The sequence below is a fragment of the Mesocricetus auratus genome, unplaced genomic scaffold (genome assembly GCF_017639785.1).
Source record: "Mesocricetus auratus isolate SY011 unplaced genomic scaffold, BCM_Maur_2.0 Super-Scaffold_100022, whole genome shotgun sequence".
Lineage (NCBI taxonomy): Eukaryota > Metazoa > Chordata > Mammalia > Rodentia > Cricetidae > Mesocricetus > Mesocricetus auratus.
The window spans coordinates 4,487,093-4,631,271 of record NW_024429203.1 but is presented as its reverse complement, the minus strand read 5'-3'; the positions used below and the strand labels follow the sequence as shown (position 1 = coordinate 4,631,271).

Here is a 144,179-nt window from a genome sequence, read left to right as displayed (position 1 = left end):
TTATCACTGGGAGTAACCAGCAAAGACCTGGGCTCATAGTAGGTTCTTTTGCTTTACTTTTGACCCATAATGACCAACTCCAGAGAGGATGATGACAGATACAGAGAAGCCACCATTGCAGAAAGTCTATTATATTTCGTTGACTGGAGCTGCCATACTAAACATATGTTGGAGACTTCCAGCTGATGGAGGGGAAAGATCAGGAAGGCAGTGGTTGTCTTCTCCACGTCTTCACATGGGCTTTCCTTGGTCTGGAACCTATGCAGCTTTTCATGTAAAGACAGCAGGTTTATTGAATTGCCCTTCCTGAAATGAATTCATTTAGCTTTGTCACTTTAGAGACCTTAGCTCAAAGCATTTGATCTGGTGGAGGTCAGGGTTCAAATATGAGTATGGTGGGAGAATGACTCAAACTATAAGGCCCGTTTAACATGTGCTAAAAAGCACATGTTTAATATGTGCAAAAAATGGTAACACACATGACAGAAATTCTTTTTAAAAATGAGTTCCGTTACTCCACAGCAGCTAAACACATTCCTAATATGATGAGTGTCATGGAGTGTGGAACTGCAGGGGCATGAGTGCATGAGACATGCAGAAGGAAGAGGGATGAGCAATCGGCATGTGAAAAGAGCCCGTCTCCTTTCCTGCACTGGGTGCAGTTATCGGTAGTTCACCGTGAATACTTTTCTCAAGTTAATACTTAAGTGAAATTTATGCACACCTATTTTTCTACAACGTATGCCCAATATTTATCTCTTCAACGTTTATAAAGATGAAATAAAGAAGGTTTTGGTGACTGAGCATTGCAATGTACATTCACAATTCTAGAGCGCAGTTAAAGAGTGTTGAGCCACATGGTATGTAGTTCCTACCTGTTGCCTTGTGTGACAATATCGCTGAAGGCCTTTGCAGTCCATAGTCATAAAGGAGGCTGGGATCAGATCAAAGGGAATGAGTACACTATCATTAACTACAGACACAAGACCATCTGCTGTAGTTTTTTATATTATGGCTATCTGTTCTGACATGTAAATCACTGATAAACTAGATGAACACAGAACAGTCTATCTTTTGAGAATTCCAACCATTTCTTCCAGATTTTTTTGTAGACAATCTGTATAGCTATCAACATTCAATCCCTTATGAACTAACACAAGGCACACCACAAGTTAACTTTGAGTAAAGCTGTTCTTTTGGAATTTATGCTGCACGCCCTTGCACACCTGTGTTCATCATGTAATTTATTTAAAACCATCTTAATAAAGGTGTTTTATGAACGAGAAAATCAGGTTTCGCAGATGTTTATGGCCATTCTTAGGGTCTCCCTAGGAAGGGGCAAGACTTGAAATTCAATATTACTCCATCTGATCTACCAGTGTAATCAAAACTCTAAATGGAAACCATTTACTTAAGGGTACATCTAGAAAGTAAGAGGCTCATAATTTGTCTTTTTATGTTTGCAGCCAGGTGGAGGGGAACTTGGAGACTACGAAGGGGAAAGCCCTGGTAATCTTTGAGGGAAACATAGGGCAGAAATCTTGCAGTTTAAGTTTGAGGCTCCAAAACACATCTCAAGAATTGTTCCAAAAGTTTTTGCCCCAGCAGATCACACGGATCTTCTTATCCCAGCCTTTCCACGGTTGGTGCAGGCCAGGGGCCTAGAGTAGGAAGCCAACAGCCAGGGATCCCCGGAGTGGAGATGAATAGGGAACTCAGAGAAAGTGCTATTAACAAAGCTGATTGGGGTTAAGAACAGGAACTTGAGTTTACAAACAGCAAATCACTGGGAAGACAGAGTGAAGCTTCCTGCACTCAAGTTTGGGAACCCTGGATCTAGAATCAGCTAATGCTGAGAAGTCCCGAGTATGAAGGAAGTCCTGTACAAGTGGTTACTTGTGCCCCCATAGTGGATGTCAGGTCACCTGAAGGAAGGATCGATCCTGTCTGAAGCACTTTCACCACAGTGTGAGGTGCATGTGAGGCCTCGGGGAACACTGTGAGTGCAGCATCACACTCTGGGAAGGGTTGTTTCTCAGAGAACCCACAGGGGAATGACGAGTGGGGCGTGTGACTGAACCCCTTTGGATATGTTTTATAGCATTTCCCCTGGTAAAGCCTTAGAGAGTAAGAGAAAACTGCCTTGTCTTCACTCACATACCACCTGCACGGAAATGCCTCGGTGCTTGGAAACTAAAGAGCATTTTTAAGGCTATGACTTCACCATGGGATGAAAATGACACAAGATGGAGAGTGACCTCAGTGAGACACAGCTCAGTCATGTACTTGATGGTTAATACAGTCAGAGACCCAGAGTTCACTTTTTCTTCATTATTTTTATTACTTTTTTTTTTTTTAGAAAAGAGCTTGCTTCACATGTCAATCCCAGCTCCCTCTCCCTCCCCTCCCCTCCTCCCGCACTCCCCTACCATCCTCCCCCCCAGCCTCCCACCCTAGCCCCATTCCCTTCCACATAGGGGATATCCAGAGTCTATAAATTCGCTCAGAGCAGGGTCCAGGCCCTCTCCCAAGAGACCAGGCTGAGAGAGTATCCCTCTGTGTTATGAACACATGAAGTCCATGTGTTTGTATGCCAGGGATAACTGATCTACTGCCCAGGGTCCCATAGGTTGCCCAGATCTCTTCACTGACTCTGACATTCAGGGCAGAGTTAATTTTTAAAGGATGTCTTAATGCAAAGGAGAAATTGAGGCTTGAGCTAGCTACTGATCAACTATGAGAACTGACTTCAATACTATCACAGTAGGACCTGATTCTACATTTTACCTTCATGATGGGGTTATGACTTTATCCTGAGTAGAAAGAGGTCTCTCAACATTCCTTCACCTGCCTGTGAAGAACAGACTCAGTCTGAGAACTCTTGCCATCCCAACTCTATGATGATTAAGTTACTAAAGGGTTAATTGATATCTCTCATGTAGGGAAGCACTGTGACTTTGGGATAGTTCTTGGAGATGAGTGATATGACTTTATTACATATATTTAATACGACATGAAAAATGATGTTTCTAATTTCTATCTCTGCCAGTCAATTTGAAAACAAGGAAGACATTAAAAACATGTATTATCATAAGTCTACTATGTGCCAGAGATTGTTTCCAAAAGACTCAAAGAGAAAGGATTCACTCACTGCGCTAGCTTAACGGGGCAGCACAGGGTACTTGGGATAACTTAGACAGAAGGATGGTTTATTTTGTGTTTCTGGGTCAGGCTGGGTTGACTCCATTGTGGTTGTGTCATGCTAGCATACACTATGGGAGCATGTTTCAGAGAACGTGCTCACTTCAAGGCACCAACAAACAAAAATAGAGAGTGAGCAAGCATTGTAATGTTCCCGTGTCCTCTTACTCAGCTTATCCCAATCATTTGTTCCAATAAATAATACTTCTACAAACTTTTCTTAAAAATTAGAAAAGGAAATGCTTCCCATTCACTTTAAGAGCCTATAATTCCATGGATACTAACCCACACTGTGCTAGCATCCTGCTACTGTAATGAAGTGTTATAAAGCAACAGAGGGGAGATTTATGTGGGCTAATAGTTTCAGAGTTCTAAGTCTGTGGCCATTTAGCCCTGTGGTTTTGTGCCTGTGACAGTGCATACAGTACAGGAAGGAAGGACAGAGCATGAGATACAAGAAGCCTGCATACCTCATAGCATCTTGACGTAAGAGAAAAGAGACAGACACAGAGAGACAGAAACAGAGACAGACACATGCAGAGATGGACAGATAGAGACATATTTCTTTTTTAATTTAAATTTTAAAATCTTATTTTACATACCAATCTCAGTTCCCTCTCCCTCCCCTCCTCCCCTGCCCCCCACCAAACCCCCATCCCATTCCTTATCCACTCCCCAGAGAGGGTGAAGCTTCCCATGGAGGATCATCAAAGTCTGTCCCATCATTTGGGGCAGGGCCTAGCCCCTTCCCCATGTATCTAGGCTGAGAGAGTGTCCCTCCAGTTGTGAGTCACCATGTGGTTGCTGGGAATTGAACTCAGAACCTCTGGAAGAGCAGCCAGTGCTCTTTTTTTATTTAAATAGCTTGTTTTACATGTCAATCTAGGCAAAACTAGGCAAGGTTATTTAATCCTCTAATTCTTATACAACATTGTATTGAAAGGTGTGGCCCATATGAGAAGGCAAGAAAAAGAAAAGAGAAGCAGACCAGAAAAGACAAAACAAACCCTCTTTTAAAAAAGTTCTATATGCCTATGTGTCTGTGCCTGTTGTGTGCACATGCCTGCAAAGGCAGGAAGAGGACATGCGCGGTTCCCTAGAAGTGGAGTTCTGGTCAGACGCGAGCCACTTGCTATGAGTTCTCTTGAAAAGCAGCAAGTGCTTTTAAGTGCTGAGCCCTTCCTCCAGTCCCTCAATCCCTTCTCATTCACCATGACTACGTAGAAACTACCACAAAATCTAACAAAATGTTCTAGTGCTAAAAAATTACAATTGGCTGAAATGTCAATATACAAAATTAGTTTAATTTCCACATACTACAAAAGAGAAACATACTATTGAAACTTTGGTATGTTATATATAATAGTACCAGCAAGTGGCCTATTAAGGATAAAATGTGGAGAAGGCTGGGAGCACAGGGAAGTAGCTGTCCCTCTGGCATCATCAGGTAAACAGGCCAGCTTCCCGGCCTGTGTTCCAGAGCCTGCAGATCGCCTGGGAACTGCACAGAGCTCCCAATTCCGGTGGGAGCCAAGCACCCCAGACTCCAGATCTTCTCTCCCACCAAAGAGACCAGGAAACTACAGGAGCCAGGGAGACCAGGGGAGTAGCTGTTCCGGATCAGGTACAACAGGACCCAGCATAGGGTCCAGGGGACCAGGTAGGAGGCTAAGCGCCCCAGATTCCTGTTCTTCTTCTCTACCCACGGACCAGCATTTGGACAAGGCATAGAAGAACCACCAGATTACTGGACTTACTAGCACCCACCAAAAGGGAACTCTGGTCCCCAGACCAGGAAGGGGCTCTTTCTGCACCCACTAGAAGAAGAGATGGGAAAGAGACAATACAAAAACACAGTCAGCAACAGAAAAACAAATATGACACCGCCAGATTCTAGACACTCCACACCAGCAAGACCCCAATATTCCAACGCGAAGGAAGCAAAAGAGAACGACCTTAAAAGCACTTTCATGAAAATGATAGAGGCCCTAAAAGAGGATATTGGAAAATCCCTCAAAGAAATGGAAGAAAAAACAAACCAAAAAATGCAAGAAATGGAAGAAAAAACAAACCAAAAAATGCAAGAATTGGAAGAAAAAACAAACCAAAAAAGGCACGAAATGGAAGAAGAAATGAAGCAAAAAATGCAAGAAATGGAAGAAAAAGCAAAGCAAAAAATGCAAGAATTAGAAGAAGAAACATACCAAATAAGGCAGGAAATGGAAGAAGAAACAAAGCAAAAAATGCAAGAAATGGTAGAAAAAACAAAGCAAAAAATGAAAAAAATGGAGGAAGAAACAAACCAAAAAAGGCAGGAAATGGAAGAAGAAACAAAGCACAAAATCCAAGAAATGGAACAAAAAGCAAACCAAAAAATGCAAGAAATGGAAGAAAGAACAAACCAAAAAATTCATAAAAGGCAACAAACGGACGAACAGATAAACAGAAAATTGCAAGAAGCAATGCAAACGCTGCAAGGGTTGAAAACTGAAATAGAGACACTAACAAAAACACAATCTGAAGAAAGGCAGAAAATAGAAAAGCTGGACAAACAGTCAGGCACTACCAATACAAGCATTACCAACAGAATAGAAGAGATGGAAGAGAGAATCTCAAGTGTTGAAGATACATTAGGAGAAATGGATTTATCAACCAAAGAAAACCTTAAATCCAACAAATCCTTAACACAAAACATCCAGGAATTATGGGACACCATGAAAAGACCAAACCTAAGAATAATAGGTATAGAAGAAGGAGAAGAAATCCACCTCAAAGGGGCAGAAGGCATATTCAACAAAATCATAGAAGAAAACTTTCCCAACCTTAAGAAAGACATGCCAATGAAGGTACAAGAAGCCTACAGAACACCAAATAGAGTGGACCACAAAAAAAAATCCCTCGCCACATAATAATCAAGACCCCAAACATACAGAATAAAGAAAGAATATTAAGAGCAGCTAAGGAAAAAGGTCAAGTAACATATAAAGGCAGACCTATCAGAATTACACCTGATTTCTCCATGGAAACTCTGAAAGCCAGAAGGTCCTGGATAGATATTCTACCTACACTAAGAGACCATGGATGCCAGCCCAGACTACTATACCCGGCAAAGCTCTCAATCACTACAGACGGAGAAAACAAGATATTCCATGACAAAACTAGATTCAACCAATATGTGTCCACTAACCCAGCCCTACAGAAAATTTTGGAAGGAAAACTCCAACCCAAGGAAGCTAACTACAACCAGAAAAACATAAGCATTAGAGAATCCCTCTCTACCAACAGCCAAAAGAACAAAGGGGTGAAATTCCACCCATAATTCCACCAACAACAACCATCGCAAATCGAAGAAGGATGAGCAATCAATGATCATTAATATCCCTCAATATTAACGGCCTTAACTCACCCATAAAAAGACACAGACTAGCAGAATGGATTCGAAGACAGAACCCTTCCTTCTGCTGCATACAAGAAACACACCTCACCCTCAAAGACAGACATTACTTGAGAGTTAAAGGTTGGGAAAAAATTTTTCAATCAAATGGACCCAAGAAACAAGCAGGGGTAGCAATCCTAATATCTAACAAACTAGACTTTAAAATAAAATCAATCAAAAGAGATGAAGGAGGTCATTACATACTCATCACAGGTGAAACCCACCAAGATGAAGTGTCTATCCTGAACATCTATGCCCCAATACAAAGGCATCCACATTCGTTAAAGAAACATTATTAGAACTTAAATCTCATCTAAAGCCCCACACAGTTATAGTGGGAGATTTCAACACACCACTCTCACCACTAGACAAGAATACCAGACAGAAACTCAACAAAGAAGCAAAGGGTCTAATAGAAGTAATGACCCAACTGGGATTAACAGATATCTATAGAACATTTCATCCACATAAAAAAGAATATACCTTCTTCTCACCACCACATGGAACCTTCTCAAAAATCGACCACATACTTGGCAACATATCAAACCTCAGCAGCTACAAAAAATTGGAATAACTCCATGCATCTTATCAGACCACCATGCCTTAAAATTAGAATTCAACAACAACACAAATTGCAGAAAACCTACAAACTCATGGAAATTGAATAATGCTCAACTGCACCATCCCTGGGTCAAAGAGGAAATAAAAAAGAAATTAAAGACTTCCTCGAATTCAATGAGAATGAAGACACAACATACCCAAACCTATGGGACACTTTGAAAGCAGTGCTACGGGGAAGTTCATAGCACTAAGTGCTCACATGAAGAAACAGGAAAACAGTTATACCAGAGAATTAACATCACAGCTAAAAGCTCTAGAACACAAAGAAGCAAACTCCCCCAGGAGGAGTAGACACCAGGAAATAATCAAATTGAGGGCTGAAATCAACAAAGTAGAAACCAGGAAAACAATACAAAGAATCAATGCAACGAAGAGTTGGTTCTTTGAGAAAATCAACAAGATAGACAAACCTTTGTCCAAACTTACCAAACAGCAGAGAGTGAACACGCAAATTAACAAAATCAGAAATGAAAAGGGGGACATAACAACAGACTCTGAGGAAATCCAGAGAATCATTAGGTCATACTTTGAAAACCTGTACTCCATAAAATTCGAAAATTTAAAGGAAATGGATGACTTCCTGGACAGCTATCATTTGCCAAAACTAAATCAAGAACAGATAAGCAATTTAAATAGACCTATAACCCCTATGGAAATAGAAGCTGTCATCAAAAGTCTCCCAACCAAAAAAAGTCCAGGTCCAGATGGCCTCAGTGCAGAATTCTACCACAAATTCAAAGAACAGCTTATACCAATTCTTCTCAAAGTGTTCCACACAATAGAAGCAGAAGGGTCTTTGCCAAACTCTTTCTATGAGGCTTCAATAACCTTGATCCCCAAGCCACACAAAGATACAACCAAGAAAGAGAACTTCAGACCAATATCCCTCATGAACATTGATGCAAAAATACTCAATAAAATACTGGCAAATCGGATCCAAGAACACATCAAAACAATCATTCACCACGATCAAGTAGGTTTCATCCCAGGGATGCAGGGATGGTTCAACATACGAAAATCCATCAACGTAATCCACCATATAAACAAGCTGAAAAAAAATCACATGATCATCTCACTAGATGCTGAAAAAGCCTTTGACAAAATCCAACACCCCTTCATGATAAAGGTCTTGGAGAGATCTGGGATAACAGGGACATACTTAAACATAATAAAAGCCATATACAGTAAACCAACAGCCAACATCAAACTAAATGGACAGAAACTCAACGCAATTCCTCTAAAATCAGGAACAAAACAAGGCTGTCCACTCTCTCCATACCTTTTCAACATGGTACTTGAAGTTCTAGCTATAGCCATACGACAACAAAGGGGGATCAAGGGGATACAAATTGGGAAGGAAGAAGTCAAACTTTCACTGTTTGCAGACGATATGATAGTTTACATCAATGACCCAAAGAACTCTACCAGGGAACTCTTACAGCTGATTAACACCTTCAGCAAAGTGGCAGGTTACAAGATCAACTCAAGAAAGTCAGTAGCCCTACTATATACAGATGATAAAAGGGCTGAAAGAGAAATCAGAGAAACATCACCCTTTACAATTGCCACAAACAACATAAAATACCTTGGGGTAACGCTAACCAAACAAGTGAAAGACCTGTATCATAAGAACTTCGAATCTTTAAAGAGAGAAATTAAAGAAGCCCTCAGAAAATGGAAAGATCTCCCATGCTCTTGGATAGGTAGGATCAATGTAGTAAAAATGGCAATCCTGCCAAAAGCAATCTACAGATTCAATGCTATCCCCATTAAAATCCCAGCACAATTCTTCACAGACCTTGAAAGAACAATAATCAATTTTGTATGGAAAAACAAAAGACCCAGGATAGCCAAAACAACCCTGTTCAACAAGGCAACGTCCGGAGGCATCACTATCCCTGACCTCAAGCTCTATTATAGAGCTATAGTCCTGAAAACAGCTTGGTATTGGCACAAAAATAGACAGGCAGACCAATGGAATCGAATTGAAAATCCGGGTATTAACCCACACACGTACGAACATCTGATCTTTGACAAAGAAGCTAAAAATATACAATGGAATAAAGAAAGCATCTTCAACAAATGGTGCTGGCATAATTGGAGACTGGCATGTAGAAAAATGCGGATCGATCCATGTTTATCGCCATGCACAAAACTTAAGTCCAAATGGATCAAAGACCTCAACATAAATCCAGCCACACTGAACCTCTTAGAAGAGAAAGTGGGTGGTACCCTTGAACGAATTGGTACAGGAGACAGCTTCCTGAACATAACACCAGTAGCACAGACAGTGAGATCAACAATTAATAAATGGGACCTACTGAAACTGAGAAGCTTCTGTAAGGCAAAGGACACAGTCAGCAAGACAAAAAGGCAGCCCACAGAATGGGAAAAAATATTCACTAATCCCACATCTGACAGAGGGTTGATCTCCAAAATTTACAAAGAACTCAAGAAGCAAGTCTCCAAAACAGCAAAGGACCCAATTAAGAAGTGGGCTGCAGAACTAAATAGAGAGTTTTCAATAGAGGAGTCTAAAATGGCTGAGAGGCACTTGAGAAAGTGCTCAACATCCTTAGCCATCCGGGAAATGCAAATCAAAGCAACTCTGAGATACCATCTCACTCCTGTCAGAATGGCTAAAATCAAAAACACCAATGACAATTTATGCTGGAGAGGATGTGGTGAAAGGGGGACACTCCTCCATTGCTGGTGGGAGTGCCAACTGGTTCAGCCACTTTGGAAAGCAGTATGGAGATTCCTCAGAAAAATGGGAATAAACCTACCACAAGACCCAGCAACTGCACTCTTAGGCATATATCCAAAAGATGCCCATTCATATAACAAAGATGTCTGTTCCACTATGTTCATAGCAGCTTTATTTGTAATAGCCAGAACTTGGAAGCAACCTAGATGTCCCTCACCCGAAGAATGGATAGAGAAAATGTGGTACATCTACACAATGGAGTACTATTCAGCAGAAAAAAATAATGGAATCATGAGATTCGCAGGCAAATGGATGACACTAGAAGAAACCATCCTGAGTGAGGTAACCCAGTCACAAAAAGAGAAACATGGCATGTACTCTCTCATATATGGATTTTAGACATAGATCTGGGGAGTGCCAGCCTACAATCCTATTGCCAGAGAGTCTGGGAAACAGAAACTTCATTTACTGGCTGGTTAAGTACTGAGCTGATCTCAAGAAAGCCAGTATCAGAGAGGGAGGACTGATGATCAAAGGGATTAAGACTGGGCTGGTTGAACCCCCAGAAACAGCTGACCAGACAAAGGTTAACTCTTGAATCCCAGGCATCAGCCTGGGAATCCAGCATGGGACTGATCAAGACCCCCTGAATCTGGGTGTCAGTGAGGAGGCCTAGGTAATCTATTGAGCCTTGGACAGCAGATCAGTACCCATCCCAAGTATACACACGGTCTCTGGACTCCCATAGAACAATGTGAGGTGCACTCTCACCCTGAACTCTTGGGGAAGGGTCTAGGCCCTGCCCTATATGAAATGACAGACTGTGGACACCCCCATGGAGGGCCTCACCCTCCCTGGGGGAATGAGGGGATAACGGGGGGGGATGGGGGGAGGGCACGGGAGGAGGGGAGGGACCTCGTACTGACTTGTGAAGCAACCTTGTTTCTTATCTAAATTTAAAATGGAAAATAAAAAAAATATTAGTAAAAAAAAAAGAAAGAAAGAAAAAAAAGGATAAAATGTAGTCATAGGATCTGGATGCTAAAATTGTAAGTCTTGATGTTAAACGTCTCAACTGGTGTATAGTAATACATGTCTGTCGTCCCAAGACTTGGTAAGAGGATGGGGTAGAGGTGGAGGTAGGAGGATTGGTAAAGTTCAAGGCCATTCTCTAATGTTGAGGCCAGCTGGGACTTCATAAGGCCCTGTCTCATGATGATGAGGATGATTGATGATAAATATCAAAGAAAGTCTAAATCAAAAGAGAAACATATTTAATTCACAGACTAGTGAGTGGTAAGATGTCTTATACTAGTCTCTACAGCCAATGAAATTTAGTGGAGCCAGGAGGATTTCAACAACTTGAGTCAAGATGAATCAATCATAGGGCTAAAGTCTAAAGTTACTGAGGTTCAGAACAAGCATATAAGGAAAATTATTACATCATAGAGTTGGCAAAAAAGATCCTTATATATGACCCCTGAACCTGATGCATATTTGTAAGATTCATACATTGGAATTAGTCAGAAGTTGATAATTTTCCCAACAAAAGTAATGCCAAAAGAATGAATATATATACCAGCCAGACTACTACAAAAACATTTTAAGAATATGCAAATGCCAAAAGACTTGCAGCCAGAATATATGAAGTACTCTAAAATATAACAAAATGGAAACAATAAGATTCTAAAGCATGTCATAAATTTACAGTTACTTCAATCACTGTATTTGTGAAGGTACATATGTATGCATATGCAGATAGCAAACAGGCACATGAAAAGATAGTTAACCATGTTATTCATTAGGGCAATGCAGTTCTATTCATAATCCAAATTCTGAATGCTAAGGTTTAGGTAAAAATATAAGACTTTATAATGGCAGTGAGAACTCAGAGCCACCTCAGTATTTGGGAAAGGAGTTCATCAGTCTACTGTAGAGTCCAACACACCCCTTCTATATGACCCAGTCATCTCGCCTCGAGGTATTCATCCCAAAGAAATGAAAACATCCAATGGCACAGAACCACTATGCAAATGGAATGAGCTGCTTGCCTGTAATTCACTAAAGCTGGAAACAGCTGAAATGTACTTTAACTAGTGAATGAACAATGAATAAGAAATTCAGTCAGAGAACAAAACAAATGATGCACATTTGTAGCACACACCAAACTTATGCTCAAAGGCTCAATATCTGTATGCGGTGAGTCCATTAACATGGAGTCTTGGAAAAGGCAAGGTCAGTGGATGACAGGCATTCAGAGAGCAAGAGCTACTGTAAATAGGGCAGCAAGAACATTGGGAAGTTCTCTACACAATGGTATGGATTTGTAAAAGTTGTTTGCACCCCAAAATAAGTGAAGATCAGTATATGTAAATTTAAAAATTTTTAAATTCATGTCATATGTGTTGATGCAAGTAATTACAGCTAGGAGGCTGAGGTTGGGAAATTTTGAGTTTGGGGCCATCCTGGGCTACACAGTAATTTACAGGCCAGCATGGGGCTACAGCGTAAGACCCTTTATCAAGAAGAAGATGAAAAAGAAGGGGTGGTGGGAGGGAGCGGGACATGCATACTAGAGCAGTTTTTCTTTATAGAAGTTCTCATTCATAAGGGGTTTTAAGTTGACTATCTGATTCATTACAAACCTATGAAATAGGTACATCTGTTTCCCAAATTACAAATGAAGAAACCAAGAGTCAGAGAAGACATAAACATTCATTGTCGTGTAATTAGCAAATGACGGAGCACCAAGAGTGTCCTGGCTAAAGGTCTGTACCACGATGAGTGATTAAGACAGCAACACAAATACTACACATGCATATACCCACAAAATGCACACTGCAAAGACACGCGTAAATTCAGATGACTATGTGAGACTCTGCAACCAACAATAGTATATAAATGTGAAATAAGAAATCATGCTGTTTTTAATTATTATCCTAATATATATGTATATTGTCATGAGTTGGAGACCCTTGCCTCCTTTGCCAGAAAATAGTAAATGTGTTGTACTACGTACCATTCCAAACTGCAGCAAGTGAACTGGGCATGATCCCTGCCCCCTGGAGTGTCTAGTCCAGCAAGGGTGGACATTCAAAGCACAATAATCAAGGAAATGCAGAGAAGCACATAAGGTAGTTATTAAGTCTATGGAGGCAAACTCATGTGAGGGAAGGAGACAGAGTATGAGAAGGGCTTTGAGACACAAATCCCCTTCTGAGGTGGTGACTTAGATGGAAAGATCTGACTTAAGCAAAAGGCAGAGTGGCCAGAGCATTAGAAAGGTCTGGGGAGATTTTCCATTCTGTGAAAATGACTAGGACAGAGTACTGGGCATGCTTGCACATGAGCTTTGTGTCTGGTTGAGCTGAAAGTGTGTGTGTGTGTGTGTGTGTGTGTGTGTGTGTGTGCGCGCGCGCGCGCGCACGCGCGCCTATGACATGCACTGGTAGCTAGTTTCCAATTTTTTCCTGTGTAAATGTATCTCCCTGGGTAGATTCAAATTTTTTATAGGGTCTTCCCCCATGCTTCCTTTATTCAGCTCTGTTGTGTCCTTGGCACTGCACTGGGCAGAGAACAGATTCTGAATAAGGCCATGTGATGACATCAGAGTAGCCTTACAGAGGAAGCAGCTGTGGGATCAATAAACACATTCTAGGAGAGTCGGGATTTCCCAGAACTACTTCATATTTGCCCTACTCCCTTTCTATTGTGATAAATGTCAAAACCAAAGCAACTTGAGGAAGACAGGGTTTATTTTAGCTTACACTTCCACGCCCGTCATCTGTGGAATTCAGGGCAGGCGCTCAAGGCAGGAACCCAAGCAGAGATCACAGAGAAACCTGTTTACTTACTTGTTCTCCATGGCTTACTCGGCTTTCTTTCTTAGTTGTCCAAGAGCAGCACTGTCCACAGTGAGCTGGGCCCTCCACATCCATCTTTAATTTAAAAAAAAAGTTCTCACAGACATGCCCATGGGCCAGTCTGATGGAGGTAATTTCTCAATGCAGGCTTCCTTTTCTCAGATGCTTCTAGTTTCCATTAACAAAAACTAACAAGCATAATATATTGCTCTTGGGACTAACAGGGAGTTCTGCTGAGGGCAAGGTCCTCATTTGATTATGATAGCATTTGGCTTAACTAGCCATGGTTGATCTAATACTCATTCTGGGCTAATGCTCCATTGTGACATTCCAGGAATGGCCAGTCAGGACACAAGGCATCAGCGTCCTCAGTGTAGGTAGGAGGACTCCTAGAGAAACCCGTGGTTCTTAAGGGAGGGTATCGAAGGCTCCTTTCCTACCAGGTACTCTGCAGGACCATGGCTTTCCACTTGGGCAAAGGTGCTATTAACTCCACTGCAGGTTCCTGGCAAAGCAGGTAGCCCGTGGAGACTCACCCAGTGTCTCATCACTTCCTCCCTCAAAGGATCCCCCACACTGCTTCACCTCTGAGACTCTCATATCTAAATAAAATCAGGGGGAGGGGCTAAGCAAAGCCAAACAAACCCTTTGAAGCGTTTGCTTCTGCCCGCAGACTTTGCAGAGCCTTAAGCGTGCTAAAATGACAGTCTTTCCTTGTAAAACGCTTGCAAGCATCTCAGTGAATTGGTGTCCTGTAAAAGATGATTTAGCAAAATGTACCGTGTGCACATTTCTGCTAGCTTCACCACTGTAGACTGCCTAATTAGCTGCAACTGAATTTGTTTTAGAGCATAAGCAAAATAATAACCTAGATTTATTATCTAGGGAGCTTCCCCTGCTATCCCACTTTCCTCTTCCTTCTCCTCCCATCTCCCTCTCCTTAATCACCCTTCTCCTCCCCTTCCCCATTCTCTTCTCCATACTGCTCTTCTTTTTCATTATACGGTACAAGAATATCTTGACTAAAAACAAATAGAAACTTGGCAGCGATCATCTTAACTGGTCATAGAATTCGTGGAAGGAAAAACTATGAAAAACGACATTTTAAAGACGTAAATAATACATCCTTTATTGATTTACCTCAATTGTGGATGCTAAATGAAAATATATTACATGTATCTGAATGAGAAAGAACGTAATCGTCATTGAGCAGAGTGCCTCTGCGCTGCTGTCCAGGAGGGGGAGCCATTCAACGGGATTCTGTGTGGAGCGTCCTTGGAGCACAGCCTCAGAATGCTCTGAAGAAAAAGCTGAGGAAGTAGATGAGGATTTAGAATATTAAGAGGGAATGGTTACCTCAGGAAATAAGCTAGACCAAACCATCAACACGCACCCAGAACACACATTTCCCCGTAGATTAAGCTAAACGTGAGTCCAGGGACAAGGTGTGCAGCAACACTGTAGGCAGGTGTGCTCAATTCGGAGCAGACTATCAAGTTATGAGAGACGAGCTGGCAAGGAAACCAAGGCAGACTGTGGGATCGGCGCCACCTCGCAGAGAAGCCAGAGCCACCTGCGTACAGCAAGATTCCAGGAAAAGCCACCGTCCTGGAGCCTGTTCCTAGAGACCAACAGTCTTGGGGTGCATCCATTATGCAAGGCCCGAGTGGGAAGAAGCTGCTTCTGGATGCCGTGGGGAGGAGGGGACGCCGTCTGGCAGAAGGTTTGTGTAATACCATAACCTCCTCGACTTCCTACGGCTCAGAAGTCCTCTGAACGGTTAATTCTGCAGTCAGTGGATGGAGGAACTGATTCTCCTCGCAGCCTGCAGCACAGAGAATGACTCCGAGTTTCACAGCTTGAGACAACAGCAAGCATTTATTATCTTAACCGCTTTGGGAGTTGGCCACACTCAGCCAGGAGGGTTTGGTCCTCTTGTCGATGACTGTCTAGAGCTAGGATTCTCTTGGGAACCTTTCCATTTGTAATGCCGCGAGCCTGGGCTGGGAAGACTTGCACATCTGGGGCTGGTACACTGAGGGTCTCTAGTACCTCTGTACCGCAGTGGGGTCCCTCCCTGTATACCTTCTAGAATATAACGACTCGGGTCTAAACGTGCTTGTTTCAGGTGATTAGCTGCCCTTGGAGATCCACTTCCTGGTCACCATGTCACTTCTATCCTGCATTCCTGGGGAGAGGGAGAAACACTGTCTGGCATCCAGGAGAGGGACTATGCACCTCAGAATCAAAGGGTATACAGGTTGCTTGGAAAGTTCAATGGGCCCCGGTTTCTTCCTGTGTTAAATGCAAATAATAACTTGCGATAGACGTCTGTGGAAGGTGGGGAAGGCTGAGGCAGATGGACTAGACTTGTGAACACCGGCACACTGCCCAAACAGAAGACAAGGAAGACTAACTCTCAGATGGCATTATGCCCGATTGTTTTGAACCAAAAACCCAGGGTTTTTTTTCCATTCAAAGTGTTCTATCGAATAATCGCCCACAACATAATATACTACTTCTTCCCACTTTAAAATAACAATAAAGTCATTTTGAATGAAACAGAAATATTGCCAGCTAGTAGTTTTGCTTTTCTCTGACCTTATCCTTAGTCAAGAGAAAGTGCTTAAACTTAATGTCAAGTCACAGTTGCAGGCAGGCCCTGATCAATTGAGTCTTTATGAAGAAAGGCAGTTAAGAGCAGTGGTAATTTCCCTTTGGCCTAGTTATCAATAACAATTGTATATGTACATGACAGGTCAAATCTTGTTCTGTAGTCATTTTAATTGTCATACAATCAATTTCATTAGCTCTTGGATTAGAAACATTAAAATGACAGCAACAGTGTGAGACCACTTAGAAAACTGTAGCGTGCTCAAGTACTGGAGTTGGGGATGTGACTGGGCTTTGGGAAGGGCCTAGAACCAAAGACTAATGGGGATGGTATTTTCCGATTCACATACTCTATGCGCTCCCCCTGCTCCTCCCCTCCCTTCCTGTCCCCTCCCTCTTTCTCTCACTCTTCTCACCATGCTGCAGTCCCCTCCTCAGAGGACACACCTGCCCCACCATGTTCCCCCTCTAAACGGGATCTCCATGCTTGCCCGCACTAAATGCTCACCCAGTACAGCAGTAATGTCCATCAGTCACAGACTTGGGATGAGAAGTGGGGATTGTCTTACACAATTTGTTGCTAGGCTAGACTTGAAGACAGGTCCAGGTTTTGTTTTATTCTCAAAATCAAGTCCACAGACCAGTCCCTAGTAAGCCAAAAAAGTTACAAATCAATGGGTTTTTGTTGTTGTTTTGTTTGCTTCTTTTTTATCATTATATTTCTGAACTAGCAAGACCTTGCAAATCTTGACCTAATTAGTCCACTAGGTGAGGTTTATTTTTCAAGCCCATTGTGATCATTTGGAATCTAAGCAAAGGACCCATATTACTGTTTGCAAATAAATTTCCCCCATATAATTTTTTCCTTTTAGAGAAGTATCCTCCATATGTAGGGATGGATTGGGGAAAAGAGATGTATAGGAATATGGAGAATACTGAAGCCTTCGAATAAGCACACAACCATTATGCAGATCCATTGGTTCTTATCTTAATAATGCTTGCGCTCGCGGATTGAACACAAGCAGTGTATCTCTAAATGTTTGCAGACCAGAGACACACAGGGGCTCCACTAACCTATCCATTTGAAATGAAAAAGAAAGTAATTTAGGGGTGGATTTCTGGAGGAAAATTGAAGGCAAGAGGAAATAAGCCGTGAGAATGGAACAGTCAGAGTTCACCCTTGTCGGTGAGAATTGAAATCCATCTTGGTTTCATTTTTATCAAAGCTTTTCAGATTTTCTGAGCTGGATAGGAATGCAAGAATGCTTCTTCCCCTCAGAGTAGCATTGAGTGACTCCACCAAAGTCACAAACTACCCTGGCCCAGCAGAGGACCAAATGTCCCAGGTAGCACCCACAGGTCCTTGGAGAAGCCGGTTTTTCCTTCATGGTGGGTCCTGGGAACTTTCAGAGGACATTCTCAGTGAAGGAGCATTGAAATCCTTGGCAACAATAAACCTTGGCCTTCTGTCTTGAAGCGCTCCCCACAACTGATGTCCGGAAGCTTATCTCTGCAGGCATCCCAGCACCAACCATCCCTAGTCCCCAATCTCCTCTTCAGCACCACAGGCCTTGGCTTTACCACCATCTACTTCCCTCCCTCCATTTCCAGGAAGGCTCAAAGCCGGGAGACTGACACGCACTGCTGATGTCTATGCATATTCCAGCTACCTTTCCAACTTGGTTATATAAATATCTCCCCACTCAGGTTTATTTTCCAAGCCAGTGGGTCCCTAGCCATGGTGGTGTCACAACACACTGGGGTGTTGCAATGGGCTGTCAGCAGTGGAAAAAGCCATTTGTTACTAACAATAGTTTGTCAGTCTGCAAAGGGCTTATTTATAAATATATAAATTAGAGGGGACTCAGGCTAATCCCTGTAAAATGCCACACTCTATTGCTCTGAGCATACTGTGAAAGCCTATGTTTGTAGTGATGGCCACAGTTTCAAAGAAGCAATTCTGAGTTTTTTATGGGAAAGCGTGAAACACAGTGCCTGCTGTTTATGAATACTATACCTCAAGAGCAAGTGTAGTAGAACCAAGGGCAGATTTATAGGGACCTGTCTGAGTCTACTCGTGACTAGCTGTGTAACCTTGAATGAATTACTCAGTGTTTCTGTGTTCTCTACAACGCTGGGAATGACAGCATGTGCTTTGTGGAATGCCGTGAGAATCACACATGCTCATGTATGACCGACTAGAACAGTGCCTGCACCTCGGAAAGGCTGGCTTTTGAGTGTTAGCATTCAGAACAGTGTGAGATTTTCCCCTTCCTTTTGTCCTGCTGTCTGATCAGTTTGTCCGTCTTTGGGTGTAAAGAACAAACTCACGTTTACTGCTTTGAGTCGTGCTGCACGTGAACAGGTGGGCTTCCTAAGCTTGGGGTGCTTTGATTTGGGAATACTAAAAACTCCTCACAGCTCTTGTTGGCTTCCTCCAGAAATGTTCTGGGCTCCTGACTGTGGGGAATATGGGATTTGATGCAAAGAGCTTTTATCCAAAACACCGGAAGATTCTCTCCACTGGCTCTCAGCTCATGTCTTGCTTCAATTCTCCCTAAGCATCCATCACTCTCAGCTCTTCCTGTCTCTGGCCTGTTGCAGTAGGGGTGGCGGGTAGACGGTGCTCAGGTGGCCAAAGCTAGGGTGGGCCGCTATAAGCACATGGCTCTGTGGACTGATGACCTGGCCCATGTGCTGGGAGTTCTCCAGAAGGGATTCAAATGGAAAGGAGGCAGTTGTCATGACAACCCCCCCTCCCAGATGTATGAAAGAAAAGAGGAACCCAAATGAGGACTAGTGCTGAGGCATGTTCCCATGTTCCTCTCAACATGCCATCTGAGAGGAAGCCGTTCATCCTGACCCCAAGGCTGTAGGTCTCAGTCTGCTCGTGCAGAGTCACTGGTGGAACTTCTCAAGGTATTGGAGTGAGGGCTAGGTATCAGCTGTTTTTAAAAGCATCTCAGGTAACTTTCACATTCCAGAGCTTTGAGGATAAAACATGGACACTCTCTTCCTTGTTTTTCTATTGCTGTGATAAAAACCCTAAGGAAGAATGGGTTTATTTTGGCTTATATTTCTAGTAGGACACAGTCTATCATGGTTGGGATGAAATAAAGCAGTGAGGAAAGGCGTGGTGTCAGGAAGTTGGCTGCTCATGGTAAAACCATACCCCGGAAGCACTGGGTGAACAGGAAGTGGGGCTGGGTATAAAGCATCAAAGCCTACCTCCAGTAAAGACCCGCCCCTTAAGGCACCTTCCCAAGGAGTGCAACCATGTGAGATCAAGCGTTCCAATGTGAGCCCATGGGGATATTTCACATACAAACCACAAATGTCCACTGAGATGCTGTGGATACCCTTATTACCCGATTTCTGTTTCAAGAAGAGTCAGGTAACCTCCAGAGTTCTTCCACCTCTGGAATATTCTAGTACACTGGTTCCTAAATATGAAAATGAAAACAGCTTCATGAATAGCACTTGTTCTATTCTTACATGCTTTATTTCCTTGGTGATACTGTCAAGACCTGATTTTGGGATCCATCTTAAATAACTAAATAATTCGTATAGGTATTCACTGGCCACCCCTTTAAAATAGGGCTTCAAGAAAGATGAAAGATAAACTACAAGGAAAGTCCTCTCCTTTGCTTTTTCTATGGTTTCTAGAAAGACTATGTGTTTGTGTATTTTGTATCCCTCAGAGACATTTGAATTGCTAAATATTAGTTGAAGAAAAAATGTTTGTACTCAAGAAATGGAAAACAGAAGGGAGAAAGTGCTTATTTGGAAGTGCGGCCTCCAACACTCATAACTGATTTCTTTGCTGTAAACGAGACATTGCAAGATATGTTTAGTTGCACCCTGTGATTAGAAACCACAGCATGTAGCACCCTGGCTAGAAAAAACCTCAAACTCCCAGGGACAGGAACTGATGATCTGCATTTTAAGCAAACTTCCTAAAGCCTTTTCTCATTGTCATTAGTAAGGATAATAATAATTCATATTATAGTGAATAAATAATTTATTATTACTATTATTAGTCTATAGCAGAAGCATGTTCTTTAGCATGAAACTGTAATTTGAAAGACCACCATCCAAGCGAGGTAAAGGTGGCTCTCTTGTAGTAGGAGCTACCTGTGAGGAAGCAACCTGGGCTCAGCAGGTGGCATGGGACTCCAGAGGGCCTTCTTTGAGGCACTGCACCCAGCTTCGAGAGACTCCAAACAGCAGTGTCACCTCTGCTCTAGTTCCAAACCAATTGCTCCTCTGCTAACTTGTCCCCGTCCTTCTCTCCATCCACATTGTCTCCTCTACCTATGCTGTCCTTGTCAGGGTTCTCTGTCCTCCTCATATCTCACTGTAATCTTTCAACAATCCTATACAGTCAGGGCCTTTGAGAATACACGATGCAGTTAGCAAGCAGTCACTGATACAGTCTGATACTTATGGTACTATGATGAGGCTAACTGACTTTTCAGATACTGCCTCTCAGTTGTGGGACAGCTCAGTGCTGCTACCAGCACTTCCCTGCGAATTCTCTGCAGCTGGGGTGGGCTTCACAAAAGTGGGTGGCTCTGCCCTGATAGTCTGAGTGTTGTGGGATATTTGTTTAACTATGCAAAGATGTGCTGTATTTGTTTATGTTGCATAGTATTTAACTATGTAAAGATGTGTTGTTGTTTTACCTTGCCTGCCTGAGACAACTTATTGATGTAATAAAAAGCTGAATAACCAATGGTGAGGAAGGAGGTATAGACAGAACTTCCAGACAGGGAGGTTAAGTAGAAGGAGGCATTTAGGCTGGAGGGAGAAATAAAAAGAGATGCCTGGGAGATGGCACGGGCCAGCCAACCAGACACAGAGGAAGTAGGAAAGTAGACATACAGAATGAGAGAAAGGTTAAAAAGCCCTGAGAAAAAGGTAGATGAAGAGAGGCAGGCTAAATTAAGTTAAAAGAGGTTAGCCTGAGCTAAAGCTGAGTATTTATAATTAATATTAAGTCTTTGTGTCTTTATTTGGGAGCTGGCCCAAAGAAAATCCCAAATAAATTTGGGCTGCTCCTGAAGGCTGTTCTCCTGCTATATTGGATACTCAAGTAAGTCCCTCCATGCACAGCTAACTCTCATGAAGAAAGTAATACTGTAGATTAAACTTTGACACTAATACTTAAGGGATTGTGTGTGCCTATAGGTAACTTCTTAGAGTCCTAGTTGTTTTTTATTTTATCATGAGAGAGAGGAGAGGCACCAAACACATGTCTGTGTGAGTTTCATGGCTGCAATAAGCTGTCAAAGGAACCATAGATCAGTCTGTGTCACCTCACCCACAAAACTGTTTTAGATCCAGCTGTGAGTAAACTCTGTTGCATCCAGCAAGACACAACACTGGCACATTAACAGAGAGGACCGCTGTGTCACCTGATGGAGGGAATTCAGAGGCTCAGCTTGACTTTCTCTGACTTTCACACTTTAAGCAAGCTGTAACTGAGTGAGGTTCAGGGTCAGGAAGGGCCCTGGCCTACAAGTGCCATTAAGTTGTGTGTTAATCCCTAGTCCTCACACCATCTCGATCCTCAGGTCTGGGTGGAAGCCCACAGCGCAGGCCCTTATAGGACCAAGGATAGAATCTGGGGACATGTGCTTCATGGGAACTGCTTATTTTGTTGACTGTACTATAAAAACAAACCGCTTTCCTCTGCCTGAAGGCTCATCTTAAGGCACAACAGTGGCAACAGAGTCTCCACGCCTCTCAAGACTGCTCGGAGCTCATGCAAAGTGTTCCTTCCCAAGAAGGCTGGGAACCACCTGTGGTCTTCACTGCTCTACCGGCAAGGTCAAGGCCAGTAGCGCGTAATGCCACTGAACTTTGCACTTGGCTCTCCCGAAGCAATATCGATTCCTCAGTGCACAATGGCCACAGGCCAGGGGCAGAAATCAATGGGTAGGTGAATTCTCTCCTGAAAAGACAAGCTCTCTTTCCTGCTACCCTTCCCTCTCAGGCTGTCCACCACAAAGCCTAGACAGTGGCAACACAAAACTTCTTGGCAGGTAACGTACAGGCTTCCCCCACTTAGTGCTGTGCCCATTGGGACCCGGAGTGGAAGTGAATCATCTCCTGCTGTCCCTTATTGTTTAGTTAACTGACAGAAAAACACAATTCCCAGAACAACCTTAGGTGAAATGAATACTTATTTAGGAAGGAAAAACCCAGCTGAATATTTAAACACCTTAGTTTAAAAAATGCATCTGCAAGATTACTTAAAAACAATGACTATTTTAAAGTGAATAGTGACTCTTTGGATGTGTGGGCTTTCATCAGCCTGTGACCTACTCACCCAAAATCTGTGTCAGAGCTCTGCCAAGCAAGACCTGATTTGCTTACACCACAAATACGCAGTGCTAAGCTTTTATTGCAGCAAATGTGGAGACAATCAACTTAACAAGAGAGCAAGTTCTTTTTGGCTTAAAGTTTGAATGGTTACAGTCCATGATTGGCTCACGGTGTTGCTATCAGCCTGTGGTAAGGGAGTACATTACAACAAAAAGACATTGTGGAGCAAACCTGTACACTTTCTGCCCAGGAAGTGACCTGCTTGTTAGAAATCATTCTCTGGAAAGTTGATGGTCAGTCAGAGAAGATTCAGAGACCGATTTAGGTGCTGCTGAAGGCTTTGATGTATCATAGAATGTCCCAGTTATGGATTGATCAAGTTGAGGAATGAGAATAGGGACCATGGGAAGGGAGTATTAAACACCATGGAGGAGAGGACCATGAGAAATGGGTGACCAGATGCCATGAAGGAAAGAACCATGGGAAGTGGGTGAGCAGATTCCAGGATAGAAGACTTGTGTTGCTATGAATCTGATAATGTGGATGTTGTTATGGCCTAGGCGGAAGAAGGGCTGTAGCACATTAAATACAAATGCCAGGGTTCTGTGAGCCTGAGAGGAAGATTAGGTCACAGAGACAGCAGATATAAGGAGCTCTGCTGAGAGCATCTATGGATGAAGTGAGAAGAGTAAGGTAAGCTTGCAGTACTGCTTTGAAGGAAGGTGCTACCTAAGATAGGAGACATTTGATCTTGTTTGAAACTGTTGAAACCATCCAAAATAATCAAGAGTGAAGCAAGCATCTAGCTGAAAGAGTGAGACACCAAGACAGTTAGATGTTGTGGGCCATTAGAAAAGTGGTTAGATATGTAGAGGAGGGCTCCTCTTTTTATCAAAGGGAAGGAACCCAGGGGTGACTCTGAGGAAAGATTTAGAAGGAAAGTTCCTTCTAAAATGTCTAGTGGCATGAGAGGTTGATGACATATGCAGGTGTGAGATATTAGTGGGTTTTACTTCACCTGCAATGGAGAATGGGGTCGGAAGAATGCAAAAGATAGCTGTTAGGGTCTAGTTGGTCAGACAAATAAGAATGTATAGGGGTTCCTATCTTCTAAGCCATGGCATTTCCTTAGCATTCCTTAGCATCATGGGTGCAGATCTTGGAGCTGAACAGTGAAATCTTGCCATGTGGGTGAGACAGAACCAAGCAGGGGAGGAAGGTAGGATTCTGCCAGAGTTTCAGTGGTGAGCCTGCTATTGACTCAGAGTAACAGACGATGGGGAGCACTAGATTGGATAACTTGGATTGTACGACACAAAGGCAGAGGCAGATCGGGGTGGTTAAAAGGTACATGATGGGAGCATAAAACTGGACAGATGAGATGGGTTAGGGATGCAGGTCCCTGGAGAAGGAAATGGAAGGAACTGTTTTTCAGGAACTGTGAGGGTGGGGTTAGAGTTTGCTACTGCGAGTGATGAGTGGAGAACATAAAGGCAAGCACTACAGATAAGGGGTTCAAGGAGGCTTTGCAGGAGGCAGAAATGAATTCTGGGAAAGTACAGCAGTTGAATGTGTGAACCCAGTATAGGTATCAGGGGAGATCATGGACAAGAGCTGAGTGTGTTGGGTCAGACTGGATCTTGGGGAGAATGATGCAAGGTGAGTAAAGGAAACACAGAGACATACTTGTGTGAAGCTTCCAGACACTTCTACTGGCACAATTTTGTATTGGTGTGACAAAATACCTGAGATAACTTAAAAGAATAGAACTTGTCAGACAGGAGTGACTCACACCTTTAATCCCAGCAATCAGGAGGCAGAGGCAGGCGGAACTCTATGAGTTTGAGGCCAGCCTGGTCTACATAGTAAGTTCTAGGACAGCCAGAGCTAAACAAAGAAACCATGTCTAGCAAAAAAAAAGGAGTTGGAGGAAGAGGAGGAGGAGGAGGAGGAAGAAGAAGAAGAAGAAGAAAAAGAAGAAGAAGAAGAAGAAGAAGAAGAAGAAGAAGAAGAAGAAGAAGAAGAAGAAGAAGAAGAAGAAAGAACTTTATTTGAGCTCATAATTTCAGCCCATGGAAATTTGGCTCAGTTGCTTAATGGTTAGGTGAATCAGAACATCATGGGAGAATCATACAGGATAAGGACCAGGCCACCTTTGTTTGTTTGTTTTTTGTTTTATGAGACAGGGTTTCTCTGTATTGTTTTGGAGGCTGTCGGACCACCCTGGCCTCGAACTCACAGAGATCCACCTTCCTCTGCCTCCCGAGTGCTGGGATTAAAGGCGTGCACCACCACCGCCCGGCCCGGGGCCACCTTCTAGCTGTCAGGAAACAGAAGAAGGAGTAGCAGTCCTGCTGTCTCCTTTCACGGTCATTTGGAGATACCTTTTGACTTACTTTGCTCCTAATTACCTATTTTCTATAACCAGCCCCAACCTCCTAAAGAGTTTACTTCCTCCCAATAATGTCCTTAGCAGGGACTGTGCCTTTAAAATAGGTGCTTATGGGGGCATTTCAGATCCAAATTACAACACTACATGCCTGGCCCTGAAAGTTTCCTGTCCATCTCACAATGCAAAAATGCAACCTTTCTCCAACAGTCACCAAAGTCTTCAGTTTCCAGGATCACTCAAAATCCAACCCAAAGTCTCTTTTGAGATGTAAGGTAAACTCTTGGCTGTGGACAACTGTAAATCTTGAAAAATAAGTCACATACTTCCAACATACAATATCACAAAGAGGAGAAAGAGAATACCAATGACATAGGACCAAACTCCAACAGGGCAACATCAGAGTCTGTAGTGCCACGTGTAGCATCCAGACCAAAGAGATTGTGTATGTTGGGGTGTATTCATGCATATAAAGAGGCCAGAGGAGGATGCCAAGTGTCCCCTTTTATGTGTCTTCCTTTTATTCCCTTTGGTATAGATCTAGCTGGTTCTGGCTAATGCACAAAAGGGAACCAGAACAGAACAGAAATTCTCATCAGCTTATATAGTTTCTTAGCCCCAGGTTATAATTTTGGGTAATTAAACTGTTTCAAAGAGACAATTTCCAAGGTTTTGTTATATGGATTAATGGGGAGATTAACAATGTAAAATATTGTCGTAGTTATCTCCAGACAGATCAGGGATGCTTTTGCCAGGCAGATGTTACCCAGAGTTGTGCTGTCTGCCTGACAGAATTACACTCCTCCACATAAGAGCAACAGGGAGTACTTCTTTAACTAAGTGCTACTTTGTGAGACTTTATCTCCTGTATAATGAATTAATGTAATAAATTAATGACATCAGTTTATTATTCTTAGTTTCTTCTGTATTAGCTTGAGTCATGATCTCTCATCAAATCTGAAGATCGTTTTTTCTTGGCAGACTTATTTGTTGCGTTTTGTATGAGTGCTGGGGCATCAAACCCCAGTCCTCATTCTTGGGTAGCAGGTGCTTCCCACATGGAGTCATCTCCTCAGTGACATGGCCTGTGTTCCTGACACCTCTGTTACCTTCAACTGTGTGTCACAGCCGTGGCTTCACTCAGATTCATGAATTACCTTCTCACAGGTTGCCTGTATGAACCCTGACCCTGTACACACTTCTAGGTTTTCCTGGTTATTAAAAACTCTGTATTGGAGCCTCCAGGATCCCACAATTCACATTCAGTATGCTGGTAAAATCAGTATAACTGGATAATGCCCACTTGGGCCACAGCTTCCACATGCCCAGATGGCTGAATGTGCAGAAGCAAATGCGTGGGGACCAGTGTCCTTCTCAAAGCAAAGGCTCATGCTTGTGTACTTTAATCCTGGACTGATGGAACTTACTGATTCCTGAGATGCCCTCAAACATATTTCCCTTCTCTCAGTGCAAAGTGCTTGGCTTCTTTTCAGTGTTGTTAATATCTTCAAGCAATGAGAACTTAACAAGGAATTTTGTTCAAATTGAGTTTTTCAAACACATTCTGTTCATGATTTTTAGTGTAAATCTGGCTAGACTTGGCAATATCCATGCCGCTGTTTGTATGTTGTGGTAACTTGAATTTTCCTTCACAATGACCTTAAACTAGTCATTTTACAAATTCTCAGGGCACAGGCAGAGTACAGACAAGCAGCTCATTGCCAGAGTATCACAAACTTGAGTTAGATCCATTCTCAACCCTTGCTCTCCCTCTGAAGCTTGATCAGAATAGGTTTCTTCATCTGCATCTTACCCAGATCTGATTTCTGGGCTCCCCTCAGAGTCACATGTTAATATTTATAGAATTTTAAACTTTTTTACCCCCTGATTCCAACCTTTCCCACGTTCCTTCCACAAACCTGTTACAATGAATTATAAACTTTAGGCTCAAAAGAAGCCATATGAATTTCCCATTTCTGGACTTGATTTGTATTAGTTAGCTTTTTGTTGTTACACAGCCATCTGAGACAAACAAAGGAGGCAAGTTTTATTTTTTGGTTCACACTTTCAGAGGTGTCAGTGCATGATCACTGATTGGACCGTTCTGTGCCTGAGGTAAGGCTGAATATCAAAAAGCACGTGATGGAGCAAAGCAGCTCACTTCATGACATCCAGGAAGCAGAGGTGGCAGGGGATGTATGCCAATGTCCTCTTCAGTCATGTGCCTACTTCCTAAGACTTCTATTCCATCACGATGGTACCATAAGTTGAGAAATCAAGCCTTTAACCTGTGACCCTTGGGAAGACAAGGATGCAACCCAATACAGACCTGTGCACTGGTAGTAAGAGACTGACCATAAATTTTGAGAGAATTTGTCCTAATCTTCCTGTGGGCAAGTGAGAGGAAGGCTTGGGATTCTGGCAAGGAGTTCACAGAGGCATGTTAGCAAGTTCTGGTCCAAAGAGGCTGGAGGTGGACTCTTGTCTTCCATTATTCCCAAGATGACCATCAGTATGGGTGAGTCACAGCACTCTGGATGTTGTCTGATCCAGGCAGATCTGGGAACACTGAAAGCCACATTGGGCTGTGCATTCTAAGCATTTTACAGCCCATTCATAACATAACTCACTCAGTCCCTTCATTCCAGATGGTCATATTAAAACATACTATCTGCCAAATTTGGATGAAGGACTTCAGAAATATGCAACCATATCTTCCATGCTGGGGAAACCAACAGAAACAGCTGACCTGAGCAAGTGGGAGCTCACAGACCCCAGTCTGACAGCTGGGGAACCAGCATAAGACTGAACCAGGTCCCCTGAATGAGGGTGTCAGTTGAGGGGCATGGGCAGTCTATGGGGCCTCTGGCAGTGGAGCCAGTATTTATCCCTAGTGCACGAATGGGCTTTGGGAGCCCATTCCCTATGGAGGGATACTCTCTCACTCTGGATACACGGGGAAGGGCCCAGGTCCTGCCCCAAATGATGTGACAGACTTTGATGATCCCCCATGGGAGGCCTCACCCTCCCTGAAGAATGGATGGGGTGAGAGACAGGAGGTTGGTGGGGGGAATGGAAGGAAGGGAGGGAGAGGGAACTATTTGGTATGTAAAATAAGATTGTTTTTAATTTAAATAAAAATTAATTAAAAATATGTGTATCTCTGCTTATTTTGATTTTTTTAACATTTCTTTCTAATGACACAAAACATTTGCCCAGGCTAAATTTCATTTCCCTCCAAAAACTCCTCCATCATTTCTTCTTTTGAATTTAGTCTTTATGTTCTAAGTAACACAATTTGTTGTGTGAGCATATTTTGTCCTGTCTTATTTTGCCTTACCAATTAAACCTCAGGCTCTTCTGGGATAGAGATTGGGCATATGAATTTTTAATGTCTGTAATATGTGCTAAAGCACTTGGGATGCAGTAAGCCCTCAATAATTGGAATTATACTTAGCTTAACAGACATGTTCCTCTGCAACAGTGATTGACTACACACTGTAGTTAAGCCTAATATTAATGAACTCTCAAGGGATCACTCATGAGAACATGAATAGTTTAAATTACAAGGTCAGATACAAGAAAGACATAAGGTAAAATATATGAAATGCAATGAACTAGGAAAACATGTATTTTTCTCCCCACTTTGAGAGGATACATAAAACAAATACAATGGCAGGTTAATGTTGGAGCTTTGCTGAAAGCCAGATGCTACACAGATGGACCTTTTTGCACCCATTTAGGGCTCAGTGAAGTTGCCAGGATTATTCTGGTTCCTGTCTTGGTGGAAGCAGCTGTTGAGCCAGGAAACCACCAGAGTCTAGAACTAACTTTAGGGCACTTCTGTAAAATAGAGGCCAAATGATGTGGCTCGAGAGTAAAAAAATAAACACCAGAGACTCCACATTTGTCTGGTATCTATGAGGGGGAGAACAAAGGGGAAACCAATGGGAGCATTTGGAAGATCCAAACACGAGCCTTTAAATGATACAGCAGAGGCCGTTCCCAGCTCAGCCTTGTCTTCACTGCACTTACTTCCCTCATTACCCAGCTGATGTGTCCCCGATGTCTACACTTAAATTTTCCTAAGCTCTACTTCTCTGCATCGCTTGCCTTGCTAAAGCTTTATGCTTTTAATCTTCTATGTTTACTTCATCCTTGTATATTCCATCACTATGCCTAAAGTACACACAAAGTCTTTTCAATTCAAAGCCTTTATTTCAATGGCAAAAGTTTAGTTTTATAGCAAGGAAGGGATTGTTTTTGCTCAGGGATCGGACTTGGATCCTTTCTTGAGTAGTAGTTCTTTCTGGTTCCTGGCTGTTTGTCTCAGAATAGTATTTCTGTATTGCCAGTGTAGGAACTATCTTTCTGGTATATCATTAAAGCATAGAAAGAAAGTATAGTCAAGAACTGCAACACTAATGCTTAATTTAAACTCATTATAACCTTTTATAGATTCATGGGATCATGCACATTTATTTAATTAATAAAATGTAGCTTTCAGTTTGTCAGGTTTTTTGGGGGGGGTTACTGTTTAAATATGCACCACTTTGTGGCAGACACTATGTAAGGCTACTGAGAACAAACTGTGTTCTGGCTCTTCTGGATTTTATGAAGATGAAATCGAATCTGGCATAACTCAATGATCAGCTCTGTCATCTTCCCCATGTGAAACATCCTCCCTTTGTGGACACGGCAACAGGAGTGGCCTGTTTTTTTTTCTGTCTAGGCTTAATAATTCATGAAATGGACATTAATTTGTAAAGCTCCTGTGAGAAGCAGGGCACCATTCAGTAAGGGATCTACAGCTTGGATCTCAGAAACCCAACATCCAAGGAGATGAGGACCACTGAAGCCGAGGACAGACCTTTTTCTCTTGTCTTAGAGTATCCTGGAGTGTCAGCTCAAGTCTCTGGCAGAGCAACTCATCCTCTTCTTCCTGGTCATTACCCAGTGCTCTGAACACTTAGAACAACTGCTTTGGCCAAGCGCCTTTGAACCTTCACAGAGCAACAGCTTCAGCGGATGTAATTGTTAGAAACTTTCTTTCTTCCTTTCTTCTTTTTTAAGTTTTGCAAACCTGCCAAACTTGTTAGTAGATATTTTTATTCTCCTTACCATAGGAAGGGGAAACTGGATTCAAAAGTGAAGGGTACGGATAGACGGATAGGACAGTAAAGCCAGAAATCAGAGCAGGTACTTTGACCTGGTTCTATATCGATCGCTTTCCTTTTTTTCTTTTTTGACAAAGTATTGCTATGTAGCACAGGCAGGCTTCAAACTTGATATTCTTTTGCTTCACCTCACCCCAAAGTGTTAGGATTGCAAGTATGCACCACAGTGCCTGTTAAAAGTACCAGTTTAAAACAGAACCAAACCCAAATCAAGCAAAATCCCCCAACTGCTTGCACAACACCCTGGTTTGAGGTTTCTCACAGGTTTGCTCATCAGAGAAGAGGAACTAAGATCTGCCCCAGCCTTAAATGGTCCTCTTTCAATGGAGCAAATTTTCAGCCAAGTTTTGAACTTGGGCCCTTGTTGCAGTTGAAGATGAGTAGGAAAAAGATTTGGTTTCTTCCAGAAACTCAAACCATGTGAAGAAGGTGCAAGAGTCAGGGGGTGTCTTGTTATAAATAATTGTTTGATTATGCTATTTCCTGTACGCATTCATTTATCCAACAAGAAGGTCATCCGTAGAATGGTACCAGCTCAAGGGAAGGTTTTTCTCCTCCCCCACCAGTATCATTAGGAAGCAAGCACGCAAAAATTGTTTTCTTTTTGTAAGCGTTTTGTTTAACTTTTTTGCTCTATTTTGATCACCTCATCCTCCCCATTACCTACCCAATTTTCTTCCCTCACTCTTAAATGACAAAAGCACAAAAATGGAAATTAGAACAAGCAAAAGACCAGTATGACAAAAGAGCCAAAACAATTTGAAACAAAAACCCGATAAAACATAACCATAGAGATCGTTTTCTGTTTGGCCAGCTACTCCTGGGTATGAAGCCTGCCCTGCACTGACACTTTATTGGTGAAACTGATTGAGAGGCAGTCCTTAACTCTCCACATCTGAGAGACAAACAATCCAATAGTGTAGCTCTATGAGTTTCCTAATTAATAAATACACTAGTGATATTGTTAGTATCTTTGACAGACACTGAGCAAAGTTTCTTTTAATCTGGTGGGTGATAAATTCAGTATAACCCCAGAAGTAACATTAGATTGACCGGATATCTTGTTTCACAATACAAGCCTTATGTATGGCACTGTCAATCATTTTTTACAGAAGTGTCTTAAAGAGTTGTTCCTTGTTTGGATACATAATTTAATATTCAAAATCAGTTAACTTACAAATGGTATTATAACGCTAAGTCCTTTCACAAAATCATTTCTTTTTGTCTGGATTAATGAATTCTGATATTAAAAAAATCGTGAGCAAGAGAAGCCACAGCTACCTGAAACCCTTGTTAATTATAACGGAGAAAAGCAGAAACATATGCCTTGATTTCCAAAATCCAGACTTCTTGGAACAAACTCACTAGGATAGGAGCCAAGAAATGAGTCTCTCTACTGCAATTTTCCACAGCTTCATGCAAATACTGCTGGGCTGCAGGCAAGGAAGGTTAACTTGGAACATATTCGGTCTTTTTCTTTCTTTCCTCCAACCCCCTGCCCCCCTACCCCCGCCCTCTCTTCCTTTTTTTCCTTTAAACTTTCCTTGGGATTCATTTACTCCTACATTCTGCTACGAGAAAATTCGTTTTCAAGTCTCGCATCTTAGCAGTTTTCCTACTTTCTAATAAGGAAGGTAGGATGCAGAAGGTAAAAGTAACATGTTGATAACCCTTGCTGACAGTCCCTTTTCATTTATGGCTTTAGTTTGGGTTCCTATCTAGGCTTTCAGTTTACACCCATCAGACACAATTTGAATCTTTCGTCCAGCTCCAGCTTCTCATCCGTGAACCAGAAGCTTGCTGCTTTGAACAGCGAGGCCACACTTTACCCCATTAGTTTCACGCACAAGCCTAACGCACAGAACTCCGGAGAGGACGCACTGAGCCCTTCGGTGGCCACCCCACTCCCTCCCAGCTAAACACAGCGCCAGGGGTCCTCACTGCCCGACCGCCTGCCCCGAGGGCGCACGGCCGTTTCCGGGAGGTCGTCCACCCGGCTCCCCCGGCCGCCGGTCCCGCCCCGCTCGCAGCCCGCGCGTGCGCGCTTGCCGGCCGAAACGCGCCTCGGCGCGCGCTCTGGAGGGGCGGGGCCGCGCCGCTCCCGCAGGTTGTCCCCGCCCCCGCCCCGCGGCGTTCCGTTGTCGCCGTGGCAACCCGAGAGCGGCAACGGCGGAGGCGCGCGAGTCCGGCGCCGCCTCCTGGCCGCCCAGCAGTAGGCAGCGGCCGCCCGGCCCGCGCTGTCCCCGCCTCCTGGCCCGCCCTCGCCGGCCAGAGTGAGCGACCGCCAGTCCGCGGATCCCGGCTGCCGTCCGGGTGCGCGCAGCTAGCGGGCGCGACTATGCCAAGATGGTCCTGCAGGCGCGGAGCAAGCACCGGGACGCGGCTTCCAGGCCGCCCCGGCCGGCCCGCGCTTCACCGCCGCCACTGAGCGGGGCATCCGAGGTGGGCGCCGGGGAGCCGGGGCCGGAGCGCGCGCCGCCGTCGCCCGGGCGCAGAGGCGCGCCGGGCAGGAAGGGGCCCCGCGGCGAGACTGCTGCTCCCGCCCGGGACGGCCTCGCGGGCCGCCTGGCGGCCGGGCTGCGCTGGGCGCTGGGCCTGCGGCGCGGGCGCGGCCGGACCTGGAGCACGCTGCTGCTAGGTGAGCCAGTTAGCAGCCCTCTCCGACTTTTCCCGGGACGCTCCTGCTTCCTCCCTGCTCCTCCCCGCTCCTTCCGGGGGCCCAACTTCGCTCACCCTCCGCCCCGCCGTCAGCCCGGGCTTTTAAAAACATGGCTCGGCGAGCGGGCTGGTCCGCGCGGAGCAGACCCGGCTAATGCCTGCAGCGGCAGTCCACTCTTTGCCGCTGGCTTGGCTACTGTCTGGGAGGATGGCTTGCTTAGGGATGGGAGCGATTCCTGGAGCTCGAAATACTCAGGTTCCTGTCTTAGAAAGTTGCCAAACTTATAATTAAATTTTAGCGTGCTTTTTTTTTCTTTTTGGCCGCAAACACTGCGGGTGGCACTTTGTGGCTTTGTCACTTTCCAGGTTGTGTTGTGTTTTGGATGCCCAAGCTTTTACCTTCCCTGCTGGCACCTCTCTTTCTTCTTCCATGCATCAAATGGATGGATTGTAAATGTGTGCCTAAAAGAAATAGAGTTGAAGCACTCATGGGTGGACCGCCTTTGGGTTCGTTTTCTGATTGACTTTGTCCGATAAGGCAAGTTTATAGAAGTTTGGAATAGCAGGCCTAATTTTTCCAAGTCCCTCATTAAGATCCTGTAATATATTTTGCCGCAATAGATTTTGGCTATTATTTAGTTAGTGGTGATATTTTGTTACTATGTTTTCACTGTTCCTTACGTGTTCGGGGTGCTTTGAGCCTGGAATTTGTGGTTAGATGCACCATTCCGCAAAAATCAGCCTTCCTGTGGGGATAGTCTCTACTTCAGCCACTTAGCTACCAAAAGCCAGGCATGATTATGCGTTTGTGGGTTCAAGAAGATTGGCATTGTTACAAGGATATTATCTCTTTTTATAGTTGGGCCAGGATTAGGCGAATTCATTATTTTCCTCATGCTCCCGTCAGTAGTTAGCCTGAGAACCTGGTTAGTGTACAGGTCAAATTCACCTTGGGGAGGCAGCGTGGTACAGTGGATGAGCAGTTGAAGGCATTCAGAGCTGGTGCACTGTGCTTGAGTTTGGTTTAAGCCTCACTTCGAGGACCTTCTCTGTTACATGGAGTCATCCTATGCCCTACTTACTCAGGGATGTTCTGAGGAGCAAAACTAAAAATTACATGGGTGATGCATGTTTGTGCCTGAAGCATTTAACAGCATCAATTCCTATTGTAAAAGCAAATGCATAATCCTGGTTTTGGATCCCATGACAGAATAGATCTCCAGCTTCGGTGAATGGCTAGTATAAACAGCAATTGTAGTAAAGCTATGGGATTGTTCTTATTTCAGGGAGAGGCAACAATAGATTTTAAATGATACTGCTTTTCTCATATTTATGGTGAATTTCCTTTGGGTTTGCTTACAGCGGATGGCCTGTGTTTGGATTTAGTAATGCCCTTGCAGAAATACAGCTTTGTTCCATATAGCATTTCTCTTGATTTGCTTCGATACTGTAAGCAGAAGTGGCCTGACCATGTCAGACCGTCGTCTTCGGCTTTCCCTGGACAGAGGTCACCAGGCTTGTGGAGTTTGGAGGAACACCACAGTCTTTGTTGTCTTACTTGGCCATCTGTCTTGAGGTCACACAGCACCTGGAGAGAAGGTTCTGCGGAGTGGTCAGGCCTGGGGTGCTGTGCTTGGTTCAGCTCTGGCCCTATACCCTCAAGACTGGTATCAGTAGTGACTCCTTTCTAGCACCATGATGCCAGAGTATCAGACAGGCAGAGGGGTTCCAGCAGTTTCCATGTCTTTCAAAGCTGCTTCATTTTCTCTGCCCCCCCAGTGGATGAAAGTTGTATTTCAGTGGGGACTTTCAAATGGCTCTTTGGTCTTCCATGTTGAGAGACATTGTGTAGTTGCTTGTTGCCTGAATTAGTTGTAGTTGCTCAGCTCTATCAACTACCTATTAGGCTATGCAGGTAGCTTTATTCCTGTTTTAAGAATAAGTATGCTGACTTGAAACTCCATGATAGTGGCACATGTTAGAATTGGCTTGAGTTTTTCTTCATATGTGCTGGGCACTGATAAATCACTTACCAAGGTTGCCCTTTCCACTGTTGGGCAGTGTTGAGCTTTAGTAAGAAGGTATGCTTTACTTATATATGAACTTACTACCTATTCAGTGGTGACAGTGAGGTCTTGAAATGTATATTTTTAGGAGTCTCAATCCACTTGCTCCCAACCACAGGAGGCAGCACTGAAGGGAGAACCTGAAAATATTTTTCAAACTTTCCTGACCATACTATAACATTGCCTGTAACCTGTGCCCACCTCAGAGAGTGCGTCCTAGTACTTAGATGTGTCTGCATAGATTTCAGTGTTCAGGCAGGAAGCATTAATAATTTAGCTATTTTCAGAGTTATGGACAGCTTTGAAGCCACTGAGGTACACTGAACAGTAGGAATGCACTCATGGGGGAGATGTGAGCCTTGGAGAACCAAGGCTTTGTCAGGAGATGTGCTCAGCTGTGCTGAGGGGGCAGAGTTAAAGGCCAACAGGAGCTACTCAGTCTTCCCTCTCTGGGCTCCTGCTTGTAGAGCCTTTCACTGTGAGCGCTACTGAAGAGTCAGCCTCCTGGGACCGGGGTCAAGGCAGAGTAAGGTGGAGAGTGGACACTAACTAGCAAAGGCCAGTCAATACTGCCTTTCAGTAAGTTTTTTTCCCCTTTCCCTCTGTGCTGGTTAATTTTAAATGTCAATTGGACACTTCTTTAGAATTACTGTAAGAGTCTTAGTAATTATGTAGACCTGGTTTGCTGGTAGAGGACTATTTAGACTGTTGACTGACATAAGAAGAACAGTCAGTTGTTGGCTGTGCCATTTTACCCCTAGGCAGGTATTCTGAACTGTCTAAGAGTGGAGAAAGCTGGAGAGGACAAGCAAGCAAAGATGAATCCATGTATTCCTTCTCTCTCTGCTGACTGTGAGCGTGACACTTTGAATTCTTGAGATGACTGCCCGGCAGTAATGGGCTATAGCCTGGTGTTTGAAGCTGCATGGGCCTCTCTCCCTCCCTGACGGCGCTATTTGTCAGGATATTTTATAATAGAAAGAGAAATGAAACAAGGACTTCCTTATTCTCTCCTGCCTTTCTTTCCATACCTGCTGCAAACTTGTTGGGTTTCTGAGCAACGTATTTAACTTTTTGACATTTGGTTTGGGCATGTGGAAGATGGGAGATCTGGATTAGAACAGCGATTCTTAGCCTAAGCTGTACACAGGTGAGATCTGAAAACTTAAAAACATTAGACTGCTTACTTGTATGTAGGGCCAGGAAAATGGCTGTGGGGAAGCACATTGGAGGAAGCAGATTTGGAATGCTTATTTGTTTGTGGTGCTGGGGATTGACTCCAGGACTTCATGCATGCAAGATAAGTCCTGTACCAACCACTGAGGTTTCTAGAAGTAGACTGGCATCACTTGGAAATGGAATTCCATCATGGCTGCAGTGAACTGAAACTGTAAATTTGTACCCCACCTTTTATTTAATTTTTTTCCCATTTATTTACTGTGTGCGAGCGTGCATGTACATGTGTCACATTGCTTGTGTGTCAGAGGAAAACTTTCAGGAATCGTTTCTTTCCTACTCTGTGGGTGCCTAGGCTAGAACTCAGGTTGTCAGGCTTCATGGGAGGCACCTTAACCCACTGAGCCTGCTGCTCTGCAAAATCCACTTCCTTGGTGTGGGTGCATGAACCGGTCAATTGCTATAGTTCCTCTTAATCTCTATTGTTTCCTCAACACTGGAGCCATCAGTTGTCACTTGTCTGATACAGCGTCAGTCTTCTTAATCCACCTGTGTCCTGCCCTTTATCAAATGAGGAAAGAAAGTTCTGGTAGTTGGACAGGGCTCTGTCTCAGGGGTGAAAGTGAGAAATATTCCTATTGAACATGCACCCCAAACATTCTATAGTGGTGCAAGACTGTAGTGTAAGATGCCATTTGTAAAATTATTAAAAAGGTATTGTGGTGGGAAAGAATGGCCCCCATAGGCTCCTGTATTTAAACACAAATGTGTGTGTGTCATTGGGGAGTGGTGCTGCTTGGGAGTTCTTAGGAGATGTGGCCTTCTTGGAGGAAGTGTGTCACTGAGGGTGAGCTTTGGGGCTTCAAAAATATCTAGCCTGGCTCAGTGTCTTTTTCTTCTGCTGCCTGTGGATCCAGATGTAGAACTCTCAGCTCCTTCTCCAGCATCATGTCTGCCTGTGTGCTGCCATGGACTAACCCTCGGAAACTGTAAGCCAGCCGCAATTAAATCTTTCCTTTGTAAGAATGCACATGCCATGGTCATGGTGTCTCTTCACAGCAATAGAGCAATGACTAAGACAGACACTCTTCTACACTTCTGACCCAGCTGCTGTGACAATTGCAACCCCTTTGAGTTTCATGATGTTTTGGGTGAGATCGTCCTGTGTTTTGAGGGACTGTTGTGCGCCTTGCAGGGAGTTTAACAGAGTCCCAGGCTTCTACCTCCTAGATCCTAGTAGCGCTTCTCCAGTGGTAGCAACCAGAGTGCTTCCCAAATACTGGGGCGGGGGTGGGGGTGTCCTGGGCAAACATCACATTGGAACTGCTGCCATCAAGAGTCATGGCTTATGAGAGCCTGTGACTAGCCAGGGACAGGGAGGAAGTCTGTGAAGGTAGAGAGTTGAGTCTGGGTGCTGGGAACTGGACCGGGATGGGCCAGCAGGGTGTGATATGGTGGAAGCAATCTGGTATTTCAGTGCCATACTGCACTGGAAGCCTGTTTCTACACTCCAAAGCTGTTTCTATTCTCCTCCAATGTTTCTCATTATTTCTTTATCTTTAAGATGGGGAAGGTAAGTGCTTTGGTTAGAGTAAAAGAGTAAGTGAAGCCAGGTATTGGTGGTGCACACCTTTAATATTAGTGCTCAGAAGGCAGAGGCAGGTGGATCTCTGTGAGTTGGAGGCCAGCCTGATCTACAAATGAGTTTCAGGACAGCCAGGGTTACACAGAGAAACCCTGTCTCAAAAGCCAAAAAAAAAAAAAAAAAAAAAAGAGATAACACATGTAACATTGATTGTATGTCTGGTTCCTTTATATTTCTTAATTTGAATGCCTGCTGTGCCAGATGCATCCTGGGAAAAAGACATAGACAAGAAAATTGTACTGCCTACTCTGTGGAATTTGCATTCTGGAAGTAAGAAGAGTAAGTGTCTAGTTACACTTTGTAGTGAGTGCATTGGAGGAAAGGAAAGGGCTTCTGTGTGGGAAAATGAGGCAAATGAACAAGGGAAATCCCCAAACCAGGGAGTCCCCACTCTAGTAAAGCCAAGAAAGGCTTTAGGAAAGGGCAAGGCAATGCTGAGCAAGACCGTGGCGTGTTTACATTTTAATTCTGAGAAATCTGTGTTTGGAAGATAAAGCAGACCCTACCCCCGAGGTGGTGCTCTTCCGGGCCCCACAAGGGTTGTTGGCATGAATTAGAGGCATGACTGCAGAGATGGTGAGGTGGGGGTAGATTTCAGCTGGATTTTGGAGGTAAAACTAGTAGAACCAGGGGTGAATTGGCCTTGGTGTGAAGGGAAGTGAGGAGTTCTTCCCCGAGGAGATAGAGAAAGCTGCACAGAAGAGGAACAGGGCAGCTTTGATGGAGAAGGGCAAGGACTGAATCTGGACTACTTGTGAGGTGTTGTGGACATCCAGGGTGAAATTTCAGGTTGGGGGTAGGACAAAAGAAAAGTTGTAAGTGGAATATAAAATAGTAAGTTTTCAGTATTTGAGTAAGCGGCTTCATACTCTGCAAATAGCATCTTATATTGGCTGTGCTTTGTGTCCAGTGCTGCAGATGAACTCATTTAACAGAAGACTTAGGCATGACCATGGCATCACGACTATCATATTCACTGTAAGAGGGAATCTGAGGTACATAGGTGCTTAGTAATTTAACTTGTGCAGGGTCACCACTGGAATTTTTGAGGTCAGGATTTGAACCCAAGTCCCTTGTCTTCTGAGTTCATGCACTTAATTGCTCTGTAGTGGTAGATCTAGTGAGTATGTCGCAAGAGGGCAAGTGCAGTCTGCCAGCCAGTCCTAAGAACCTCAGAATTTTTGTGCAGCACTTTCATCATCGTCCTTGTGAAGTAAGGGGAAAGGGATCTTGCAAAGAGATAGCAGTATGAAGAGTGGAAAGCAAGCAGGTTCCTGGATAGTTTGAGGCAGGAGAGAAGTTGAGTGTGAATCCCTGGGAACATGGGCACCGCCTTCCTGAAGGCAGGCAAGAACTCCCAGCCAGGCAAGCAGCTGTGAGGGCATGCTGTGCTAATTACCGGAATCCCATCAAAGCTGGAGAAAAAGACGGAAATTTGGGGGTTTGAAACCATTTCCCCCCTTTCTAAAGTAGACTTCTGGTTGCTAATTTTTAACAATATTTATAGTCACCTAAATAAGCTTTATTATTAAAAAGGTGCTCTAAGTATGAAAGTCTACCGAACAAAGTGCCCATGAGCCCCGAAACTGCATGCAGTGAGCCTTGTTCAGGTCTTGGAAGTAGAAGGCTGTGTTCTTTATTTGTGATTTGTTCTTTTTCTGATAGTAGGACATTGATACTGAAAGTAGATGAAATTTTAATTATACACACACACACACACCTCTTGCTAAAGTCTGGCCATTTAAAGCCTTATAGTGATATATTTATATCTCTTAATGAGTGTAGAGGTGTATTTCTGTCTCTTGTAAATTTAATTAATGACATTTGCATTTCATAGACTACAAAGCTTATTTTGTATGTATTTGGTTCTAAACTTATGATGGTAGCTCATCTTTTGCCCTTAGTTGTAATTTACCATTAGGACATTTCTAGGACAGAATTTGTTTGTTTTTTTTAGTCCTTCTTTATATTGCTTACTAGTAAACAGAACTTGTAAAAATTTCATCCATTTCTTGATCCACAGCTTTCATCCCATGAAGAAATCTCTCCACTGTGGGTGATCTTTTAAAATCCAATCAAGAGTCATTTAGTAAGAGTATATTTTAAAAGTAGAATTAATTTTGAGAATGCATGAGTCTACAACAGCTGTGGAACAGGCTTTAAAAATACTTTTTATTTTCTCAGCATTATCATTGTTGAATGAAAAAAGACATAAAAGGAGGACCTGACTGCTCCAAAGGGGTTGAAGATTTTTATTGTAGATGTATGGGAGAGCACAGGCAGAGGCAGAGACATATGGATGGGTCCAGAGTGGGCATGACCGACAGACTGAACTGGGCCATGTGAGAAGAGGGAGGGAAGGAGGGAGAGAGAGAGAGAGAGGGAGGGAGGGAGGGAGGGAGGGAGGGAGGGAGGGAGGGAGGGAGGGAGGCCAGGAGGGCAAGAGGCTAAAAGGTAAATAAAATAGTTGAAATGGCTGGGTTATATGAGGAAGGGCAGCTGGGGCAAGTGTGGCCCAACCCCTGGGCTGGAGAGTTCATTGTTGGAGGTGGAATGTACCAGCCAGGATATTGTAATAATTCAAATGTGCATAATTACATGACTGTTCCACCCTCTTTCTCACTCGTAGTAATCATGGTATTGGCCTTGTTAACATGCTTACACAATCCTCACTGTGCTTCTGCTATTTTATTAGCTAAACATTGTTTTTAGAAGACCTTGTTTTTTCATTTCTCACTCATCTTTGATGTCTACAGAAAAGTCCTAGGTATATAGAACTTAAATGCTACTGTTGAGAATTTTGCCTATGGGGACATCATTCTTGAGTTCCTGGGATGCGGTTTGTGCTTGAAGCTAATCAATCATGTTGGTCAAATTTTGGGGCTCAGATCTGAAGGCTTAGACAGCAGTCAAAGGCACATCAGTGGGAGGAGACCTCACATGTCCTGAGCCCTGGTACTTCAGTTTGTGTTTGTGTTCATTTGGAGACTCATTCTGGTTCTGTATCCTCAGGTTCATCCACGTGCACCCCCCCCACTTCTTTGAGTTCACAATTAATTTTTGAAAAATGAATACATTCTGAATTAAAAAATGATGGTTGTTTGGCAGTGTTCTTAAGTAAGATAGTTAATAATTATCATAATTTCTGTACCATTTAAGTTAAATGATAAGCTGGATCTTATGATACCCAAGGACAGTTTGCAATTGGAAGGGGTTTCATTATCTTAACATTAGAATGGTTTATCAGGAAATAAGCTTGTTAAAAATGACTGAAGACTCATAATCTTTCTGTCCCCTCCTCTCCTGAGATCCCTGATCCTTAGGTGAAGTAATTGTGTTGTAGATGTATGTGTATGTATTAGTTGGTCACTTGATATCTGCATTTGATTAGTTGTGGTTTTCTGAAATGGTTTCCATCTTTTGCCAGGAAACATTTCTTTGATGAGGGGTGAGGACTACATTTACATCTGGGTATAAGAATAGTTATTTAGAATATAGTTAGGATTATGCTGATATGGTAAATGCTGGTTATAGATACTCTTTCAAGATCCATGACTTTGCTAGGTCTGGGAAGCTAGGCTTCTAGTGCCAGATGATTTTTGCTTGTTGAGTGGGGCTTAAATCCAATTAGCTGTTGTTTACCACCAAGATACCTGTGCCACTATTGCATATTAGGTATCACTATTGTGCCATGCTGGTTGTTTTTGTTCAGAGGTATCGTAGCTGAATAGGACTATAGGTTACTTTCCTCTCTTGGAAGCTTGCATGGTGCCTTTGATGTCATGAAAACAGTCCTCAGGGAAGAAGCTTTCAGATCAAAAGCATCTTGAATCCTCCTTGTCTTATATCTTGTGTATATGAGCACATATCCCTAACATCATATACATGCAAGTAACTTTATGTGGATCAAGAAGCTTATATTTATGTATTTAGGGGTGTAGGGGTGTGTGTGTGTGTGTGTGCCGTACACACATGCATGGTCATACACTTGTACTTGTCTTTGTATCTCTTCCTGTATTGAAGAGACCTGGGTTCTCCCCTACTGGATTTACCAGATTTTGTAATTTCCCTCTGTGTGCTTAAAAGCACATTATTTGATTGTATAATTTATTTATTCTTAAAACAGTAAAATGGATTGTGTTTTGCCAAGGAGAAGGAAGTTACTTTATGGAAATTACCAGTGTGGGTACCCTTTGATTTAGAAATATTTGTGTTCACATTGTCTAAGGCTAAGACTTTTAAAGGGAGATAGAATTCACTGCCTTTACAATATGTCTTGTGTAATCATGCCTTGCCTACTCTAGTATTTGTACATAAATTCATATTTGCAGTATATGCAAGATGACTTTGTGTGTTTTTCTGTTAAGAATCCTGGTCCCGCTATCTATAGGGTGGCAATGTGTACTTTCTGTGCTCTGTTGTTTTCCATATATTCACTGGAGAACACATCATTTTGTCCTGATTTCTAAGGCATGTCTTTGTGTGTCACTCCACCTTGGCTAATGTGTTCAACATTTTCTTGTCTGAACTTGGACTCAGGGAAGCCTGAGGTCTCTTGCGGGGTTTGCTGTATCCTTGCTTCAAGAGACCTTGGGTCCCTTGGGGAAATAAAAGCCACTAGTTCTTTAGATGGACTCCTGGACCACTTTTGCCTAGTACTGATGAGCAGACATTAGATACTATCATTATAATTAAGAGAGTCTAAGTTTTTTCTTAGCTTTTGTCAATTTTTGCTCAATGCTAAATGTATTAGAAGACTAGAATTAACCACAGTCGATCATCAGCCTGTATCTTACTAGAAGTGTTTTCTTTAAATCAGACTGTGAGTTTTAAAAGCAGTTTTTGCTCTCCATTTTGAGACTTAATTTCTCTATTAGTAAATTGAGCGTGTGCCTTCTTTTCCTATTAAGAATAGAACATTCCCCCCAGTTCCAAAGAGGGAACGAATTAAAGGGACCAAACCTATCAAGGCTTTGAAGTTGTGGGACAGGAAGATAAAAATGGAGATAGGAAATAGGCAGAAATCACTGTTACAGTCACTTTAGAGAGTATGAAGTCCTGTGCTATTGGTAACAGCTGTGGGTCATATATTAAGCCTGGGAATTGAGATAACCAAACTCCCCCTCAGCCCATTCTATACTCTTTGAAAATCGAACTCATAGGCTAAATTAGTGATGTTTTAGAAAATACCAAAGTGTTTCTTCTTAGGATTGGCTTTCTTAGGAGAAGGGAGTTTGAATTTTAACTCTTCTTCATCCTTAAATTTTTTTTGTGACCAAATTTTTAAGTTTCTCACTCAGAGATACCCTTTGAATTTGCATTTTCATGTTTCCAATCCCATTTTGTCACCACTTTCTAGGCCTCTGCATCTTTCCTTAATGAATTGTCATGCTGTTCTAGTCACTGGGTTTGCTATCATAACTGTGCCACTTCTCAAAGCGTGGACTGTATGAATCACTTGAGGTTTGTTAATGATGTGTGACCTGGAGTCCCTGCACCTGTTGAATCAAGCATTCCAAAAGCTGGGCCCAAGAATGCTGTGATGTGGTGGTGTGCTCCTCCCCTGGCTGTGCGCCAAGGCCACCTAGTATGTGGAATGCTGCCAGGGAATGTCCCTGAGCTGTCTGTGTCTACCTCTCTTGGCTGGGAGGCATGGTTATGGTCTGAGATTGAGCATGTCCACCAAGCTACCAGGTAATAGATAACTGCTGGACTCCAGGACATGCAGAGTACTGATGGGGGACACCCCATCCCCCAATATTCACAGTAAACCTCATAAAGAGCACCTGGCCTTTGTCCCAGTCATTCTGTGACAGTCAGCCTTGAGCATGTCCCAGTCATTTGTTTTTTTCTTCTCTTTCTCCCCCTTCCTTCCTTCCCCCCTCTCCTGCCTTCTTCCTTCCCTCCCCAATTTAAATTAGGAACAACCTTGTTTTACATGTCAATCCCAGTTCCCTCTCCCTCCCCTCCTCCCCTGCCCACTACTGATTCCTCCTACCCTATCTCCTTTCTGCTCCCCAGGGAGGGTGAGGCCTTCCATGGGGGATCTTCAAAGTCTGTCATATCATTTGGAGCAGGGCCTAGGCCCTCCCCATGTGTCTAGAGTATCCCTCTATGTGGAATGGGTTCCCAGAGTGCAATCATTCACTAGGGATAAATACTGATCCACTACCAGCGGTCCCATAGACAGCCTAGTCCTTCTAGCTGACACCCATGTTCAGGGGGCCTGGTTTGGTCCTATGCTGGTTTCCCAACTATCAGTCTGTGGTCCATGAGCTCCCCCTTCTTCAGGTCAGCTGTTTCTGTGGGTTTCTCCAGCCTGGTCTTGATCTCTTTGCTCCTCACTCCTCCCTCTCTGCAACTGGACTCCAGGAGTTCACTTTAGTGTTTAGCTGTGGTTGTCTGCTTCTGCTTCTGCTTCCATCAGCTACTGGATGAAGGCTGTAGGATGGCATATAAGGTAGTCATCAATCTCATTATAGAGGAAGGGCATTTAAGTCATCCTCTCCACTATAGCTTTGATTGTTAGTGTCATCCATGTAGATCTCTGGACATTTCCCTAGTACGAGATTTCTCTTTAAACCTATGTTTCCCTCCATTAAGGTATCTCGGTTGTTGCTCTCTTCTAGTCTTCCCCTGACTCAAATCTTCCTGCTCCCTCATGTCCTCCTTTCCCCTCCTTTTCTCCTCCTCCCTTTCTGCTAACTCCCTCACCCTTCCCTCCATGTTCCCAATTTGCTCAGGAGATCTTGTCCATTTTCCCTTCTCCGGGGGACCATGTATGTCTCTCTTAGGGTCCTCCTTGTTTCTTAGTTTCTCTGGTGGTGTGGATTGTAGGCTAGTGATCCTTTGCTACATGTCTAAAATCCATATATGAGTGAGTACATACTATGTTTGCCTTTTTGTGACTGGGTTACCTCACTTAGGATGGTTTCTTCTAGTGCCATCCATTTGCCTGTGAATTTCAAGATTCCATTGTTTTTTTTTTTTTCCACTGAGTAGTACTCCATTGTGTAAATGTACCACATGTTCTTTATCCATTCTTCAGTTGAGGGGCATCTAGGTTGCTTCCAGGTTCTGGCTATTACAAATAATGCGTGTCTAAGGCACCTGATTGGTCTAATAAAAAGCTGAGTAGCAATAACTCGGCAGTAGAGGAATAGGTGGGTCTGGTGGGCAGAGAGAATAATTAGGAGTAGAGGAGACAATGAGGAAGAAAGAGGGAGATGCCTGCGGCCAGCCAGTCAGCCACAGAGTAGGGCGTACAGAATGAAAGAAAGATAAAAAGCCTCAAGACAAAATGTAGATGAAAAGAAACAGGTTAAATTAAGTTATAAGAGCTAGCAAGAAATGAGTCTAAGCTAAGACCGAGTATTGATAACTAATAACAAGTCTGTGACATGATTTGGGAGCTGGTTGGTGGCCCAAAAGAAAGCCTGCTACAAGTATAGGCCTCATCATGGGGGCCATGTACAGAAGTCATGGACTTTCAAGGAGTGGGTGAAGTGCTTAGTTCTGTACATTCAGAAACTGGCTTCATTCTCCAGGACACTTGTTGGTGTCCAATAGGGAGGCCATTTACAGATGACTTCAGCCTCTACAGAGAAGTGCAGGCTGGAGCGTGGATCCTAAACAGTAAGAAGTGGCTGGTACCAGAAATGGTGAATAAATAACTTGTCAAGGTTAATTCAGAAACCTTGTCTAGATGGATATAGGAAGTGCTTTTTACCTTGCAATTCCAGTTTGTCATTTGAGGATTAATGTGTGAGCATGCTTTCATAAAAATTAACTTCAGTGCAGGAATAGGTGATGTTGAAGTTACATACAATTTGGATTTAAAGTACATTTCTTCATGTGTTTATTGATATATGATGCTCTCATCAAATGCTTACAAATGGGAAGGATGGAACTCTTCTGTGTGGAAGGAGATCCAGGTGTCTCTGGGGATAGACCTTTAGGGCCAAGCTTTTAATCTGTAGGATAAAGACAGGGTTGTTGTAGAGATCTAAAGTATGCAGATTGGTATTTTTGGCTTTTGAGACAGGCAGTCTTTGTGTAGACTGGGATGTATGAGCCCCCTGTGGGTGTGAGCACTTAAGAAGGAAGACTTAGCTCCTGACCACTGTGGACCTGACCTGGGGCAGGACCATCGATTCCCTTCCCTACCTGCTTGACACCTACCTTGTCTCTGGGGACCCTTAGGACCTAAAGAAAGGGCCTTCTCCTGGACTCATTTATTTATTTATAATTATACATGCTGTTTGTTTCCTACTTATTTTGATTTAGGTAAGTCACTTGATACACAGATAATGTTTTTGACTTTTTGTTTGAGAATTTCATACATGTATATAGCATGTTTTGATCAAATTCACCTCCCATTCCCCCCTCTTTCCATTCTTCTCTGTCCCCCCTCCAACTTTTCCTCCCAAATTCAGGTGCTCTGTTTAAAACCCACTTTCTCTATTTAGTGCTGTCAGTGTGGGTGTGCATTGGTGCGTGATAGTCTATGGAGGATGGGAAACTTCCCATTGGTCTTAGCCCTGAAGAAAAATAGTCTCTCTCCCACAGCAGGTGACCTTTGCCAGTAGCTCCACAGTTAGGAGTAGGACTTCATGAACTCCTCCCCCAGCCATGCTGGAATTTTGACTGGCTAGATCTTGTTTCTATCTTGTGCATTCAGTCACAGGCTTTGAATCCTGTGGGTAACAGCCTTGCCATGCTGCCTCTGGCTCTCCAACGTCTCTTCGGCAGTGATCACTGAGATTTGGAGGAAGGGGATGTATTGTAGATATCCCATTTAGAGCTGTCTACTCAATAGTCTCCAATTCTCTGCATGTTGACCAGTTGTGGGTCTAAGCATTAATCATTATCTACTGTAAAGAGGATCTTCCCTGATGAGGGTTGGGAGATGTACTAATCTGTGGCTATAAAGATAACTTAAGAGGCATTTTATTACTCTGCTCATTTAGCAGAATAATAGTAGTATGTTCCTCCTAGGGCCTGTGACCTGTCTAACCACAGGTTCTTGGCCCAGTTATTTGTCTTGTGGATCAGGCTTTAAATCCAATCAGAAAGTGATTGATTACTCCCATAACGTTTGTGCCCCTCTTTCATTAGTGGCATGTCTTGCCAGGGCAGTAATTACTGTAGCTTGCTTACAGAGTTCACGGCTGGGTAAGACTTGATTGTGTAGCATGCAAAGCACCTTCCTGCACTGTGAAATCTAGCCAGTAGTGAAGCTTCCAGCGCAGTACCAGCTTGATCTATCCATGTCCTGTGTCTGACTCTGTATGTCTTTGGTCCTTCCAACAGCAATATAACCTAAAGCAGTGCAACAAACTATAAAATTTGGGGGGGAGAGTCTGTGGAACATCACTGAGCATCAGATTAAAAGCAAGTAACTCATGCCTGGAACTTGCTGCCAGACTCTTCCCAGCAGTTGGCTGAGCTGTGTTTGGAATGTGGAGTCATCATCAGGCAGGTGAAATGTCACTTGGATAGGAGATACTCGCTTGCTAAGAGCTCCAGTAGGATAAAATGTCCAGTTGCTTGCTTCCTACACCTGTGGCTGGCCCAGTAAGCTGAGGTGAACTCGGCAGCAGGATCCTGGGTGCCTTGTTCACTGATGTGGCAGAAAATCCTGAGGCTTGGCCCTTAGCTGCCTCCACTGAGCTGTCTAATTTTCAGGGATTAAGTGGCGAAAGGATTGCATATAGGTGTGTTTAAACAAAAGGTAGCGTATTTACTACAAGGACAGGATTTGGGTTTAGTCCATACCCTTCCATCAGACTTAGTTATACACAGTCATTTCTAACTCCTTTGTGCCCCAGCTGTGTACTCAAGTTAACAAGTACTGGAGCCAATTCAGGAACTTTGTCTGCAAGGGAGTTAGGCTCTGTCTCGTTTAGCTGGAGTCTAGCAGCAAGGAGAGACTTGGTTCTGTTTGTAGTGTTTCACCTGCAATTCCCTACAGTGTAGCACAGAATCTGGTGCTGATTTGTTAATCACCAGGAGTTAATGCCAGTGTTTGAGGTTTGGTGTGGGCAATACCGATGCTTCCAGTCACACACACACACACACACACACACACACACACACACACACGCACGCACACACACACACACGCGCACACACACACGCACGCACACACATGCACACACACACGCATGCACACGCACACAAAACAAGAGTAGGCCCTACTGTGAAAAGGCACTAAAGTAGTTCATAAAAGATGGTTATACTTGTGTGCATTTCACCGCTAACCCTGGCCTCACCAGTCATGTGATTCTTTGTTCTAAGTTATGCTTACCTACTGATTCTGTTCCCATGGGGTCTTTTTGTAATGGTTTCTATCTAATGGTTCCTGTACACTATCTGGCAATAGTAGGGCCTCACATATTTTACTGAGTGAATGAATGTAAGTTGTAGCTACAGTTTGAGCTAGTCATATTGGTGTTGTGTAGGCTTAACTGCAGTACTTCTTGTGAAGGGTCAGTGATCTCTACTGACACAAAGCCTGGGACAGCCTTTTCACAGCTCAGACTTTGCAAGTGTATCTTGGGAGTTTTGTGTGGTCCACAGCAGTCCTGCCCTGACTGTGCTGGGTCTCATTCAAAGTGCTTATCTGTGGGGAGAAAGTATTTATGCTAAAATAGTAATTTAACTTTCTTTCTTCTTTCAGCTTCCTTTGCAGCCCTGTTGCATTGGTAAGATTGTTTTTTCTTCAATGATATGTATTATGTAGATGTTTATAACTTACCAAAGCTATATCCCATGTATTTAAAAGAATAATTTTGTATCATAAGGATGAATATAGTATACCACAATACTCTGAAAGATTAATTTAATTGATAAATCAGGATCAGAATAATAAAACTTTTATATCAAATATCCATTATTAAAGAGGCTATATTTGATACTCTAATTTGCTTAACATTAATATTGTGTGCATGTTGAGTATTAGATTGATGCTTTTAATCTTCTGGATGGAGCGATGTATGAATTTTGTGAACTAGGCATTTTCTGAATGGTACCCGATGGCACATTCAATGTGATATATATTTTTATAGTACATCACTTAAAATATTGTTATGGTTTATTTTAATGTTAAAATCTAATTGGAATGTGTTTCCTTATGGAGAAGTTATAGTAGAATTGTTAAAACCTGCTAGCAAACAAATATAAATACAATCGTTTTTCAGTTTTATTGCAAACTGTCTAGTCTGTAGGACTTTCCCCTTTGCTTTTGGAGTAGTCAGGAGCACAGCTTCACACTGTTGGCTTTGTTGTTTTAATGTTTCCAGGAGCCACATCACGCACCTCTTTGAAAATGATCGACATTTTTCTCATCTCTCAACACTGGAGAGGGAGATGGCTTTCCGCACTGAAATGGTTAGTCTTGTATGTGTGTAGTATTTCATTGTAGCATTCAGAAGCTTTTTAGCATTAAAAGTTTCAACAAGGCATCCCCAAGTAAAAGGAGTAGACAGTTCTCCCTACTCATCATGTAGCTCAAGGACAGACAACACACAGTCATCCATACCTCCTCATCCATTTTGTTTAAAGGAAGTTTCACTCAGCTTTGTGCTAGTACATTCAAAGGTCCTCAAAGGACTTTCTGTTGTTAGCTGTTTCTTGGCACCATCAATTATGAATTGGTGTTTGAATGGGGTCATTGGCACTTAACAGCATCTGATATCCTTAACTGTCTGCACTTGTGTTTACCTGCCTTATTGCTGAGTCTTATAATCTATAAATCCTTTTTTGTTTCGAACCAGAACACACACACACACACACACACACACACGAGCACACACACACACACACACACACACGCACACACACACGCTGAGCACTCAAACAAGTGAGCTACATCTTCAGCCCTGCCTCTTATTTATTGTCTCGTGTTCACTCTCTCCTGTTACCAACCTTTTCAAAGTGCCATGCCAGACAAAGCTTCCCTATTTCCCTCAAAATACAACCCCCACCCTCTGTCCCCAGTGTCAGCTCATCTGCTGAGTTGCTTTGGAGGGAAATGACCTGTAAAATTATTGTTTAATAGGAATGTGTATAATGCGCAGTCTTTTAAAAAAAACACATTTGGATTTTTGAATGTAAGTCTGGAGGAAGTAAGATGTTGCCATTTTGTGTATTCAATAGAATTTTCATACATGGCATATGCTGAATCACATGTATACATATTTAAATTCTGAAACTATTTTTATACATAATTATTTTAATTAAGCTGAAATTCTTCTAAAATGTACTTTTTTACAGTAACTTAAGAATTTGTAAGTGTCCAGAAACCTGTGAAATTAATTGTAGCTATTACCTGCTTGAGTGCTCAGTTTTTCAAAGCCAGTGTATTTTAAGTATTTGTAGTCTAAGAAGATGAACAACTATGTACTTTTTACTATCACTGGAGCGTATCTTTCTTTTAGGGGCTGTATTATTCTTACTTCAAGACCATTGTGGAAGCACCATCATTTTTGAATGGAGTGTGGATGATAATGAATGACAAGCTAACTGAATACCCCCTCGTTATTAACACATTAAAAAGGTTCAATCTTTACCCTGAGGTAAGTTGTTACTTTTCTCAGTTGTGAGTTTTCATTAAAAATGCTTTTTAAAAATTAAACATGATTCTAACTCTTAAGCGGTGACTCACCACCATACTATCACTTTTTAATAGAAAATAAGAACCATGGGGAAGGAGTTTACTAGGGGAATTTTGAATCTTTGGGAGCTATAACTGTGATTCCATTATTAGAGAGTGAGGGAATGGTCTACATTTGGTGAGTTTTTGGCATGTGTCATTTGCCTTTATTTGACATATTTCTTAAGCATTTTCTGGGCCCTGGGCTAAGAAGCCACTTTTTGGGCTGTGTCTGTCTAGATCTCTGTTCAACAGTTGTCCTTAGTGGGTCTGCAGTCGTTTTTTTCTACTGAGAGAACCTTGCTTCTGCATCAATGACTTGATTGATTATTGAGTAATCAGTATGAATGCCCTCCACAATTCAGTGTTTTCTCACGAAGTACTTGAATATTTTCTGTGACAAGGAAGTAGACTTCACACAGATGGGATCACAAGGTGTGTGCAATTTTTTTGTGTGCATTTTTCTTTGGGGATATTTATAGCCTCTCTCTACCACATCCCTTCCATTGTGTCATTTTTAATGGCTGTGTGCATGGTCTACTATTTTAGGTCTTCTTTGGTCCATTTTTTACAGCCATTGTAACTTTTCTGAATATTCTAAGCAAACTGCAGCAAATGTCTTTGAATCTAAATCTTAACTATACACACCTGCCTTTGTTAGGTTCTATTGCTGCGATAAAACACTGCATCCAAAGGGAACTTGGGGAAGAAAGGGCTTATGTGGCTTATCTAATGGCCATAATCCATTGAGAAAAGCCAAAGTGGGACTTCAAGGCAGGAACTGAAGAAGAGAGAGGAGGAATGCTGCTTACTGGCTTGCTCCCCACAACCTGCCAAGGAGCGGTACCACCCACGTGGCTTGGGCCCTCCCAAAATAATCATTAATCAGGAAAATGCCCCACAGACTTGTTGATTGTTCAGCCTCTTGGAGGCATTTTCTCAAGAGTCCTTCTTCCAAGATATGTCTGGGTTTGTGTCAAATTGACAGAAACCACCAGCAAAACATTTATTCATGTTTTTTTTCTTTAAACTACAAATTTGTGGATATAGCCCTTCAGTTCAGCAGAATATGTATTGTAATGATTTGAGGGACATATTGCCCAAAGGCCTTCCACATGGGTTATGCAGATTGAACCCCTGCCAACAGCAGTTTGGCAATGAAGATTTGCATCCTTGTTGATTTTAGACAAGAAAATTATAACTACTTTGATGCATTTTATTCATTCATATATATGTATGCATTTCAGTGCTATGTAACTATCCATTTCTCTTTTAAAAAAGATTTCCTGTTTGTGTCCCTTGTCTGTGTTTCTATTGGGTTTCTTAAAAGACTCATTTTTTTATAATAAGATGTTAGTATGACATAATAATAACATATTTTTCTTTTTAGCGGTGGGTACATATTTTCCTATGCTACATTTTATGACAATGAATCTTTTAACTTATGACTTTTAAAATTGCATGTAAAATATTTATTTTTAGCTGGGTGCTGGTGGGCTTTAATCCAAGCACTTGGGAGGCAGAGGCAGCTAGATTTCTGTGAGTTCGAAGCCAGCCCAATATACAGAGTGAGATCCAGGATAAGCTCCAAAGCTGCAGAGAAACCATGTTAAAAAATAATATTCTTTACAGTTATATGTTTATATTTATATTTTTAACTTATTTGGAATTTGTGTTGATGGGATTGTAGAGTAGGAATATTTTTCATACTCGTCTTCTGTGTAACAACACTGAGGAGAGGCCCAACCTCTCCCCATTGATGTCAAGTAGCTTTCTATATGCAAAATTAGTGTACCTATAGATAGCTATCACCTGTGTTTGGATTTGATGCTCAGCGTTGCCTGTCTGAGGTCCTGAAAGTGGACTCTGAACTGGAGATTGGCTTGCCGCAGGTGTGTCAGGAAGTGCCCTTGTGTTCACACCTGAGCCAGGTTGATGGAGCGGAAGGAGGTATCACAAGGGGCTGAACTGTGATGGCATCTAATCACAAGCCCCATGAACCTCTTGGGCTCTCTGGGCGGGTGTAGCTTTGCACTTTGCACAGTTAGGCTTCCTTTGGCAGAGACCCCTGGACCAGGTATCACTTCTGTTGATGAGCCTATTATGGGATGCAGTTTTCCCTTTTGTGACCTTGAGTACATTAATTTCTTCAGCCCAGAGCAGTTCCTTAGAGTTTGACAGCTGTCAGCCTCCAACCATCTGGGCAGCTGCTGGGGCTGGAAGTGCCTCTGCCTGGAAGGCGGATGAGCTCACGTCCACTGCCTCCCCTGTTGCATTGGTCCATCTGGGTATGCCCCTGCCAATGCCATGCTATCTTAGTTATTTTCAGTGACAGACCTTTTATTCCTCAGCACATTCCCCTTTTACTCTTTCTCCTACTTTTCCTGAATAATTTTAGGTATTGAGATTTTGGGTAGGATTGTTTTATCTTTATGAATTACTTTGAGATGTGAATTTACATCTTGAAAAATCAGAAAAAATATTTGATTAGGTCTTTTATATTCCTTGGTAGAATTTTATATTTTTTAAAAATGCAAATCTTACAGATTTCCTAGTTTTTCTTCACTGTGCATCAGCAGTCAGCCTTGTGTGGGGAAGTCTTTGTGGGAGAGCCTGAGCCTCCTGTAGCGAGATAGAGAGGGAGCCAAATAACTGAAGCCTGGAGAGAGAGTTTGACAGTTAGGAAAATGTCTAAAACACATTCTAGTAATAAAAACTGTTTCTCATGCCATCTTTATTTTCTTTAAAAAGGTGATCTTAGCCAGCTGGTACCGGATTTATACCAAAGTAATGGATTTGATTGGTATTCAAACCAAGATATGCTGGACAGTTACTCGAGGAGAAGGACTCAGTCCAATAGAGAGCTGCGAGGGTGAGCACCTTTGTCATGTTGTCCAGCTGTCTGTTGGAGCATAATAGTCTTAGTGGTACAAACAGCAGCCATTTTATTGCAGTCTTGGATTCTTCAGGTCACAAATTTGGGCAGGCTGGTTTGCTTCCATGGTAACAGGGTAATCACATGGCTGTAATAAGTCGACTGAATCAGAAGCTATTTTAGTTACATTTTGGCCTTTGGGCTGGGGTGGTTCAGGTATCACCTGGGATGTTTCCACTCTACCTTTCCATGGACTTTGAGGTTTTATAGCAAGGTACTTGCCACAAAGTAGCTGAGCTCTTCCCAAGGTAGCTTCACGCCAGCTGGATCACTGTGGCTGCTGATGCCCCCTTCCCGGAAGAAGTGGTGTTGCCTCTGCCAGGCTCTACTGCAGCCCAGGCCGAATCCATATGTACCTCCTTAGAAAGTGAATCAACAGGTTCCAACCCTGCTTCCAGACCAGCATATCTGTAATACTGTTCTCATCACTATTCTGCATTCATGTCCTGTTTTCATATGGCAACCAAGGAAACCATTTATCTGGCAACCGTTTCACAGTAAGCACAGTTTAATGTAAATTGCTAGACTCATAACATAATTTGTGAGTAGAACATATGCTTTGTTTATTTTTAAAGGATTGGGAGATCCTGCTTGCTTTTATGTTGCTGTAATTTTTATGTTAAATGGACTAATGATGGCATTATTCTTCATCTACGGCACATATTTAAGGTAAGAATATTTTAATATGTGTTATAAAATATATCATAATAAGTTTTTAGTTAATAATTATTAATAATATATTGCTCAGTTTTAATAGTGTTTCAAAATGTTTATTTGTGGTTATAATAGGATTTCTTATTAATCTGATTTCACTGTTGGGATGGCAATCACATTTCAGATAGTTTTAAAGGCTTAAATAGACTATGGTGGGCATATGTGGTAAATGCTAAGATTTATAGGCATGTGATCATATGTAATGTGCATCATTTTCATAAAATGTTAGAACACATGACTATCAAATGATAATAATGGCCTGTGCTTTGGTAGTGTTAAAGCAGAAGTGTACTCTACACAACTGTTTGCTGCCTGCCTGTCTTCACAGTCAAACAGTATTCCTGCAATTAAATAATGATGGTGTTTAAAGGGTTTGTGTTTGCATTTCCCATTTTAGTTTGGCAATATGTTGCAGTATGTGTCTCTGAACTGTTGTATTTCATTTGTGTGTGTATATGTGCACAAATGGGGATGCACGTTTATGTAGGGGTGCATGTGCATGTGTGGAGATCAGAGGAAAATGTTGGATGTCATTTCTTAGGCACTGCCAAACTTTTGAGACTACTAGGTCTCTTACTGGCCTGCAACTCATCAAGTAGGCTAGGCTAGCTGACTATCATGTTCCGGGAATCCAGCTGTATCCTCCAGAGAGCTAAGATTATATGCTAGGTTTAACCATCTCTTTTCATGGGTTCTGGTCCTTGGGTCCTCATGTTTCCAAGGCAAACACTTTATGACTGAGCCGTCTCCTAGGCCACCTGAGTTTATCTGACCTTGAAAGTATCTTAGATGTTCTTCCTGCTGCTTGCTGACTGTAGTGCAGAACTGTGTGTATACAAATAAGATTTCCACTTTGGCCAATGGGTCCCTTACTGTCTTGTCTTCTTTGCGTTTTCAGTTACAACTGCTTGAAGACTTATGTTTTTAGCTCAGTGTTTGAGCATATAGAGGTTACTTGATAAGTGCTTATCAAATGAACAAGCAACTAGACCAGTTTAAAATGTATTTGCATATAGATTTAAAATGCAACACCGTATTTAGGAGACTAGATTTGAGTAAGATAAATGCACACTGCTTTTATTGTTGGAAGACATTCTCACCGTTTGTAAATAAACATTCACAGTGATTTCTTACCATGCTTCTTATGACTTTTGTATCCAAAGGCTAAAAAGCCCAATCTGCAAAGAGGATATAAGGTTCTGGTGCTAGTGGCCCTTACCCTGTACAACTTCCTCAGTCTTAAGCTCTACCTCTCATGATAAACACTTTTCTCCATATATACAGTGCATGTTCACTTGTTCAGTCAACACCTAAGTTAGATGCTGGGTAGCCTCGTTCTTAAGACTGGGCTGTGACAAAATGGGAGCAGGCAGGGTGGGAGATAAGGATGATGGCATAATGAGATTATGTGTATCAATGTAAGATAGAGGGAGGAAGAAAGGAAGAAAGTCTAGAACTCTGAGGTAGAGGAAGGTGGTTCTGACTGAAAGGACATTTTAGTTCAACCCTGAAGAATAAGAAGACTTGATAGGTAGAAATAGCAGGAAAATGCATCCCAGGGTTGGTTAGGCAGAAATGGGGCACGTAAGATGTAGGAGCAGACACCAAGGTGACAGATTTACCTCAGGGTTCATGTTCTTCAGGGCCTAAGGTGTGGGCTGGGTGATGAATGCCTTCGTGTAAGGCATTCCAAGTGAATGAAGTAAATTTGGAGTTTAACAAGTGGTGGGCCGTGATGGAAACTGAACTATGATCTTAGAGGATTCCTAGCTGCCATCTTCCCCAGAGGCCCACAGTGAACCCACAGTACAGCACATACTACAGAGCATTGCTTTAAGGGACTTGAAACCAGTGGTGTAGGTTGGTACTCCAGTTTTTTCACGTAAAAGTATATTTTAGGGACTGGGAAAATAGCTCACTTGGTAAAGTGCTTGCTTTTCAAGCATGACGTTTTCACCAGAACCCCCATGTATTAGTTATTTTTCTGTTGCTGGTACAAAACACTGTGACTGAAGGCAAGCTATGGCAGAAAGAGTCCCTTAAATAACTAACAAAAGTTATAGACAGCACTTGAAGAGTGAACCCTGAGGTTGTCCCCTGTCCTCTGATGTAGGCACACAAACAAGTACCCTAACAAACAAGTGAATGTATGGACACACACACACACACACACACACACACACACACACACACACACACACACACGCACACACACACACACACACACACACGTTTTAAAGTAGATGCTAGACTAGCCCATCTTCGATAGTTTAGGGAGCAACTTAGAGTCAGAGCATCTGAATCTGTGCGAATAGCGGCCCTGTTCCTCTCCCAGGGTCACGGCCTGCGGCTGTCTCAGTTCTGCCTGCCTTCCTGCATTTCCCCTTGTCTGTGCTGCCCAAGCTTGATGCTCCACCACAGCCCCAATTACCAGCACATGCTCATTCTCCAGCTGGCTTTGGTTTGTGTAGCCATGAGGTAGAGTTCGTGCTGTCTGTCACTACAGATGCCAATAAGCCAAGCTGGGAATTAACCTTTAAGTTGCACAGATCTGAGAAAACAGGAGAGAAACATCCTAGAAACTACAATCCTTTTCATGTCCTGACAGCAGACTTTAGATCATGGCAACAGGGCCCGCCTTGCTTTTGGTCACATGGCTTGCTGTGTCTTTTTTTTTCATATTTTTTTTATTTAACTTTTTACACATATCACTCTCAGTTCCCTCTCACTCCCCTCCATCCCCCCTCCGCTCCCCAGAGAGGACAAGGGTTTCCATGAGGGATTTTCAGAGTCTGTCACATCATCCTGGGAAGGGCCTAGCTTCTTCCCCATGTGTCCAGGCTGACAGAGAATCCCTCCACATGGTATGGGTGCCTAGAGTCCTTCTGTATGCCAGGGATAAATACTGCTCCACTCTCCCAGGTCCCACAGATTGCCAAGGTCTCCTCTCTGTCACCCAGGTTTGGTGGGAGGGATGTCTGGATCTGTCCCATGCTGGCCCCTCAGTCATCAGTCTGGGGTCCATGTGTTCCCCCTTGTTTAGGTCAGCTGCCTCTGTGGGTATCGCCAGCCTGATCTTGATTCCTTTGGTCATCACTCCTCTTTGCAACTGGGTTCCAGGAGTTCAGTTTAGTTCATAGCTGTGGGTGTCTGCCTCTGCCTCCATCAGCCACTGGATGAGAGTTCTAGGATGACATATAAGGTAGTCATCATTCTCATTATCATGGAAGGGCATTTAGGTAGCCTTAATGCCAGTTGGTGTCATTCTTGTAGATCTGTGAAGATCTCACTAGTGCCAGATCTCTCCTCTAACTTATAATGGCTCCCTCTTTTATGGTATTGTGCCAATACTAAGCTGTTTTCAGGACTATAGCTCTATAATAGAGCTTGAAGTCAAGGATGGTGATGCCCCCAGAAGTTCCTTTATTGTACCTAGCTGTTTTGGCTATCCTGGGTCTTTTGTTTTTCCATATAAAGTTGAGGATTGTCCTTTCGAAGTCGGTGAAAAATTGTGCTGGTGTTTTGATAGGGATTGCATTGAATCTGTAGATTGCTTTTGGTAAAATTGCCAGTTTTACTACGCTGATCCTACCTACCCAAGAGCATGGGAGATCTTTCCATTTTCTGGTATCTTCTTTAATTTCTTTCTTTAAAGACTCAAAGTTCTTGTTATACAGGTCTTTCACCTGTTTGGTTAGAGTTACCCCAAGATATTTTATGGTGTTTGTGGCTATTGTAAAGGCTGATGTTTCTCTGATTTCTTTCTCATCCCCTTTATTGTCTATATATAGTAGGGCTACTGATTTTTTTCTTTGAGTTAATTTTGTATCCTGCCACTTTGCTGAAGGTGTTTATCAGCTGTAGAAGTTATCTTGTAGAATTCTTTGGGTCGCTTACATAGACTTATCATATCGTCTGCAAATAGTGAAAGTTTGACTTCTTCCTTTCCAATTCGTATCCCCCTGATCTCCTTTTGTTGTCTTATTGCTCTAGCTAGAACTTCAAGTACAATATTGAAGAGATATGGAGAGAGTGGACATCCTTGTCATGTTCCTGATTTTAGCGGAATCACCTTTAGTTTCTCTCCATTTAGTTTGATGCTGGCTGTTGGTTTGCTGTATATAGCTTTTATTATGTTTAGGTATGTTCCTGTTAACCCTGATCTCTCCAAGACCTTTATTATGAAGGGGTGTTGGATTTTGTCAAAGGCTTTTTTCAGCATCTAGTGAGATGACCATGTGGGTTTTCTTTTTCAGTTTGTTTACATGGTGGATTACATTGATGGATTTTTGTATGTCGAACCATCCCTGCATCCCTGGGATGAAGCCTACTTGATCATGGTGTATGATTTTTCTGATGTATTCTTGGATTCTATTTGCCAGTATTTTATTGAGTATTTTTGCATCAATGTTCATGAGGGAGATTGGTCTGTAATTCCCTAACTTGGTTGTGTCTTTGTGTGGTTTGGGTACTAATGTAATTGAATTGTAGCCTCATAAAAAGAATTTGGCAGTGATCCTTCTGCTTCTATTGTGTGGAACAATTTGAACAGTATTAGTATTAGTTCTTCCTTGAATTTTTGGTAGAATTCCACACTGAAACCATCTGGCCCTGGACTTTTTTTGGTTGGAAGACTTTATGACTACTTCTATTTCTTTAGGGGTTATAAATATGTTTATATTGTGTATCTCTTCTTGATTTAATTTTGGTAAGTGATATCTATCCAGAAAATCATCCATTTCCTTTAGATTTTCCAGTTTAGTGGAGTACAGATTTTCATTGTATGACCTGATGATTCTTTGGATTTCCCCAGTGTCTGTTGTTATGCCCCCTTTTTTCTTTCTTTCTTTTTTTTTTTTTTTTTGTTTTGTTTTTAGAGACAGGGTGAGGCTGTCCTGGAACTCACTCTATAGACCAGGCTGGCCTCGAACTCACAGAGATCTGCCTGCCTCTGCGTCCCGAGTGCTGGGATTAAAGGCTTGTGCCACCAACACCCGGCTTCCCCTTTTTCATTTCTGATTTTGTTAATTAGCATGTTCTCTCTCTGTCTTTTGGTTAGGCTTAATAAAGGTTTGTCTATCTTGTTGATTTTTCTCAAAGAACCAACTCTTTATTTCATTTATTCTTTGTATTGTTTTCTTTGTTTCTACTTTATTGATTTCAGCTCTCAATTTGATTATTTCCTGGCGTCTACTTCTCCTGGGTGAGTTTGCTTCTTTTTGTTCTAGAGCTTTCAGGTGTTCTGTTAATTCTCTAGTGTGGCAATTCTTCTGTTTCTTAATGTGGGCACTTAGTGTTAGGAATTTTTTTCCTCTTAGAACTGCTTTCAAAGTATCCCAAAGCTTTGGACATGTTGTGCCTTCGTTTTTATTGAATTCTAGGAAGTCTTTTCTTTCTTTCTTTCTTTCTTTCTTTCTTTCTTTCTTTCTTTCTTTCTTTCTTTCTTTCTTTCTTTATTCCTTTACCCAGGGGTGATGCATTTGAGCATTGTTCAATTTCTATGAGTTTGTGAGGATTCTGTAATTTGTGTTGACATTGAATTCTAATTTTAAGCCATGGTGGTCCAACAAAATACAGGAGGTTATTCTAATTTTTTGTATCTGTTGAGGTTTGCTTTATTGCCAAGTATGTGGTTGATTTTAGAGGTTCCATGTGGTGCTGAGAAGAGAGTATATTCTTTTTTGTTTGGGTGGAATGTTCTATAGATGTCTGTTAAACCCAATTGGGTGATAACTTCTGTTAGTTCCATTGTTTCTTTGTTAAGTTTCTGTCTGGTGGACCTGTCCAGTGGTGAGAGTGGGGTATTGAAGTCTCCCACTATTAAGTGTGTGGGGTTTAATGTGTGATTTGAGTTGTAGTAATGTTTCTTTTATGAACATGGGTGCCTTTATATTTGGGGCATATATGTTCAGAATTGAGACGTCTTCCTGATGGGTTTTTCCTATGATGAATATGAAATGACCTTCTTCATCTCCTTTTGTAAAGAGAAGCCTTCCCGCAAACCTGGTTCCAGAGCTGCATCAGTCCCAAATAAATACACAGGAGGCTATATTAATTATGAAGCTGTTGGCCTTGCTTGTTTCTTACTGGCTAGCTCTGACTTAAGTATTTACCCCATAATTGTTAATCTAAGTATTTCTCTTACCAGAGACATTTCCGGGCTTCCTACCCCATGGCGGTTACATCTCGACTTCCTGTGTTTCTCCTACCCAGAGTCCTCCTGGATTCCTAGTCCCACCTATCTTGGTTCCCTATTGGCCAACAGTGCTTTATTGACATATACACAGGACTTCCCCCATCATCCTTTGATTACTTTTAGTTTGAAGTCTATTTTTTTTAGATATTAGGATAGCTACACTCGCTTGCTTCTTATGTCCATTTGATTAGAAAGTCTTTTCCCAACTCTTAACCTTGAGGTCGCGTCTGTCTTTGAAATTGAGGTGTGTTTCTTGTATGCAGCAGAACTTTCTGTAGGGCTGGATTTGTGGATTCTTTTGTATAAATCAGGTTTTGTTATGAGATATCTTGTTTTCCTCATCTTTAGTGACTGAGAGTTTTGCTGGGAATATTAGTCTGGGCTGGAATCTCTGATCTCTTGTTGGGAGCATCTCAGGTACCTTGATCTTTTGGAGCCAAACCTGTACTTTCTAAAGTCTAAAGATTTATGTAATTGGCCTTTAGCCTTTACAAAGGAGCCTTCTGGGAGTACTCAAGAGAAGCAGCATAGGTAGAACATAGGAACACCATGACTCAGAAAGCTTATCCAAACCCAGCCAGCCCTAACCATCACCTAGACAACAGCCGTTAGCCCACCCATTCCTCTCCCTCCTGAACTTTTTACCTTGCCAATACCCTGCTCTATGTGCTTAAACAATACCCTGCTATGTGCACACCTGGTGCGCAAAGCAACCCTCTCACCCCCTCACTCCCCTCCCGTTCTCCTGCTCTACCAAGTATATTAACTGCCCTGAGAAAAATGAAATTGCCACACGATCAACTGCTTGTTTTGTGGTCGTTCCTTCGTTTCTTCTTGTCCCCATCTTCAATGCAGGAGATTCTGTCTTCCATCTCTTGTATTCTGTTAGTTATGCTTGCATCTGCAGTTCCTGATTGTTTATTCAGCCTTTCCATTTCCAGCATTACCTCAGTTTGTGTTTTTCTTATTGTCTCCATTTCGGTTTTCAGGTCTTGAACTGTTTGAATTGTTTCTTTCATCTGTTTGATAGTTTTTTTCTTGACTTTCCTTTCTATCCTTAAGAGATTTGTTTATTTCTTGCATATTTTGGTTTGTGTTTTCTTCCATTTCTCTTTACTGGTTCTCCACTCTCTCCTCTTATGGTCTGTCTCTGTGCAGTGGAGTTTGCATGATCCCAAGGCCTCTGGACCTTGAACCTGCACCTCGTTAGAAGCAATTTGGAGCAAACAAGTCCCGTGTGTGTGTGTGTGTGTGTGTGTGTGTGTGTGTGTGTGTGTAAATTCCTGTCTGCAATTTGAAGTCATGTGCTTTAGAATATAGACTAGAAAGTATATCTGTGCATCCTTTTTGTTAGTCATGCCCAAAGGTGTCTCTGCAGACAGATGGAAAGCCACCTAGTTTCTCTGCTTAAGGCTTCTTTGACAAGTCCCCTGTTCACTTGCGCTTCAGCTGCATGGCTGTGGGTGCAATTCCGTGTCTCCATTCTTGACTTGTTGGAGGTTCTGGTTAAACTCGGGAAACATGTGCTTGTGCTACTATAGACGGGATGAGGAGGCGTGTAGGTGAGGCAGGGGGAAAGCACAGGGCCTCCTTGCTCTCGGACTGTACCACTTTTCATGAACCTTCTTCCTCTGCTTGGCCATTTGGAAGCTTTCTAAACTTAGTCTTCGTTTTATTGAAGCATTGTTGTGTAGGGAAGATTGAGTCATTGGTGTTAACTTGACCTTTAACCGCTTTCCCATTCCTGGACTTTGAAGGTTGATAATAAAAACTCCTAATCTATGGGGTCTTGGGTAGTATTTATTCTTGGTGTACAAATAGACTTTGAGTGTCCATCCAACAATGAGGGATGGTCTCTCAGCCTGGACTCTTGAAGGAGGGCCTAGACCCTACCCTGGATGACATGACAGACTCTGGAGATCCATCGTGGAGGGCCTCACTCTACCTGGGGATCGGAGTGGAGATTGGGTGGGGGACTGGGATGCCTGGTGGGGAGGGTGAGGGAGAGGGAGCTTTTATTGACATGTGAAACAAACTTGTTTCTAACTTAAATAAAAAAAGGAAAACAACAAAACAAAAACAAAACAAACAAACAGAAGAACCACTCAACTCTGCCTTTACTTCCTGTGTCCAGTCCCTGTCCCTAAGTTATCTAGGGGCTACCAAGCTGTCAGTGAAACATAAACCTGTCACTTCTGGGATGGCAGTGATTTCAGTGTCACAGCAGTTTCAACTCAGAGGGCTTCTAGCACTTGCCATCCCCACAAAGCTTGTGGCTCTTAGCTTTGTGGGCCAGAGGATGGCCTTGGGGATATGAGACAGGGTCTCACTGACCTAGAACGTGCCAGTGAGGTGGGGCTGGCTAATCTAAGGATCAGCCTGTCTTTGTCTACCAATTGCAAGTATCAACTACCATGCTGCTTCTTTTTTTTTTTTTAATATAGTATGGTCCTCCTACACCAAGTGCTTTGCCAATTAAACCAATCAAGCTGTGTCTGGCTGCTGGTTGTACTTCTAAGTGTTAGTGTGTTAGTGTTACTGCCATGAAGCACATTGAGAGTTCCAATGTTTATACTTTCCTAATGTTTTCTTATTGCACGATAGTTCAATTACTTTTCTAATTTTTTGACTGGGGTAAAGGTGCAGAGTTTTTAAATGAGTTAAGAATAAAGAGGATGGCATAAAAATTGGTCTTAGGATTGTGTCAGTATGAATCACATTAAGTAGAGAGAAGCAAAATTTAGATTTTTGTCTAACAGACTAGAAATTTGCAGGGCAAATGTATGTTTGTTTTCAAAATAACATGACAATGCAGATATGTATTTTTAGAAGCCAGATAACCATTGCTTTTCATCAAAAGTGGAAGTAAAAGAGAAATAGAAAACAGTAATTGGGCTGACTCCCAAGATTTGACTTAAGGAAACAATTGAGATATGGTTTCCAAATATGGCCTATTCACAATGTGATTCTTTCTCTGGAATTTTCAGTATTTTGGTATTTGTCCTAAATACCCTCTTCTAGTTACTCTTCAGTCTGTATTATTAGTTTGTGGTTAAAGTTAAATTGTTCAGTAGGGATCTTGGTATTTGTATGCTGTAGATTGAGAGCACCAGGAGACCAGATATAAGGGCGGGGCGTCCTCTATAGTTTCTTTTTTGGGGAAAATTCTTGCATGATCAAGGCATGAGCTTCTTTGATTTGTGAAATTCATAAATGGCTAGGGTATGAACATCTTTGGCTGGTAAAATTCATACATGTACAAGGTATGAACTTATGGCAAATACCAGAAGTATTTGATGTGGAATTCCAGAACAGATGTCAAGCAGGCAGACAGTTCTTGGCGATGTTGCATGGCTTTGCAGTCCTATGGTTTGGAGTTAACTCTGGTCATTGTGCACTGGGAGTCAATTTGTCAGTTTGTTTTGGAATTAATGTCTCCTCTGCGGGGTTGCACTGATGGATGTTTTGCTACTGGCAGTCTGGAAAAATACACACACATATAAAATCCGTTAAAAGTCACTAATGGAAGATGTGTACAAATTACATTATTCTGGCAAAGATTTGTTTTCTTTTTGGAGTTAGTATATCAGGAATGTTCTGACTAGTACAACAAAAGATTGAGTGCAGTGCCGGGAGAGAGGGTTAGGAAATGAAAGGCGTCCTACAAAACTGTTTGAGCCTGAAAACTGATGATGAGAATTTGAAAACCCTATAACCAAGAAGACACTTGTGTTAGTCTTGCATTGGTGTCACAAGTCAAAGTTTCAGCTTGAAAAGAAATTGTTTCAGCTCACAGCTCTGGAGGTTCCACCCATGGCAGAATGAATAAGCTCATGCTTGCCACATGTGAAAGGCTTGGTGGAAATGGATTATTATCATGGAATCCTAACTAGAACTTATAATTTAGTGTTTTCTCCAGTGGTGTATGTTCTGCATTGTTTCCCATTCTCTCCACAGTATCTGATCATTACTGAAGACTATTTTCATATTAAAGAAACCCATCTAATACACTGTGTACAGGCTCTTTGTGGTGGTAAGCTCACTAGGCCTATGGTACCTCTGTGAGAGAGGTGAGCAGGTGCTTTAGATGAAGCTGAGGGTTAGATAGGAGTACGTTTTCTAAGATCCCCCGAGAGCTCCTTGGTTGCAGTGCTGGGATTAGAATGCAGACAGAGCTTTAGAGTGTGTGTCCCGCAGTCTCTTTGTGTAAGCATGTTTGACATGTTCTTTCTACAGAAATTGAATTATCTATAGCTTAATGTATTATTTATACATTCTGAGTAATGAAGGAAAAATAACTATTTCATTTTCAAGGAGAGTGGTGTTTTATTTTTAAAAAGTTTCATCTAAAGTACTTCAAAGATGAATGGCAGTCAGAAAGATCCAGATTTTCTGTTCTCTCTCTCTCTTTCCCTCTCTCTCCCTTCCTCTCTCTCTGTCTCTCTCTCCCTCTCTCTTCTCTCTCCCTCTTCCCTCTCTACTCTCTGCCCTCTCCTCTCTCTCTCTCTCTCTCTCTCTCTCCCTCCCTCCCTCCCTCCCTCCCTCCCTCCCTCCTCTCTCTTTTCCTAAGGTCTTCACAGTCTCAGGCCTTTGGTGTTCTTATGTTAGGACTTCTACATTGGGATTTATCAGCATCTCACTTTGCTTTGTTTCCACAGTATCATGCAGGAGATTTTTATAATCATTTGAGTAGTTTCCTCATTTATTTCTTCTTCTTGGAGTCACACTATATTTACTTTTTAGGTACAGCAAAAATTGAAAGAAAAGGTGACATGATGCATACCAGCAGTTCTTAACGCATGGATCATGACTATCAGAAAACACGTATTTTCCAGTGTTAGGAACTGAGACACGGCCCAGAAGTAGTAATGACAATAAAGTTAGTTTGGGGGTTCCTACAACCATTGGAAATACGTTCTTCCCATGAGACCTACAGGTTGAGGACTGCTGCTACATGCAGGGCTTCTGTGGCTTTACAGGTTCCTGCCCTGGGTTGATTCTCTCTTTATCACCCAGCCCATGACTCCATAATTTTAGATGATGCGGTAATTTGTGTTTGCCTCAATCTCTTTTAGGGATAGATTCTCTCCTAATGGTATTGAAACCAAAATTAACCAAACCTTACTGTTTTGGGGAGTGATGGTGGCAAATAGGAGTATCCTTCTAATACCATCTGGGGCATTTTTATGGTTTGTTTCTCATATTCATTTGCATGACAAATATCAAGGGTATTCAAATAAGTGTATCTGGTAAGACCAACACTGGTGGTGCATAGCCAGCCCTGTCATCACTGCGCACCGAGACTCACTGTCTGGACCAGAAAGATTTCAGATTTGGCAGTTTTATTTTGGAACATTTGCATAAATGTATAATGTACCTTGGAATGGCATCAAAATCTGAAAGTGGAATTCATTTTATAAATAATTGCTCATTAATTTGGTTTCCCTGGTTTTCCATATTCTGATTAATCCTTCAATTTTACAACTGAACTATGCATTCCTATTTTTTACTTTTAATTTCAGCACCCCTCCCCCTTTGTGTTTTTCTTCTGCGGCTGCTCTTCTCTGCTTCCATCTAGATGGACCTAGCTAGGCTGCCCACAGGGCTGTTCCCTGAGCCTTCTGCCGGCATCACCCACCATACACAGAATTATTCCCTCTGTATTTATGCTTTCCCTTATTTTAGAGAATCACATTCTCAGGTAGTTCTGAAACATCAAAACCTAGAGTTCATTTATAAATACATAGAGCTTGAAAATTTGAACACTTCTTATTTTACTTTTTTTTAAAAATGCTATTGCTGTTTGCCTTGTTACAGAATTCTGTTTTCCTTAGACATTGAAGGCTTGTTTTACTGTCTTCTCGGCCTCATTGGGAGACTGTACTTGTGGGAAGGTGTAAACAGTCATCTGTCTCCTCACCCTGGATAGGGAACTGACAGACAAACATACATATTCTAAAAAAATCCAGTTTGACAAATCAGTGAATTTTATTGTGGTTACTTACAGGGTGAGGGGTTACTGACAGGGGCAGAAATGACTCAAAGACAGCTGCATTGCCAAAGCCCACCCCGTCTCAGGTGAGAGCTCACGGAACTGGAAACTTGGAATACACTGCACAGCCTGCAGGCAGCTCGTCATTTGGAGAGTGACCTTTCCGGTAGCTCAGCTGGTCTGTGCTCCTTCCCGGCAGCTTCTCTGACCTGCCTGTGTTAGGGAGCTCAGCCTGTTTCTCAGCAGTCCTTACATTTATATGTGTTCCGGGAGGCAGGCACCTACCTGGCCAGTCTGATCAGTTTCAGGGACTTCCTGAAGTCTTTCAGTTGTTTACCTTCTGGGTTTAATGAGCTTCCCTGCAGGATGAAGCTTCCTTCCAAGATGGAGGAGGTTTTATCTTATAGGAAATTGCCTCACAGCAGGGTGCCTGCCCTCTTTTCCTTCTGACTGTTTCCCCCTATATGTTCCCTTTGCATCTGTCTTTTTATATGTATTGCCCAGAAAGCCTTAGTATAGCAGGTGACAGTTCATTCTGTCTGTGGGAACTCTGGGCTCTGCCTCTTGAACAACTCCTCTTTTCAGTTTGGACGATTACTTTGTCTAGTGGTATTTCTGCGTAGACTTTCTTACCCATTGTTTTGTCCATTTTTCTCAGAGTTCATTTGTTTGAATATTAGAATTTTTTAAATTAAATTTTAGGGTGTTTTTTCCTCCCTTGTTTTATCTGTTATGCTTTCCGTTCCTTAGTAAAATTTCAACTTTTCAACTTTTTAAAAGAATCTGGGTTCCCTCTCTCTCTCTCTCGTTTCTTACGTCTAGTTTATCGCTTGAACTGTAGTTTCTGTTAGTTTCTGTTTTTGCACTGATCCTTGGTGCATCAGTTACGTTTTATCATTAGAGAGTGTTTAGAACCCGAGGAGACAGTGATTTTTAAGGAGTAGGGCTTTGAGACTAGCAGCCTCTTGAGGCTACAAAGCACTCTATGGAGGAGACCCAGACTCCTTTTGTCTATAGCTCTTTCTTTATCCCCACAGCCTCTGCATATGGAGAGAAAGAGGAAAGGAGGAACTTTTGCATTTTTAACCATTTCCTCCTGAATGTTCTACTAACTTGGCCTCCGTAAGTGATACCTACATAGTGTGACCCAGCACAGGGAACAGTGACACCTGAGCGCCGAGTGGATGCACACTCGCCCCAGGAACTCTCCTGTTCCTCTTTTGCCTTCATGTCTTTCACTGAGCGAGCTCGTGAGAGCTGACAGTCTTTTTCATGCATTTCTGCCCATTTCTTGTCTGCTGACCAGGGTCCCTATGACCTCTCTGACCTGTTCCTGATGCTTCCTCCTCTTAGTCTTTCTTGTGCTTATGCTTCTTTGTTGTTGTAGATGGAATTAGTCAGCAGCACATGCCTTTTCTCTGGAATATGAAGCCTGCCAATCAGAGCCCAGTGTATTCATCTTCTGTCCTGCTGTCCTCTTCCTTGGTCGCTGAAGGTCAGAGTAGCTCTCTTGGTAGCAAAACAACTTTTAAAATGTGATTTTATTTCTAGATGTGTTACAGAAGGCCCCAAGGGCCCAGGTGATTCATCAATATGTTGTTCCCTCATTTGATTTTGCTTACATCCTTCTTTACTCTGAAATGAATATTCATTACTATCTCCCCATTATCCAATCCCAAGTACTGATCAAAACTGTATTCGCTGGAGGCTGTATGGAGAGTACAATATTTCTTCCAGTAACGATTTCTTATTTCTCCACTGGCTTCTACCTATGTTAAGGAAAAGTTAAAATCCTCACAAGAATATACTTCTACTCATCTTGCTTCTACAGTTTTGTGTGGTAATTTCTCATTCTTACTTCATCTTAAAGCAGGCATTGCTTGCTTGTCCAGGCAGGATTTGGTAAAATGTGTCTTAAATAGGTTGTGTATTGGACCACCTGAAATTTGGCCACTTATGTATTTTTCTGAATGTTCTAGTAACTTGGCCTGCTGTCACATCTTTAATCAAACCCATTTGGTTTAACAGTTGTATATGAATATTTAAAGACAAGCGTTTCTCTTTGGTATGCATAAAATGATGAATGTTATTAGAAAATACTAACATCTTTTTTGTTTTCCAAGTCCTTTCCCTTGTATGTCTTCACTGTCTTAGCAACTGACACTTTTTCATACCAAGAACCATTCCTGACTCCTGGGAGTGCATTGCTTTCCTCGGCCCCAGGTGGACCCGGAATCCTACTGCTTTCATCAGCAGCCCAAGTCCTTCCACTTTCCCTGTCCATCACTGTCACTCCAGACACCGGAGCCTCAGCTCACTGGTTACCCAGCTACTCGTCAGCCTCGGGCCTCACCACACTGCTCTTTACACCTCAGTCCATGTCATCACCTCACTTGAGAATCTGACAGAAACACAGTAGCTGGACCACAGATCTCAGGGAGGGAAGAAGAGGGAAGGGGTCTGGAGGTGGAGCCCAGGCCACATCCTGCAGGACAGTTGAACATGTGCTCATGTTTGGATTTGAATTGAGAGAAATAGAATGGCCGTGAAGTGTTGTGGGGACAGTGGTGGCCTGTTGCAGTTTTTCCTGATGTGCTGTGTGGATGGTGGTGGCCTGAGGTGGTTCATTATGGTTAGAGGAAAGACACAGGTGTGAGAGAAGGAGGCCTTGAGGCAGACGGGGATGGCAGCCTGGCCTAGTGTGTGGGCGTGCAGTGAGGGAAGTGTGTAGACCGTTGCCCTGTGGAGAGTCTTCAGGGAGGCAAACACACAAAGACATGAAGGTTCTAGCGCATCAGGAGGAAGCCCCTGGGAAGAGGCTGCTCAGGCAGAGCAGGTGGGAGTTCCTTGGTTGGAGGCTGTGGAGGACACAGTGGAAAGACCTGTATGAGTCCCCAAACTCCACTGACCTCATGCTGTGACAATGAATTGCCTTCTATATCTGGGCAAATTCTTAAGTACAACAATGACATGTTCCACAGCAAGTTTCCAAAACCACTGTATACCAGCAGCCTTTTGATTGTGTAAGCTGGAGACCTGCACAGGGCCAAGCAGAGAACATTTCTTTTTAACCCTACTTAGTTGTCATTTCCTTCCCTTGTTTTTATTTCTTCCTTTGAAATCATTATTATTGTGCACGTGTGTGCATGACATATATGTATGGGCATGGATGGAGGAAAAACAGTTATTTCTCTACTTCCACCTCTGTATGAATTCAGGGGCTTGAACTCAGAGTACCAGGCTTGAGTGGCAAGAGCCTTTACCCACTGAGCCCTCTCGCCGCTCGACTTACTTATTTCTTTATTGCACTTTTGAGTCCCATAACTTATGTAGGGAGAAGGTTCTCAACTCTGAGCCAGGCCTGTCTGATGATTTTTTCACTAGGCCAGCAGTGTCAGAGCCTTAGTCCCCAAACGTGGGACTGAAAATTCTCCATTCAGCTCCCATATTTTTCTCTGTTTATTAAATGTGTACATAAGAAAATTCATTCCAAGTGTTATTTACTATAGTTTTAAAAACTCTGAATGTACTTTTCTTCTCTTCAAATGTTATATTTTATGTCCCATCATCTGACTAATAAAACCCATTTAACATTTGATAGTTGATTCCAATCTTTGCAGTTATGGAATAAGAAAGATTATAGAATTATTAAATTTGAGAAGCATGAAGTATTTTAATAGGTATTTTATGTTTTAAACTTTAATGCCCCTCCTTAATTTTCTGTCTAAGATGAATGAGGCTCACAGGGTAAATCCAGAGGCTAGGTAGATGTCAGCTGGTAAAGTGCTTGTTTGCAGAGTGCTGCCTTGAGTTCAGCTCGCTGCTGGCCATGTAAAAAGCCAGATGTGTAATGCAGATGCGCACACCTCAGGGCTGGGGAGGCAGAGGCAGAGGAAGCCTGGAGCTTGCTAACCAGCCAGTTTGACAAGTTCCAGGGTCGCTGAGAGACCCGGTCTCATAAAAAAAGAAGATGAAAAGTTAGAAGAAAACACCCAGTGTTGACCCCTGATTGCCACACACTTGAGGACACACACTGTGCACATATACATAGACACATGCTTGCACGTAGACATACACAAAAAGATGAGTGAAATCGATGAGTGTATGTGACTAATGTTCAGGAGGTTGGCATATTTTATAAGTTTGCACCATAGTGGCTGTCATGCTTTCTGACAGTTGGTGACATCACACTGTAGAAAAGAATTTTTTTATTACTAAGGAATACTGAAATATCAACTATAAAGAAGAAAAATTTAAACAATTGTAAATAATCGGATTTCCACAACTTTTTTGTTTATCAAAGTAAAACTTTTGTGACAGCCCCTAGGATCAGAATGGTAGCTTCCGTGTTAGGGACACTAATTTTGATTATTTACAAATCATATCATTAAACAGTGTTTCCACTCACACTATCACTTATAGACAAGCCACACTCTACCTCCCCGCTTTGTAGGTTGTGAAAGTGGGTCAGAAAACCTGTCTCCCTGGATAGCGAGGTGTATAAGACAGATGGTGACAGACTGGACCCTGTGCTATGTAGTTTGGTGAGAGGACTGTGTCCTTTGGACATTGTCCAGTCACAGAGCCTTGGAGGCTGGTGGAGGCTGAGTGAGGATGGACAGTTAAGGCAGCTTCAGCCTGAAATTTGCTCAGGCTTTTCACCTCTTACATGTTCCAGCTAACTCTCCTCTTTCATTAAGAAAAGTTTAGTTTGGATTCTCATTTGCTCAAGGGAAACCTTAGAAAAGGAATTTTATATTAAGTTCTTAAAAATGTTTTCTTTGTCTTATGTTTTGACTATAATCAGGGAATGAGCTATCTCCAGAGCTTGGTGCCCTAGGGATGTAAAAAATAATACGTTCTTTGTGTAGTCAGAATGCTGTATATTTTTATAGAATTGAATTTTGGCTTATGTGACCTGTCACATTCTGGAAGTGTGAAAACAACCACCATGGTTCGATCTCACCACATTCTCTGTATTTATAGAAGGATTAACTTTAGTACCTGATGGCTTTATTGTTGGCTTATAACATTTTCTTTGAAGTAATATAATTAGAATTGAATAAATCAGGAGTGGCATATTTAGTTATTGAGCAGGCAGAAACAACACACACATGTTTATATATATATATATGTGCATTTACATACACTTGAGTTGCTGAAATTACATGGGGATTTGTAATGGCATTGCATTTATGTACAACCTATAATGGACTGATATATACATGTATATATGAGTATATATTATGGACTATTATATATATGTATATATCACAAATTCAGTATGTAAATTCAGTGCCATTGATGATAAACAACATTTGTTTGAAAAGAGGACTATTAGACCTTATTATATGCAGAATAAGTTACTTAAAAGAGTCTCTCTGTGTGGCTAGTGGTGGGGAGCTTCTCTGAGATGTATTAAAATAACCAGAATTTTACATGATAAAACTGGTGCCGTGTGACAGAAAAGGATTACAGAAGTAAATCAGTTAACTAGGCTAGAAAGGATTCTAGCATTGCAGGAAATTATTGTATGAAAAAGACTGGATAGCATTTTTCTGAGACAGGGTGATTTACTTGCTTGGTATTTTAGCATGTGTGGTGATTTCAAAGAGAGTAAGATTAGAGCTCTCCAGATGAAAGATCTAAATGGAAATGCATGTTACTGGAAGAAATTTTAGGTGATTATCTATAAAATTTTGAAATAGAAAAAAACCTCCCCATACCAGGCCCTCAATGGAGAAGAAATAGAATGACTGGCTTACTTATATACATAATATTTTGAAGTTCTAGCTGAATACTCTATAAATATGTCAGTAATTTGTGATACATACGACAGCCAAACACTTGGTCACCAGTCTTTAGTGGAGAAGCATGGATACACAAGGACATTTACAGGCAGCTTATGGAATAGAAAAGTGCTTCTCACACTGACACAAGACAGCCATCTTCCATACAGATAGGGAGGGAAAACTCAAAGTAACAGTGTGGGAGAGGTTTACCTGTCTGAAGGGTGGACTCTGACAGTCTGCGCGTTGACTGGGGAGGAAGTGACATAGCGCTTCCAGCGTGGTTCCCACCACAGCCTGTCTTAGGGTAAGAGAAACGCTGGTATGTGCTTTCCCCAAATAGAAACATGCTACATAGCAAGAGACTGAAAAATACCTGCACATCCACTGAAAAACAGATGAAGAAATTGCAGTACTTTGGGACTGTGAAATATTTCACACTGATTTAAAAAGATGCCTGTTGTAACAAGTATTAAGAATAATCTTCATAATAAATCAGAAGAAGAACAAATGTCAGAGAGATGTGAATGATACTCTCACATTGGAAATTGTTCACTTACAGAGATGGTTGGTTTGGAAGGAGAGGATGGGTTCAGAGCTGTCACTTGACTTTCTTGAGTGATTTCAGAGTTTTTTTCCTTTCCTTTCCTTTCTTTTTCTTTTTCCTTTTTTTTTTTTTTTAACTGAGTGTTCACACTTTATAGGTTGTAAATGAGGTTGTTGTTTTTCTGGGACAGGAGATCTCATACTCTGGCCTCAAACTAAGCAGCTAAGTCTGGCCTTGAACTTCTCATCCTCCTGCTTGTACCTCAAGTGCTGGAATCACAGATGTGTGTCACCTCACTCAGCTGGCAAGTGTGTTTAAAAAGCATTTTGTATTTTGGCTGGCAAGAGTTTGGAAGATATCAACTATTTTGTGAATAAGCATGGGAGAGTTTTTTAATGGTGATAGCCGTCTGGCGGCAGAAGGTTATTATGGTGCCATATTGTGGGGCTTCATTTCAGGAGCGACCTAAATTTCTGACATTGTGTTACATCTTCTCCTCTTTTGCAGTGGCAGCCGATTGGGAGGCCTGGTTACGGTGTTATGCTTCTTCTTCAATCATGGAGAGGTAGGCCATCAGAAGGTACTTTCAGAGTCATTCCTGAAATGCAGGTGTCTGCAAATTAGTGTCCTTACGGTTAGTCTGTAATAGTGTTCCTTAAGCATTTGATTCTGTTATTTTGACTCAAAATTTAAATGCTGGTGGTCTCCTAAGTGACAGGAGTCTCTATGATTTGAGCAAATAGTGAGTTTGGTTTTAAAGCTGGTGACTCTTAGGTTCAAGGAGTAATGTACTTTTAAGTATCCTATTCAGACTCTGCTTAAACCTATCCATTTGCAAGTATTCAAGGCAGTCCAAAGATAGCCACATTGTCAAGGACATAGTCTCTGGATCCACACTGACTGGGTTCAAATCCCAGCTCTTCCATTTAGCATCTGTGCCATCTGAACAGTTAGTCTGTGTGTTTGTTCCTTTGCTTTGTAAATGGGATCATGGCATTACTCATCTCATACATGATTGTGTAAATCTGATGAGCTCATTTGTGTAAAGTGCCTAACACAGGGTTTAAAACACAAAGTGTCTTGTGCTTGGTAATTCAGATTTGGAGTTTTGTTTATTTATTACAACTAGTTTTCAGATAAAATTCTATTAAATTCGGATTTTCAGTACATTCCTTCCTATAAGGTAATCATACTTGTAAATGAGTTTTATAGTAATATGTCCATCCAGACTTCTCATGGAAATGTTTGTATGGGGGAGGAAAAAGATGTGTGAGATGTCTGCATCTTTTATCTTCATGCCCCAAGTGTCTGCAGTCTTTGAACAGATGCTGGTGTTTTGAGTGAGTAATGATACACACACTGCTGTCAAAGATGAATTTAGCTAGTTGCTAATGGGTTTTCACCTGATATGTGCTCTCTGTTTAGAATCACAGAAATGCAAAGTAGAGTGGCCTTTGGTTAGAGCATTTGACCTGTGAGGGCAGCAGCAACAATGCATTTGATATAATGTGAGTTTGGGCCAAGGAAAGGGTAGGATTTGGCTTATCCTGAGTGTGGCTAATGCACACTGTAATAGCCTGGATTGTGGGACGTTTTGAAGCTGATTCTATGAGAATGATGCCTGAAATGGGAAGTAACTGCTTAATAAGGCAAGAAAGGAGCACTGTATGATAGAGCAGGGTGCTGGGGCATGGAGTCATTGAATATGTAGATCCAGATGCAGCCAGAAAGGCACTGTTGTTGAGCACAGAGGGCCCTTGTGCTCCTCAAGGTTTCTGGGTTCTTAGTTCCTCTCCTTACATTTTTCTTACAATCTTGATGCTCAAGTAGCAGGAGCATTGTTTCTTACAATTTTCAATTTTAAAAGTAGAATTCAGTTTAGTTTTTTTTTTAGGTTGTTGGATTTTTCCTCTTAACATTTTCAGCTGTTTAGTTTATTTAAAATATGCTCAGTTAGATGTCATTTTCATAGGAAAAGGTACATGAGACAATTAAATTTGAATGTTAGTTTTATGGAAATGATCAATAATTATTATATTTTATTTAGCTAGCTTAAAGCAGAAAAGTAACGTTTTTATATGACATTAAAATTAAGAGCATACAGTGTAGTTTTGGTAAAACATTGGTAAAAATTCAAGTAGTTAAAAACTTACTATAATTTTGTGTGTCATTTGGCTTTCAGATTATGACAGCTTTAGTTCCTGTTTTCTTCTAGTCTTTTAAAACTGTATCTAACTGCATGCACAGCTTTCATCTCAGCACTTAAGAGGCAAGAAAGTGGATCTCTGGAGTTTGAGGCCAGCCTGGTCTACATAGAGAATTTTGGGCCAGCCAGGGCTACACAGTGAGATCTTGTCAAACAAACAAATATGTATTTTTCTAAAGCATCTGATTTTTGTATTACGGAAATCATCTACTCTGCTCATACCTATTCATGCTTCTAGCTGCTTTTGCGGAACTTTTCTTTTAAAAATTGTATTTGTTTATCCAGTGGGTGTGTTGAGGTGCATATGGCGTGGCATTCATAAACATAAAGGCCGCTGGACAGCTCTCGGCGTCTGATCCCTCACACCGCACGTGTGCTCTGGGGATCAAATGTAGGTTGTCAGGGTGGCAGCAGGAACCTTTGCCTGCTGAGCCATCTTGCTGCCCCTGCACTTTACTTTCTTAGAAGAGACACACTAGCAAATTATTCACATACCCAAACACAGTTGTGGCTTATTAGTTACTTTTAGGTTCTATTTTCATTAATAAGTTGTCTCAGAAATAGATCTAAGATAGTATTTGGCATATTGTAATTTTTCCCCCACAGATGATATTACATAGAAATCTTTTCCTTATCAGAAGAACTGTAAAATGCATAGGGAAAGGATTATTGCTCAAGGGTTGAGTGTTTGCTTAGTATTCTCAATGTACTGAGTTGGTTCCCAGCTTACCTAAAATAATGTGTAGCACAATGGATTAATACAAGTTTTAAAAATCAGTTGAAAACCTTGATGTCTGAAACATGTGAAAATGGAACATGGGGGTTTTTCAGCATCAGGAGTGGTGGTACTGAGGGTCTGCATTCCAGGATAAGGCATGTAGATGAGCTAGATTCTTGTTTATTATGTCACTATGGGAAGCTACAGTGCAAGCCAACAGCGTTGCTATTTAAATGTTTTCTTGTCACAAAACCAGAAATGCGTGTTGTAGGTTGATGTTGCAGTATACTACTGAAAAGAACGATTGTTTAGCGCTACAGGGGACAAACATAGCATATCCCACCCCCACAGGACCCAGGGATCTCCCTGGAAGAGCAGTAGGAAAACTGTAAGAGCCAGTGTGGGGGTTCATCAAGAAAACAGTCTTTCCAGCCACTACAGTGCAGTTGCACATGTGAACTCACAGTGATTGTGACAGCATGTGCAAGCCTGTGTCAGACAAAATCCCAGCACAGAAGGGAGAAGATGGGCAAAAAAATCCTCTCTTTGCTGAGGAGCTGCTAATATTCCATAGTATCTGGAAGAGGGAGAGTCGGTGTTTTGATGTTGTGACGCCCCAGTAGGCAGACCACATTCATTGGGCAGACCCCACTCACAAAGCAGCCAGCACAGCACAAACTGGACTTGATGGGGTGCACGGGGAGGAGGGAAAGTGTGGTTATGGGAGGAAGTGGGAAAGGAGGTGAAGATGTTAAATATATATTGAGTGAAATTCCCAAAGAATGAATAAAAACAATGTAAGTCAGAAGAGGGGCGGAGTAGTTCAGGTATGGGGAGAATGGCGTCACAGTCTGAAACTGGATAAACACCACAGAAAGATCCTGGAGTAGGAAACCCAATCTCAGCAATAAGGAAAGGAAAATGATAAACAGAAGGAAGAAACACATGAGGATGAGGGGAACAAGAACTTGCACAGTGGAATTTAAGCAATAGTGGAGAGGCTTAATTGCCCTTCCCCTGTAATGAGATTGATGGCCACCTTAAATGCTGTCTTAGAGCCTTCATCCAGTGACTGATGGAAGCAGAAGCAGAGATTCACAGCTAAGCACTGAACCGAACTCCTGGAATTCAGTTGTAGAGAGGGAGGAATGATGAGTAAAGGGGTCCAGACTATGATGAGCAAAGGTGAAAATCACAGAAACAGCTGACCTGAGCAAGTGGGAGTTTATGGACCGCAGCCTGACAGCTGGGGAACCAGCATTGGACTGAACTAGGCCAGTTGAACATGGGTGACAGTTGGAGGCCTTGGACAGTCTATGGAGCCTGTGGCAGTGGAACCAGTATTTATCCCTAGTGCACAAATGGACTTTGGGAGCCCATTCCAAATGGAGGAATTCTCTCTCAGTCTAGGTACAATGGGGGGGGGGGACCTAGGTTCTGCCCTTAATGATGTGACAGATTTTGATGATTCCCCCCTGGGAGGCCTCACCCTCCCTGAGGAGTGGATGGGGGGGAGGGATGGGTGGTTGATGCAGGGAATGGGAAAACAGAAGGGAGAGGCAACTGGGATTGGAATGTAAACTTAGATTGTTTTTAATTTAAATAAGAATTAATAAAAAGGAAAAAAGAACAACAATTACTTACTTTGTCAGAAACCTATATACATGAAAGGAGTTGGTGAAGGAAAAAGATGGGGAGGGTGCATGGGAATCCCCTGTACAAGGCTGGAAGAATAGCTAATGAGAGGATGCTTGCCTGGCACCTTCAAGGCTCTGGGTTCATTAGCCAAACAAAAACAATTAAGTACTGTATGTTCTCCATTCTGTGTAGCTCTGTATGTGAGCATATCTGTGTCTGCACACGTATCTATGTATGTACCTCCCTCCCTCCCTCCCTCCCTCCCTCTCTCTCTCTCTCTCTCCATCCCCCTTCCTCCTTCCATGTGTGTGTGTGTGCGCGCGCGTGCGCCCACGTGTGTGCATCCGTGTGCGTGTGCAGGTATGTATGGGTCCTGCAGACACCAAAAAAGGACATTGGATCCCCTGGAGCTAGAGTTACATAGAGGCAGTTATGAGAAGTTCATCATGAGTCCCTGGGAACTAAATTGCCCCCTGCAAGAGAAACAACTGCTCTTAACTGCTGAGCCATTTCTACAGCTCTGTTTTAGGTTTTGTCTGTTAGAAATTCCCCTTTTTGTGTGTGAAATAAGATTGTTTAGCCTTTTCCATAGAGACTTTTAAAAATTGCTATGCATGGTTGGTGTTTTATATAAAACATACTGTCATTTATGAATATATCCACAAATTTTCAATATTTCCCTTTAGAAAAGCAAGTGAAGGTAGATGAAAATTGTTGTGGGTCATATCTAATTCACCTTTTAAAACTATATTTCCATTTATCCTTGTTTATATGTCCATGTGTCTGTGGCAGATGGTTTGTAATTATATAGCCTATTTGGGTGCTCATTCCTGGGGGAAATTGACTGTTCCTACCTCAGCAGCTACAGGCCAGGTGTTATACTTCACCTAGCGGTGGGACCAAGTGCAGTTTACCCTGTCTACTGTGACATGTCAATTGACTTGCCACTATGCTTATCTCATCTCAGGCAATAATATTGCTGAGATTTTGTGGGTGCATTTAACTTTCATGTGTAGAGGAATTTCTGTCCACTGTTCTTTCTGTCCACTCTTCCATGATTTTTCCTGAGTCTTAGGTGTAGGGATTGTATTAGAGATGTGTCAGTTCGGGTTGGGTACTGCAGTCACTTAACTCTGCACTAGGGTCAATTGTGGGTCTCTGTAATAGTTGTATAAAGAAGCTTTGTGAAGAGTGAGAGCTCCACTTACCTGTTGGTATAAGGATAAAGCTTTAGAATAGTTAGAAATTATATTGGTTTAGGAAAATGACAGTTGTAGGTTCTTTACTCAGGTCTGTGACCTTTCCAGCCATGGGTAGTCAGCTATGTTTGTATTGTCAGGCATGAGTTTCTGCCTATTGAGCAGGCCAAGTTTAATTAGGTAGCTGCTGCTTATACCCAAGACAAAAGAATGCCACTATTGCTCCATTGTGGAGATCCTTCCGGTCCAGTCATTGCTGTGGTTTACAAGCCTACAGCTGGGTAGGACTATTGATGGCTGCCCTTCCTTGGCAGCTTACATAGCCTTCGGATACCATGGGAGCCAGTCCTCAGTGAGGAGGAACACAGTCCATTTGCATGACAATTCCTCCAAATCTTATGTCCAAAGTGTGTGGTGTCTTCAGCAAGTTCTGGAAGGAGACCAAAGGCAATAGAAATACATAGCTCATGTTGGTCTTGGAGGCTTTTATATTCCTCTGACCAACAGCTTGAGGGGATGTTTCCTGTACCTGCGACTGAGGTTTTTATTAGGTATTAGGAGTGGCACCATTACCCCATGTGGTGTAATTTCTTTAAACACACATATACTCATACATTAAGTTAGCTTATACAATGTTTCCCTATGACTTTTCCAAACACCCTTAGTGTTATCTCTCCTTCTCTCTGCTCTGTATTACCATTATTTCGCCCATTATTCCCATTACTTCCTTTGTAGCACTGCCTCCTACTATCCCTATCTCTAGAGCTCATTCCTTGCTTCCATACGTACTTGAATTTCTAAAGTTTAGAGCTAGGATCCACAAATATGAGAGAACACGGAGTCTCTGGTCTGGATGACCTCAGTGCAGCATTTCTAATTCCCCATTTGCCTGCAGTTTTCATGATTTCATTTTCTTTGCGACTAAGTAGAATTCCATTGTGCATATATATGTGCCATACATTCATTATTCATTCATCAGTCGAAGGACATCTAGGTTGTTTCCATTCCCTGGCTATTTTGACTAGCGCAGCAAAGAACATGGGTGAGTAAGTATCTCTGGAGTAATATAATGAGTCTCTTAGATGTTAACTGGACTGTGATTAAAACATGAATCCTCATGGTACTAATTACTTATTGGCATGACTATTTTGCTTATATAAGATGTGGATACTGAAAATAATTTTGATAATCTTCATAATATTCTTTCATAGTAGGAAGTTATAATATTCCAGTATGCATTAAATGGAACTACTAAAGATGTAGTAGTTCATATTACTAAACAGGGAGATTTATTTATTTCAGTGTATTTAATTGAAAACAATAATTATATGATCGATGGTGTATACATTGAAGATTTAGTCAAAATAATTTCCAACTCTTGTGATTAAGGGTATTGAAAGTATTGTTGGAGCCACCTTGAAATACTTAGTGTGTTATTCACCATGGTTACAGCGGTTTAGCTGACCCCCAACACTCTTTGTGCCTTTGAGCCACATTTTTACCTTCCTGCACATGAATGACCTTCATACCCCCAGCCCTAGGAAGCCAGCCCCAGTTTATCCTTCATTTCTCTGAGAATAACTCTTTGGATTTCTTATATAAGTAAGAGAATGCTAACCTTCACTTTCATTTACCATTTTCTCTTTACATTTCTTTTCAAGTTTTCATTAGTTGCGTGTGTGTGTGTGCGTGTGTGTGTGTGTGTGTGTGTGTGTGTGTGTGTGTGTGTGTTCATGTTCACACCACATACACCACATATGAAAGTCCAGACAACTGGCAGGAAGGAGTTGGCTTTCTCAGACTTTCTCCATGTGGGTTCTGGGCGTTGAACTCAGAATTGAGGCAAGTGCATTTACCTGATGAGCCATTTGCTAGCTCTTCATTTACCAGTTTTCATATTTGCTTTCTCTTGCTGTTATGAACACACCTTACCCTGATAGGCATTTTCCTGCTCCTTTTGGATATGCGATGCAGGCCTGCACATCTTTCCTTAAATGCCTTGGTATAAGTTGCCTAAAAGCTGCTACATTATCGTGACGGACTTATGTTGCCTAAGATTGACATCATCATGACTCATACTTAAAATTCAGTGATGATATAGTATAATCCACAGTCAACTCTACACAGTTATCCCAGACAGTTCCTGCTGCAGAGTTTAAGGACCACACATGGCTTTTGGTTGCCATTTTATCTAGAATGCTTCTCCCAGTACAGTTCTTCTGTCTGCTCAGCTGAATGGCACTCTGTTAAGAATTCACACCTATTGTTTTATAAAGGCTCCATGATTTGGACTTGTCAGTTTCTTCACCAATGGGTCCCGATTAGACAGTTTTCAAAGGCTATGGCAAATACATCATTTTTATTGTGATACATTGAGAGGTTTGTGAGACTAGTTTGCCACATTATTGGATTTCTTTACACATTCCTGTGGTTCAGGAGGTGGAAGTCAGTTTATCCTTTTTTTACAACAGTGAGTGGTGTGTGTCTTGATACTTTGAGATATAGAATACAATGTTTCTTTAAAGCATTTTACCAAATGTTCACATCCAGTGATGATCACTGCCTGAGTCATTTACTCTGTTGGCTGTTGAAAATGGCAGTTTTTAAATTCTTGTATTCTATCTATGATTAATAATTGGTGTTCTATAAAAACAAATCTTTTCTTACATTTTTAACTATTGCTGTATATGTGGGTTCATTTTATATGTAGTGTTCTATAACCTGTCATCATAATTCTTGGTGTTCAAATCATTACAGATTCAATAGTAACCTTGACTTTAAATGGTCTGTAATTTACATATATTAATGCCCCATGCGGTAACTGTCAAGCTGAACAGATTTTACATATGTACCCAATTATGTAGCCACTATTTAGACCAGTGGTTCTCAACCTTCCTAATGCTGTGATCCTTTAATACAGTTCCTCATGTTGTGTTGACCCACAGCTATAAAGTTACTTTGTTGTTACTTCATAATTGTAATTTTGCAACTTATGAATAATAATGTAAATATCTGATATGTGACGCCAAGGAGTCCCAACCCACAGGTTGAGAGTCACTACTGAGCAAGCTCCAGATGTCAGCAGGCATTCTCCTGACTCCGTCCAGTCTATACTCCTCGCTTCCTCCCAGGAAAATAACCCTGTCTCTATCTTTATCAATGGGTTTGGCACTTTTGAGACTTTATAGAAATGAGTTACTACTTTTCTTTTTGAAATAGTGTTTGTTCTTCTTTGAAATTGTCTTACATGTATATGGTATATCTTAGTCATGTGTACCTGACCTCTAACTCCCCCTAGAACCTCCCCACATCTCTTTCCCTACTTCACGCTCTCTTTTTAAATTATTACTATTATTTCGTCCAATGAATCCAGTCAGAGCTGCCCACAGGTTCATGGGTGTGGGTCAACCCACTGGAGCTTTGGCGACTTAGCACTCTTCAGAAAAGCGACTCTCCTTCTCCCAGCAGCCATCAACTGGCAGTAGTTCCTCAACTAGTTGTGGGGCCTTGGGAGCCCCTCCCACATCCGTGCTGTAATCTTTAACTGGGTTGTGCAGGTAGCCATAGCTGCTATGACTTCACGTGTGCTGACTCATGTCCAGAAGACTATTTGATAGCATTCTTCCCTGTCTCCAGCTCTTACATCCGTGTGTTCCTCTTATATGATGATCCCTGGGCTGTGGGGGTTACGGACACGATTTAGATGCCCCGTGAAGAACTGAGGGCTCATAGTCTCTTACCCTCAACACTTTGAACAAGTCTGAGTCTGGCCTAACCATTACCCACCAGAATAAGAAGTTTCTTCTGCCACACTCGAGACTAGCACAGATCTGTGGATATGAACATAAATATTTTTATAAGGCAGCTTGATAGTGTGAACACTTAGCAAAACAGCATCACTTAGGCCTGTGACTTCTGTAGCCATCAGGTTTGATTTTGTTTACAGTACCTAATGGTTGGTTAATCCCATGATAGTTATGCCACTGTTATAACAGTGGGCACTCTTGATCTTTCCTGGCATGTTGGTATTGGTATTGTAGCACACAGGGTTTAATTCTAGGTAAAGCCATTGGTGTGCTTTCTTCCCCAGTACCCTGCATAGCACTTTCCAGCACTGCCTGGATGGTAGTCATCCAGGAGAGAGTTTCATGGTCAGTTCAAGCTTGATTTCTGTCTGTCCTTTAAATAGAAAGTGGAAATACTAAGGGCAGAAAATTTGAAACAGGTAGTAGAGTGATGAGGATGGAGGAAGGTCAACCAAAATGAAGAGTGTATGAAAAAGCTATATGGAAGTCTGTGCTCTTGTGTATAAAGGAAAAAATTTAAGATGGCAGGTATCTGGGGCAGGGCAACAAGGGACAGGAGGGTCATGGGATGGGTTTATTGAAACTAAGGATCTATGAAGAAGCCTTATGACAACCTAGTACTCTGTAAGCTATTAGCATTATAATTACTATCTTAAAGGAGCTTGAGCAGAGGTGTTGTAGAATATTACTTGAACTTGTGAAGATGTGTTACACATTTGTTTATGCTGCATTTGTTTAATGATGTAAAGATGTGTTGCTTTGCCTGTCTAGGCCACCTGATTGGTCCAATAAAAAGCTGACCAGACAATAGCTAGGCAGAAGAGGGATAGGCAGGGCTGGCAGGCAGAGAGAATAAGAGGAGGAATCTAGCCTTGGGAGAAGAAAGAAGAGAGAATGAATGAGAAAGAGGGAGATGCCTGGGGCTAGCCAGGCAGCCATCAGACACCAGACACCAAGTAGGACATGGAGAATGAAAGATAAAAAGCCCGGAGGTAAACACAGTTGAAGAGAAACAGGTCAGTTTAAGTGATAAGAGCTGGTGGTACAAGCTTGAGACTGAGCATTCCTAACTAATAATAAGTCTCTCTGTCATGATTTGGGAGTTGGTTGGTGGCCCAAAAGAAACCCTGCTACACAAAGGTGCCCTCATGTGTGAACAGTGCTGCTCCCAGAAGACAGATGTGTGCTAGTAAATGCAGATCTCAGAGTTAGGCACAGGTCACCTTCCCACTGGCTTGACCAGGGAGGCCCCCACAGGTCTCCCAAATGCGATAGACTCTTGCTTGCTCGACAGCTAGATAAGATCCTGTTGCTAGATTCATATTTCAGCTGTGTTTGACTCCTTTCTCTCAATCTGTGTCTATGGTATTTTCCCATATTGTCCTCTGAAAGTACCAGCTCTCACTCATCAGCATAGTACAGGAATCCAGTTTCCTTCCCAGTCGGATCAGCGTGTCAGACTTAGTCCCCTTAATTTCAGTCCTGAATGAGTGCGGGAAGAGTTTGTGTACTTTCCTGGTTGATTCTGATATTGAGCACTTCCATGTCACTCCCCGCTTTCCTGACATGTCTCAAGTCATTGCCCACACAGGTCTGTGTTCTCTTTTTGATATGTGGGAGCTTCAAGAATGCTGCAGTTCTGTAGCATCATCTCATAGCTACAACATTTTGCTTTCTTCATCTAGTGTCTTTGTGTTTTGTTGTGTGAGCCACTCAATGAATTTAGCTAGGAACTTCAGTGTCACAATGCATCTGGAGCTTTTCATTTGAACCTGGTGCGCTCACCAGGGGTACACAGCTAAAGACATGACCGACCTTTCCCTAGGACTGTCAGTAGCCACTCGGGTAGCAGAGAGAAGGGCTCTGTGAACCCCTCCCAGATTCATGATTGACTGTTGACTTGCCTAGTTTTGTTCAGGCAGGGCAGGCAACCATAGTTGCAGTGGCTATGACAGCCACAGAAGACAACTTGCATAGCCTTTTCCCTGTCTTAATGGCTCTTAAGTCCTCTCCACACTGTCTTCTGAGATGTTCTCTGAGTCCTTGCAGAGGTGAGACAAATGTCCTTTTTAGGGCCGAGCAGTCAGTTGTCACTTAATGGCAGCCACATGTCTCCTCCATTCACTGCTGTTCTTCGAGTAGAGAAACTTCTCTAGAAAGGTCTGAGGGCATTTAATTTCTTTTGATATGTTCTTCCAGTCTTTGAACACTTTCTGGTACAAACGATGCCTCAGGATAACCTTGTCCCAAGATATAAAACCAGCTATTTTCCTAGAATCTTGCATCCTTTGGGGAAAATGGTATTTAGAGATCACAGTTTGAACTGTGAGCACCTGCTTCTCCCCCAGAAGCGAGCGTATCTCTGCTAAGAACAGTTTTGCTCCTCTGTTTTGAAATGCATCTTGGATTGTTGTGACCAATACTTACCCAACTTGTAGCCCTTCTACTCTCAGGTATATCTCCAAAGTTGTCCACACTCCTGTGTTTACCACAATACCCCGTGACAGAATCAACAACAAATGTTTATTGATGGACAAACGAGTAAGGACATTATGATAGCCAGGATTTCATATCTTGAGCCTCGCGTGCCCTTTGCCCAGCAATACCTCTCACTTTGCAGTGTTTCTTTTCTAGAAAAGCAAAAGCTTGTTTGCAGTGTACCACTTAGAGTTCACATGGGAAATAGTTTGTGTCTGTGGATAGCACCCTTCACCGTGTGTTCACTCAGTATCTACAGTAAGAGCGTTCTCTGGCCTGTTTGTTTTTAGTGTACCCGAGTGATGTGGACGCCTCCTCTCCGTGAGAGCTTCTCATATCCATTCCTCGTTCTTCAGATGTTGCTTGTGACTCATATTCTCAGGTAACTCTTACTGATTTTTTTGTCAGGGTTTTTTTCCCCTTAAATAACTTAAAGTAGAGGCTTCTAAGTTTTATTTTAAAAGAATGTCTTAAGTTTCCTTCTTAAAAATTGACATAGTAATATAATAAGCCAGGAAGTTGTGGCCTACTCCTTTAATCCCAGCACTCAGGAGGCAGAGGCAGGCGGGCTGCTCTGAGTTTCAGTCTACAGAGTTCCAGGACAGGCTCCAGAGCTACACAGAGAAACCCTGGCTTGAAAAAAAAAACAAAACAAAAAAATGACATAGTAAAATAAGGTTATCTTGTTATACTCAATTAATAAAGATAATTTAAAAGTATTTTTAAAAAATGTAACCTTAAAAACGACTTAGTACCAAAGGCCTTTCTTTAGTATGCCTCTGGTCCTCTTTTTAGGGAGGTGGGGGGCTCCATGACAACTGCTCAGGATGAGTAAATCCTGGACCTCTCCACATTTCCCAGTCTTCCTCTTTCACCATGCCAGTTGCCAAGAGGAGGGAGAGGCTGGCCATGCTGAGCCTCATGGTAGCAGTCCATCGTTTGGCGCAAGAAGAATTCACAGTCATCATTGGGAGCACTGACACATGGAGTTTGTCCTGACACTTGTTTGGAGCTGGATATTACATAGTAGTGGTAGAAAGAAACAGCCTACATAGGCCAAAGGTATGCTAGGAGAAATTACATTGGAAATCCAGAATTGAATTAGACACAAGAGACCAGACAGGTTTAAAGTACCACAAGAAAGAGTAAGAACAGCTTCTCTTTCAGCCAACACGTGCTGAGTTTAGACATGCATTGTCTTGATACAGAGTGCAAACATATAGTAGGATCAGGGTAAAACAGAGGTCAAAATTGTAAAAGTTCGGAGCTGTCTTCATCTGTGAACTCCACTCAGTGGTCTGCTGAGATTGCTCAAGGATTCAGACCATTCTGCCAGGGCTGCTCCTATTGCTATGGCCTGTCTTTTCTGTGGGTCACTCTGAGTTCTCATCAAGGTTCCTCTGGGACGTGCATACCCCACCGCCTTTTATTCCTGCTGCTTTAAGGGTAGGAATACTTTAGAAACGAGGTTAGCAATAGGTTTTATTTTAGCAAATTGGTTTGTAGAATCTAGAATTTTAAGTGTTTTTGAACATCCAGGTTTATGGAAATCACACCCAGCACCACAGTATCTGTTTTTCCTCTGCTGTTCTTAGTGAAGTTTATGTTTTTATTTCTGCTGTCCAGAGTTAGTGGTTAATTGATCACTCCCAGCTGAAATTCGTCTGGTTTCTTTTGGTTCTTATCTTCTCTTGAGTGCATTCTCTATCCAGCTGCCAGATTAGTATTACCTCCCTAGATCCATAATTTCCCTTGTTACCTATAAATGAAGATCCAGCCTTGTGTTCAAAAGCCGTAGAAACATGCTGTTTTACCGAGTGGCTTCCCATGCCTCGACTGTGACCTATTGTATTAGAAGTGTTTGCTGTGGCCTAGCACATGCGTGTGTACAGGAAGCACGTGGATGAAGCTGAAACTTCCCAGACATAGCCTTGTCTGCAGGGTGCTGCCAGATACAGTCTGTCTTTTCTACTGCATTAAAAGTGCTGGCTTTGATCTAGTTACTTGACTTTGTAAGGCTCTCCTAGTTCCTGGGGAAGCTGGTGGAGGAGCGCTCCTTCTCACTCCGTATGCGCATGCTCACGTCTGTGAAGGCGATGGCAGACTTGGGGCTTGGCAACTCATCTGTGGAGTAAAGGCTCTTCCTGAAAGTCTCCTCAAGTGCTAGCTGGTCCTAACATGACACCCCTAATGCTGGTCTCAGAACAGCCCCTTCCTTTGCCTCCATTTCTTTCCAAGGTACATCTGCAGAAGACGGGCTTTTATGCTGCCAGCATCCTATCCCTGCGGAGTTTGTCTACACACTGCTTAGCTCACAGAATATGCCACTTTTGTCACTTCTCCTAGACACTCCCTTACTTCTCCAACTGATGAATTATTGACTTAACATCTGAAGAAGTCTTTTTATAAATTCACTAAAATACAACGGAAAAGGCAGTAATGACTGTATTCACCTGGCCTCCCCTCCCTTTACTTGGCAGGGCTTTGTGGTTTTGCAGTAATAATAGGTATTTACTTTTTATAGAAAATGATTATAATTGAGACCCAGAAGGTGTAATTTCTAACCCATTGATTTATCTTGCATGCAGTTTATGTGCACCCCAGATCATGTTTGAGATGCTAATTGGCAGTGGTTTGGAGCTACGCTGGACTGTTTATAGTTAAACCTCCTGATGCTATCTTTTCCAGGGCTACAAAACTTTACAGAGGGAGCTTGATCGCACTCTGTATTTCCAATGTATTCTTCATGCTTCCTTGGCAGTTTGCCCAGTTCGTACTTCTTACACAGGTAAGGTGGGCACCTTTTGAAACTGGAGGTTTGGAGCTTGGCGCTTCTGGTTATGTGAGCTCATCTGTTTGAAACGTGAGCATGATATATTTTTTATTTTTATTTTTTGAGAATTTCATATGTGAGTACTGTATCAGCACCATTCCCTACTCCTCCATCTAACTTCTCCCGTGGCCACCTTTCAGGTTCATGCTCTTTTACTTTTTTTTTTGATATTACACATATATAAAGATGTATAAGTACAACCTGCGGTGTCCATGGACTGTTACTGATGTGTATGTGTACTTAGGACTGACTGCCCATCTGCCCTCATCCCTGGAGGAGACTGATTGATTCTTCCTGGTTCACGGATCTTATGTTCTAAGATTTTTTGCACATTCTTTTAAAGAAAATTCAGAGTATGAATTTTCATGAGATTAGTAATGAGCATTACTACTTACTAGTTGGACTCAATTTTATAAGAATGTTTTTTATTTGTGATTCCATAACTGTTAGTGTTGAAAAGAAACTAGTGGTCAGCCCCAAAGTACTTCTCCTGAGTAAAATGTGTTTACTCTATGATTAGTTCCTTATATTGTACATGTATTCATGCATACATATCATTTATTTGGATCACATCCACCCCCTCATTCCTTCTCCTGAATTCCTTTTTCCCCACTACCACTTTTCCCTACAGCTTAGATGCTTGCATGCTCACCTGCCCACACTCTCATGGCCTCCGCCTTCCCTCCCCCATACCCCTCCCCACCCTAACTGACTGTCTGTATGTGCATGAGTATGCGACCATCAACTCAAGAAAAGTATTCAGGGCCCCAAATCCCTGAAGAAAGCTGACTGTCACTAGTCTTCAATTGCCAATAGATGTTCAAATGGGGTGGGGCTTCATGACCCCTTCCCAACCCATTGTAGGATTTTTGCTGGCTGCCTTAATTCCTTCCATGCAGAATCAGTATATGTGGGATAAGAGAATGAACAGGCAATAAGTTCCTGCTTTTTGTGGCTCCCCCAACAGTCTGCAATTTATCATCTCTCCATGTATTCCCACTTTTTTCTTCCGGGTTTATAAAGCAAAGTAGCCCTCTGAGAGGGAAGGATTTTGTAGACTCATGTTTTTTCAAACTTGCTATTTATGAAATTATGCTTGCTATACTTATATAACATGGTTGGAGGGATGCTTTTAAGTACTCAGATACCTTGCCTCCCAAATAAAGGCAGATCTGGATTTGACTTTTAACTATTTACTACCTTCTTAGACAAAACAAAAGAAATAAACAAATACCCCATAAAGACAGAAAAAGAAAAGGAAAAAAAACCTTAACATTTTTGTTCCAGATACACATTTTCTGAAACACAGGGAATGAAAGTGTCCACTTCCTAGGTTGGTTTCGCGTCAGACAGTAGTAGTGTGTGGAAGTACTCAGCCAGTTGTCACTGAGGCCAGCTATTTTGATTTGTTTTATTCTGTGAGGCAGAGTCTTGGTGGCCTCAAAGAGATGATCCTCTAGCTTAGGCCTCCTGGTTGCTGGGTACACAGTTGCTCCTTCCACTGGGCCTTGTTAATTGCTCTTTTTATTATTTAAAAACAAAAAGTAGGTTGGGTTTTATGCACTTCTTTTTTGATCTGATCTTTGAGATTTCTTTTCCTTCTTTAGTTTGATTCTATTTAAATTCATTATATGGGCTGAGTTATCCTTGGAATCCCGAGATTGTACCTTGGAAGTGGTCTGTGTGTGGCTCTGCTCCAGGGCTGAGAAGTGACCTGTCTTCACTGCTTCCGGCGATGGGGTAGCCTGCATTAAGTGGGGAGTTGAGGCGTATAAGGGCAGGAGCAGGTGTATCCTGCCTCTCCTGGGCTAGTGCCGAGCACACACTTTTGCCCAGTCCATCATATCATGTGAGTCACCCTGAAGCAGTCCGCATGGATAGCTGAGGAAAAGAAACCATGGTTTTCTTATTAGTAGGAACATTCTGTAGAGGACTTGGAAAGTAAAAAAAAAAAAAAAAAATCAAACAAAGAAGCTTAATAGTTGGAACATAGGTTATATGTAAATATTCACCTTTCCAGCAGTTTTTCGTTGTTTGTGTGTGAAGTGCTGTAGAGTTGAATTTGAATGGCTTTCCCTGTGAAGAGGGTGGAGAGACACTGCCTGGCATGACACCTCTCCACATGAACCTGCAGTGTCATTTAATCAGTGGATCCATCTAAATCTAGTAATTTGAAAATTTGTGACAAATGTTAAAATTTTATAGTTCCTCATAAATAGCAGAATTTTCTTCAACTGGAAAAAAGTTATATGTATTCTTTTAAATATGAAACTTGATACATTTGATTATAACTAGCATGTGACCATTTTTCTGGGTTATTCATAATGCTAAATGGAGGTGACAAACTGGAAGACTTAATGTGTTTTTCCATAAATATACATCACTTAATTTTTAGTTTACTGTGATGTCTGCAATTATGTCTTAGTGGTCATGTTATAATTATATTTTCAAGTGTTTGATTGGCTAGAGGACATTTTAATTATATGTGTTAACAATAGAGTCAGCCTGATATTAAAATGAATGCTGATTTGGACAATCGGCAGCATAGCTACTTCACATGGTTGTGTATTAGGAGAGCTGTATAAGTGAAAGACCAATTACTAATCATATTCAATAATAAATTTGCAGCTGGGAGGAAAGCTAAAACACTGTATAAAGATAATTTGAAATAATAAAGTAATCTTGTCTTTATTCTTGTGGCTTGTTTGTATATAGTTTTTATTTTTAACATCTTTTCTTTTTTGATTTCAGATTTCATCATTATTTGCAGTGCATGTTGTGGGATACATTGATATATGTAAATTACGGAAGATCATTTATATACACATGGTAATGCTTTTTGTTTGTTTTCTACTTAGCGTGACATGACCTTAAACTCCTGATTGACACCTGATTTGTTCATTTCTGAAGTTAGTTGTAACCTGATTCTTTAATGAGCACAGGTGTCTTTCAAGCACTGATATAGTTGACCTTGTTTTCAACAGACTAACAAGAAAGTTTTAATTTGGATTTCACTGTCTTACTGAGCCCGTGCCTGGATTATGTACCCGTGCAAAGGAGCATGCGGTGGTACTGTCTACCTGCAGAGCCACCTCTTAAAGTGAAGTGAGATACCCACTCACTGGGCATGTGAGGCATGCCAGGGCCAGCCAGGGCCAGCACTGCAGAGCCCTCCGCATTCATGCTTCTGACCTAGTTGACAGGGAACGTTAGAGATATGATGCTGCATTGTTGTTTGTACTCTTTTGGGGGACCTGCCACCCAGCTCCCCAATACATACAAGCAGGTTAATTATTACTTATGAGTGCCCAGCTTTCACTGGCTGTTTCTAATCAGCTTTTTAAAAAATTATCCTGTTTACATTTTGCCTTGAGGCTTTATGTTTCTCTGTTTCTGTATACTTTTCTTCACTTCTTTCTCTGTGGCTTCTTGCATAGCTGGGTGGCTGACCCCCTGATATCCTTTTCTCCTCCTTTTCTTGCTCCTTCCTTTTTTCCCCCCAGATTTCTCCTATTTATTCTCCTGCCTGCCAGCCCTGCATATCCTTTCTCCTGCTTTGCTATTGCTCATTATTACACCAGTCAGGTGTTTTAGACAGGCAAAGTAACAGCTTCACATAGTTAAACAAATCCAACCTACAAGAATGCAACATGTCTTTGCCTCATTAAACAAATTCTCCACAGCAAAACCATAGTTAACTCATCTTAAAACACTGTTCTACAACAGTGCATGTTAGAAAACAATTAAATTCAAAGAATAAAAACCTAACAGGAGGGCATGTTAGAGCACAAAGCTGGGGAAGGAGATGGAGGTTGTGGAGGAGGGGCGGGGCTGAAAGTGGAGGGCAGCAGGCAGTGACATCACAGAGAACCCTGATCTGGGTTGGTCAACAGCTGGAGGAAGCCTCAGGGCTGGCTGGTTGATGATGGGTGCGAGTTTGTGCTTTGAAAGAGTTTGTCTTCTTTGTGTCACTCCTCCTTTTACACATAAATTTAGTGTTTTCTTCCGTTGGTGACCTTAATGTTGTTTCACTGAACCATAATTCATAATTGCCTTTCATTTTCTTATAGCTGACACTTAGATGTTGATACATTTGGTTATAGGAAGTTTATGAATAAAGGTACAATATTAATGAGCACGAGACTAGCTACCATTCTGATAAAGCATAGTGTACTCTCACCACTCCAGGGGGTGGCCACTGTCCTCTCTGAACTGTCATTGAGTGGTCTCTGTTTTGCTATGGATGTTTTGAAATAGTAAACATGCCTATGAACTAAAAACCCAGCTTTCGGACTGACGTAAATGGCTCTTTCCTGAGACTAAAAATTTCTTATATATTTCTGGGATCCACTGCTGTGTATTTTCCATTGTCTGAACAGAACAGTTCATTTCTCTGTTTCTTTGTTAAAGTACACTGAAGTTGTGCTTCCATGTCTGTTTTCTCATTAACAAGCAGTGATATACAGTCTTTCCCATATCTCCTGGGGCATGTGTTAGGCATTTCTCGGGAGTCTTTACCTAGACCTGAATTTACTTCATGCTAAGTTATTCACATGGTCAACTTTATAAATGTTAAATCATTTTTCAGATGGTGAAAGTATTTAAAATAGCAATATGTAATGACTCACGATAGTCCATTTTATTTAAATATAATGTCTGATTATATAAGATAGTATAATGAATTACAGTTTACATTTTGTTTTTATTTCCCATGAATCTGTGCATCTCTGGTGTTTTTAGTCACCCCCACCTCCGTTTTCCTTTCTGACATTTGCCTGCTCAAATCTTTTTGCAAGTGTTCTCTTATGTTAGAGAGTGATGGGAGCTATTTGATTCTGAGCAGTATAATTCATTGTTTTCATTTTGTTTGTGTTGTGGCTTACTCCACGTTCATCCCGCTATTCTGTGTAGCTTTTTTCTTAGCATGTCCTCATCATGCTTTGACTACTTTTCAAAAGAAATGAGTAACACTATGTTTCATGAGAAGCTTTTCTTCATCTGCCAGGTGATCCTGTGTGCTATTTCCTCTCCAGTCTCTGTTATGGTGAAGTCACATTAAAGCAAACAAACAAGCGCTCTCCTTAGGGGGTCTGGATGTCATTTCTAACTATTACTACATTTTTATTTCTCTGTGAATTCTAAAGTTTAAACAGTTACGTTTTTACTTTTATTTTCTTAAATGTACTTACTTTTCTTCCCAAACTGATTAATACAGTTTTTTACTTTGAAGTACAATTCAGAATAAAAGGCAAGCCTTCCATCCCATTGGGCTATTGCCCAGTTACACAGGCAACTATGGCTGAGAGCTTTGAAAGCTGAAAGTCAATAAGTATTGAAATGTCAAGATTTTGTTTATTCTCTCTTAGAAGTATGGCAATGCTCTTCGTAATTTAGTAATTATTCTCTGCCTTCCTCTGTTATCCCTTTCCCTATTTCTAGATTCTTAAAATTATATTAAGAAATGTATATAGGATTTCCACATCTCACATGGTAGGAGTCATGTAACAGAATGTCCCCTCTGAACAATTGGAAGTGTATGACTGGTCGGTAGTAATGTTCCCACTGGTTTGCAAGTATCATGGTCCAGTTCAAGAAGCATCTTCATTGTGCAGATCTGAAGCTTTGCATGTGCTGCACATAGCTCCATAGTCTCTCATCTCTTCAGTCTGATTCAGTCTGTGGAAACACCATTGTACGTTCTGTCCCTGATAATGACTTTCCTATATGTCATGTATTGCAGTGGTACAGCATATGTCTTCCTGGCCAGTTTCTGTAATTTAGCATAATGGTCTCCTTTGTTCTGTGTTGTATCATGTGTGGTGGTTTCCTTCCTTTCAATGGATTACCAGCATCTCATCGTTTATATGTGTGGTATTGTCTACTGTAGACACGTGGGTTTCTTCTGGACTTAAACTACAGCAAAACGCTTCTATGAACATGAGTATCTCTTTGTTTTCTGGTTTTCAGAGTAGAATTGATCAAGTGGCAAACCTAGTGACGGTACCATTTTATTCTCTGCAATAAATAACATTTATTTTCTGTCTCTGAAAAGTTATTTTAACCAATCCATTGGGAATAGGATGCCTCATTTTACTTTTTCCTTGTCTTTGTTTTAATTAAAAGGTTGTATTTTGTAGAGCAGAGTTAGGTTTACAGCACAGTGAGCAGAAAGTGCCCTCTGCGTGACACCCCCAAGCACTGTTGTCCTGAAGCAGCATGACACTCTTGTCACAGCTGATAGCTGCATTGGTGTCCTCAGCACCCAGTCTGTGGTCTGTGTCACGGCTCACTCTTGGCACTGTGGAATGTATAGAATCTGATGAAACATGACACATCCTGCAGAACAGTTTCACAGCTCTAGAAGTCATCCAATCCTGCCTCCCCGTGTGCCTAGTAACTGCTGTCTTTGTATTGTTTTCCTTGTGCATACATTTGGAATTAGATAGCACATAGCTGTTTGCAGAGCCTCTTCTTTCACTTACCAAAGGAAAATAAGTTTACTCTTTGTATGCCTAGATAGCTCAGTTTTTCATAACTTAATAACATTTTGACTCTTTTGGGCTATGTCAAAGTTTACCCATTTAGTTACTTGAGGTACATGTTTTGGTTAATTCCAAATTGTTGTAGCTATGAATAAGCTGCTGAAGCATTTGCCTCCAGGCTTTTGTGTAGATTTAAATTTTAAATTCACTTGGACAAATATCAAGGAAAGTGATTGTTAAATCATAGGGCAACAGTTTATCTAGTGTTTAGAAAATTGTCAAGCTCTTTCCGCAGTGGCTGCACCATTTTGCATTCCCACCAGGAGGAAGAGGGGGAAGAAGGAGGAGTGTGAGAGAAAGAAAGGGGATCCTGCCCGTCTGTACCCTCCTGAGCCCTGTGTCAGTCATTCTGATCAGTGTGTCATTGCCGTGTGCTTGAACAAACTTCCGTATTATTTATCTCTGTTTCCAGTTTGGTGTCTTGTTTGTTCAGGTCTCTGATATTTTTGTTGAATTTTTTTTTTTTTACATCTATGTTACTGGGTGATACTGGCAGTAGTTTTATTGTGATGCCATTGTCTGAGTGAGCCTGAAACTTGTGTCCTAGAAAGAGTTAAAAAGAGTTGCCTCGGTTCCTAACTTTCCGATGAGAGTGTAGAAAGCTGGTTTAATTTCTTCGTAAGAACAGGATACTCTGGAATATTTCAGAGCAGTACTGTTTTCTCCTCCTGCTGGAAGCACAGAAGGATTTGCCTCTGTGGTTTTTGCTCAGAGAGGAAAAAAGTGACTGAATGGTTAGCTCCCCCTTCCCGCTGGGCTCACTGGAGCCACCGTCCCCCATCACAGTACAGGTCTCCCTGTCCAGTTGTGCTCTGGTGAGCGGAGTTACACCAGTCTGTCTCCTCCACTCTGAGGTAGTTTTCCCTGTGGGTTCAAGTCTCTGCACTGTGCAAGTGTTGGTTGGTTACTGTTTTCCTTGTTGCTAAGACCCAGAGACAACTTCTAAGCTCTCTATGTGGGACTTTCCTTGTGGAGTCTCTTAATTTGCATTTCTTTGATGATCATAGTAGGTGTTTTTTTTTCACTTGGTTCTTAGTAGTTTCTGTATCTTTGAAGATATGTCATTTCAAGTTATTTGTTCATGTCTGAAGGAAGTGTTTTGTCTTTTGAGTTTTAGGAGTTATGCATACATTATGATTATGGCTATATCTATAAGTTGGCTTTTGATGCTGCTTTCCTTTATCCATTGATAAGCATTAAGTTTTAGATATTCCAGTTCAACCATCTTTTCCTATTTTCTATGCTCATAGTGTCATACCCAAGAAAATATTGTGAAATTAGATTACAAGAAAATATTGTGAAATCAAATTATAGGAAACTCTGAGGGCTTTACAGTTCCAGCTCTAATATTCAGAGTTCATTTTGTTGTGAGGTAATTATTTAGACTAGCACTAGATAATAGTTCATATTCATGAAGATATATAGTTTCCTAAGCACTTCTCATCACCATTGTCTGATGTTGGAACTCTTGTCTAAAGTCATTGGTTCATTTATTGGAGGGGCTGTGCCTGTGCGGAGTTCAAGGCCATTGGTCTGTTCTTTGATTTTGCCTGCCCTACAGCATTCTTAGTACTTTGCTTTCATATCAAGCTTTGAAACTCAAATCTATACCCTGATCTTTTCACTGTTGTTTTATCTACCTTAGATTCTCCATGAATTGTTCTTTTTTCAAAACGTGTTGGGTTTTCATAGTTACTGCACTGAATCTGTAGCTGTCTGGGTGTTCATAGCATGCTAGCAGCATTCAAACAGTAAACATGAGCTGCCTTCCCATTATTCATGCCTTTACTTCCCTCAGTGTCATTTTATAGTTTCCTTTAAATCTTGTGCCTCCACAATTAAGATGACCACCCAGCAGAGTATTTTTATTCTTTTTGATGCTCTTGGGAAAAGGATTTTGTTTTCTAGATCTCTCTGATTGTTTCTTGTTAGTATGTGGATACAGGTTGAGTTCTTTTATGTTATGTCTGGTTACTTTCCTGAACTTGTGACAGTTGTTAACCTTTCTTTTGGCTTTTCTTCATATGAAATTCTGTGAACAGACATTTTACTCTTTCATCTCTGTCTTTGATGTCTTCTTTCCTGTCTAAGTGACTCAAGTTTGTACTGTCCCATGTTACTGCTCCTGGAGGGAACCATTTCAGTCTCTCACTGTTGAGAACAGAGCCTGCTGTGGCTTCATATATGGCCTCTATTATATAGAGGTAGATTCAGCCTGTCCCCAGTTTGTTCAGTGTATCATAATTGGATGATGTTGAAATTTGCCAAATACTTTTCTGTAACAATTGTACTTTTCATTCTCAAGTTGTAGTGTGTTTCATCAATTGGTTTTTAAAATATAAAATGAAATGAAATCCACATGCAAATGGAAATATATCAAAGAAAAGTGAAATTTGTAGAATAAAGCATGGGCTTTTCATTTTTAAAAGCTTTTTAAATTATAAAGAAAAGTCCTGAGGACCTAAAGGAGATGAGTGAGAAATATGACTAACATAAAAATTTAAGCAGTGACCATAATACAAAAATAGAACAGAGTATGTTTGTTTCATAAGGAGCTCTGTCCTGTGACACCTAACAAGAGCCTGAAGGAAAACCACTAAACTAACAGAGAAAACACATAGTAGAAATAAGCAGTTCACACTGACCCCGCCTATGGAAGGCACTGTCTCATGTACCATTACAGTATTGAAGGGGAAACAGTGATAGAGCATTTCCCCAGGTATACTGCAAAGTTTTTAAGAAATAATGTGCAGTGTGAGTCAGAGTGTGTGTCAACAGAAACGCTTATTCAGTTTATGGGAAATAAACTGGTTCATCTCTTTCTACAGCAGTTTGTCAGTACTTTGTCTTTGAAATGGCTGTGTCTTGATCCTTCAGCTTTTCTTGAAGTGGTTTATATATAGCAGTGTATTGACCAGTGTGTGAGATGCATCCAGAATGGCCTGTCGTTTTGGCCAGGCAAGAGGAAAACAGGGTGTGCTGGGAGTACTCAGGATGGTTTAGATAGGCTGTGGTTCATGTGTAGAATGGGATATGCTTTCAGTTCTTAAGAGGGAATTAGATAGATTTGGATTGATATGAGAAGCCTCCTGAAGTATGTTCAAGAGGCAAAGCAAGAAAGGATAGCCGATGAGTGGGTACCCACTTGTGTCTTATGAATGAAATACAAACTATAATGTCAAATGCTGGTGTCCGGGGGTGCACGGGAAATGACTCATGATGGCTGTCTTGGAGTGTGGGGCTTGGGATGTAGAGTGAGCTGGGTTTTACCTGATAGCCCTTTTGAGTGCTTTAAATTCCATCTATCATGGAAGTGTACAATTTGAAAGTGACGGTCCCATTCTTCCTTTGGGTTATGAGTACTAATTGCATGTCCTTTGGATTTTTACAGATTTCTCTTGTGCTTTGTTTTGTGTTGATGTTTGGGAACTCGATGTTACTAACATCTTACTACGCATCCTCTTTGGTAATTATTTGGGTAAGTATTCCTTTGGCTTCTTTTTAGCTTTATTTATGCCAAGTTTGTGCTTATACAATGAAGTAGGATCACAGATAACCCCTTCTCCCCTCAGCACATCCTCCCAGCTTCATGCTTTAGTTTTTTATTGATAACTCACTATGTTCAGTTAATCTATCTGACTGGTTTTGAAACAAGTAGTTTTAACTTCTTTATCACTGGCTTGGGATGCATGAATAGCTTCTGCAGGGTCATATAACGTGTTTACCAATTTTATCTTCACCTGATGGAGCAGTGAGGTTCTCAGTTTGAATGCAGACAAAGTAAGACTCAGTGACTCACTACCAGAAAGCTCAGAGCCTGGCCGCCCTCTCCCCTCTGTTTCTAGGTTGTTTTTTTCTCTCCCCTTGGCTTTCCTGGCACCTGCTTTGTTCTTGGATTCATTGCAGGAGGTTTCTGTGCTTCCTAAGTTCTCTTTTCATCTCCTCAGTTTGAGTCTAAATCTAAAAGTTGTCTTAAATTAGACTTCCGTGCACGCCCAGGAAATTCTTGCTAATGGGCTTTAGTATTACAGTGTTTGGTCACCCAAACTTCTTCCACCGTAGCATGTGCCCTTCCGGGAGACACCCACATGGCCCCTCCCCCACCCGAGCGCTTTCCACCTTCTGAGAGTCATCTTTTGATTCACGTGATCTCTGGAACCCATTGATAAATTTGGAGAGTCTTAAACCCCTGCCTCACAGATAACTACTTTGAAATACCCATTCCCAAGACATAGACTATTTCCTGCCTGAGGACTACCTGTAGCTGGTATATTATTTATTACTCTGTAGCTGAAGTATATTTAGCCATAGCTATGGGCATGTAGTGCCGTTTGCAACCCTAAACTCAGAGTTGCTATGGCTGTGCCTTGGGATGAAGGTCGACAAATTCTCTAAGATATTTTTGTCAAGTTTGAAGGCTTTTTCTCACTGGAGGTAATATAGTTTAGGATTCATGTACCTGAACTTGATATAACACAGAAATATTTTGTTAGGACAGTAAAATCTCATGTATAGTTCATAAGTCAGGAATTTTAAGCTTAAAAAGGGAATCTTGTACTTGTATAAGCTGTTTAAATTTCTGAAGCTGTTGCATACCTCTTGATTCATAGGTAAGCCAGATATATAAAATAGAGAACTAAATATTTTTATATAGTCATTTTCTTTTCAGTTTTACATACTCACTGGTGGTAGATTTTTTAGGGTTAATTTTTAAGGTGTGTTTTGCAATCACTAACTGCATATTTGGACATGGGGTGATAATTGTGAAAAATCCACAAAACAAAGCAGCGGACATGAATGTGGGAACAGATTTGTAGAGAAGGGGTGGGCCTGAGAGAGTAATTAGGATGCAGTTTATACATGCATGAAAATGTCAAAGAACAGATTTAATTAATGAGTCAGTTATGTGCTGAATTTTACATTCTTCAAAGGCTCCGTTATTCTGAATAATTGTTACTTGAAAGTCTGAGTATTCATTTATGTCCTATTCAGGGTATGCTGGCAACGAAACCACAGTTCCTAAAAATGAATGTGTCTGAACTGAGTTTATGGGTAAGAATAAACCTGTGTGTTTTTTTTTCTTCTGTAAAATATAGCATTGGTTTTATGCTTTACTTTTAAAGGAATTATACACATAATGCAGGGGCCCAATAGCTTTGTAATAAACATATGAGGGCTCTGTTTGAATGTGCAAATTGTCCTTTTCATTAAGTAAGTGAAGAGCCTTCTGGGTTGAGTAGTCCATTCAAGTTTTATTTATTACCCCACATTGCTTCTGAGGAGCAGCAACCATGTGTAATAAACCCCACTGTAGGAGTCAAGCTACAATTCTTGTTTACATCTCTGATAAGACATAAATACATTTTGCTAGAAAGGTCATATGTTTTCAGCTTTATTTTTAGTTATAATAACCTTTGGTTTTGGAGCAACTTGCTAACATGGGAATAAAGCATTTGTTCTGTTCACGTCACCAAGCTACAGAAGGTGGAAGCAAAGTTATTTTTCTTTTTCTTTTGTAGGTTATCCAAGGGTGTTGTTGGTTATGTGGAACTGTTACACTCAAGTATTTGACTTCCAGAATCTTTGGCATTGCAGATGATGTAAGTGTATTGTTGCTTAAAATTGAAAAACTTGAAAAGGATTCAATGGGCAGGGAATAAATTAATGGAATTATTAGAGTGTTATCACGTAAGCCAGATTCTGAGGTGAAATAAACATCATTTTCTCTCTTTAATGTAAGAAAGAAAATCACAAAAAATGTGACTATGTATATAGTTTTAATCTCCAAAATTAACATAGCCCCCCCTTTTAGTATTTCTATGTCACAAAGATGTAGAAGATATAAAACAAGACCTCTGGATACTAAGCCCTAACATTTAAAGTCAGTACAGCTGTTTTCTGATTTCTTTACTATCTCTTTGTAAAAGACAGTGTCTTCAGTATCATGGATAGAGATCTGCCCTTCCCATCTTCTCTGTGGTCAGTGTTTGTGCGATGTTTGTGTAGATACCAGTGTCCACAGTTAGAACCATGTTAGACTTAAGAGATTTTATTTTGTTTGGCTAAGACAGAGAATAAAATGATTATGTTTCTGATTTATTATCTAAAGGATTTTTTTTCCCGAGGCAAGGTTTCTCTGTGTAGCTTTGTAGACTAGACTGGCCTTGAACTCACAGAGATCTGCCTGCCTCTGCCTCCCGAGTGCTGGGATTAAAGGCATGTGCCACTCCAGCCCGACTTCTTAGGTATTCTTTGTGTGTGTGTGCATGTGCGTGTGTGTTGTGTGTGTTCATGATGCTCGTATGGGTGCCCGTGAGTGAGCAGAATTGGGCATGAGGTTTTCTGTTCTATTATCTCTACCTTACTATCTTGAGGCAATGTCTCCCACTAACATGGAGCTAGACTGGTGGCCAGAAAGCCCCAATGATCCTCCAGTCTCACCCTTGATGATGCTGGGCTTATAAGCAGGCTGCTCTTGTGCTTTTGCCATGGATCCCCTCAAGCCATCCCTAGCCTCCCTTTGCTTACTTTATTTTGATGTTGTGATCAGCACATTCTAAGTTAGCGTCCTCCCAGCAATGATGATAATACAAAAGAAAATGAAGTTGTGACAAGCAAGAGTAGTAAGTTCAGGATGCTACAGAAGCACACAGGAGGAAAATCAGGAATGGACCCGAAGTCATCTGTGCAGATGAGCGGGGAATGGTGATGGGGTTGGATACGGAAGGTAGGGAGGATCATAAAATAGCTCCAGTCCCAGGTATGTGGACTCCATTTCCTTTCTGTTGGGAGATGGAAGGCACTGGTGACATTTCTGTTGTATCCTACCGTCCTGGGGAAATGTGATGATCAAAAGGTACGCTGTCAATGCAGATTTCCACACAAGAGATGACGTAAGCATGGTGAATGTCTCCAGAACTGTAACAGTGAGCAACAGCAGTTGTTCCCTCATTCCTAATGCGCTGTTGCTAAAGAAGCAAGTGCCAGGCACCCAGCCCTGGGAAGGGTTTAGTCTTCCCTTCTCTGCTCATTGGCCTTTGTGTCTGTGCCTGTCCCTGTCCCTGCCAGTTCTCTCTAGTCTGGTGTTAGGGTTCAAGTTTTATGTAGGTCTCATTTCATCGGTGATAAATTCTGGAGCTTTCAAAACAAGACAAAAACAAACAACAGAAAAACCCACTTGTACTTCACAGGAAATTCTTTTTAGTGGAGTTTTACAGTTCCACAGGTTGGAATGACCACGTCTCACCTGTGAGATCCTATAGTTTACCTAAATTAAAGGAACTCACTGAGGGTAGCATGGGGTCGGTGCTCAATAAGTCAGTATTGTCATGGTTATTGTTGTCAGTATTATTGTTGTTGTTGTAGTAGTTGTGAGCTCACACACATGCATACCATTTCTTCCTCTGTGGAGTCACTGATGGGTCCTTAGTTGTGAAGAACTCTTCATTGATTAATTTTTAGTGGTGTTTCTAGAGATTGCAATACATATCTTAATTTAAAACAGTCTACTTAGGTTCATGCTGGCTTAATTAAGGTTAAATCTATTGTGTCCCTGCCTTGGGGTCTCTGCTTCCTCTCCCTTTGTGCCATTATGGTCTTACCTTGGCCATCTGTGTGTTTGTGCCAACAGCATAAGTTCTGATTATTGCTTTATGCACTCTTGTATCTTAAATGAAGAGAAAAAGAACATAGGGTGTTTTATTGCCATTTGTATTTATCATCATTTTCCACATTTTTATTGTCTTTTCTTCTTGTGCTTGAGAAGGCTTGTTTGTTCTTTTCCTGTAGGCGCCATTTCTACTTTTTCGTAAGCCAGGTCTCTTAGCAGTGGGCTTTGTACGGCTTTGTTTCTATTTCAGGGTTTAGACTTGGTTGTTTGTTGTGGGTTTTTTTTTTTTCATTTTGCTGGTTATAGCATTGTTGACTGTAGTTTCTTTAAAACTTATGGCCTTTATTATTTTAAGAAGCTAACCAGTAGTCTTCTGTAAATATTGATAAAATCAATAACCAGTATCTTCTATAAATATTGATAAAATCTCACCTTTCCTGCCTTCCATGCCCCTTTGATTGCTCCCTGAATGTCCACACCACTTTCTGCTTCATCAGCCGTGGGTTTCTAGAACACTTGGGCTCTCTTGGATTTCTCTTGTACAGGTGTACAGTTCCTATTCCTCCAGAGGTGTGAAGATATCCCCTCCCTCAGATGGTTGTCTCATCTCTAGGTTCGCATTGTAGCATGCATTTACAGCTAGCCTGCCCATCTTTTGTTCGTGTCACTGGGATTGATGCTGTACAGGAAGGCTTTCATTTTTCATTTCCTCTTGTTGCTGATGATAGCATAAGTATTTCTAATCTGCTCCAAATCAAGTTTTCAAAATTGGGCCCACAACCCTCATAGAGACCATGCCATTGACCAAGCAAGCCACAGAATCCATGGTGATGCTGATAGTGGATGCAACAGCCTAGGCAGGAGTGCTGTAGACTCCCATTTCTTCAACCAGGTTTTATCAGTAATGCAACTTGGTGGTGGTTAGATTAGAAAACTGTGAACTGGATGTTTGTGACACTTCAGTCCAGTTTTATAGTTGTCTTCCATATCTAGAAGTTTCCACATTCATTAGCATTCCAACACTAATCCAGTGTTGTTCTGAAGCAAATCTTACTTGCTTATTGTATTGTTCTTTTTTCTAAATAGTGCTGAGTGTGGTTGCCTAGTATTTTAAGGATATGTGCCTTTAATCATGAAAGGTATTAGCCACAGTTTTCTTTACTTGTAATGATTTTGTCTTCAGGATAGTCGTGGCTTCCCACATTTTTGAAGATTGGTCCATTTTCCTACTTTCAGAGACCATTTGAATAGAGCTGGCATTTTCCCTTAAATATAGCAGAGAGCAATTCCAGAGCCTACAGTGCTCAGGATTTTCTGTGTGAGGACTTCCTTAGGAACTTAGTCATGTGGCTGGAGCTTTGACAGGTATTCTTGGGGCCGTTGTGTGCTCTCTGTGTGCTACCAAGTGGAGCAGGCTTTCAGAATTGCATGTGCAAGTTTTACATATGTACACCTATGGGAACTGGTCTCTCATTATTAAACAATTACGTTCTCAATTTCTCTAACTTGACAGGTAGTATTGTACTGTGTACCATGTACAGTATCATGTGGGGATGCTTTGGTACATTGTGGAACCCTATAAAGCTACCTTTCTCAGATGACTTTGTTGTTATTGTTTTGCTATTGCTGTTTTGGGGCTAGAGCTCTTCACTTCCGTTCTCTGTATTCTGCAGCGGAGTAAAAAAGGGTCGCTGGTGACAGTCCCCTGATGTGCAATAGGTCTGCTGAGTTATTTCCGCCTAACTGGAGCTGTGACCTCTGACCACTCTCTGCCCCTCACTTTGCCCTCTCCCATGCCACTTTTAACCACCCTACTTTTGAGATTAATTTTGTAGAGTCCATTTGCAAAATCTAGCACATAGGAAAATGTGTGGCACTCTTGCTTTTACCACTCCTATTTTTTGGTAAATTTGTCTTAATTATTCCTGTAAATAGTGCTTTTTGTATATTTTATAAATTTTCTTTTTATGACTTTCTACAGGATCTAAAGGTTGTTAAATTTTGGCCAGTTTGTTTCCAGTCAAAAGAACTCCTAAAGCTATTCATAGATATTTTCTAGCTTTACTGCATTTATGATCTAAAAGAATTTATATGAAATTTCAACATACTGTTATGACATGCTATATATAAACACTTAATTTTTTTTACTGTGCTTAAGGAAAATGTGTATACTCTTCTTGTAAAGTTTATGTTTTTATTGATGGACTAATTAATTATATTGTACTGATTTATGTTAAATTTTATCTTCTCTTGCTCCTGGAATAATGCTTAGCTTTTCTTGTGAATACTGTCAGCTTGCCCAATCCTCCTACAGCTTTCATAGACATACATTTGAATCTCTATGGCAGTCTGCATACAAACATTTGTCATTTGCTTTGCCATTCATTTACCAGCACATAGTATTGTCTTTTCACAAGTTTTCCTGAATCTCTATGTGTGTTTTATCTTCAGTGTTGTATTTTGTGTGTGCATGTTTTGGGGGGGGCAGAGTTCTGTCTTTACAGGATGATCTGGGACCACACTGGGTTCATCAATTTGCATGACAAGTACCTTTACCTAATCTCACCTGCTCTTGAACTATGAACTTGAGTTCTGTGAGGTGCCTTCATGGCTTCCCTAGGTTTTAGTTTCAAACTTACCTTGTTCGTTTTCTTTTATGCTTTTGTGTCAAGTTTATCTTCTGTAGACAACATAATATTGTGTCTGTCCTCGTCAATCAGTTTGAGCATCCGTCCTTTAATCAGTAGATAATTTAAGCTCTTTCTGTATATATGGCAATTGCTTTTTGCTAGGAAGTTTTCCTTCTTTTTATTTGGGACTTGTTTCCTTGTGCTGTTTCAGGGACCACGTAACCTCCCTTCTGGCTCATGATTATCAGCCTGACAGCTTGGGCATCACATCCCCACCCTCCTTTCCACAGACTCTCACCAGCTCCTGTGGTGTGTGGCAGCCTTAGGAAAAAATTACCTCTTTTCCTGGACCTTGCTGTTTTAGATAATAGTTATGGAGGGCCTCACCCTCTTTGGTGATCAGACTGGAGATTGGGTGGGGGACTAGGGGATCTGGTAGGGAGGGCAGGGGAGGAGGAGAGGGAGAGGGAGCTGGGATTGACATGTGAAACAAGATTGTTTCTAACCTAAATAAATAAATAAAAAGACTGTCTCAAAATAAACACGAAGAACGACAAAAAAATAGTTAATGTGAAAATTTGGTGAATGTTTGGTCTTTAAGTGTTCCTTTTTTCACTTTAAAAGTGAAGCAGGTAAATTTGACTCCATGCACACCCTTGCTGGCTGTCAGTCAGAAGGTTCCTTATGCCCATTCCTCCCATGTCTGCTACCTTTAAACTGTTAAGTGCCTTCCGGATTTGGACTCTGTCTTCCCTCCGTACTCCAGACCCGGTTTTCTATGTGGTTGTTAGAAATCTTAAGAGTTCCTGGGCTCGTACCTCTTGGTAGAGAGCAAGGTGGGGGCTAGGGAACTGTTTTACTAGGTTTCGCACCATGAGCAGAAAATCTCAAAGGGAAAAGCCTTGGGCATCGATGTGTGGGTGGTAGTAGACTCTGGTAGGAAACTTTGGGAGCTGTCACTTGCTGGCAGAACAGGGGGCACAGCTGTGGGGTAGAAGGAACAGAAGAACAGAACTTTCTTTAGCATAAAAGCCCAGATTTGGAACAATGGACTTTTTCACACAGTGAAAACTATTTTTAGATACTGTTAAGATTAACACGCATAATTATAATGTTTGGCTTAGTATAATGATTCCTGACTTTCTTTCTTTCTAGGCTCACATTGGCAACTTATTAACATCAAAATTCTTCAGTTACAAGGATTTTGATACTTTACTATATACTTGTGCCGCAGAGTTTGACTTTATGGAAAAGGAGGTAAGCTCTTATTCCCAGTTTTGCTCCCTTGGCTTCGACCCTTTCCTTTTTCATAGGATGCCCTGTTGCTTCAGGGTCTGCATGCACTGTTATCTCAGCTTAGAAGAAGACTAGTAGTTTAATGCAAGCTTTTCCCATTCATGTATTTATTTATGATCTTTGCCGTGCTGGTAATTTGGAAATATGCATTCAGAATACCCACAATGCTTGGCTGAGTGAACATGGGCATTTCCAGTTGCCTCTTTTCAGAGGCAGCACCACATAGTTCAGTAAGGCACTCAAGCTCACATGCTTCTACTTTGTGTGTGGATATTTGAATGATCTCATTGCATTTAAATATCATTGAGCACAAGGATTTCATGCTAACATTTCTCTTTTGAAAACTGATTCAGATGTTTGATGTTTATAGGAAAACTGGGGAGTGGTTAGTGGATTGTGGGACAGAATGCTATTAATGGTCTTGAACAAACGCTTCTCATTCTTTGTGTTATCATCTACTAGTTCCTAGTAGTATACTGGAGACAGATATTGTGAAGACAAAATGAGGTTTCACATACTAAAGCACTTTGATCTCTTCAGTGAAATATTGTTTTTAATACTTCCTGAGATAGTTTGTCTCAACATGCTTGTTTATTATATTAGCCTTGGAAACACCATGCATGTTGAATTCCTTTATTGCCGTTTACACCTGATACAGTTCCTCTCTGGCTATATGTGTAGGGATGTACTAAGCTGGCCATTACTTTATTGACATATTCATTGTTCTTTTAATTCCACTCTGATAATTCTATGTCCTGAGTGCCAGGCCAGCAGCCTTCAGTGTCGACTCACCTGTTCTTAGGCAAATGTGCCTTGATGACTCCAATCGCATGTTGGTCTTCATTTGTTCTGTTTATGATATTGATACATAATAACTGATAAAAAGCTATACAAGCCGGGCGGTGGTGGCGCACGCCTTTAATCCCAGCACTCGGGAGGCAGAGGCAGGCGGATCTCTGTGAGTTCGAGACCAGCCTGGTCTACCGAGCGAGTTCCAGGACATGGTCCAAAAAACAATACAGAGAAACCCTGTCTCGAAAAACCAAAAAAAAAAAAAAAAAAAAAAGCTATACAAATGATAGTGAGAAAGGTCAAAGCAAATCTTGTAGGGTCTTAAAATAACAGTTTCTAGGAAATCAAGACTCCTTCAAGAAAGTGCTAAAGAAAATAGAAGGTATATATAAGAAGAGAACTGAGATGTTGTCAGAGGGGCTGGAGACCACTGAGAGCATCATGCATGCTTCTGTAATCCAAGAGTGGTCATTGCCAGGTCTAGTGAAATAAATTGGGTATACAGGCATGGCATGACTTCTTTCACCTTAAACTGAAAGCCAGACACTTGTATGCCATTCCTGTCTCCATGTGTGTATGAATTCAGGGACAGTGCTGCTGAAGCAGTTGAGTGTCTGTCACTTGAAGGAGTGCATGCCTTTTATAGCACATCAGTATAGTAGGGAAAGAGACAAACCTTGAATGCTGTTCCCTGACACAATTTCAAAGTGACCTGGAAAGATGCTTAAAATATGAGGTGGAGTATGCAAAGGAGTTATTACCTATAACTGACTTACAAAAGTAAAAGTGCAGCATCCCAACAGCGGCTGAGTAGGGAGATAACGGAGAGGTGTGCAGGAGGTGTTGCAGTGTACATTTCCGTAAGTTTATCTGTTGGTGAAATGTAAAAATTAGCTTTGTTACCTTCATAAACATTGGTCATGAGTCAGTGTGTATTTGTGTGTAAGAAAAAGAAGCACAGTTGTTAAGAATATATATGAAATGTACAGTGTAGCCTGTTCCATGAAAACAAGCACTGCTTGCTTGGGATGAACAGTGAGATCTTCAGTTAGACAAATAGTGTAGTGTGTGAAGAGAAGAATCTCTAGTTGCCTTTCACACGAGTTTTGGGAACTGTATTTTTAGTGTTTTCAACTCAGCACCGGTGAAATGTGTTTCTATGGAAACGTGCCTTAATTTCAGTGATGGGAGTCAGTGGATAGATTGGACTCTTGGTTGATGAATGTTTGTATTTCTCCACTTATGCCTTTAGAAATTCATCCATTTCACCATTTGAAAAGAAGTTTTGTTTGGCTAAAGCATTTCCTTCTAACAAATACCCCTCAATTTTAGACTCCGCTGAGATACACAAAGACGCTGCTGCTTCCTGTTGTTCTCATCGTGTTCGCTGCGATTGTTAGAAAGGTGCGCTTGCCACGGAATGCCTTTATAATTAAACGTGCCCATGCTTTTGTATGGTAGTTACAGATAGTTAGCTACAGGATAATATGATAGTTTTGTGCTGATTTATTGAAACATTCCGTATTTTCCTACTGATAGCCTTTGATGAATGGTTATAAATCTTAAAGATATTCTGCTCTCTGTTAACCTAACATAGACCTAAGAAAGAATTGCGTAGGTTCTGAGTCTACATTTTGGAAGTCATGTGTAGAGGCCATTATTGACCGAGATACAAATTGATTTAGCCATGTCTATTACTAACTGGATTTTAATGTTAAATAATATTTCCAAAATATTTAATATTTAACTGTTTTTATATGACATAGGAGCAGTTTTCAGTTACTCCTGGATGGGGTTTACTATTAATCAAAAAGAAGAATTGGGAAAGTGCAGTGTATTGATGAACTGGATAACTTGTTTAGGCTCCAAGTTTACTTTGATAGTGAAATTCTGAGCCCTGCTGTACACTGGGCCTGAGAAACATCAATCTCCTATGTAAAAAAGCAGGTGTGAAACTGTTTCTTAAGTAGCTCGTGAAGGCTGTAGCTACATGAGACTTAAGAGATGAGATTGAAGAAGAGATGACAGAGCCTAACGATTTATTGATCTCTAGTGGTTTGCGTTAACACAGTGTGCTTATCTGTGGGATATTGTGTACTGTGATTACTGTTCAGTTGTACTTGTACTGGGCTTTGGACTCCCCCAGACTATTTCCCCACGCCATATTTTGATGTGTTATTCCGCCAGTGACCCATGGGCAGACACATACCACCTTGGAAGACAGAGGTTGTTAGCAGCTCCCTTTGTGCCCATTGTCACACTAGACTCAGTCTCAGCACCCTCCTCCTCTGCCAGCACCTGCTGGCACTCAACTTTGCACTCTACGTGTTTCAGCTTCTGCTGGTTTACTCGGTTTCATCGTTTGCCGGGTTCTGCACCTGCCTTCCACTTCTGCATTGTTATTCATACATAATAACCAGATATTGACCTTCAAGTCCTATTCACAGACTACAGTGGCAAGGCATGATAGCACACCCCTTTAATCTTTGTGCCTGGAGACAGAGGCCGGTGGATGGCTGTGGGTTCTAGGCTGTTCTGGTCTGAATACTGAGTTCTAGGCCAGCTAGAGCTGCACAATGAGATGAGAGGCTGCTCAATAAAACAAGGAAAGACAGCAGCTTTGATGACACGATGTGATGGAGTAGAGAAGGTCAGATGGATGAAGCTACACTGTCTAAAGAGCAAAAGATTTCAATAGAAGCTGGGTAATTATTTTCAAATATTTAAAAGCCTACCATTTGGAAAATATGACTGCATTCCTTTTGGTGGCTTAGAGATATGGTCAAGGATGAATTCCCAGATGTAGGACTTTTGTCCAGAAATGCGTAAGACCAATCAGAGGAGTATTAGAGCCCCAGGCAGCAGCCCAGTGGTTATTCCAAGGGTTAAACTAAGGTGTGCAAGATGCTGCAGGGGTTTTCATGCCAGAGATGAAATTCCCAAGGGTTGCTGTCTCTAGCCATTCTGCAGCTCTGTATGGATGATCAGGGGAGGCTGTTGAGATCACCTCCATGTGGGAAGAAGCAGGAGAGTCAGGACCAGCAGAGCTGCTTAATGTCCTGCTTACCACCCCCCCCCCCAGGCCATTTCATCCTTCAGAGTCCATTGCTCATGTCCTAAATGGGGTATTGGAGGTTTCCCAACCGGATTGCTGAACATAGACACAGTCAAGGACTGTACTAGTACAAAATAATGTTGAAATTATTATTATCTGAGTGGTCTCTTATCTCCATACTTCTCATATGTATATAAGAGTTTTAACATTTATTTTCTTTATAGCAGCTTTTCTAAAGTCTTTAAAAATCCATTTTCAGATTATTAATGATATGTGGAGTGTCATAGCTAAACAACAGACGCATACAAGGTAATTATCTCTTATTTTTCTGACTTCCAGTTATTGAATTTTTACTATGGTATATACCTCTATGCTTACATCTTGTATATTTCATAAAGGATTTTTTTTCCAATTTCACCATTCCCCTTCCTGTAGAGAATACTGTACTCTGTGTATTCATTCATTAGCTCTCATCCAGAGAAGTCTGACCATGGCCCCTTACATCCTCTTTCCTAGAGGTATACAGAGAAAATCTAGAAATCAGTTATTCTGTTTGGGGTCCTGTAGATTGCCATATTTGAGAAATATACAGGGAAGTATGAAACTAGATCCATTTTTCATTTTTTACTCAACTTCCCTAAGAAGCAATTTTAAAACATAGGTAATCAAGTGTGCCTAAAAATTGACAAAGGAAGGGTACTTGTAATTGAAGAAATGAAAGGCCTTTTTAGAAGGCTGCAACATTTGTATTCTGGGAAGGTTGACAACATCAGCCAGAAGCACTTCAGTCTGATAAAAGATGCCAGAAGCAATATTGAAAGGAAAAAGATAGTTACAGTTAATATTTGTGATAAGTGACTCAGGATGGATGACAGACAGGGACAGAAAAATTAATAGGAAAGCACTCCGACACACTAGGCAATGGATGGAAGACACAGAAAGGGAACCAGGAGAGGAGTGACTTTGCCCTTAGTGCTTTCTTGTGCATTTTAACGGTGTTAAGTTGCCCCTGCCTCTGGGTTTTGCAGGAGTTGAACCCTCTGCCCATAATTTGTTTCCTACACTCCCTTGCAGCCTGCCTTTCCATAGCCAATAGGAAAGAGTAGTAGATGAAGGAGTGGATATTTACGAATGACTCACAGAGGCTCAGAAAGGCCTACAGTCTTGGTGATGAAGACATTCTGAATAAAATGCAAGTCTTTGTTCTCACCAGATTAGTAAGAATTGGTAATATCCAGTGCTTGCCAGCTGGGAGAAAAGGGATACAGTTGGCTGTGACAGGAAGCCAGCAGTCCCCTGAGTGTAGGTACATGCTGTGGAAGGGTTCACATGAATGGAGACAGTGACCAAAGGGTGCTTAGCATGGTGTTGTGTGTAATGTGGAAAGCTAACATGATCAAAATATGTATTGGTACAGAATGGAATTATGGTCCTAGTATAAAGTGAAATGTTTCACCATCTTTATGGGAATGATTCAACCTTATATCAATGGATTTGTTTTTGAAAAACCAAATGATATACATACATGGCAAAGATGCTTTTAAGTTATGCACGTGTGTGCATTTTCTTTTATGACTTGGATATCCTCACCTTTACACTATTCCTTGAACTTCGAGGCTGTGTTAATACATGGAAAAATCTTTTACATCATTTAGAAGTGGTTGGCTATTGTCCCTTGCTTGTACCTGTGCAGATAGGCAGGAAAGGGGAAATGATTCAAATATATAATGTCAAAATTTGTCTTCATCTGAGGTAATTTTTTTTGGAAGAGTTTGGAGAAGCTTCAAAGTTAGAACCATAGTGTGCAACTCTTAAAAAGGCAAGTGAAACTTTTCAAAGAAAAATAGAGCTGCCTCATCAAGAATAGCTTTACTACAGAGAGGATTTCAGAAAACCTAAGCTTCATGGGTTTTCAGTTCAGCAAGGTTGAAGCTCTCTTGTGGAAAAGGGAATGACATGGTGACATTTCTTTTTGTATAAGGACAAAAGTCATGCCATTATAAAATAGAGAGGGGAAGAGAAAGAGGTCCATTGTAATTTGGATGTGACCACCATTAAGTGCTCTCTTCATGGCCCTGGAGATACCTGAGAGTAGCCATGGCCTCATGTAGAAACGGCATCAGCTTTGGAGTCATCCTGAGTGCAGGCTTGGCTTCCAACGATTGTAGCCTGTTAGCACCAGCACCACGGATGCTCAGGAAACAGTTTTTGGTTGGAATGAATGAAGAACAGTCATTCCACCTCCTTCATACTTGGCCTGTGCATCTGCTGAAATCAATGTGTACACATGTTTTGAGACTAGATTCCCAAGTCAGATTATGTTCTGCCTAGGTTGTGGAGGATGATCACCTATGGAGATGTTCATCTATGCTCTAGCCCTGGGAACAGCTCTGCATTTCTTAATGTTTTCTCTGTCAGAAAGCTGCCAGATCTATCTTTCCTATCTGATACCTGCATTCCCTTGGCGGCTTAGCTCAGAAGCCGTAAGCTTTGATTCTGCTCTTACGTCCACATCCTAACAGTATGAAAACCTTGTCCTTGTCTTATTTAGAGTTATATCCAGACTTTGGCTATCCTTGCCCACCCCTGCCTCCCTGCCACCAATGCCTCCCTGGTTTACTGCCTCTTGGCTGCCTCTCTGACTCTGCCTCTGACCCCTCGCCTCTGACCCCTCACCTCCCATCAACCCCTCCTCTCTTAGTCTTGCCTTCTCTCTTCTCGAAGCCCACTGTCTCATGGCTGGCCCAGCAGAGCCTCCTTACACTGGACCTTTCCATCCTGTCTGCTTTTTGCCCGCAGGGTTTCTTAGTCTTCCCTGTCTCAGACCCCACTCAGTGGTGATGAGACTGGGGAGCATGTATCCCTCTGGGGTACACCATTTCCTCTCTCTGCATGTTACCCATTTCCTGTTCTTTGCAACTCTGGTCACTGTGGGACAAAACCGTCTTTGCCTTTTGTCCCCAGCCTTGACATATAGTAACTGAGAGGATAAGAATATTTTTCTGTTTTGTTCTTCCTCTCTCTGTATCCTGTGTGTTCAGTACTCAATGAACTTGAATAGATGGATGGATGGATGGATGGATGGATGGATGGATGGATGGATGGATGGATGGATGGATGGATCCATACATCCATACCCTTGCAGGTCCCATTTTAATGGGAAAGGGCAGGTGTGAATACAAGTATGAATCCTGTCCCTCTAAGAAGGGCAGTGGGATAGGCATGACCATGGAGTAGGCCCTGGTGTAGGATACAAGCTTCTTGGTGGCTTTGGGAGTCAGTTAGCCTGTGACCAGGTCCCTGCAATCAGGAGAGAACAAGGATGGAGGTAGCTGTGCAGGCAGAGAAATGGGGCAATTGGAACAGCTATACTGCAGATGATGGACTGGGAGTCAGCGTGCAGAGGGGCTGCATCCATTATAGACTTTGAAACAAAAGAGTAGATGGCTGGCTTTTTTTATTTAAATTAGAAACAAGTTTGCCTCGTATGTCAATCTCAGCTCCCTCTCCCTCCCCTCCTCTCCAGCCCCCCTTTAGCCCTCCCTCAACTCCTCCCGCAATCCCCACTCCACTCTCCAAGGAGGGTGAGGCCCTTCATGGAGGATCTTGAAAGTCTGTCATATGATCCTGGGCAGGGCCTAGGCCCTCCCCCATGTGTCCAGGCGGAGACAGCATCCCTCCATGTGGAATGGGCTCCCAAAGTCCATCTGAATGACAGGGCTAAATGCTGATCTATTGCCTGAGGCCCCAAAGAATGCTGAGGCCTCCTCACTGACATCCAGGTTCAGGGGATCTGGATCAGTCCCATGCTGGCCTCTCAGCTATCACACTGGGGTCCATGAGCTCCTCCTGTTCAGGTCAGCTGTTTCTGTGGGTTTCACCCACCAAGTCTTAAACCCTTGCTTATCGCTCCTCCCTCTCTGCAACTGGGTTCCAGGGGTTCAGTTCAGTGTTTAGCTGTAGGTGTCTGCCTCTGCTTCCTTCAGCCACTGGATGAAGGCTCTGGGATGACATACAAGGAAGTCATCAATCACATTATCAGGGAAAGGCACTTAAGGCAGCCTCTCCACTATTGGTTGGATTGCCAGTTGGTGTCATCCTTGCAGGCCTCTGGACATCTCACTAGTGCCAGATATCTCTTCAAATCTATAATGGCTCCTTCTATTATGGTATCTCTCATCCTTCTCTCCTCTATTCTTCCCCCGACTCAACTTTCCTGCTCCCCCATGTTCTCCTCTCCCCTCCTCTTCACCCATTCTCTTTCTCTCAGGTTCCTGACCCCTCCCCTGTGCCCCCAATCCCCTCAGAAGATTCTGTCCCATTCCCCTTCTCTGGGTTACTATAAATATCTCTCTTAGGGCCCTCCCTGTTTCCCAGACTCTTTGGCTATGGGATTGTAGGCTAGAACTCCCCTGTTTCAGGGCTAAAATCCATATATGAGTGAGTACATACCCTGCTTGTCTTTTTGTGACTGGGTTACCTCACTTAGGATCGTTTCTTCTAGTGCCATCCACTTGGCAAATTTCAAGATTCCATTTTTTTCCCACTGAGTAGTACTCCATTGTGTAAATGTACCACATTTTCTCTATCTACTTTTCAGTTGATGGGCATGTAAGTTGCTTCCAGGTTCTGGCTATTACAAATAATGCTGCTATGAACATAGTGGAACAGACATCCTTGTTGTATGAATGGGTATTGTTGGATATATGCCTAAGAGTGGAGTTGCTGGGTCTTATGGTAGGTTTATTCCCATTTTTCTGAGGAATCTCCATACTGATTTCCAAAGTGGCTGTACGAGTTGGCACTCCCACCAGCAGTGGAGGAATGTCCCCCTCTCTCCACATCCTCTCCAGCATAAATTGTCATTGGTGTTTATGATTTTAAACTTTCTGACAGGAGTAAGATGTTGTTTTGATTTGTATTTCCCTGATGGCTAAGGATGTTGAACACTTTCTCAAGTGCTTCTCAGCCATTTTAGGCTCCTCTGTTGAGAATTCTCTATGTAGTTTTGTAGCCCACTTTTTAGTTGGATCCTTTGGTGTTTTGGAGACTTACTTCTTGAGTTCTTTGTAAATTTTGGAGATCAGCCCTCTGTCAGATGTGGGGTTAGTGAATATCTTTTCCCATTCTGTGGGCTGCCTTTTTGTCTTGTTGACTGTGTCCTTTGCCTTACAGAAGCTTTTTAGTTTCAAGAGGTCTCATTTATTAATTGTCGATCTTAGTGTCTGTGCTACTGGAGTTATGTTCAGGAAGCTGTCTCCTGTACCAATTGGTTCAAGGGCACCTCCCACTTTCTCTTCTAAGTGGTTCAGTGTGGCTGGATTTATGTTGAGGTCTTTGATCCATTTGGACTTAAGTTTTGTGCAAGGTTATAGGCATGGATCTATCTGCAGTCTTCTTCATGCCAATAGCCAGTTGATGACTGGCTTTTAGATGGCTCTTTCTATAACTGTTCTTCTTGCTGCTGTGGGGTTTGATGGTGAGCAGGGAAAGACAAGGGTGGGACTTCTCAGCTTCTAAGCACATATCTAGGAAAAAATAAAATAAAATAAAAATTAAGAAAGGAGAGCATTCAAGCAAAGCCAAGGGCAGATGTTATGCCTGCTCTGATGTGAAACCCTGGTGCTGAGAAGACTGGGTGTGTGGCTTATGTGGCCCTGTCATCTCTATTGCAGTAGAAGTTCATAGAGCTCAGGGTTCACTAGAGGACAAAGCGGATGCATGGCTATGAAGGCCTCAGACTCCTTCACGTCATGCCTTGAGGGAGCTGTTGTGTACACTGTATGATTATTGGCATAGTAATTGTGTACCTAGTCAGACACACATTGCCAATTTTAAAATAAACTGTCTTAAATGGTTGTACACTAGTATTGGGATGAAACTTTTAGTTATTTTGGTTTACTTATATGTGTTGGGGTTGGGGGGATACTGTAAAAGTTGTTAAAAGCTCACATTTGTAGATAATGGCACAAGTTAGTGCCTCAGAAATCAATCAATTTTGTTTTGTTTTTGTTTTTTTCATTTCAGAAAACACCAACTTGATCATGGAGAGGTAAATATCCAGCATTACTAAGACTTCAATGTTTTTATATATCTTTGGACTTTGTTTTGTAGTCCTGGTGACTAGGTTTATTGGCATTTATCAATAATTTATCTTCAGAATCCTTTGGTGTGTACTTTTTTTGTGGGAAAGTTACAAGCTGATTGGGTGACTCTTTTGCTGAAATGATAAACACTTTTGGTCTGTAAGAGTCTACAGTAATAGCAGTTTCTGGAGCCCTGGGAGGCAGGTATGTGAGGCATCCTTGCGCATGGAATGCCACATTTTTCCTCACCCAGCTTCAGAGGTGTGGCGCACTTCCGTTCCAACCTTCCTGAGATCAGCCAGCTTCCACACTGGCCAGCACTGTGGTTGACAGGCAGTGACCTTCATTCCCCTGACCACTTCTGTGCCTTGGTCTGAAGGCAAAAACAAGGTAGATGCAGAAATCAGGCTCTGTTCGCTGCAGGCGAATGCTTCCCTCAGTAGCTCTCTAAATTGAGACTATTAAAACAGTGCAGCCCGACAGTACATTTTAACAGCTTCTCTTGCCTGTAGATTGAGGCAGGTCTCAGTTCTCATCAGAGTGCAGAGTAAGTATCAGTATTGTGCTTAGCCATACATGTGATATCTGTATGGCCCTTTCCACCTACCAAGCCAGGGCCCTCAGAAGATGAGGGTTAAGGGGCTGTAAAAGCCAATGGGAAGGGGGGAGGGATCTAAGAACCAGGGGCAAGGGTAGGAGCAGGGAATGTAAGAGTCAGGGGCCAGGGAGGACTGGAGCAACTTCTGGACACGGCAGGACTGTCACACTCACGAACACACAGCAGCTGTGGTGACACATGACAGGCCTGCTGCACCATGACTCATGGCAGCTGTGGTCACCTACAGAAGCCTGTCTGCAGTCTAGCAATGAGGGGGGAAGCTTGTGAGCCTTCACCCCAGCTGAGGAGCTGTTGACAGTTGATGGCTTCTAAGGGGGAGGATCAGTTTCCTTTAAAAATGTGGCCCCTGAGAGGTCCACAGTGCTCCAGTGAACGGTCTCAAACCCATGAGAAGGTGGGCGAGGGAGGGAAGTAGGGAAGGGAGAGGGAGAAGAAGAGAGGGAGGGGAGGACGTGTGTAAGTATGAGCAGCACAAATTGGACTCGGGGTTGTTGCTATTGTTTGTGTTTTTTAAAGAGGACACAAAAATAATAGGGTGTAAAGAGTTTGGGATATGACTCTGAGAGAAGCTAGGGAAGATGTGGGAATGATTGTGTTTATAATGCCTCATTTGAAATTCTTAAAGCGTTAATAAAAATATTATGTAGAAAGAATCATTTACGAAATCATTTCTGCGTGTCCAGATTAACAGAATATTCTTCATGTCTTCCCTCCCTTCAGTTGGTCTACCATGCTCTGCAGCTGTTAGCATACACGGCCCTCGGGGTTCTGATCATGAGACTGAAACTCTTCCTGACACCACACATGTGTGTTATGGCATCCTTGATCTGTTCCAGACAGGTAATTTGGCGGTGCCAGTGAGTTCTAACCCAGCCTTAGCTACCCGGTGGTCCTAAGGTAGTGCTGGCCAACAGGGTTCTGTAATTCCAGACCCCTGAAGCTCTTCCCTGGTTCTCTATACGTTTACAAAGCACCAGCTTGAAAAAAATCAAAATGTGTATGTTCCCCAGAAGCTTGAAGTCCAGCTCCCAGTCAGGCAGGGGATGCCCGAGGAAGAGAACAGGGGGACAGTGCTGTCCTGAAGTGTGGGCTGCTTATGTGGGCTCCAGGCTCCTGTCACCATGTGCGAACTGTTTACAGAGGCCCCAGCTCCCTCATTTCCATCCCTTTAGGCAGGGTGGCCACAGGAAAGGAAGCTGGTGGCAAATCCCACTGAGGGGACAGGTAGCAGCCTCTGCACCATATTACAAACGTAGGACTCTGTGCCGGGTTAAACGTGCTCACTGTGGTACTGGAGATCAAACCTAGGCTCACAGGCAAGTGCGCTACCAGTGAGCTGTGTCCCTAGCCTGTCTTGAACCCACTTATAAACGGGCTCTCATCTTTCTTTTGGCTGGACTCCGTAAATGCAGCCGTGACCAGGCTCTTCCTGCACTGCTTCTGAGACTGTGTCCCTCTTGGTTAGAATAGTTTTGATGCTGAAGGTCGTTGTTGAAGGACTGTTTACGGGGCCAGCAAGATGACTCAGTGGGTAAAGGTATCGATGCCAGCAGTGACCTGAGCTCAGTCCCTGGAAGGCACAAACGGTGAAGGACAGAACTGACTCCACAGAAGTTGTCATTAAGTTGTCTCCTGACCTCTGACACCTCCCGAAGGTTGAGTTTTTCCTCAGGATGCTTTTCTTAAGGAGCTCACTGCTTTGCACTAACAGTGACCATGTTTGTATTTTGATTTCAGCTGTTTGGCTGGCTCTTCGGCAAAGTGCATCCTGGTGCTGTTGTTTTTGCTGTGTTAGCAGCAATGTCAATTCAAGGTTCAGCAAACCTACAAACCCAGTGGAATATTGTAGGGGAGTTCAGTAATTTACCACAAGAAGAACTCATAGAATGGATCAGATACAGCACAAAACCAGGTAAAAACAACAAGAACGCCCTGTTACTTTTTATCTAGTTAGGATTGTTTTTTCCTCCATAATTTTATGTTACCACAAAATCCTACTGGGTTTTAAAGGAGGTGTCACTACTGACAACTGACTTGTAGGGGATGCTTTATAAACCTTAGTCATTTATTTTGCTATTTTCATAAATTTAAACTTGTAAACGTTTTCCAAAGTTGTAGATGCTACATTTAACATTATCTTGTTGTTTCCTTCCTTAATAGAATGTCAATATTAGCCTTCCCATTCCCTCTTACTTGGTGACATGCGGTTTAATCCATTTGTTCCCATGGAAACTTATTGTCCCAGTAGGAAGTGGTTGACTCTTAAAGTATTTTTCAGAGCTGCTTGATACTGTGAAACTTTCGTAGGCAGTTGGGTACTACTCTCCAAGATACTAGAAAAGGAAAGGGAAAGTGATGAGTGCTGGTGACCTGTTGCCCAAACCTGGCTGCAGATCTGCACTGCCAGCCTCCTGGTTCGCTACTGCCATTGAATCTTTAACCTGTGAACCTTCCTGGGCCTCAGCCAGCTCTGTTACCTGTGAAATAACTGGGCTGTCCTAAAGGAAAGCCCTGCAGACACTTGCCCAGCTTGTTCCTGAGACCATGCCATTGCTTCCAGATGCAGTGTTTGCCGGCGCCATGCCCACCATGGCAAGTGTGAAGCTCTCTGCTCTCCGGCCAGTGGTGAACCACCCACATTATGAAGATGCAGGTCTGAGGTTAGTACACGGGTGCATGGGAAAAGGACATGTGACCATGCAGATATTGAGTGGGAAACCCAGAAAAGCAGAGTGTTCCCAGAAGGGTCGGTCAGAGGGGTTATTTCAGAGTCACCCATGGAGAAAGAAGGAGACACTGCAATAAGATGGCTGGGCTAGAAACAAAACTGTTGGGGCTCAGTGGTGCAGTAAAGCTGTGATCTCTGTGCTGTTTGTTATGCAGCAGAAAGAGAAAAGATATCCTACCAGTTGTCCAAGACATTATCCCCAGTTGTCCTGTACTCTGGTTTAAGCTTTTTATGAAGCCTCCTCCTAACAGGCTTCTTTCTTGAAACCTGAGGAGTCAATTGGAAGAGTCATTTAGTGGGATTTCTGCTCTGCTTTTATGAAATTGTTTGCTGTACTGAGCTTAGATTTTTTTTTTGACGGCATAAGACTTGTTTTGCCCATAAACAATGCCTTGTGTTCTCTCAGAAGAGGTGAAGATTCAATATCAATGCACTTTCTAGAGGAGATAAAGCTATTATTTCCCAAATGATCAGATAAATACTATTAGTATGTTGTTCTGCATAATGATGGGTATATGTTTTATAAATAAAAAGCTTTTTTCATTAAAAATCAAATCCTTTTTTCTATTTTTTTATTTAAATTAGAAACAAGCTTGTTTTACATGTCAATCCCAGTTCCCTCTCCCTTCCATCCTCCCCTGCCCACCACTAACACCCTATCCCATCCCCTTTCTGCTCCCCAGGGAGGGTGAGGTCTTCCATGGGGGATCTTCAAAGTCTGTCATATCATTTGGAGCAGGGCCTAGGCCCTCCCCTGTATGTCTAGGCTGAGAGAGTATCCTTCTATGTGGAATGGGCTCCAAAAGTCCGTTTGTATGCCAGGGATAAATACTGATCCACTACCTGAGGCCCCATAGATTAATCAGACCTCCAAACTGACACTCTCTTTCAGGGGGTCTGAACAGTTCTATGCTGGTTTCCCAGCTATCAGTCTGGGGTCCATGAGCTCCCCCTTGTTCAGGTCAGATATTTCTGTGAGTTTTATCAGTCTGGTCTTGATCCCTTTGCTCATCACACCTCCATCTCTGTCACTGGGTTCCAGGAGTTCAGTTCAGTGTTTAGCTGTGTGTGTCTGCTTCTGCTTCCATCAGCTGCTGGATGAAGGCTCTAGGATGGCATATAAGGTAGTTCATCTCACTAGATGCTGAAAAAGCCTTTGACAAAATCCAACACCCCTTCATAAAAATCAATTTCAGTAGACTTAATTTCCAAAGCAGTTCCGTAGAGGATGAGGTTGTCTTAAATCCAGAAGTCAAGTGGGGAGCCCACGGGCTGAGCCATTGCACCTTTCCAGCAGTGCTGGTGTGTTTGCTCTTAGCCCTGTCTGCAATCAGGGCTGCTTGATGATCAAAAGCAAAAGAAAGTGCACAAAGAGAAGACTAAGTTTGGAAATGTGGGCTTGCATTAGAGCCAAGCCCTTTCTTCAGAACCGCTGGGCAATGTCTGCCTTCCAGTTGCAATCTCACTCGCCCCCTTGCAAACTCCTCCAAGGTGTCTGCACTCCTTCCTTCCCGGGAGTGAGCTTGCTTCCAAATAATGTTGATTGTAGCCTTTTTAATCTTGAAACATTTTTTGCCCGCTTCTCTTAAAGAGCCAGAACAAAAATCGTATATTCAATGTATAGCCGAAAAGCAGCCGAAGAAGTGAAGAAGGAATTGATGAAATTAAAAGTGAATTACTACATCCTAGAAGAGTCATGGTGCATAAGAAGATCCAAGTGAGTGTTTTGTACAGTTACTGTTCTATAATCCTAAGAGTGAAAAGTTAGTTCAGACCATAGTAAGAGTTCTATTAATAGTACAAAATACGATATATATAAAATAGAACATTTAAGAAAATATGAGTCAATACCCTGTACAAAATTATTTCAATTAGACCTTTTTACTCATTATAGAAATATACTTTTAAATAGTGCTATGCATGTATATATTGCCTTAAACTAATATACCCATTTTTAAATAGGTAATTGTGGGTAAGTTTTTATAACCTTTTACATTTGAAAGAAAACTTTCCTTAATTCTAGCAACAGAATTTGAATAAAGTTAAAATACATACCTCAGATGGTGCTGGCCACTGGGGGAGACTTGCAGCATGCCAGTAGCAGGTGGGACAGAGGCAGACGGGGCTCACTAGGCAGATCCTTGCCGTTTTCTTTAGCATGTTGAGCTCTGTAGGTTTTGAATTCTAAGTTGTCATTTTCTCTACCACCCCAAGTGTGGTAGCAGTTCAGCCTTGATGTGTGTGAGAACTTTCAGGGTGGAAACCAAAAGCCCAGCCTTACTATTCTAGGTCAGTAGCTCTCAACCTTCCTAATGCTGTAACCCTTTAGTATAGTTCCTCATGTTGTGGTGACCCCCAACCATAGAATTGTTTTTGTTGCTTCTCCATAACTGTAACTTTGCTACTAGTATGAATTGTAATACAAATGTCTGTATTTTCCAATGGTCTTAGGTGACCCCGTAAAACTGTCATTCAATAATCCCCATAAGGTTGTCCACAGATTGAGAACCACTGTTCTTGGTGTTACGCTCTGTAGCATCTGATGTTAATGAGGCTATTCAAAAAGCTGCACTGGGACCTCTATGTAGGAACTGTCACTGTCAGGCTGTCTGGTAGTTAATCTGATTATGTCTTGGACACAATGAACATTTCAGTTACAAAAGGGAGATAGGCAAGTATGGTGTTGGTTTATGTCAGCAAAGTGGGAAGTGACCAAAGTGTACACCCCTGAGATTCCTTCAGTAATGCATAGATCAGAACTGAAGAGCCATGAAGAGTTGCAAATGGCTCTGTGTACTAAGATACAGAAACTAGTCAAGTTGTACTGTTGTGAGTCTCATACTATCCCCAGTTTTCTGAAAGCAACCAGAACTGCCCTGACTATATTGTATGTGACTGGGAACATGGGTTAAATCTCCAGCAGGATAGTTAGATGCTGATGTTTATAAACAGTGCTCTGAGAAATGATATTCAGGGATAATGTATGCACCTGCCAAGTGGTGAATGTTGGGCCCGGTAGTCACAAAGGATAAGAATAAATGGAACTTGGAATTCCTAAAATATTTTCTTCTCATTAAAAAAAGAAGGAAAAAAAGGTAACTATGACAAAATCGCCATGGTCAGCTTTCTATAATTTTAATTTTTCTCTTCTTCATTTTCTTTTTGTTTATACTGGGGATTGAATGTAGGGCCTCATGCATGCTATTCAAGCAGCACTTTGTCCATTTTCTCTATATCATATCAGTCGCTTGCTCAGGCTGACCTTGAACTTGAGGTGTTCGTGCTTCAGCCTCAGAGGAAGGTGGGATTATAGTCCTGTGCCCCCAGCACCCACTTTTCTTTTTCTTCAGCTCTTCCACAGCAAATAAGGATAGAAGAACTGCATGAGAACATAGCGGCTGTGCCCATAAATCTGATCTTGTTTAAAATGCTAAAAGGATTTGCGTGACTTATGTAGGCAAATATAACTTGATAATCTTATTTATCCCAGGCTTGGCTTTGTTTTTGTTTTTGAGACAGGGTCTATATGTGTAGCACTGGCTGTCCTGGAGCTCAGTATGTAGACCAGGCTAGCCTTGAACTCACAGAGATCTGTCTGCCTCTGCCTTCCAAATACTGGGATTAAAGGTGTGTGCCACTATGCCCAGCTACTTATATTGTTATTTAGAAGATATATCATCGGGTGGACATAGTAGCACATATGTCATCCTAATAATCCTGTAGTTCTAAACCTTGGGACTCTGATGCAGGAGAGTTACGTGTTTAATGCTATCCCAGGTTACATGATGACACCCTGATTCTAAGAAAAAAAAATGTACTTGAGATTTGATTATTCATTTAGCTAAGATCTCACGCAGCCTATATATCCAGAAATGAGCTCAAACTGGTCTATGGGAGAATTCCTGGTGCTTTAAAAGGCCAGCATTCTTCAGGAACTTGTGGAGCTGGTTTCCATCTGCCAGAAGGACTCATTTCCTCTGTCAGAAGGGACATATGGCCTGTTGACTTGCACATGTGGCTGCCTATCAAAGCCCATGCTGGGCCTGCAGGCTCCCTCACTATGCTGTGCTTCTTACCAGCTCTACCTTTCAAAGCCACGCCCCGGCCCTCGGCCCCAGCCCCTGCTCTTACGTGCTGCGTCCAGCTCTGCAGCTGTCTTATCACTGTTGTTTCTCTGCTATCCATGCCCCTCTTGCAGCCAGCCCTGGCCATGACCAGTCTGCTTCTCTTTCTCTCTGTTCTGGACTCTGGATAGTTTCCTCTTCTACCTACAAGTAAAGCCTTAACCATACCATGGAGTGGTTGTACTGCTGTTTCTTTGCTGTGCCCCTGGCATACAATCATAATAAGACTTTCTTTTGAACTGCCTCATTTTAGAGTATAATGAATACACCTCGCCTTTAAAACTAATGTGTGTTGAGCCTGGGGTTGTAGTTATTTAACTGCCCTCAATCTGCACATTCTGAGTGGCAAACCAGCGTATGGGCATCGTTCCCCTTACACAGTGGGAACCAACTAAGAGAAAGTAACTATAACAAAACATTCCTGACAAGTAGCAGAAGCAGAGCTTACCAGGTCTCTGAGCTGTCTAAACTAGTCCCTAGCACATGAATTCTGTAGGTCTGTCCTCATATACCCTGTTGCTGTGTTTCCCTTTCCTAGAGAGGAGCTATAGCAGCTTACAAAAATAAAGGTAACCATTATGAGATTAAAAAATATATATAATGTAAGTAGGAGAGCTGAACTGAGATGAAGTGCGTAGGCAGTGTGCTGTGCTGTCTGCAGATGGAGAACATCCATGGATTTTAACATGTGCATTTACTCTTTTAGGCCTGGTTGCAGCATGCCTGAAATCTGGGATGTAGAAGATCCAGCTAATGCTGGGAAGACACCTTTGTGTAACATCTTGGTGAAGGATTCCAAGCCTCACTTTACTACAGTGTTCCAGAACAGTGTTTACAAAGTCCTAGAAGTTATCAAAGAATGACTGCGGCATGCACCGGCTACAGAGACCGCATCAGTAATGGCTTTACTGCTTTGCAACTAAGTCGTGTATCATTTTAACTCAGATTGCAAAACCTTTAAAAGTCTTTTAAAGTAACTGTTTTCAATTGGAAAACATTTTATTTGGTCAATTTGTCATTCTGATTGTAAAAATGACTTACACCAGATCAATTAGTTACTGTTTCAGTGCACCTGTTAAAATTTGCTATGCAAATGAGTATATGCCTGTACTTCATTAAAATATTTGTGTTACAGTGAACAAAGCCATCTGTGTAGAAATACATCATGGATCATGACAAAGATTATATGAAAACATAGTTCCTTCTAAACTGTTGAGGGCCTGTTTTTCAGTGCAGTGCCTGCTACCCAACCTCACATCTTATTTACCTCCTGGTCTTATCTTTGGACACTTGGGTGATTCTGTACCCCAGTTTTATCAGCCCGTCTCAGCTCTTAGTCCAGGAGTAGTCGGCCTGTGGGTCACTTCTTCTCTCACTTCTGGGTGCTCTTTTTGTTCTGTATGGCTCTTGTGAATAAAGGTGAATAAAGTGTTTCGTGCCTGTCATTACCAATCCCTGGATATGATGGGAGGAACAGCCCCTTTAGCTCCCAGCCATAAGGCACTCTGTCTATCGCCACAGACTATTTTTTTCAAATAAATGCTATCTTGTCTTTAGGTTGATACAAGTGTTTATTCTTGATTAAAAAATTAGTAAATGTATTTTTCTCATTTTTAGTATTAATCAAATATTATATTTTAATATTTTTAATCCATTTAAAAATTTTCATGATTAATTACAATTTTAAGAAAAGCTATTTTGGACAACCCCAAATATGATACATCTGGAGCCTAATATGTAGAGAGACATAGCATATGATAGACTGTAGTATATGATAATTTTTTTACTATTAAGATAAAATAAAACATAACTAACTTTTATTTCAAAATGTAAATGAATAATGATAAATGAATAGAGTTTTTCTATTTTGCTTTCAAAATTGCCTGTCTTTCATGAGACAAAGCCTTAAGCCTTTATTATAATTTTGCCTATAAAAAGTCAGTATGAAGAATGAGTATGTTCAGTCTTCCCCATATTTTCTTCCCTTTTTTGTTTTTTTTTTGTTTTCTGAAAATTTTCCAAACATGATTTGAATTTCTTACACAAATTTTGTTTCTTAGAAGTTAATTTGTGTGAAATGAGATTCTTCAAAACCATGGATCTTCTGTGTTGTAAGAAATGGTTTTCAGGTTTTAAATTCTAAGCAAATTGTGACCATGGCTGACTACACATTTAATTACAGTCTTCTCTTTATTAACCACAGGCTGATTAACCTCAGTGTGGATTGTCCTTGAGACCTGAGTCCTCAGGGATGGTTTCCGGTGCCCACTCCTGGCAGCACAGAAGAGCTCTTCTCTTTCTGCCTTCTTACCAGAGTCCAAGGACAAGCTTGTCTGGGGGAAGCACTAGCTTGCTCCTACTGGTCACCTGCAAAGACAGCACGTGAGACTGAGGAGTGTGGCCTCAGTGTCCTCAGAGCCAGCCTCACCTCCCAGGGTCCCCCTCCCTGGAGCTGCCCAGGGACTGTCATTCCCAGTGTTGCACGCTGACTGTGCTTCCTCACACAGTCAGACAGTTTTATTTCATACGTTTTTACCAACTCAGAAAATAGGGAAGCAGCTGGAAATAGGTGGGTTAGGAGTATTTGGTGATGGTGCAGTAATTCAAGGAAATGGAAAGAGGGCTCCTGAGGTAGAGAGAGAGAGTGGGCATGGGTGTGAGCATGGCATGCTCGCCCTGCTCGCCTGCACTCATTCTGCAGCCCTATATGGCTGGTGTGTGTATACAGCAGTTAGGATTTTTTAAAATCACCTTTTTAAAGTTCTTTTCTATCCTTACCCTCTAACAACTCCCTTCATAATAAGTTCATGTGTAATGATTGGAAATTCTGTACAGAGAAACAAAACATTAAAATACTGTCGGAGCCAGTTCACATGCTGGGAAACATTAAAAGTAGTCTAAATTAGTTTTTGCAGCAACCTTTTGTAACAGTATTTCTTAATGTAACTCCACCAGCAACCCCTGCTTGTATTTTAGGCAAGTCAGCTTGGAACAGAGGCCGTGGGGGTCCACTGCATATTTAGCCTCCAGCACATGTAGTAGCAGCCGGTGCTCTTCAACATAAACACTTTTAAGGCAACATGGAGCAGTAATAGATTCTGTGTAGCTGACAATGCAGCATTAAAGCTAAGTATTTTGCATATTTTTAGCATTTACAAATATTTTTGCTTTAGTGTGAGAAAAGTAAGGAAAGACAGGAGGAGATTGAAATAGTTATTATTGTGGCATTTAAAAAGAGCTGGGTAATACTTCCATAAAAAGATAAGCCTCTAAAATGCCTGGCAGAAAATATGTGCTGTTAAAGTAGACCAATAGCATCAAGGAGAAAAATAAAAGGATGTGTCCGAAATAAAGTGATAACTGCATAGAAGAATTGTATTTTTTTGAATTTTCTGCCCTTGTTTACATGTACTATATATGTTAAATAAAAAACACATGAAAAATGTACAAAGTGTTTTCTTTATCGCTGTTTTCCTTTGTGCCCTGACTGTGAACGTGTACATTTCATGTGTAGTCAGATGACCATGAACTGGCCTGCATCATCTTGCAGTCCTCATTGAAAGAAGGAGGACAGTCACCACAGGGCCCATTGCTGATGATAGGTGCTAGAATCGTCCAACATTTTATTATGTATTTGGTCAAAACCACACATGTTCCATTGTCCTTTTCAGCAAGGGACATATGTGTTGGTATAATTACAGGGTTGCTGACAGCTTTTCCCATACATTCATTATACCACAGACAATTTGGTATAAAAGATTCCTCAAATTATAATTCATATATTTGTACTTTACTGTTTATCTTGTTTGGAGGGAAGGCAGTTTAATTGTATTCACTCATCTAGAACTGACTTCCTAACACTTTGGCGCTTTGGTTCTGACATTTGTGGAGAATCGTTTTCTGATATGATAATTCTCAAGCTAGTAGCGGCTATCAGAAGTTCCTGGGAATCTGGAAATGACCCTTCCTTCCACAGAAGTGCTTGGAAGGCTGGAAATGGCCCTTCCTGTCACAGAAGTTTCTAACTTGGCTGATCTAAGATGGGGCTCCAATGCTTACATTTTTATCAGCATACAGCAGTTCTATATGATGGGCATCCCTATAACAATTTCATATATAAATATGTTTGGGTCACTTTCCCCCTCCCACTCTCACTGATATCCTTTCTATTCCCAAAGTCCCCCTCTACTTTTATGGTGTGTGTATGTGTGTGTTTATATAGGGTTGTTGACAGGTTCATAGGAGTGTGGGTGAGGACTTGATTGCAGGAGCAGTTTACCAGAGACTGAAGACTGAAGCACCCCCCTCTGCCAGCCTATTAACTGCCTAGACACCTTCAGGGATGAGTGGAGTCTCAGGAATCCTTTCCTCTCAGAATTATTCATCACCTATAAGTAACAAGGGAGAGGTGGGCTCTGTGTGTCCTTCCTCCCCACTCCATGACAAATGATGGCCCCAGTCTTGGTGGGTTTTATCAGTGATCACAGCTGCCAAGAGTTGAGTGCAGCAGCCTTTCTAGGTCCCGAAGAAGAGTTGCCTATTGTACCTTCCCTCTATCTCTTACATTCTTTGTGCCCCTTCCTGTTTCATGTGTTCCTGAACCTTGGAGGGGGGATATAGATGCCACATTCATGACTTAGCATTCAGTAGTCATTTATTCCCAACACCTACCAGTTCTGAGCTTATGCGGTATCTGCAGCCCAGTGCAAAAGGAAACTGCTGACCTCAGCATTAGTTTATGGGCATAATCATACTCAGAAGGAAATTGACATCTACACTGTGTCCTTTTAGTAAGAGCTTCCCCACATGAGCTTTAAGTCCTTCACAGCCATGGCTTTTGACTAGGCTTGCAGCATCAGAAGGCAGTTATCCTCAACAGTCCTGTCACTGTTGACTCCTGGGCCTATCTTGGCTGGAGGTCAGCACTGTAGTACACGAGGTCCATGAGCATGCACAGAAGCATAGGCCGTTCCCTGCCAGCAACTTGCACAGCTTCCAGCACCATAAATTCTTGCCAGCAGGAGGAAGCTGCTAGCTCAATCGCAACTTGATTTCTGCATGTCCTTCAACGAAGGTATGCATTGTGTTCAGTAATAGGGTCTTACCATCTTGCTATGCTATACAGCCCACATTGAACTGTACTGTTTTAGTTACACCTCCTGTGGGGAGGTAGCTTACCCCTGCTACTAGGGTTTTCATTTTAATATTTTCATGCATGTACATTATGTATTTTGATCATGTTTACCCTGCATTACTCTCTACCCTTCTTCCTCTCCCAGACAATTGTCCTTTTCTTTGCCATGGGTTTATCTTTGTGACTCAGGGTTCCATTGTAATAGCATTCAGGAGCTATGATAAGATATGTATAACTTATCTCATGGTGAGATCACTGAAGAAAATTGTCTCCTTCCTGCCAGAAACTATTGACTGCATTTATAATCTCATGGGGAGATGCTTTGGGATTCCCTCTCCTCTCCGTGACAGTGTTGTTGGATAATTTTTCACAGCTGATGAGAGTTCAGGGACACAGAGAAGAAAGTGTTCCATAACACTCTGTCCCTGCCTCGAGCCCTTGCATTGTTTCTGGACCCCCTTTGATGGTCCCCAAGCCTTTGAGGGGATGCGAGTGGTGTCCTGTGAAGAGCACAACTTCTGCCATTCAGTTATTCTCAGTGACCAGTCATGAGTCTCCAGAGGAACCATTGCCTATTAACACAGATCTGACTTTTCTGACTAAAGCTTACACCAACACAGGCGATTTCTGCTGCTATGATCATACCACCTGACAAAGGCAATTTAAGGGAGAAGATTTCTTCTGGCTCATAAGTCCATGTTATAGTCTATCAAGGCAGGAAAGTTACAGCAGTGGGAGCCTGAACTAGCTTGTCACATTGTATCCACTGTTGAGAAGCAGAAAGGAACCAAGGCTTAGCTTCCATGATGGTTCCCTGTCCAAGGAATGATCTAGTCCACAACTAAAATGGGTCTTTCACTTCAGTTAACATCAAATCAAGATAATCCCAAAGGCATGCCCAGAAGCTCATCTCTCCAGTGATTCTAGGATGCATCAATTTGACAGTTAACACTAATCACAGTGAGAATAATCCAAAACATTTAGAAGGCAATTTACTAACCTGTTGGCTTGGAGAGGCTTTATCCACTCAGACAAGGTCCTACTACTCAAACATTTTTTGTCCTTTTATTTATTTTTAAATTTAAATTTAAATTAGAAACAAGGTTGCTTCACATGTCAATCCCAGGTCCCTTTCCCTTTCCCTCCCTTACTCCCATGCCCTCCCACCAACCCCCCCATACCCCCTCATTTCCCCAGGGTGAGGCCCTCCATGGGAGTATCCATAGTCTGTCATTTCATTCAGGGCAGGATCTAGACCCTCTTCCAAGAGTCCAAGGTGAGAGTGCATCTCATTGTGGGATGGTCACCCAAAGTCCATGTGTATGCCAGGGATAAAGACTGATCTACTACCCAAGGCCCCATAGATTGCCTAGGCCTCCTCACTGACACTCACATTCAGGGGGTCTTGATCAGGTCCACGCTGGATTCCTATCCATCAGTCTGGAATTCAAGAGCTACCCCTTGTCAGGTCAGCTGTTTCTGGGGGTTACACCAGCCCAGTCTTAACCCCTTTGCTCATCAGTCCTCCCTCTCTATCACTGAGTTCGTTGAGTTCAGATCAGTGTTTAGCTGTAGGAGTCTGCCTCTGCTTCCATCAGGCACTGGATGAAGATTCTGTTTCAAAGACTCTGACCATGGAACTGTAGGCTGGCATTTCCCAGATCTATGTCTAAAATCCATATATGAGAGAGTACATATCATGTTTGTATTTTTGTGACTGGGTTACCTCACTCAGGATAGTTTCTTCTAGTGCCATCCATTTGCCAGCAAATTTCAGGATTACATTGTTTTTTCTGCTGTGTAGTATTCCTTTGTGTAAATGTACTACATTTTCTCTATCCCCTATTCAGTTGAAGGGCACTAGGTTGTTTCCAGGTTCTGGCTATTACAAATAATGCTGCTATGAACATAGTGGAACAGACATCCTTGTTCTATGAATGTGCATCTTTTGAATATATGCCTAAGAATGGAATTGCTTGGTCTTATAGTTGGCTGATTCCCATTTTTCTGAAGAATCTACATACTGATTTCCAAAGTGGCTGTACAAGTTGGCACTCCCACCAGCAGTGGAGGAGTGTTCCCCTTTCTCCACATCCTCTCCAGCATAAACTGTCATTGATGTTTTTGATTTTAGCCATTCTGACAGGAGTGAGATGGTATCTCAGAGTTGTTTTGATTTGCATTTCCCTGATGGGTAGGGATGTTGAGCACTTTCTCAAGTGCCTCTTAGCCATTTTAGACTCTATTGAGAATTCTCTATGTAGTTCTGTAGCCCACTTTTTAATTGGCTCTTTTGGTGTTTTGGAGATTCGCTTCTTGAGTTCTTTGTAAATATTGGAGATCAGACCTCTGTCAGATGTGGGGGTCAGTGAATATCTTTTCCCATTCTGTGGGTTGCCTTTTTGGCTTGTTGACTGTGTCTTTTGCCTTACAGAAGCTTCTCAGTTTCAGGAGGTCCCATGTATTAATTGTTGACCTCAGTGTCTGTGCTAATGGTGTTATGTTCAGGAAGCTGTCTCCTGTACCAATTTGTTCAAGGGTACCACCACTTTCTCTTCTAAGAGATTCAGTATGGCTTGATTTATGTTGAGGTCTTTGATCCATTTGGACTTAAGTTTTGTGCATGGCGATAGACATAGTTCTATCCGCATTCTTCTACAGGGCAGCATCCAGTTATGCCAGCACAATTTGTTGAAGATGCTTTCTTTTTTCCATTGTATATTTTTAGTTTCTTTGTCAAAATCAGATGTTCATACATGTATGGGTTAATATCAGGGTGTTCAATTCGAATCCATTGGCCTACCTGGCTATTTTTGTGCCAATACCAAGCTGTTTTCAGGATTACAGCTCTATAATAGAGCTTGAAGTCAGGAATGGTGATGCCTCCAGATGTTGCTTTGTTGAATAATATTGTTTTGGCTATCCTGGGTCTTTTGTTTTTCCATAAAAAGTTGATTATTGTTTGTAAAGGGAGGCTTTTTCCTTGAGAGAAGCCTTCCCGCCAGCCTGGTTCTAGAGCCACATCAGTCCCAAATAAACACACAGGAGGCTATATTAATTATGAAGCTGTTGGCCTTGCTTGTTTCTTACTGGCTAGCTCTGACTTAAGTAATTACCCTATAATTGTTAATCTAAGTATGTCTCTTACCGGAGAAGTTCCGGCCTTCCTACTCCATGGTGTTACATCTCGACTCTCTTGTGTTTCACCTTCCCAGAGTCCTTTGGACTCCTAGTCTCACCTATCTAGATTCCTATTGGCCAGCAGTGATTTATTGACAAATACACAGGACTTCCCCAACAATTGTTCTTTCAAGGTCTGTGAAGAATTGTGCTGGGATTTTAATGGGGATTGCATTGAATCTGAAGGTTGCTTTGGGCAGGATTGCCATTCTTACTACATTGATCCTACCTATTCAAGAGCATGGAAGATCTTTCCATTTTCTGGTGACTTTAATTTCTTTCTTTAAAGACTCAAAGTTGCCATACAGGTCTTATACTTGTTTGGTTAGCCTTACCCCAAGGTATTTGATGTGGTTTGTGGCAATTGCAAAGGGTGATGTTTCTCTGATTTCTTTCTTAGTCCTTTTATTGTTGGTATATAGTAGGGCTACTGATTTTCTTGAGTTGATCTTGTATCTTGCCACTTTGCTGAAAGTATTTATCAGCTGTAGGAATTCCCTGGTAGAGTTTTTTGGATGACCTATGTAAAATAGTGAAAGCTTGACCTCTTCCTTTCCAATTTGTATCCCCTTAATCTCCTTTTGTTGTCGTATTGCTCTAGCTAGAACTTCGAGTACAACAATGAAGAGATATGGGGAGAGGGGACAGCCTTGTTTTGTTCCTGATTTTAGTGGAATCGCATTGAGTTTCTGTTCATTTAGTTTGATGTTGGGTGTTGGTTGCTGTATATAGCTTTTATTATGTTTAGGTATGTTCTTGTTATCCAGGATCTCTCCAAGACCTTTATCATGAAGGGGTGTTGGATTTTGTCAAAGGCTTTTTCTGCATCTAGTGAGATGATCATGTGACTTTCGTTTCTCAGCTTGTTTATATGGTGGATTACATTGACGGATTTTTCATATGTTGAACCATCCCTGCATCCCTGGGATGAAACCTATTCCTTGATCGTGGTGAATGATTGTTTTGATGTGTTCTTGAATCTGATTTGCCAGTATTTTATTGAGTATTTTTGCATCAATGTTCATGAAGGATATTGGTCTGAAGTTCTCTTTCTTAGTTGTGTGTTTGTGTAGCTTGGGTATTAAGGTTATTGAAGCCTCATAGAAAGAGTTTGGCAAAGACCCTTCTGCTTCTATTGCGTGGAATACTCCAAGAAGAATTGGTATAAGCTGTTCTTTGAATTTCTTGTAGAATACTGAACTGAGGCCATCTGGCTCTGGGCTTTTTTTAGTTGGGATACTTTTGATGACTGCTTCTATTTCCTTACATGTAAAGGTCTATTTAAATTGCTTATCTGTTCTTGATTTAATTTTGGCAAGTGATATCTATCCAGGAAGTTGTCCGTTTCATTTAAATTTTCGAATTTTGTAGAGTACAGGTTTTCAAAGTATGACTTGATGATTCTCTAGGTTTCCTCAGTGTCCCTTGTTATGTCCCCCTTTTCTTTTCTGATTGTGTTAACTTGCATGCTCACACTCTATCATTTGGTAAGTTTGGACAATGGTTTTTCTATCTTGTTGATTTCATCAAAGAACCAAGTCTTTGTTGCATTGAATCTCTGTATTGTTTTCCTAGTTTCTACTTTATTGATTTCAGGCCTCAGTTTGATTATTTCCTGGCATCTACTCCTCCTGCGTGAGTTTGCTTCTTTGTGTTCTAGAGCTTTCAACTGTGCTGTTAATTCTCTAGTCTAACTATTCTCCAGTTTCTTCACGTGGGTGCTTAGTGCTGTGAACTTCCCTTGTAGCACTGCTTTCAAGTGTCCCATAGGTTTGGGTATGTTGCGTCTTCATTCTCATTGGATTCTAGGAAGTCTTTAATTTATTTTTTTATTTCTTCTTTTACCCAGAAATAGTGCAGTTCTTCATTATTCAATTTCCATGAGTTTGTAGGGTTTCTGCAATTTGTGTTGTTGTTGAATTCTAACTTTAACGCTTGGTGGTCTGATAAGATGCATGGAATTATTCCAATTTTTTGTACCTGTTGAGGCTTGATATGTTGCCAAGTCAATTTTTGAGAAGGTTCCATGTGGTCCTGAGAAGAAAGTATATTCTTTTTTATGTGGATGAAATGTTCTATAGATGTCTGTTAATACCAGTTGGGTCATTACTTCTATAAGACCTTTTGCTTCTTTGTTGAGTTTCTGTCTGGTATCCTGTCTAGTGGTGAGAGTGGGGTCTTGACGTCTCCCTCTAGAAGTGTGTGGGGCTTTATATGTGATTTGAGTTTTAGTAATGTTTCTTTTATGAATGTGGATGCCTTTGTCTTTGGGGCATAGATGTTCAGAATTGAAAATTCATCTTGGTTGATTTCTCCTGTGATGAGTATGTAATGACCTCCTTTATCTCTTTTGATTGATTTTATTTTAAAGTCTAATTTGTTAGATATTAGGATTGCCACCTCTGCTTGTTTCTTGGGTCCATTTGATTGAAAAATCTTTTCCCAACCTTTAACTCTGAGGTAATGTCTGTCTTTGAGGCGGAGGTATGTTTCTTGTATGCAGCAAAGATTGAGTTCTGTCTTCGAATCCATTCTGTTAGCCTGTGTCTTTTTATGGGCGAGTTAAGACCATAATGACCATTGGTTGCTCATTCTTCTTTGATTTGGAATGGTTATTGGTGGGGGAATTATGTGTGGAATTCCACCCCTTTTTTCATTTGGCTGATGGTAAGGTGGGATTATCTAGTGCCTATGCTTTTCTGGTTGTAGTTGTCTTCCTTGAGTTGGAGTTTTCCTTTCAGAGCTTTCTGTAGGTCTGGGTTAGTGGATATGTATTGCTTGAATCTAGTTTTGTCATGTAATATCTTGTTTTCTCCATCTATAGTGATTGAAAGCTTTGCTGGATATAATAGTCTGGGCTGGCATCCATGGTCTCATAGTGTTGGTAGAATATCTATCCAGGACCTTCTGGCTTTCAGAGTTTCCAGGTGTAATTCTGATAGGTTTGCCTTTATATGTTACTTGACATTTTCCTTAGCTGCTCTTAATATTGTTTCTTTATTCTGTATACTTGGGGTCTTGATTATTATGTGGTGAGGGGACTTTTTTGTGGTCCACTCTCTTTGGTGTTCTGTAAGCTTCTTGTACCTTCATTGGCATGTCTTTCTTTAGGTTGGGAAAATTTTCTTCTAAATTATTTCGCACTGCTGCATCAGGACCAGTGTTTTCACCAACCAACGTAGAAGAGGTAATGGAAGGTCCTGGAAACTTAACTTCCCTATTTCCTCCCATAAATTCCAAACACAGTAGCTGAGAATGCCCTCTCTCCCCTCCTCCTCCCCTCCCTCCCTCTGTTTATTTAAAGAACTTTAGATAGAGATACTGACACTGGCTTGACTTTCAAAGCATTTTTTTAATGCTCAATTATCTCTAACCACAAACTAATTACTTACAATGTTGTTAAATGACTCAAATAAATGGCAATGGTGCCTGGTATTCTGTTAGGGAAGGCATGCTGTTTTAAATACATTATAATGTCATTTTGTCAAAATTTTAGGCATCTAGGTATGGTTTTCTTTTGTGGTATGCAAATTTAATACGGGGTGGGTGGAAGTTTAGCAAATTTAACCTCACTTAGTTGTCATGCTGATTATTTCTAAAACATTAGTCCTCGTCAGGTTATTTTTAAGAAGAAATGAGCATTTTGATTAGGTGCAGTATCATGCTTGGGAGCACTCTCTGGTGAGGCTTTAGTGCTGTCCTGTGTGGCCTGGGCCGATGGTCTTCATCTTCTACTCCTGGTATCTGCTGACTAATGGCCTCCCTGTGCTACCAGAAAGACATCTTCCAAGATGCAGTTTGGATTAGGCTCCACCCCTTCACATTACTGATTATTTGGGCTTTTCCTAGCAAATACTCCTGTAACAAATTCTCAAATTTTGAAATACTACAGTATCCCAGAAAAGTATAGACTGAGATTCAGAATTATTTTAAATATGCCCCCCAGGAGACCCAAATGTCTTTGTATTAAAATTTTGTTTTGTTTTTGTAGATTTTTTGTTTGTTTTTGTTTTTTGAGCCAGCCTTACTATGTAGGCCTTGCTGCCTTGGAACTTGTTATGTAGACCAAACTGAACTTGAACTCATGAAATCTGACTGTCTCTCCCTTCAGGGTACTGGGATTAAAATCATGGGGTATGTGCTAGACAGGATCCTGTAGAGTAACAAAATTAAAGAATTAATCTCTCTATATAAACGGGAATTATTACAATGATTTACGGGCTAATCCAAAGGTGGTGGATATAAATGGAAAGTCCAAGAATCCAGTAGTTCTCAGTCTATGAGGCAGGGTATTTCAGCTGGTGTTTAGGACACATGGGAATCTCGAAGAAGTAAGCACTAATGCCAGTGAAGGAATAGGCTCATTAGCATGGTGAGAGCAAGCAGGTGAAGGATAAAACCTTTCTTTGATGCCCTTATATGGGCTTTCAGCACAAGGCATAACCCAGATTAGATCTCGACTAAATGTGTGTTTTCTTACCTTGAAGATCTGGATTAGAAGAAGATCTTTCTACTGCAAATTAAGCAGCAATGCCTCACAGGTGTGCCCTGCATTTTTGGGTTTCAGTTAATTCCATATGTAGTCAAATTGACAACCAAAACTATTCAGCGTAGGCCACAATGCCTAGTGTGTGTTAACATTTTAGAACTTGCTTTTGTTGCCTCATTTCTGAATTTCTATCCTTTCTGGGTCTGTGCTCAGTCAAAATAGGGATGATCTCTCTCAAGTACATTCTTTCATTAGTATTAATTGATATGATTGGGCATTTGGCTCAGTCAGTAAATTACTTGATAAACAAATGTGAGGACCAGAATTGAATCCATAGCAACCAGGTGGGAAAAAACTGGGCACTATGGAATGGTAGAGACAGGAGGAAACCTGGGGCTGGCTAGTCAGTCTAAACAAACCAAAGGTTTTCAATTAAATACCATATCTCCAAAAATAAGATGAAGAACAAGTTTAGGAAGACATCTGACAGTGACCCCTGACCTCTGCATGGATCTGCAAACACATCCATACAATCATGAACACATGCATGTATGTACAAAGTGATTATTAATTCTTCTAGTATTTCTACTCTTCATGAAACCCAACTGTGTTCTTTTATTAAAGAAAGAATTCATGTACAATTACAGCTTTTTGGCATATCACAAGACCTGAGGAAGGAGGGACAGTTTAGATTCCAGTCGTTTATAAGCCCTGACTAGTGTGTCAGGTAGAAATCCAAAGGGGGGAAATATTTTAAGAAGTTATTTTGACATTCAACATATAGGAAAAGTTAACTTCCTTCTCTCTGCATATTTTCTTTTTAGAGCTTTTCTTTATCAGTGTCTACTTCAAGATGCAGCTCAAGTGTCACTTCTTGTGAAGCCTTCCCTGACAGACTGCCATTTTGCTAAGTGAACACATCCCTCTCTGTGGTCCTATCACCCCTGAGCTATGTACACTTACCAACATTACTTTCTCTAGTCTACATTGCGTCCTCACAGAAAGAGCATATGTCTTACTCCATTGTGAGTTCACATGCCTCCTAGTAATGATCCTGGCATGTCATGAAGCTTAAATAAATAGTACTTTGCAGGGCGGTGGTGGCACACGCCTTTAATCCCAGCACTCGGGAGGCAGAGGCAGGAGGATTTCTGTGAGTTTGAGGCCGGGCTGGACCGACAGCCTCCAAAACAATACAGAGAAACCCTGTCTCATAAAACAAACAAACAAAAATAAATAGTACTTTATATATAAAATGTGGCAAATTCTAGGTGCTGTAAAATTATTTTCAAATTAAATGGAATTTGTGTAGCCTAGCTATGGAGAATAATGAACACAGAACATCCATAATCGAGTTAGTATCACTAGACGGAAATAATCCAGTAGTATAACCTGAATTTGCACCCTGGAAATCAAGGTAAGTATGTCTTCCCTAGGTGCATGAACCTGGATGGGTTGTATGCCTCAGAAAGTGTAGTGGCTAGCTGAGGGTGCAATGTTTTCTGACTCAAGAGCAGGAAACCTGGTAATGTGACTAGAGTCAGAGAAGGGGCACATCTCAAAGGATGAGAAGAGATTAGTGTGTTAGTTATTACTCAAACTGTTAGGTAAAAAGACAGTGACCACACAACAGTTCACTTTTATAACAGCAACTTCATTGGAATCACAGATCCATCCCATATAGACTATGAGATAAAGCATATCTCAATTTAGCATAGTTTCTTGTCTTTCAGATACTTTGTGGTTAATTAGAAACAGAAGAGGCAGACAAATCCACAACCACAGTAGGGACTTTTAACATAACTCTTTAGAAGTTGATATGATATGATTGTAAGATGAATAAAGAAATATATGATGTGAATAATAAACAATCTTGGCTGAGTAGATAGTTGTACATAGAAGGAACACTGAACAAATAAAGAACGTGCATTCTATTTTGTGTTTTTCCAAGAATTGACAATGACTCATACACCCAGGAAAACACGAATTTTGGGCCTATTTGGTTCACAAGTTAAACTCAAGCACCTAAAACCATCCCTGGCCACACAAGTGCTCAAGACTTCTTGAATGAAGAAATTGGTCATGCAAAGGTCCAAACAGCAATTCTCAAGAGCAAATCTGAGGACTGAAAGTCCTTAAGTTGCAAGTTAATACGAAATGAAGAAACACAATTTTAAGTAAAGCAAATAAGAATCTATGATAAAAATTGGAACAAAAAGAAGTAAGATGCCATGAAAAACTTAGGGGATATAAAGTAGGTACAAAAATGGTTACATTTCTCTTAGTCTAAAATCCATGCACAAAGCCAAAAACTGATTAATTCAAAAGTCTATGTCAGGAATATAGATAAATAATTGCAAAATAGTCCCTCCTAGTCAAATCTGAAAAAAAATGAGGACAGATTGATGAAATAAATGTACAAATAGATGAGATAAGCAAACTTAAAGTTTCTTTGAAACCATGGTCATGAGAAAGGCAGGGCATTAAAAAGGCAGAAATGACAAATTATGGAATTTGCAGAGAGCTAATAGATGGCAGGAAATCAGAAGCAATTTTCACAATAAACTTGGATACAGGTGAAATGGCTGCATTCTTTGGAAAAAACACAAGTTTTCAGAACTGACCCAAGAGGAAATAGAAATTAAAAGCAAGTTAGTTGCAGCAAAGAAACTGAGTAAGTTTTTCTTTAAAAGAAAAAGGTCTTCCCCCAAGGAAAGCATTCAATCTTATTATGCCTTTTCTGCTAAGCCCTCAGAACAATGATGTACTGGCTAGTTTTGTGTCCACTTGACACAAGCTAAAGCTATTTGGGATTAGGGACTCTCCATAGAGAAAATCCTCAACAGATAATCCTGCAGGCAAACCCATGGTTCTTGATTGATGATTGATGTGGGTGGACCTGGATCACTGTGGATGGTGCCATGCCTGGGCAAGTGTTCATGGGTGCTTTAAGAAGGCAGTCAGTCATCCAAAGCCTCTGCATCAGTTCTTGCCTTTAGGCTCCTGCTTGTTTGAGTTCCTGTCCTGACATCCCTCAGCAATGGACTGTGATTGGTACTCTAAGCTGAAATAAACCACCCCTCCCAAAGTTGCTCATTCATGCTGTTACCTCACAGCAGTAAAAACACTAACACAAGTGATGTTGCCATCCCAGTCTAGAGATCAGGAAATAAGGAAACTTAATTTTCAAAACTCTTTAGTTAGTGTGCATGTATGTGTGGTAATGTGTGTGCATGTGCCATGTTGTATATGTGGAAGTTAGAAGACAACTTTCAGGGAGCTTGCTTCCCCCTACAGAGTGGGTCCCAGTGATCAAACTTAGACCATTAGGTTTGATGGCAAGTAACTTTACCAACTGAGACATCCCATCAGCCCCAGAACTTAATCTTTCAGATAACCATAGCTTTAATAGCAGGTACAGATCTGGAGAAGTGGCTCAGAGGTTAGGAGAACTGCTTACTCTCCCAGAAGACCAAGGTTTGATTTCCAGCAGCCACCCACGTGGTGGCTCACAACTGTCTGTAACTCAAATTCTAGGTCATCCAAAGCCCTCTTCTATTCTTTGTGGGCCCTGCACACACACAGGTGATGCAGGCAAAACACCCATGCACATAAAATTAAATAAACACACCTTTTAAAAGAAGCAGGGTAGGGTCAGTAGAGTGAAGGAAAACTGTGGGTTATGATCTTTAAGAGCAAAATGCTTCTGGGCAGTGGTGGCGCATGCCTTTAATCCCAGCACTCAGGAAGCAGAGACAGGTAGATCTCTGTGGGTTCAAGGCCAGCCTGGTCTACAGAGTGAGTTCCAGGACAGTCTCAAAAGCTACACAGAGAAATGATGTCTCAAAAAACAAACAAATATACAAACAAACAAACAAACCACAAAACAAAAAATGTAAAGATGCAAATGAGAAGCCAGGTATATACTTAAAATGTAAAACAAAATCAGACTTTTTCTTCAAATTTGCCTATATATTTAATCAAATACAAACAAGACTATTTTAGGGGACTTGACAAACGGCAAAATGTTTATAGTTGAAAGCCAATCAACGTGAGTCTAATGAAACAAACAAGGGAGCTTTTTTTTTTAACCAGACAGTAAGGTTCACTGTATCAGCTCTGGAACTGGCACACCTGCACAGGAGTAGAAACAGAGGACTATCAACAGGAAACAGCTTGGGAATACACGGTGCATTTAGCAAAGTAGACTGTGCAAATCTATAGAATTAAGTCCTCATTTCGCATACACCAAATAAAATTCCAGGTGGCTTAAATTCCTAAGCACACAGATAATAGCTGAAGAGTTAGGAGACAAAGCACATATCTTCCTCCTCAAGGAAGATTTTGGTTTTTTTCTCAGACAAAGTTCCCAAGTCCCCTCCAAAACACTGTGTAAAGAAGTGATCAGCAACTCACTGTCACTGATTTAAAAGGAGCATAGCCATTTAGGATGCACAGGAGAGATTCACCACTGGACCTCTGAGGAAGGACTAGAATAGAGAATGAGGAAGAGTTAATGAGGCATGCAGGACCCACTAGAAAACCAAAGGTGATGAGCATTTCAGAGAAAGCAAATTCAAGAGACTCATAAGCAACAACATCCAAAAATTTTTAATTAAAGATATACAAAACAAAACTTTTGTTGCCATCTTGTTGTTCATTTTAATTTTTTTCATGCATTTTAACCATATTCTCTTCCTTCTTCAAACTCATCCCAGCTCCTCCTCACCTCCCTACCCACCTAATTTGTAGTTCTTTTTCTATCTTTTCCAAAAACAAAAGAACACAAAAAACAAAAATCAAACAAGCAACCCAAAAACAAAAACAAAAACAAAACAAAGCTCAAATCAATAACACAATACCAAAAGAAACAAAAACCCCACAGAGTGTGTTTGCATTGCCCAGTTATTACTGAGCGTGGGGCCTGCCCTGGGATGTGGTTGACACATCCAGTTGAAAAGCTGTATGGAAACTGCTGTTGTAGAAGGTTCATAATATATGTACACATACAAAACTATTTATTTATTTATACAATTTCATTTTTTTAAATTTAGCTTTTTACACATGTTACTCTCAGTTCCGTCTCCCTCCCTTCCTTCCCTGCACCCCCCAGTCCTCCTAACCCTCCACCCCACTCCATCGCCCCTCCGCTTCCCTGGAGGGCAAGGGCTTCCATGAGGGATTTTCAGAGTCTGTCATATCATCCCGTGTAAAGAGAAGCTTTTTCCTTGAGAGAAGCCTTCCCGCCAGCCTGGTTCTAGAGCCGCATCAGTCCCAAATAAACACACAGGAGGCTATATTAATTATGAAGCTGTTGGCCTTGCTTGTCTCTTACTGGCTAGCTCTGCTTTAAGTAATTACCCCATAATTGTTAATCTAAGTATGTCTCTTACCGGAGAATAGTTCCGGGGCTCCTACCCCATGGCATTACATCTTGACTCGCCTGTCCTTACCCAGAGTCCTTCTGGACTCCTAGTCCCTCCTATCTAAATTCCCTATTCGCCAGACAGTGCTTTATTGACAAATGCACAGGACTTCCCCAACAATCCCGTGCAGGGCCTAGATCCTCCCCTGTGTATTCAGGCTGAGAGAGCATCCCTCCATGTGGAATGGGCTCCTAGAGTCTATTTATATGCCAGGAATAAATATTGATCTACTCTCCAAGGACCCATAGATTGTCGAGGCCTCTTCTCTGACACCCAGGTTCAGGGGTAGGGGGTGTGTGTCTGGATCAGTCCCATGCTGGCCTCTCAGGCATCAGTCTGGGGTCCATGTGTTCCCCTTGTTTAGGTCAGCTGCCTCTGTGGATTTCGTCAGCCTGGTCTTGATTACTTTGCTCATCACTCCTCTTTGCAACTGGGTTCCAGGAGTTCAGTTCAGTTTTCAGTTGTGGGTGACAAAAACTATTTAGATAGTGTCACAATATAATGGGCAGACAATGTCCCAACTATACATCTTATGATGACAAGTAACACCTCCATTGCCAGGAATGTTTTACATCTTGCTGAGTCATTAACCAATGGGATTCCATAGACAACCCCCACCTGGAACACCACAAGTTATTGTCAAAGCTATCAGTTGATCTCCATAATCTGATGGTAGGGTATTATTGCAAAAGACACAACTTACTTATGTCATCAATCCTGGACAAATCTAGCTGGTGCCCAACTAGAAGCTTCACCTTACTGGTGTTGGAAGGTACTCTGATGACACTAGGGGAGAACAGTAATCATCAGTTTTACCCAGCTACAAACACTGTGACTTATGGTCTGACCTGCTTGCAATATTATGGGAGTAACTGTTGTGGTTTGAGTAAGAATGGCCCCCACAAGCCCATATACTTGAATGCTTAGTCACTAGTGAGTGGAACTGTTTGGGAAGGATTAGAAGGTGTGGACTTTCTGGAGTAGGTGTGACCTTATTGGAGAAAGAGCTGTCACTAGGGATAGGTGTTGAGATATCAAACGCTGATGTCAGCTCCAGTGCCTCTGTCCTTGCTGCCTGCTGCACTCTGGTCAGGATGTAAACTCTCAGCCTCTGCTCAAGTGCCATGCCTGCCTGGCGCCATGTTCCTCATCATCAAGGTCATGGACTTACCACACCCTCTGAAACTGTAAGCAAACCCCTAATTAAATGATTTTATCTTATAAGTTGCCTTGGTTTAGGCGTTTTATTTATAATAATAGAATAGTAACTAAGAGAGTAACCAACCACTTTTTTTATTGGATTTAAGGCACACTCCTTGATGTGGAACCCTTACTTGACACTGCTAAAGTGGTCAAGAACCTGAGACTAGATAGGTCATAGGGATCGGGAAAAACTTGGTACTATTATTTTGCTAAACTTCAAGTTTTCCTTTAAAAGGAAAATATCAATAAAATAACTCTTAATGACATTGCTATACCACAATGCAGAACATCCAGTCCTTATCAGATAAGCTTCTTATTTGTGGTAAATGGTAATTAACACAGAGACCCACACGGGACAATTTGCAGAGGGTGAGAGATTTTGGAGCACTGGGTTCTAAGTGAGATGTCTTTATCACATCTCTCCCCTCAAGGCTCAGAGATCTATGAGGCAGAGGATGTAGAAATATTGTAAGAGCCAGAGGTGGTGAATGATTCTAAGAAAACAGTGTCTTCCATTCAAAATAGCACATGAATTCACAGAGAGTGGCAACATGCACAAGATCTTCACAGACCCAAACTAAACAAAATCCCAGCACTAAGAAGGGGAAGTGGACATCGTTTCACCCCTAATCAGGATGCTGTTTGTCATTGATATCTTCTGGGAAAGGAAAAGTCAGTCTTCTCTAATGTTATAATTTTAACGTGTAAAACTGGTTAAATGTTTAGTGCAGAGAAGCAAGTGGAATAGTATGCATGAATTCTAGTTTTGTCTACAAAAGGTAATCGACTACCCAATAAATTTGAGAATTTTAATTCTATGGCCCAGGATTCCTCTCTCACCTAATTTCAGAAAAAATTCTAGGCCAAGGAAACCCTGCAAGACATTTTCGGCATCATGGTTCCCAGAAACAGAAAGCTAGATATTTCCTTCCATGCTCTGGTTGAGCAAACATTGGAATGAACAAGGACACCAGCAGAAGCACAGAGCAGGGTCATACACAAGTATATGCAGCTTCAGTAATTATTATGAAATTTAGTCCTACGAAATTCAGTTAAAAGGAAAAGTATAATTTGCAGAATATATATGCCATGAATTCACTTACAGAAATTTTAGTAACATGCATAGTGGTGCTGAGGATTACACCCAAGCATAGTAAGCTTTACAACTGATCCACTCCTAACCCTAGTGTTTTAAGGGGTAAAGCATGGTAAATGGTGAAGAAAAACTAAATACACACACACACACCACACACACACACACACACACACACACACACACACATATATATATATATATACATATACATAAATCATCAGTCATCTCCCAGAAGATGGGTTGGAGAGGGACATGATGGGTCTTCAAAGTTAAAGATTACATTCTTTAAAATTGAACAAGTGAGTATGTGGAATACTTTAGTCTAGAAGATGCTTCTTGAGTTATAATGGGGTTGTGTACTGGTAAATCTATCATTGCTCTGAAAATAACTTGAAAAGTCATTCGATTCACCTAATCTACTGAAGTCACAGCAACACAGTAGAGCGGCAAGTGTCATTTGTGTCCCTTGTGATATATGACTGACTGGGAGCTGTGGCTTGCTGCAACTGTTCAGTAACATGAGGGGGAAATTCTAGTATGTATCACTAGCTTGGGAGAAGATTAAAATTCAAAATTGTTATT

General features: G+C 41.7%; 1 protein-coding gene across 3 annotated transcripts; it reads left to right on the top strand.

The window, feature by feature from the left end:
* The first annotated feature begins 32,541 nt into the window (after positions 1-32,541).
* Dpy19l1 (dpy-19 like C-mannosyltransferase 1) lies at positions 32,542-126,516 on the top strand. 3 transcript variants are annotated; one of them, XM_021232072.2, is made up of 23 exons: positions 32,543-32,975; positions 48,564-48,588; positions 49,186-49,273; positions 50,323-50,460; positions 53,289-53,409; positions 54,048-54,141; positions 73,218-73,275; positions 85,046-85,137; positions 87,444-87,543; positions 90,340-90,417; positions 97,522-97,608; positions 99,123-99,182; positions 99,650-99,730; positions 105,525-105,626; positions 107,790-107,861; positions 109,772-109,821; positions 115,540-115,564; positions 116,938-117,057; positions 117,955-118,129; positions 118,778-118,877; positions 120,537-120,662; positions 123,776-123,965; positions 125,273-126,516. In XM_021232072.2, exons 1-22 carry the CDS (start codon positions 32,684-32,686, stop codon positions 123,930-123,932), a joined length of 2,241 nt encoding a protein of 746 aa, XP_021087731.1. In that variant the 5' UTR covers positions 32,543-32,683; the 3' UTR covers positions 123,933-123,965; positions 125,273-126,516. The 3 variants fall into 3 exon arrangements, with proteins under 3 accessions (XP_021087732.1, XP_021087731.1, XP_012974817.2); XM_013119363.3 differs by having other exon boundaries at positions 123,776-126,516; XM_021232073.2 differs by lacking the exon at positions 107,790-107,861 and having other exon boundaries at positions 32,542-32,975; positions 123,776-126,516.
* Positions 126,517-144,179: the final 17,663 nt, after the last annotated feature.

What these genes read in the sequence shown, in the direction of transcription:
- Dpy19l1 (XM_021232072.2), top strand. Translation starts at nt 32,684, where the DNA reads ATGGTCCTGCAGGCGCGGAGCAAGCACCGGGACGCGGCTTCCAGGCCG. An exon ending in CTTGTGACTCATATTCTCAG is followed by an intron (nt 85,138 to 87,443) that starts GTAACTCTTACT and finishes TATCTTTTCCAG; the next exon opens with GGCTACAAAACTTTACAGAG. An exon ending in CCTCTTTGGTAATTATTTGG is followed by an intron (nt 97,609 to 99,122) that starts GTAAGTATTCCT and finishes TGTCCTATTCAG; the next exon opens with GGTATGCTGGCAACGAAACC.